The sequence below is a fragment of the Corylus avellana genome, chromosome ca4, assembly GCF_901000735.1.
Source record: "Corylus avellana chromosome ca4, CavTom2PMs-1.0".
In the NCBI taxonomy this organism is placed as follows: domain Eukaryota; kingdom Viridiplantae; phylum Streptophyta; class Magnoliopsida; order Fagales; family Betulaceae; genus Corylus; species Corylus avellana.
In genome coordinates, this window is record NC_081544.1 from 30192144 (window position 1) to 30301465 (window position 109322).

The 109322-nt window shown below is 35.8% G+C and overlaps 15 protein-coding genes, 1 long non-coding RNA gene and 2 other non-coding genes across 28 annotated transcripts; 11 read left to right on the plus strand and 7 right to left on the minus strand.

Annotated features, from left to right (window-relative positions):
- Positions 1-7335: 7335 nt before the first annotated feature.
- On the plus strand, positions 7336-9777 carry LOC132179291 (cytochrome P450 86B1). The gene is made up of 3 exons (XM_059591996.1): positions 7336-8285; positions 8488-8833; positions 9197-9777. The coding sequence occupies exons 1-3, from the start codon at positions 7351-7353 to the stop codon at positions 9596-9598; spliced, it is 1683 nt and encodes a 560-aa protein (XP_059447979.1). The 5' UTR covers positions 7336-7350; the 3' UTR covers positions 9599-9777.
- A 1009-nt stretch (positions 9778-10786) lies between these two features.
- LOC132178559 (uncharacterized) lies at positions 10787-16298 on the minus strand. The gene is made up of 7 exons (XM_059591001.1): positions 16096-16298; positions 14491-14521; positions 14157-14175; positions 13516-13613; positions 11489-11587; positions 11075-11247; positions 10787-10951 (listed from the first exon to the last, which is right to left on the minus strand). Exons 1-7 carry the CDS (start codon positions 16258-16260, stop codon positions 10865-10867), a joined length of 672 nt encoding a protein of 223 aa, XP_059446984.1. The 5' UTR covers positions 16261-16298; the 3' UTR covers positions 10787-10864.
- Positions 16299-23000: 6702 nt separating this feature from the next.
- Positions 23001-24352, plus strand: LOC132179996 (uncharacterized protein At5g23160). Its single transcript, XM_059592832.1, has 2 exons — positions 23001-23476; positions 23596-24352. Exons 1-2 carry the CDS (start codon positions 23078-23080, stop codon positions 24136-24138), a joined length of 942 nt encoding a protein of 313 aa, XP_059448815.1. The 5' UTR covers positions 23001-23077; the 3' UTR covers positions 24139-24352.
- Positions 24353-24425: 73 nt separating this feature from the next.
- LOC132179997 (uncharacterized) lies at positions 24426-27602 on the minus strand. Its single transcript, XR_009440001.1, has 2 exons — positions 27234-27602; positions 24426-25707 (listed from the first exon to the last, which is right to left on the minus strand). It is a non-coding gene; the product is annotated as an uncharacterized LOC132179997 (long non-coding RNA).
- Positions 27603-30997: 3395 nt separating this feature from the next.
- Positions 30998-33282, plus strand: LOC132178558 (large ribosomal subunit protein eL42). Its single transcript, XM_059591000.1, has 4 exons — positions 30998-31151; positions 32526-32705; positions 32889-32963; positions 33052-33282. The coding sequence occupies exons 1-4, from the start codon at positions 31149-31151 to the stop codon at positions 33109-33111; spliced, it is 318 nt and encodes a 105-aa protein (XP_059446983.1). The 5' UTR covers positions 30998-31148; the 3' UTR covers positions 33112-33282.
- A 2165-nt stretch (positions 33283-35447) lies between these two features.
- Positions 35448-48474, plus strand: LOC132177591 (lysine-specific demethylase JMJ25-like). Of its 8 annotated transcripts, none has more exons than XR_009439784.1 (13): positions 35448-36329; positions 36401-36516; positions 37140-37239; positions 37348-37489; positions 37819-37882; positions 37975-38704; positions 39328-39657; positions 40289-40807; positions 41571-41643; positions 41762-41847; positions 44084-44263; positions 44643-44891; positions 46005-46099. XR_009439784.1 is itself a non-coding variant. In XM_059589969.1 (13 exons), exons 1-13 carry the CDS (start codon positions 35796-35798, stop codon positions 48085-48087), a joined length of 2883 nt encoding a protein of 960 aa, XP_059445952.1. In that variant the 5' UTR covers positions 35452-35795; the 3' UTR covers positions 48088-48474. The 8 variants fall into 8 exon arrangements, 6 of the variants coding, with proteins under 6 accessions (XP_059445953.1, XP_059445952.1, XP_059445949.1 ...); XR_009439785.1 differs by having other exon boundaries at positions 35449-36329; positions 44117-44263; XM_059589969.1 differs by lacking the exons at positions 44084-44263; positions 44643-44891 and adding exons at positions 47613-47674; positions 48066-48474 and having other exon boundaries at positions 35452-36329; positions 41762-41832; positions 46005-46124.
- Positions 48475-49844: 1370 nt separating this feature from the next.
- LOC132178398 (protein TRANSPARENT TESTA 16) lies at positions 49845-54392 on the plus strand. The gene is given in 8 exon segments (XM_059590838.1): positions 49845-50029; positions 50218-50439; positions 52347-52413; positions 52518-52685; positions 53579-53620; positions 53706-53747; positions 53938-54150; positions 54303-54392. Coding segments are annotated over 7 exon segments (810 nt in total). The 5' UTR covers positions 49845-50029; positions 50218-50251.
- Positions 54393-56166: 1774 nt separating this feature from the next.
- On the minus strand, positions 56167-57969 carry LOC132179298 (pentatricopeptide repeat-containing protein At5g08305). Its single transcript, XM_059592003.1, has one exon. It carries the CDS (start codon positions 57879-57881, stop codon positions 56253-56255), a length of 1629 nt encoding a protein of 542 aa, XP_059447986.1. The 5' UTR covers positions 57882-57969; the 3' UTR covers positions 56167-56252.
- Positions 57970-58901: 932 nt separating this feature from the next.
- LOC132179597 (uncharacterized) lies at positions 58902-61837 on the plus strand. The gene is made up of 3 exons (XM_059592337.1): positions 58902-59480; positions 59932-60505; positions 61302-61837. Exons 1-3 carry the CDS (start codon positions 59079-59081, stop codon positions 61613-61615), a joined length of 1290 nt encoding a protein of 429 aa, XP_059448320.1. The 5' UTR covers positions 58902-59078; the 3' UTR covers positions 61616-61837.
- A 518-nt stretch (positions 61838-62355) lies between these two features.
- TRNAP-AGG (transfer RNA proline (anticodon AGG)) lies at positions 62356-62427 on the plus strand. The gene has a single exon. It is a non-coding gene; the product is annotated as a tRNA-Pro (tRNA).
- A 197-nt stretch (positions 62428-62624) lies between these two features.
- LOC132177683 (E3 ubiquitin ligase BIG BROTHER-related) lies at positions 62625-71165 on the plus strand. The gene is made up of 7 exons (XM_059590110.1): positions 62625-63130; positions 63653-64010; positions 64114-64154; positions 67716-67757; positions 67846-67967; positions 68047-68155; positions 70834-71165. The coding sequence occupies exons 1-7, from the start codon at positions 62801-62803 to the stop codon at positions 70879-70881; spliced, it is 1050 nt and encodes a 349-aa protein (XP_059446093.1). The 5' UTR covers positions 62625-62800; the 3' UTR covers positions 70882-71165.
- Positions 71166-72788: 1623 nt separating this feature from the next.
- LOC132180059 (putative pentatricopeptide repeat-containing protein At5g08310, mitochondrial) lies at positions 72789-77670 on the minus strand. Its single transcript, XM_059592903.1, has 2 exons — positions 73376-77670; positions 72789-73033 (listed from the first exon to the last, which is right to left on the minus strand). Exon 1 carries the CDS (start codon positions 76046-76048, stop codon positions 73526-73528), a length of 2523 nt encoding a protein of 840 aa, XP_059448886.1. The 5' UTR covers positions 76049-77670; the 3' UTR covers positions 72789-73033; positions 73376-73525.
- Positions 77671-79115: 1445 nt separating this feature from the next.
- LOC132177583 (thioredoxin X, chloroplastic) lies at positions 79116-82287 on the minus strand. Its single transcript, XM_059589957.1, has 2 exons — positions 81809-82287; positions 79116-79509 (listed from the first exon to the last, which is right to left on the minus strand). Exons 1-2 carry the CDS (start codon positions 82154-82156, stop codon positions 79303-79305), a joined length of 555 nt encoding a protein of 184 aa, XP_059445940.1. The 5' UTR covers positions 82157-82287; the 3' UTR covers positions 79116-79302.
- Positions 82288-82463: 176 nt separating this feature from the next.
- On the plus strand, positions 82464-86133 carry LOC132178690 (uncharacterized). Its single transcript, XM_059591191.1, has 3 exons — positions 82464-82568; positions 83398-83563; positions 85610-86133. Exons 1-3 carry the CDS (start codon positions 82502-82504, stop codon positions 85863-85865), a joined length of 489 nt encoding a protein of 162 aa, XP_059447174.1. The 5' UTR covers positions 82464-82501; the 3' UTR covers positions 85866-86133.
- Positions 86134-97000: 10867 nt separating this feature from the next.
- LOC132179917 (transcription factor TCP7) lies at positions 97001-99012 on the plus strand. Its single transcript, XM_059592721.1, has one exon. It carries the CDS (start codon positions 97312-97314, stop codon positions 98122-98124), a length of 813 nt encoding a protein of 270 aa, XP_059448704.1. The 5' UTR covers positions 97001-97311; the 3' UTR covers positions 98125-99012.
- A 1362-nt stretch (positions 99013-100374) lies between these two features.
- TRNAT-UGU (transfer RNA threonine (anticodon UGU)) lies at positions 100375-100446 on the minus strand. The gene has a single exon. It is a non-coding gene; the product is annotated as a tRNA-Thr (tRNA).
- An 83-nt stretch (positions 100447-100529) lies between these two features.
- On the plus strand, positions 100530-104484 carry LOC132177138 (prefoldin subunit 5). The gene is made up of 4 exons (XM_059589367.1): positions 100530-100770; positions 102045-102148; positions 103398-103475; positions 104180-104484. The coding sequence occupies exons 1-4, from the start codon at positions 100566-100568 to the stop codon at positions 104261-104263; spliced, it is 471 nt and encodes a 156-aa protein (XP_059445350.1). The 5' UTR covers positions 100530-100565; the 3' UTR covers positions 104264-104484.
- A 133-nt stretch (positions 104485-104617) lies between these two features.
- LOC132177137 (probable RNA helicase SDE3) lies at positions 104618-109102 on the minus strand. 4 transcript variants are annotated; one of them, XM_059589363.1, is made up of 5 exons: positions 109021-109102; positions 108869-108943; positions 107796-108668; positions 106818-107039; positions 104618-105828 (listed from the first exon to the last, which is right to left on the minus strand). In XM_059589363.1, the coding sequence occupies exons 3-5, from the start codon at positions 108666-108668 to the stop codon at positions 104875-104877; spliced, it is 2049 nt and encodes a 682-aa protein (XP_059445346.1). In that variant the 5' UTR covers positions 108869-108943; positions 109021-109102; the 3' UTR covers positions 104618-104874. The 4 variants fall into 4 exon arrangements, with proteins under 4 accessions (XP_059445346.1, XP_059445348.1, XP_059445349.1 ...); XM_059589365.1 differs by having other exon boundaries at positions 109045-109063; XM_059589366.1 differs by lacking the exon at positions 109021-109102 and having other exon boundaries at positions 108805-109004.
- Between the last annotated feature and the right edge of the window lie 220 nt (positions 109103-109322).

Here is a 109322-nt window from a genome sequence, read left to right on the forward strand (position 1 = left end):
GTCGGGTTTATTCGCATGGCATTTTTGTAATTTTTTTTTTTCAATTTTTTGGACTAGGCCCAAAAGGCCACACCTATATGGGCTTTTTCTATTATTTTTGAACCAAAATATGGGCTTTTTGTTGGGTCTAAGCCTAAAAATGATATTTTGGCTTTTTATTGGCTATTTTTTGGGCTTTCAATCTTTCATAAAAATGATATTTTGGCTTTCATAAAAATATAGTTAGCTTTCTTTTTTTATCAAAAAGATGAGGAAAAAAACAAACAAAAAAATTACTTAACACCCATAGTTTATAGTTACATCAAAGCAACAACAAAAATTCATTACTTCAAACTAAAAGCAACAAAACCCAACAAAATGCAACTTCAAGTAAAATGACTAATCATCCAGAATACAACTTCAACTTCAAGTCCAGGATGCAACTTCAACTTCAAGTCAAGTCAGTAAAGTCACTAATCATTCTCAAGTAACTTCAAAAAGATGAGGAAAAAAACAAACCGAAAAATTAGTTAACACCCATAATTTATAGTTAAATCAAAGCAACAACAAAAATTCATTAGTTCAAACTAAAAGCAACAAAACCCAACAAAATGCAATTTAAAGTAAAATGACTAATCATCTATAATGCAACTTCAACTTCAAGTCACTAATCATCCTCAAGTAACTTCAAAAAGATGAGGAAAAAAACAAACCGAAAAATTACTTAACACCCATAGTTTATAGTTACATCAAAGCAACAACAAAAATTCATTACTTCAAACTAAAAGCAACAAAACCCAACAAAATGCAACTTAAAGTAAAATGACTAATCATCCAGAATGCAACTTCAACTTCAAGTCACTAATCATCCTTAAGTAAAATGCTGATGTTCTTCAAAGTTACTTCTACAAAGAATGAAAAAAAAAAAAAAAAAAAAAAAAAACATTACAATATCAATTGAAACCGATAAATGAAATTTGTAAATAGCAAAATATATTAAGCAAACTAAAATGAATAAATGATGAAAAAATTGACCTGAATCGAGCTTATAACTTTCAGCATCATCAACCATATCTAAGTCAGAACTTATGGGCTTTGATCTTAACCAATTTTGTGCACATATCAATGCTTCAACCGTACTTGGGGCCAATGAATTTCAAAAATGATCCAACACACGTCCTCCGGTACTAAAAGCCGACTCTGAAGCAACTGTTGTAATGGGAATAGCCAACACATTTCGGGCTATTTTGGCAACTATTGGGAATTTGGTTGAGTTCACCTTCCACCAATTTAAAATATCAAAATTCGCATTCGCTTTTTCAACATCCTCCATCAAATATCGATCCATCTCCGATTTGTTTTCAATATCACTTTTAGAAGTTAAGTACTTATGAAACCTATTAATGAAGTAGAGGTTAGCATTCTCACTTTCTTCTATTTTCATTGAGGAACCTTGAAGCAATCCAATACTATGTGGAACTTGAAATGAACTCTCTCTAGAGTTGTAGTGATCATATAATTTGTTAAGGATTGATTTCAATTTTTTCTTCATTTTATTACATCTATCAACCCCAAGAACACCTTTGAACCAATATTCTAACGACGCAACAAAATATGTTTTTTTTTGGATGTATTTGTATGCATGCCTCCAAATTAAAGCTGTTAATTTTTTATACGATTGAAAATCTGAATGATAGAACGCTGGTTAGAATATTGAAGTATAAATGAACTCCATGCTTCAAACATAACATAATTAAAGGAAGCTGCAGATGGAGTTGAGAATTTAAGTTTATTTACCAACTAGCAAGTGGAATATAAACTGCAATGGCAATAAGTGCTAGTTATTTCGCAACTAGCTAGCAAATCGAATAGATATAGAAAATGAAGGGACAAAAAGTGCTACTTATTTACCAACCAGCTAGTACACAACATTACAAAATGTTTTTGTACTGGTTCTTTCCTAATTTGGATATGTTTATACTAATAGATGATAGATTCTTTATCTGTCTAATTCGAAAATTGTCCTCATTATTTCTAATACCTCTGGTTCTCTTATCTCTTTTGATAGTGAGCTAGACTGCCATCAAAATTAATAGGAGCGGAAACCGACATGCTCATAACATAACTCCGGCCGTTACCACCAGCTTGACGGAAATTTTTTTCACTGATTTGTATCTCTAATACTGGATCTTAGCATGCTTCTCTACAAAAGTATTATGAGCTCTATTGTATCTTATAGAAATATTTGTTGTAACCCAATGCATGCATACCAATTATCAGGAAACCACTTCCTTTATTGATCAACAAAATAATAGCTATAGTTAAAAAGAAGTAACATTAAATAATCTTATAATGTAAATGTAGTAACTATATCATCAATAAAACATATAATAAATATTAAATTTGTACAACTTCTTGTATTTCTTACATGAATCGAGAGCGATCCTAATTGGGGTTTCATTAATGATCAGATCCCCAGAAAGTCTACAACTATATATATATAAGTTGTAATTTGTACGTCGGCTTTCAGCTGAAAGGATTGCATTTCAAGTAGTATAGCTATATGTGTTTGTTAAATGGAGATCGAGGTATATTGCATATGTGCTTATAATCTTGCATGTTACGTACATATGTTCTCCTCTCAGGTAACATGAAAAGACTCTCTACCCATACACATTTATCACAAAATTATATCCTCCATGTGATCTCCTTTTGATGGTCATCAATAAAACATATAATAAATATTAAATTTGTACAACTTCTTGTATTTCTTACATGAATCGAGAGAGATCCTAATTGGCGTTCCATTAATGTTCAGATCCCTAGAAAATCTACAACTATATATATATATATATATATATATATATATATATATAAAAGTTGTAATTTGTAGGTCGGCTTTCAGTTGAAAGGATTGCATTTCAAGTAGTATAGCTATATGTGTTTGTTAAATAGAGATTGAGGTATATTACATATGTGCTTATAATCTTGCATGTTACGTACATATGTTCTCCTCTCAGGTAACATGAAAAGACTCTCTACCCATACACATTTATCACAAAATTATACCCTCCATCTCCTTTTGATGGCCACCGGCCTCCAAATTACAAGTATCCTCTCCAAATATTCTAGATTAACGGGGAATTACTACCACTTTTATAAAATAATAATAAGGACTATTTATGTACGTTCTTTTTTGTGGTCAGATATAATGCACGTAATTGTAAAAGAAGCATGTTTTAGGAGATATGCTTGGTTGGACCGTACCCAATGCTTAATTAATGTTTGCTAGATGCTGCTTTAAATGAAGGGGTATGGTCAGGAAGATAAACATGAAACATCCCAACTAATTCTTTGTCCACTATATATTATTATAAAATAATAATAATAATAATAATAAAGAGAGAGATAAAACAAAAAAAAAAAAAAAAAAAAAAAAAGAAAAGAAGCAATTAATCATTCTGGGGATATCTGGTTGATCATTGGCAATGTCAGTAAGGGGGTGGAGGACAACCTCTGAACTGGAAACACCCTTGTTTTTTCTTTTATATTTTTCTTTTGTTTTTTTTGCATTTTAATACTAAATCGAGATTTATATATATATATAGACAGGTGGAAGTATGATCTCAAAATTTTCGTGTTTTACGCGATGCCCACGAGCTTTGACACCCAGAAATGAACCCCACCCACCCCACCTAAAAAAAAAAAAAAAAACCCATTGCGGCACTGCTTACATGTTTATTATTTTCAGAACAAGTTAGCAGGTCATTTTGTAAGTCTCATAACAATATATATATATTTTGGCATACTTCCATTGAAATCAAGGAAGTACAAATTCTTGAAGGATAAGAAGAATATTCAGAGAAAACTATACAAAAGTCATAGGAGTTATAGTAATAATGAGAAGTTACGTGAAATACAAATCACTTAGAAGTAGAAAAGTTTGTAACGTATAATGGAAAATTGTTGAGGTTTAAAGTTTTAATAAGTGTATTGTAACATGTAATAACTCATGAATTGCATGTGGGTTTACTATAAATAAAGGATAATTTCTCTCATTGATTTATATATGGGAGTCAAAACCCAAAACGTTGTGTTCAAAAAATCTAATAGAAAGTATTATATTTCAAATAAATACAATATATATATATATATATATATATATTCTTCCATCCACACTTGCTCTAAGAATGAGAGAATTGCTGCTTTCACTAGTGAGCCGTTTCGTCCATATCCCTATTTGCATGCAGCATAGTTTTTGCATCCTCTAATATCACTTGCTCCAACAGCGTCCATCCCTTCACATAGCGTGTACTATTTCTAATGTATCTCTCTCAATCATCATGACACGTTGGAGCTTTAGATCTCTGCAAAATTTTACGAACTTTTGCGACGCCCACACCTTAACCACACTTTTTGCTCTACAGATTCCATCTAAGAATGATTCATACGTTCATCTGCTTCTTAATTTTATTTATCGCTACATCCCAATTTATTTTAATACTATGTAGAGCTTTGTAAAACTCCTCTTCCATGGATTCTTTAGCCGTATAGATTTTTATTAATTTGCCCAACTCTAAGCTTTTAATTTGCATGTTATATGATCCAAATGTTCCTATCATTGAAAGGTACGGTTAATAATCCAATTCAAGTTATCCCCCATTAGATACTGAATTTATATGATAGCAACCGACAGATTTTCACATTAATTAGCTAGGTTTTAATTTAGAAAAATAAAATTTCTTCAATAAATATAATCTTTTTAGTTGAGTTATAAATTGAAGTGACTACGTACTTCATTGTCATTATGGCATATCTAAAAAACGACCCCACCCTTATTAAATTTGGCGTGAAAAACTTCTAGCTAACAAATTAGTTTCACACCTTAAGAGTTAAGACACTTGCTGATTCTATAATTTCGTAAATAATAATCTTTAAATTAAATTAAAATATGATATCTATTTAGTAGCTAGTTATTAAACTGTTACTTCGATCAGGTGCATCGTACGTACGTCCGATCTCCTCCATAAAATTAGATGTAGATGGGGATCTGATGGAGCTTAATTATGGCATGCACACTTCAACCCCTCTATGCTCTCTATAGCATGTTGTGATATTTTGGTCTAGAACTTTTGGGTTGTGGATGTGAACGTTATTCTGGCTTTTCGGGTCGAGGAGGATGAATTTTGGCATGGAAGTTTTGCTCTAAAGGCCGGAGAATAAGCGCTAGCTACATATGCATTGAATGGTGTCTGTTTGGTGCAGATCTGATATTAAACTCGATGTATACTTATGGGTTAGCGGATGTTTTTTGTTATGGTTGATTGGTATGTTGTTGACGTCTGTAACTTTAGCTTCGGCGATGATTTGCTTTCAGAGTTTTTTTTGCTCTATTTATAAGAGCTTTTGTTCGTGACCTTTTATCAATGAATGAGTATGGAATGTTTCTCATTTTAATATATATATATAGCATGTTGTGATATAAATTTATTTATTTTTTAAGTATTGGGTGTTACCCAAAATATTATTCAACCTAAAAATGATTTCACTTGATTAAAGAAAATAATTTTAATGCTTCTCATTTGTACAAACTATTTTTTGCAGCTCTCTAACACATTTTTCGGGCAGACAATTGTGAGAGAATTGATCCTTTATGAGGTCTACCTGCCCGAATAAGTCTCGGGCTATCCAAATACTTGCCCCAGGGCTTCACAAGTACCCTATCATAAGTGCCTGCCCAAATTTTAAGAAATATGAGCAAACAATTGATATATATGAATCTCAATTCCACTCCTGAATGCTTTCTATACATTCATATACGCTCTCTTCTTCGTTGTCTCTCTCTTCCTTGCAACTCCTCATATTATATGAAATTAATGAAAGAGTAATGCTAGCTAGAAATTATATTCTTATCTAACAACTATCTTACAATGCTAATGTGGTAGTCTCAACCAAACCTCTTGAATTTTTTTATATTAATATTTTTATATTGTGAATAAAAATTGATATTTATAGGTTAATATAATTGAATAAAAATATAAAAAATACTTACTAATTTCCTATACGAGCCAAACGTCAAAATATGTTTTACACCAAAACAAACGTTACCTTAACTTAAATTATCATTAGTATAAACAATTTCAATTAACAACATTTTTCAACAGAAAACATTTTACGTCGTGGAAACAAACATACATACTGAACTTAACATTTAGATGGCTGGATTTCTTAGCTGCCTGTATTTTTCACTTGTCAATTATACACACTACAATATGTGAAGCTGGAATTGAATTAGGTAAGATGCAGCGTGCAACTCCCAAGTGTGTGTTAATCAGTATCTGCATATGCCTTTTCTTTTTTTCCTCTTTTTCAGAAATATTGGTTCCTAGAATACATACGTTTCCCAGCCTCAGAATCTGCCAGATCAATACCTGTCTGTCTGGCTGTCCATATCAGTGTCCACCTTTTCTTTCTTATCTTTTTTTTGTCTTTTTTGAAATACTACTGTCCACTTATTTTTGGTTCTAGGATCCCTTACGTACGCAAGCCAGAAAACTGATTTATTTTATTCTATTTTTTGGTCTAATTAATACTTGATAACCTGAATTGAACTTACCAACCACCAACCAATGCATACTAGTCCAACCCATTTGCAAAGAATATATATAGTAATTAGTATAATATAATTAATTGATCAAAACCAAACTTAACACACAAGTTTAGTGGTTGAGTACGTCAACCTGATATGAAATCAAAACAGAAAAGAAAATACAAGAAATGAGCCAACGACTCAACTGGGTTGAAGACTTAATTACAGCCCGTGAAAGTGAAAGGGTCAAAAGTTTTAGCCATCTATCCAAGTTTCTCCCACATATTGTCATGTGTTGGTGATCAACTTAATTCCACCCACAGTATCTCTCTCTCTCTCTCTCTCTCTCGCTCTCTCTCTCTCTCTCTCTCTCTATATATATATATATATATATATATATATATAATGGTTATTTTGAAAAGAATTAATATAATAAGGCGAGTTTGGAAACTTGGGAAATTTAAACTGTATATATCAACATATAGTTGCACTTAGGTTATCAGCCGCACCCACCATTGTTCCTACGCACAAAAGGTGTCAACCAAATTGTGCCCTACATTCCCAAGTTGTCCAAGCTATAAAAATTAATTAAACACTAGCTCCCGAGGTGAACACTATAGCCCAAGAAAGAATATGTACCATAATGACCTGTTGGGTAGTCACACAATATTTCAGCTCACCAAATGATCATAACGTACGCTTGGGTAAAATCATGCACGCCAAGAAACACAAGCAATTAAGTACCATCCCATTCCTCCCCATATATAAAACGTGACAAGCGCATGCACTTTCACATTACCTATCATCCCAACACCATGATCACCCCTAGCAACCTCACCTCCTCCTCCTCTTCCGATGAAGTTGTCGCCGGATACTTCACTTTCCGGCGGCTCTTTTTCTTGCAGGATTTCCAAATCCTAGAGCTTCTCCTCGCTCTTTTTGTTTTCGTAGCCATTCATTCGCTAAGGCAAAAGAAGCTTCAAGGCCTACCCGTTTGGCCCGTCCTCGGCATGTTACCTTCCTTGGCGGTCGGCCTTCGAACCAACATGTACGACTGGCTCACCGACATTCTTCGCCATCAAAACGGAACGTTTCGATTCAAAGGCCCTTTGTTTAGTAGTCTCAACTGCGTCGTGACGTCAGACCCCCGTAACTTGGAACATCTTCTCAAGTCCAAGTTCCCCAACTTTCCAAAAGGGCCGTATTTCAGAGACACCGTTCGTGATCTTCTCGGCGACGGGATATTCAGCGCCGACGATGACACGTGGCAACGACAAAGGAAGACGGCGAGCATTGAATTCCACTCGGCTAAGTTCCGGCAGTTGACCATCGAGTCATTGCTCGAACTCGTCCACTCCAGGCTCTTGCCCGTGTTAGAGAACTCAGTCAAACAGTCCATCCCCATTGATCTCCAAGACATCTTATTACGCTTGACTTTTGATAACGTCTGCATGATAGCTTTCGGGGCGGATCCCGGGTGTTTAAACCCGGGTTCGCCCGAAATACCGTTTGCCAGAGCCTTTGAGGACGCGACGGAAGCCACGGTGTTCCGCTTCGTCATGCCCACGTGCGTATGGAAGGCCATGAGGCATTTCAACGTCGGGACGGAGAAGAAGCTGAAGATGTCGATAAAAGGAGTGGACGAGTTTGCCGACGACGTGATTCGGACGAGAAAGAAGGAGCTCTCTTTGCAATGCCACGATATTAAGAAGCAAAGGTTATTTATTCATTGAAATTATATATTATTTATTCATGCTAAACATTCAAAAATTTTATTTCAAAAATTAATTTTCAAATGATATGTCACTCAAAATAATAAATTTCATGAAATTATGATCCATCGTTTGAAAAGAAAATTTAAAATATGTAACACTTTTTATAATTTTATTCATCATGAGACCCGACACGTATAATAACAGGTCGGACCTCTTGACGGTGTTTATGGGACTGAAAGACGAGGATGGACAACCTTTTTCGGACAAGTTCTTGCGGGATATTTGCGTGAATTTTATACTTGCCGGGAGAGACACTTCTTCGGTGGCATTGAGCTGGTTTTTCTGGCTGCTTGATCAGAATCCGGCGGTGGAAGAGAGAATTCTTGCAGAGATTTGCGGGATGGTTGGTGAAAGAGAGGAGGTCAAAAGGGGAGAGAGCAAAAGTCCGTTGATATTTAGAGCGGAGGAGATAAAGAGGATGGATTATTTGCATGCCGCTCTATCGGAAGCTCTCAGGTTGTATCCTTCGGTGCCGGTGGATCACAAGGAGGCAAGTAGCTAATGAATAAATTTTATAAACGAAGAAATTAATATCCATTTCATGGACTTTTATTATTCATAATATTTGTAAAATAGATAATTAAAAAAAAAAATTCTTAATTTGCGTAAATTGCTTTTGTACTTGGAGAACTGGAAAAGATAAGAACAACCATCATAGATGTAATATATATTGGGTCAAATTATCGTTAACCTAACCCCAATGCTTTAATTGCATGCATGGCCTACTTTAAAAAGAACGTGGACTATTCAAAATTACGAAATAACAGTAAAATAAAAGAATTAAACTAAACATTATTATTATTATTATTATTATTATTATTATTTTCTAATTATCTCAACATTATTAATTTAGGTTGTTGAAGATGATGTATTTCCGGATGGGACGGTGCTAAAACAAGGAACAAAAGTGATATACGCAATCTATGCAATGGGGCGGATGGAAGGCGTATGGGGAATGGATTGCCGAGAGTTCAAGCCGGAGAGATGGCTGAGAGATGGCCGGTATATGAGCGAATCGGCGTACAAGTTCACGGCCTTCAACGGCGGCCCACGCCTTTGTTTGGGAAAGGATTTTGCTTACTATCAAATGAAATTCGTTGCCGCCTCCATCATTTATCGGTATCGTGTCAAGGTGGTGGAGAATCACCCAGTGCTACCAAAGCTCGCGTTGACGATGTACATGAAGCATGGGTTGAAGGTGAATCTTCATAGGCGTGACGAGTCCGAGCTTCAAAACTACTTCAAGATTAAATAAATATTAATGGATGTTTTAATGGAGGTGTCAATAATCATGACTTTCTATTTCTTTCTTCTTTTATATATATACATATGATCAAGATCAACATATACTAAAGAAAAATGATGAAATACTGTAGAGTGAGAGAGAATGATCAGAAGGTTGCAGTTTGGTTATGTGTTTAGCAACCTTATACATTTGAATAATGGATTTCATAATTTGATAGTTAATTAGTAATCTGCTTTCTTCTTCAAAGAGTATATATATTTTTTGAAGGTCACTTCTTACCTCGTGTTTTAGAAGTATTTCCAATTGATCTCCCATTTGAAATAAAAATGGGAAAAACCCTCCCTCGTGATCCCTTTTCTCGTTTGAAAAGTAAAGACAAAGACAAAAAAAAAAAAAAAAGTTGAAAACATACTTCTTCCTTCCGATGAGCATTTGACGAGCTTAGAATTAAGGAGATGGCCATCAAGGACGACAGATGGCATCTCATGAAAGAAAGCAGCTCAAAAATTCAACAAACAAAAAAAGAACTGGCCGGGTAAAGTTGGATAAACCACCCCCCCCAAACCGCGTGAGCTACCAATTAAAAGTACCATTCGCTCATTTGCCCCAAAAACTAAATATCAAATCAAACACGGCATTGATGATGGACCCATAATATTCCATATCTTCACTCATTTGCCCCAAAAACTAATTATCAAATCAAACACGGCATGGATGATGGATCAATAATATTTCATATCTCGCAACTAAGCAATATATATATATAATTTTTAGAAAGTCCACGTACCCCTTTTAAAACTACCCTTAAACTATCAAAAAATTGAAAATATCCCTCAATAACAAAAATACCCTTAATAAAATTCAAAAAAGTTAGTCTTTTTATTAGCTTTGAAGAACATTGTCAATTTTTTTGATAGTTTAAGAAGGACAATGTCCCAATTAAAAGTATGAGAGATACTGTTAATTTGGTGGTAGTTTGAGCTTTGGCTAATTCATGCAACTAATGCCAACTACAATTGTCTAGTTCATGTGTTATCCGTGTTGAACGTACATGTACTTTCCAACAACAAAAAATATTCATAGTTTTAGCTAAAAAAATTATGGCACTCTGAATTATTACCATTTCAATAACATGCAAAGTCCATTCATCCAAAACATAATTGGCGTTTTGTCCATGTGTGTTGTTGGAATGTAAAAGAACTAGGAAATCAAATCATTTCATTATTGTGTTAAATTGAAGGATCAAATTGCTGACAGTAACAACAGGTTTCTCTTTTAAGCTCTCCCATCCCACTCTTCATAGAACTCCTTTAGAAACTCCTCCATGAACTTGTGCCTTTTCTCAGCCCTCTTCTGCCCAGCCTGAATTTATATAGTGAACATAAATGTATACAAGTCTAATAATGCACATGCATCTGTTGTGTTGTAAGTTCATATTAAGCACACAAATGATAAGAAAACCTGGGCAGGCAAGTTTGCTTTTACCTTGGTTTTCATCAAATCCTTCAGCTTCAGAAGCTTCTCATGAAAATGATTCACAGTAGTCTGCTCATCTTTCTTCATGTACTGTTCCTTGGATAAATCTGATCGAGGCTGAATCGTAGGATCGTGTAGCACCCTGCTCCTACTTCCACCAAAAGTAAAGCAACGAGCAATACCTGAAATTGAGAGACAGCTTTAGATTTGTGCATAGCTTGTCAATAAAGAATTTCTTCCAGTGTGTAATGCAGTATCAAATAATGGCATCGTGACAAGTTGAATTAAATCAGCAAAAGAAACAAGCACATTAAATAAACAAAGAGAAAATCTTTATGCACACATGTATCTTAATGTACAGCTCACTTTTCAAGTAGCTACCCCAGGATAATATGGATGCATTTATACAAAAGAGCACATTACCAATTGCACCAATTGCATCAAGACGATCAGCATCTTGCACAATTCCAAATTCTGGAAAAAGTTCACCATTTGCAAGCCCGGAAACCTCCTCTTTAAAACCTGAAAAGTTAAAGGTACATCTGCCCTAATTACTTTTGCAGGAAAAATATAAACTATAGTAAAGAGTTAAAAGAAGCAAAATTTTCAGAAGTTTAATGCTCATATTAGGATATAATGTGTTTCAACAAATAACAGAAGGTAATAACTGATAGAAAGGTGCTTCAAACTAGAAGCATTACTAGATAGAGTAAAATAATGTTAAAAGCTAAAATAAAATTCTTCAAAGATGTATGAGGTATTATACACCTAAAATTTCCGAATTGTGATTGAATTTAAACATAAAATGTGCACACTGCGACAAGAAATGGAGGAAATTCATACTTATGACAATGACCAAGAAATCTGAACAAAAATAAGGAAAAATAACATAAGCTTCATGATTTATCTTTGAAGATGGCTCTAGGGAAAAATTATTTGATGTGAGAAAGTGTACTATAAACTTCCTTTTATTCCTAAGCATCCATATGATTTACTGGCATACAAAATCATGTAATGATTTCCTTTTGACAGCCAAATAGAATGCAATGATTAATATTAACATAGATACGTCTGTTTGCCTCTGTGTGTGTGTGTAAGAGAGAGAGAGAGAGAGATTTGCTATCAAAGAGCAGGGGGAAAATGCTGCAAAAGAGATAAGAAAAAGTTTGATATGCAAAGAAATATTTCTACAAAAAGAGAGGGACTGTAAGAAACCAGGGCCAGCTAAGTAATGCGTGTGTTGTGGGGGGGATTTGGGTGTAAAAAGAAATGTGCATGTCATGTCACAGAACTTGGATAATTATACATTCACAGAACATTTACTGTATCGACTGATATGTTCATAAGCCAAACCAACCAGAAGCTTTGGGTAAACACAACTCTGGTCAGTAAGAATAATGTTCAAGTCACTCTGTTGCGTACTAACAGAATACTCTTGCACCAAATCTACATTTATTCAAAAGATAGTGCTCATGGGAATTTATTGGCAATCACTAATTAGTCCATAAAATTTAGAGAAAATTACTAAATTAGTCCATGTGGTTAAGGGTTTGTTCAAATCACTCCATTGGCTCATATTCCTTAAACTCCTACTAAAACCAGTAATATGTTCTATGTAATTTAAATGAAGCCTCCCCCCAAAGTCTAGTTTTTGCAAACTAAGATCAGGTATTCATATAAAAGAAAAAGGATACTGTGGATACTGTGGACAATTACATGCAAGGATTATTCAACAATTAATGCCAGGAAAAAAAAAAAAAAAAGTTTCCCAATGTCATTTTGGGGGGCTCCAAAAATATAATACACGCTAAGAGTATCAGGAAAATCATAGCCAGTGCTGAGTGTTTCAAATGTCATGTCTATTCTTTTCAGTAATAATACAAGGCTATTCTGCAAAAAATAGTGTGCAAGAATATGACAAAGTCCAACTGTCAAACTAATTGTTGTAGAGGGAGAATATTAGAACTAATGAGACAGAAATCAGAAAGGATGGATTAAATCATACAAGAATCCATCTCTTCTCCAACATTATGCATGACAGATGATCTAGATTCAGAACCATAAAATATGACACAATCATAACCACATATACTCAAAAAGTTTGACAGCTGTCAAATTTATCACAATGACAAAAGACCAATTCCATCTAGACTACAAGTTAGTAAATATTCGATGGAACAAGTAGAATATGCATACTTCATATATGTTAAATAACAACCTTTTTCATTTTTTTTTTCCTCTTTCAGGAACAAAATAGACTACAATAGCTTAACAATTTTCAAAATTATTCACCTGTAGTTTTACCATAAAAAATAGAACCTGACTTGATATCTATATGCTTAGTTATTGTCATAATCTTAAACTTGAGATGGTACCAAAATAAGAAGAAAATAAATTGAAACAAGAGCTAAAATTTAGAAGTCACAAACAATAGCCTCCAAAGAACAGACCCATTCCCTTGACAATCTGTAAAATCTTCATCTTCTTGTGCTCCTCTATGCACTCTTGCTCGAGAAAATTTTCAACAATTTTCTCCTCAGATGGATCTCTACATGTCACAATAGCAGCTAATAGATCACAGAAAGAGGGGGAAAAAAAACTAAATGAAAAGTAAATAAATAAATAACTTAAAACCCAAAACTGGAAGAAAAAAAATTACAAATTGGAAAGTCAAAAACTCAAAGCCATGTTTTACCCAGACAAACATGAGTTTCACAGCATAACAATCATAATGGAGTACAATTGAGGGGATACAGCTTTAAATGTGTCTGCATTAATTAGTGAACATATGTATTTATGTCTTTGTCCAGTGTAATTAAGCATAAAGTAATCAGAGTTAGAAATCCTTGTGTGTGCCATTTGTTGAAAACCACAACAACAAAATAAAAATGATAACCTTCAGTAGTAGAAAATGGGTCACAAAACCTCAATAATACATTGCACGTCTTTGAGCACTAATTCACTAAAGATAATCATAAGAAAACTCATTGGTAAGTATCAATTTATTAAATCCTAACCAACAGCCTTTTTTGCATTTTGAAGCAAAATAAGAACCAGTTTCTTACATTAAGCAAGCAATAGAAATACAAACCTCAAGTATTTGTAGTCACCTGCATGCAGCAACCAATAATTAAAAGGATTAGTAGCTTCATAGGATCACATTACAATATATGTGTGCGCGCACATGCACACATGTTTTCTTGTTTTTATGTGTTTTAACCTTGCACCCACACACGCACATATGAAGAAAACGAAAAGAAAACAATTTAAATTATGCGGGAAATAAAAATTGTACATATTTGGGTACATATGGATGTTTGTTGTACTTTTATTTTTATAAGTAATGGTACAACTAACCACCTACACCACATTCATAATTTAGAATAAAAAGAATGTCTGCTAGTAGGAGAGTGAGGAGTAATAACCTATATCATGAAGAAGTGCAGCAAGCTCTACCTGCCAAGGAAAAAATTAGGATTTAGAAAGATGTCAAGGCAAATTTGAAAAAATAAAATAAAAGAAGCAATGCATGGATGAGCTGAAGATATTTAAAAATAAATAAATAAATAATAAAAATAAAATAAAAATAAAAACTCTCAAAATTGTGCTATTATAGGAAGAGAAATGCTAAATGTATTTCCAAGTTCTTACTCCCTGATGTAGCAATGAAAATCACCATTGTTGTAAAATATACATATTAACCCTTTCAAAATCCAATAGTAATTTTTACTGCCACATCAAGGAGTAAGCACTAGGAATTACATGTAGCATTTCTCTTATAAGAAACAAGAGCCATTACCAAAAAGAATGCTAGCGTCAATGTTACAAGTTTCAATTCATACCAGCTCAATTTCTTGATTATTCAAGATGACAGCTCCCGCTTACCAAATCATCCTACTTGATGGTAGGATATGACAAGAAGGTAATATAGCCATAATGGAGCAGTTGAGTCCTACACTTGCCTTTCAAATCTCTCACTATCTACTGTACCTTATGTTGTGTTCCTAGCTAATTGAAAGTTTTCAAAAGCATTCTGAAGTTCTCTTTAAATTGTGTCGTACTGAGGAATATGAACGATAGAGCTAAGTATGTGCAACATAAACAGGTAATAGTTCTAGTGTCAACCAAAGACACACATATTGGCAGGGGACAGGGTGATTTGTCAATCTAGAAAAAAAAGTAACGAACAAATGTGAAACAATCATATATATGGGCAGCTTGAAAATTGGTTTTGAGACCTCACGAACTACTCATTGCCAAGACTGCTATTTGATCATTTTTCCTACTTCTCCAAGAACTCCCTAACATGATGTTCTGACAGAGAGGAGAATCCAAAACATGTCCCCATCATGCCACAGATTAACATTTCTAAGGATGCTAAAAAGTCATAGGCTGCAATTATTACAAATGGTAACCCCAAATAGAAAAAAGTGGCAGCTACTGTCAATTAGGTGGGAAATTAAAGTTCACACCAGTCATGAAATTCATTCTTTATTAAGAAAGGTAAAAACAGCCACACCATATTTCACACCAATATCGAACACCTTCCTCACATCCACAACATTCTATTAAGAGAAATGTTGTATGTACTTTCCAAGTGCTTATTCTCAAGTGTTTACTCCCTGGCAGTGAAAATCACCATTGATGTGAAGTATATAGATTAATCCTTCCAAATTCAATGGTGATTTTCAATGCCACGAAGTAAACAGCTGGGAATAAACCCTTGAAGTACATGTAGCATTTCTCTTCTATTAAATCTCATAAACCCACAAATTCATATCCCTTCAGCATATATAAATTGAGCATCCACGATCTCATGCACAAAAATTAAGACCCCCACTGCTTGGTTGCGAGAAAACACTATAAAGGAAACTAATTGAGCCAAATGAGTGTACCAAAACCATAATTAACAACCCAATTCAAAAAGAAGCAAAAGGTCTCTATTTTCCTACCATTTCTTCATTTTTGCTCAAGTTTCTTGGAAAGCAAACAGACTACATAGCTAAGTAGAGAACAGAGGAGTGGTTTACAATTTCCATTGAGTCAGGGTTGGAGAAGAGGCCTTCCTCACGTGCGAGGGAGAGGGCAAGCTCTCTGACCCTCAACACGTGCGCCGCGTCGTGAGACGCATCGTTCCCTTTCATGGCTCTCTCCACCAGCTTCTCTGCGTTCCTCACCGTCTCTTTCCTTGCCATCTCTCCCTGACTCTGTGTTTGTGGGCACGCGCCTATGTATTTCGTGGGTTTTTGTTTCAATTAAAAAAAAAAAAAAGATCAATATAAGTTTTTCTTCATTTTATTTATTTATTTATTATTATTATTTTTTTACATGTCCACGTAAGCGGGGAGGAGGTTTCAAATTAGGGCGTGTTTGAAATTGTGATTTCAATAAGTGTAATTTTAAAAATAGCTTTTTCGAAATTGCTACTTTTTAAAATCACAAAAGCTTTCGGTAAAACATGTTAAAAAGTATTTTTTTTATTAAATATTTGTTATGTAAATTCATGATTTTAGTTTAAATTTGCCATTTTTCAAATAAGCACCCCTAGTCTGCTTAATGAAATCGCAAATTTTTTTCCTATTTTAAATTAAGTAATTTTTAAATGACAATGTCAAACGCCTTATGTTTTACGATATCTTTTAAAAACGTAAATTATTCTTGCGAAATCGCAATCCCAAATGCACCTTAGTGATCTCTACTTCATAAGATATGATTCCCAGCTGATTAAGTTGCTCATTAGGGACTTGTTCATTTTATCTAACGTCATATATTTATTTAAATAATTTTAAATGAAATAATGCTAAAAATTATATTTCTATCTTATAATTATAATAAAATGTTGATATAATAATTTCAATCAAAGCAAAATGATCCATCTTTGTTTTACAAAAAAATGTATTAGCTTTTGTTTAATATCTAAGTGCAAAAAATAAGAATATTGCAGAGTGGTTGTACTTGCTCCAATCTAGGTGTAATGCACAGTCTCCCTCCTACACTTTTTTGAGGAAAAAAAGTAAAAAACAGAAGGAAATCACTTCGTCAATGCCCTTCTCGAAGGGAGTAGGTATGGGGAATACAGAGTGGTGAAGAAGTTTCCCATTGGCGTCATTACGTGAAAGAAAATATTCTCGACGGCGTGAGCTTTTTGGTGGAAATAGAACCTCGGCGTCATTTGCGTCCGTTGACTTGTCAAAACTAACGCTTTGTTTTTTTTTTTTTTTTTTTTAAATGAAACTTATGAAATTAAAGTTCTGACAAGATTAAATTCATAACCAAAAGTTATGAAGGTTACAAAATCATAAAAATAACTTTAAACTTTCGCTTACCCATGTACAATTACATTTAAGGAATATATATGCTTCGTACATCTAGCATGAGTAGCCCAAATACAAAAAATTAAAATTAAAATTAAAAAATTTTAAAAAAATATTAGAAACTAAAAATTCAGCTGTGAAAGTTAAGCCCCTACACCGATCTACTATATCCTCAACCCAAAGGTCAGGATAACAAATTCATCATCAACCTGAAGGCTAGGACAAACAAAAAAAATAAAAAATAAAAAACAAAACACAAAAACACCATAAGCAGCAGGGAAGGAGTACGGTATCGTAGACATCTCTTCGAAAAACACGCTTTAGCCGAAGGAGACAATCAGATTTAAGGTTGAAGAGATTAGATTTGGATCTAGATCTACAAACTAGATTTAAAGCAACCCATCTGAAACAGTGACCGGTATAACTTACAGAGAATACACCGAGCACTGCTATTGTGAAATAGGAGGAGGGAAAATCTAGATCTAGAACTTACATTCTCTTGAAGTTCTTTTTGGTGTTGTCTACAAGAAAAGAGATAGAGGAATTCTAAGTTTGACCGCTATTTCTTTTGTTTTGTAAGAAAATTCATTTATTCATTCGAAGGAAATTACAACGAAGAAAAAAAACAAAACAAAACAAAAGATAAATACAAGTTCAATCGGAAAACTTGATTCAGATAGATAATTAGTACCTCAATAAACTAAAAGGAGACCAGAACAGTTGAAGTCACTTGCGAATACAGTTGATGAAAGTCATTGCGTATTAGGATGGATAAAACCATTTAGAGTATGAAAACCCATAAAAACATGAATCTAGACAAGTTTCCTACCGATTAAGTAGACAAAGAACAAGAAAAAAATGGTTCCCTTCACAAACTCAAAATCTGAAACTCAACCGATTTAAATTATTTTTAAAAACTCAATTCAGACATACCACTAGCACTTCAATAAAATAGAAAGAGACCAAAAAAGTGGAAAAAAATATTTGAGTCCGTGTAGGAAATTTGATAAATATAACATTTCTCATATATTAAAGTAGCCTTTACTTTTCCTCCTAAGTGTGTCCTCCCAAAGAAACATAACTTCCAGTTGTAGGGTCAAGGGACTCAAGGCAGAAGGGTTGGTCTTCAATTGCTTCAACAATCGAGGGGTCAGCAAGCACCCTCAGTGTCAGGGGTGTAACCACCTTAAGGCTCGGGGGGGCTTGGGCTCTCCCCGAAAAATTGCATTGTCAAGAAGCAACATGAGCTTAGTCAGGCCGGGGTTAAAAAATTATTTTCATTTTTTGCAGGCATATTATATCAAGTTTGGCACACAACCAACTGATTCTTAAAAAATTTGCTTAACAAAAACCATTAGATGCACACATCAAATATATGGAGAAATAAAAAGTCCAAATAAATAATTGGGAGATCTTCAAAATGTCGACCACTTTCATTTTTTGAATCAATTGTCTATACCCGGCCACTATCTATATATACATAGCTGTCTACTTTTTAAAACTTAGTCCAACTGGTTAACAAGTGTGAGTTTCACTTGACAATTTTTTTTTTTTCTTCTTTAAAAAAGACAGATAGATTGCTGGAAGAGGAAGAAGACATAAAAGAGAATAGCCAATGCATAAAATGAAGTATCTTGGCAAATATTGGTAGGTGTAGTCGAATAACATTTTTTAAAAAACAAAAACAAAATACAGCAGCAGCAGCATCATCATCAGAATCCAAATACATAAACAAAATCTATGTCTTATAACACATATTGCGACATAAAATATGTAGCTAGCTTGCTAGGGTTGCATGTGATTCACGTTATGCGTTGACATGGGACATGGCTCACGACGTCAGAGCTTTGATTTTCTGTCCCTGCCAGCCAGCAGGATTTTAATTCGACAAGCTCGCATTACATATCCCATGACGTTCTATCAAATCCTTAATATATGCCGCCATGTTGTGCCATATATTTTTTTGCCGAAATGACTTGGTAAAAGCCCATGCTTTTATTTTATTTTTTAAATTAAAGTTTTCCTGAAAACATGTCTTTATGTTTATCATTGCCTACACCCAATTTCACAATATTATTCTACATACAGTTGAGTAGCATCTATTTTTATGAATTAAGTTACACAATTGTCATTAAATACCTTCTGGACTCATTAATTATCACTTTCTATTTGATTTCTTAATTAAGGTGGAGAAAACATGTTTTAGATTATAGTTTACTTGCGGTCCAGGACATACTATCGATCTAGCTAGTACTTCGGCCTTTCATAGTTTTTTAGCTTCCCTACCAACTTCTCGCTGTTTAAGGGCCGTTGTTTGGGTTGCTCGTCCAATTTGTGTTTTATTTTGTTGTAATTCTTTTTTAAATTTAAGAAGTGCAATGAATTCCTCAAAATTCATTCACTTGACTTGGCGTCGAGGAGTTTATAAATCTCAATCTGTTTCACTTAAAATATGTTTATAATAAGTGAAATGGATTTCATGATTTCAATGCTTTATTTTTATTTTTATTTATATTATATATAGCATATATATCCTCTTCGTGGGGTAGATTGGCGTCGTATGATATTTTGGTTGTTACAGAGCACTAATAAACATTATGTTGTCATGTAGCAAGAAGAATCTAAATTGTGGGACCTATAAAATCTTTAGACTACTTGGTAGGATTTACGTGGACATATAGAGTCCAAAGTAGTGTAGGCCAATGACGGCTATGTTATAATGGCCCTTGCCTCATTTTTTAACGGGGTAGGTTGGGTTTCCTAGCTTTTAGAAAAAGTTATGGTTAATTTTATCTTGTAATAAATAAATTTCTACGATTTCAAAATCAGTATATAAATATATATGGTATATATGCTTACATAACAAAATAATTCCTCCACATATATATATATATATATGTAAAATGTTCAGCTATTTTTCTGACATAATTATTGTAAATTACAACATTACCCTTAATAAAAAAATTTTAAAAAAATATATATATTTCGAGAGTGATTGAACCACCCCCATAAGCTTATGTTAGTGGTTTCGGCCACCCTTTTAGATTGTTATGGAGTGGTCCACCATTTCAAAGGGTATTGGGAGATAGGTTGATTGTTCTCAAAAGTTAGTTTAGAGGTGGTTAAATTATCTCGATCAAATGTCATGGGATGGTTTGACCACCCCATGATCGGTTTTGGAAATAATCGAACCATCCTTGAACTATGAGGTAGCTCAAACACCCCCTTAAAAACCAATTATAAGGATAATTGACTACTCCATGAGTCGGTTTTAAGCCACCCCAAAAATGGTTATGAGAGGTACCGTTAAATCAAGTCTTTTTGTTCTTAAACAATTTTTTTTTTTTCGAGGCTAAAATTATAATTCCACAAGAGCTCTAAAAAAAAAAAAAAAGACCTAAATTTATATTAAATAATCATCTCGTTACAAAAAGCATATCACAAGAATCTATATACTCGTTTTGAAATAACCAAAAGTATTTTCCGTCCTTGAGTGAACAAAACAAACGTAATTGACCGGAGGCTACATAATAAACGGCGAAAAGTCAAAGTCATTCCTTTGGAACCAAGCAAAATGGCTAATTCCCCTACGCCTTGACTACCCTTTTAAGTGTTTATAATGTTTCAAAATTATTGGCTAATTCATTTATTAAAAAAATGGTTCATTGGATTTTATATATATATATATATATATATATATATATATTTGTTTTTTGACCTGATTATGCATTTCATATATATCTAACTTTACCAATAATTCCAGCCAAGAAATTTCCACGCATTTGAATGATTATGAAAGACTAATTATAATTTCAAAAGGTTCACAAATCAATCAAGTTGTGAACCAAAAATAAATAAATAAATGAAAATACAATGATTGGTCAAATGATCCATGATTAAATCTTGTAAATGAGGAAATTACCATTGTGGAATTATTTGGCAACTTGGTCCTTTTTATGTTTTTTTAAAAAATAAAATAAAATAACAGCAACCTCAACCTGCCTCGTTTTCTTTCCACTTATAGTATTCTTGTTTCTGTCCTTTCTATATGTAGCTTCCCTGCGCTCTCCATCCACAGTTTAAGGTATGAAATTTTGATTTTGCTTAAGATAATTTATGAAAAAAAAAAATGGTTAACGGATAAGGTTTATTAATATGAGCTACTTCTAGAGGGAATAAGATATTTTCCAGTTCATTTTGAACTGGAGAATATTCAGTTTATGACTAGGATTTGTTCTTAGAAATCATAAAGCCATAAATAAGACATATGTCTATTAACCAAAAATAATAATAAAATACTATTTTAGATTAAAAAAAATAAAAAATAACAAAATAACAAAATATTTTTAAAAAACTAAGGGTGGTCCGTCGGTTTGTGGTGGCCGAAGCATGGGGGTGGCCAGGCCACCCCCAACGGCCAAACTAAAATAAAAATAAAAAATTCGTTTGGCCCTAGAGGGTGGCCGAACCACCCCATTGGGCCATGGGGTGGCCGAAGACCGGCCAATCTGGGGTGGCCGAAGCCACCCCAAGCCAGCAAGGGTGGTCTGGCCAGCCACCCTTAGTTTTTTAAAATATTTTTTAATTTTTAATTTAAAATAATATTTTATTATTATTATTTAGTTAGTGGACATGTATCTTATTTATGCCTTTAGAATTTTTAAGAATAAATCTTAGTTATAAACTGGATATTCTCCGATCCATAAATGTACTGGAGAGGATCCTATTCCTTTTTAGAGAGCTAGTGTGAGGTGTACAAGACGTAATATATTTTGAACCCACCAAATTAAAGGAGAAGAAAAGACGAAATATAAAAATAAAAAAGAGTTACGTGTAAAGGTTGCCTTTTTTTTTTATTTTCGGTCCCCTTCAAATAGACGTGGATTCCCGTTTCAACTTTTTTTTTTTTTCTCCCTCCTTAAAAGTGCCTTCTCATTGATCATATCTATTCACTTCAAATTTAATAGATATTAAAAATCGACTGGTTAATAATTAATTAATTAATTAATATGGTTGATTTTTTTTTTTTTTTTGTATAATAACAGATAACATAGGATCTTAGATGTGATAGCTAGTTTTTGATAATCCTTTTGATAATAACCGAGTGGAAAGAGAACGTAACAATGGAAATTCTATTCTTTTGTTGAGTAATTTCGAATATTACACGTTGGTTTCACCGTCATTTCGGAAATCCCAAAGGTATAATCATTATTGCTCAACGGTATTGGGGACCCTTTTACTTTTACGTGGGATTCCGAGAAGTTGAGCTTTTTAATGAAAGAATCTTCCTCAAAAAGGACGGAGGAGGAGGGGGCTCATAATTGAGATGCTACGTGGACAAGTAAAAACTTCACCAATCGCCAACTGTACCAGCCGCCACTGGTCATTAACCAACTCACGCGCCAAAGCCTGCCCAGTTGGCAACTTCGGTGTTGAACAAGGCAACCTAGAAGGTGGAAACGTGTAAAGACTGCGACTGAGCCACCAAGTCCAAGTCGTCCCTCCAAAACCAATGCATTTACTACCAATCGAATTAACTAAATCAAAATGTAATGTTTATATATATATAATATCTACGGATTAAAAATTGTTAATTTCTTTGTCAACATTTATTACAGGAATTTCAGATATAGTGACCCAACCCAACCGTGCCAGTAGTCTTCCCATTAATCCATGCCGATTCCTCTCTGCGGGTTCCATGGCCAAAACCCAAAAGAAAACCCATCAAACCAAATCCCCAACCACCCATTTCCTACGCTGCTGCTTTGGATATTCTAGCGGAGATTCCGACCAAAGGCCCGATGAGATTACCCGATCCGATGGCCAGAAGAAGAAGACGCGTTGGCGTTGGTATTCTCCGTCCAAGTTCTGCATGAAGAATTCCGGCGCCAAAACCGTGCCGGTCGAAGCCACTCTGTCAGAGAAAGCGAATCTGAAAAACAAACTTCCGGCGTCGAAGTCGAAGTCGAAGTCAAAGTCCGACAAGCTCACGGCGTCGAAGCCTCGTGCTTGGGTAACCAATCATCAGCTGCCAAGTCGGATTCCGGTGGTGGTGCCAGTTGCCTCAGATCAAGCCGCTCAGGAAAAACGTGAAGAGGTATGCGATCTGTGTTCGTTTGTATTTTCTTTAATCATACACATGGTGCCTCTCTTTTTGTTAACTTTCCTTTTTTGGGTTTTTGAAAAGAACAAAAACGTTGGTACTTTTTGTTTCAGACAGCATACGGACCAACACAGAACATCATCCTTGAAAAACGTGATCGTGTGAATCATGCTTCCAAGGACGACACGTGTCAAAAACGGTGCTCTTTCGGCCGGAAAATAGAAGCCATCAGAGCCGGGTGCAGCCAACCCGGTTCACCGGAGCCCAAGCCCAAGCCCACTCGACCCGCTGCGATTTCACACTCCGCGCCTTTACTTGAAACAAAACGGGTAGCAAACCCCTCATCAACGATCGCTCGAGGTACGGTGAAGAAATCAGCCCGGAAAATAGATGGATCAGCCGAGAAACTTGACCCGTTGGTTGGTCTGTCTATTATCATGGTAACCTTAATAATAATGTTGTTTTGGGGTCGGATATGTGCCATTCTTTGTACGTCGGCGTGGTTTTATTTCGTGCCACGTTTAAGAAATGTGACGAAATCTGATGATGTCGTGGAAAAGAATCCAAATTCACTCGATCAGGATTATGATTCTGAGGAGTACAAGAAGAAAGTAGTCTTGGAAGGATTTCTTGAAAGGAACCACCGCATTGGGTGAACTTTGTAGTAGTTATCAGCTGTTGACGTATTCGTTGTACTACAGTGAGCGGCATGGCATTTTGTGTAAATAAGCTGCAGATAAATCATAAATGTCTATAGTACTAGTTCTGTAAGCTTGATTTTGTCTGTTATTTTTTGAGATAGTACCCTTTCTTTCTTTTTTTTCTTTTTCATTTTTGTTCATTTAAATATATTTTTTATTATTTTTATTATTTTGGTCTTGGGGCGAATTAGGGCATAAAGGTGAAGAATGGCACCTTTTTTCCCCAGAAAAGGTATGCATCGTATTCAAAAGAAGCCTTTATTGATAGATATGCCTGTGGATCAGCATCTAAACCATAAAGATCCAAACAAAAAGCTCGATCGTATCGTCCAATTAGAGCCGAAAGAACAAATCTCCAATAGACTAGAATCCGGCACCCATATAGAAAAGGCAATATTAAAACCCAATCTTCTCAATAGTTTGTCTTCTCCTGTAAGTTGCTGCAGGCATATACAAAATGTCAGCATCAGCCAATACTGATCAAACCATGGCTATCTTCATTTTTACTGACAAATTGAGAGAGTCAAATTTCACATTGTTCTTTCTTTCCTCAGCTATGAACTGAATTTAATAGACAAAAACTTTCAATTTTCTATTCCCTCCATAAACTTCCCATCTTTTCCCTACACCAATCTTTACTTCTCTAATATATGAAAGCAGTGGTTTAAACTTCGGCCTTGAAACTGAAATCTCTTGCTCACCTTTATCTAAACTGAGAAATTCCCAAAGCCTCGGTTACAAAATACATTGCATTATTGATGTCAAAATATATAACAAGGAAACCTGTTCTTATTTTTCATTCAAATCATCAGAAAAAACTTATGGCTAACATAGAGTAAATAATAAACCACAAAAGACAGAAAGTGACACCCAATTCACACATGGATTATTTATAACCTTTTTTTTCCTCTCAAATGTTACTGCTGCTATACTCTTTTCATTTATTTTTCTTTTCCCTTTTTCCTTCTAATTCTCAACAATCCAAAAATACATATGTATTAAGTCATGGAGCAAAAAGGTCTGAAAAATAATTGTCTTTGTTTTGTTCAGGGCAACTTCAACTATTTTCTTCTGATTTCCTCAAAACCAATACGATTGCAATAAATTTCAGGATTGGAAGAATTTATCTGGAACAACTTCATAATGAAAGCAATAGAACATTTACCATTTCTTTTTTCTAAACAAAGACAAGAATACAGGGAATGAGCTAAGTTCTATGCAATTTGACTATGCCAACAAATTCACAACCTCAACATATCTGTGGATGCATAGCTCAGAAACCACATTAAGAACAGCTACAGAGAAAAAACATAGTGCCAGGGCAATTGATAACATGCATTTAAAGAGAGCTAATATGTCATCTGGCAATTAACAACAGCACTTCTCCCTCTTTAGCATTCTAATTTCTCTGCTGTACAATACACTCAGTTGCATCAATTAAATGTTTTGGCAATTTAACCCCAAATAGTGAACCTATTCCCAAGCATCATCTTCTCTAAATCCAGCCTCTCCTCTACCAAACTCCTGCACACTCAAACAGTCAAAGAACTTCTTAACCTTCTGTTATATTGCAGGAAATTTTAAGTACAATCAATACCAGGACTATAGTATGACTGACTATTGTTAAATTGAAGACAGAGGTGGCAAAGCTAAAACACTTACTCTTGTTATATTACAGTGCTCATTAATTTTATTATCTACCAAGGATTGTGAGGGACTGAAACTGCAAATTTATAGGAATATTACAGTAGTAGCATGCAATTTTCATAAGAAATCTCTTAACTTCCTTTTTTTTAAAATTTTTTTATAAGTAATGTTGTATATATCAAAAGCGCAGAGGGGTGCAACCCTAGTACACAATGAGTATATAAGAGAACACCTAGAAAGAAAGAGAAAAGAGAACAAGGAAATGTGAAAAGTTAATAATTAAATGAGCTAAATAAGCAGTTGTCCAAGTAGAGAGGGAAAAAAAAGAAAAAGGAATTGAGCTCCTCTAAGGAATCTCTTAACTTCCTAATATTCATAAAGTAGATAATTTCTCACATAAATTCTTTAAGTTTCAAATAATCACCAGGAACACAAGGTAACTGTCTGATTTTTTATTTTATTTTGTCTAATGCATTTTGACTCAAATGTATAAAAAAATAATTAACCATTTGTTTTTATATACAACCTAGAAGGCATGGGATTTCAGGAAACCAAAGATGTTGTGATGTACCTATAGTTACAAATGTAATTCAAAGTTATGCTAATCATATAGACAATGCAGATTTTCAATAATCATAATTATCTTGGTATGGCTAGTACTCTAGCTATTATTAAGCCATTAAAAGTACAAAGCAGTTATATTTCAGTATTCATAAGATTCTGGGAACATAAGCACTTTTTGAATATAATTTCCGCAAACAATTTTAATGCTATTAAAAAAGCACATATTTCTCACATGTTAAGAGACGAACATAAGAAATTCTCCAACCTAGTTTGAAAGAAACTTTGTCCTATAATATAGATTGATAAAGTACTCCCAGGTTGATAAAACCTGACCTAGTAAAAAACTTAACCAAATCAAATCAAATCACAAACAAACTATTAACTGTCAGATAATTTAGCTCAAGAAGAAGAACAATCTATGTTACAAACATATATAACTTCGTGTCTTACGGTGGGTAAAAGTAACTCTCAAGGGGTTTGAACCCATTTTGTAATAAGCTTTGTCTTATTGAGAAAAGAAAAATATAAAACGTATGTAAAAGATTAACACAATGACCAATGCATTTGAAATTTTCATAACAATCATAAAAAGTAAACTAATGCAGGAAAATAAACAAATAATCACAACTAATGAGGGAAAAATTGGATGCTCCACCATAACAAAAGAAAGACCATAAACAAAAGGTTTTAAAAAAATGTTCACCAAATACCACATTAATTAGAAAATACCACCACCTTAATCTAAGAAATAGATGATTTGTTTTTCGTTCTTTCCAAATTCAATAGAAGCCTAAAATTTTTAAGTAATGGAAAAGGAAATGAAGGGACGTAGATTTCACCGTGGAAATAATAGCAGCGGGTCTCGTCTATGCGGCTTCCCGTCTCCAAGGTTTCATTCCAATTCGGTTTCTGAGAAATTGTTTGAGAGCGAGAAACTCATAATCGCATCCATTAACACCTACCAAACGAAATTTCAGAATCAGATCTAAAAACAAAAACACAAAATTAGGGTGGAGAGAGGGAAAGCTTGAGAGAGAAATGATGAATCGGAGAAACGAAGAGCTGTCGTCTGGCAAGGTGAATGACTTCACCCATAGGCCATAGCCGTGCAGACGAAAAGACGAAGGAACGACGACATTTTGATGGAAACGACACGTATTGTACGACGTTTTCATATATATAACCGCACTGAAACGAAGAAGGCAGAGACGCTGCCTACGTGGCAGAAAAACACTATTAACTAACATTAAAACATAAAACACATTTTAAATATATATATATTCCATTAAAAACACGTTTCAAAATCATGATCGTTATCATTATCATACATGTCAAGGATTTGTATACCGCCAAATTTCCACCCACTAAAAATCATTTCAACAATAATTCTATAATTATTCAAGGATGTTTGATGTGTAATAAAAGTTATTAAAATCCTTACATAACTTCATATAATAAATAAATTTGCTCAGATTTTTTTTTTATATAAAAATAATAAATCCACTAATCACTATACATTTTAAAGTTAAGAAAATACAGTTTACCTCATAAACTATCAACTCATTTGCACTTTTAATCCTAATATTTAAAAAGTGACAATTTACCATCCAAAGTATTTGATATTGATACTTGACCCCATGAAATACACTTTACCTCCTGACATATTTTGAATTTACACTTTACCCCCCTAAAACTTAGTTACTTCAAGAGTAAAGTGTCAACTCAAAAACTTCATGGGGTAAAATGTACTTCAGGAGGTTTAAGTGTCAATCTCAGATACTTTGAAGGAGTAAAGTGTCACTTTTTAAACATTAGGGTTAAAAGTACAAATATGTAGATATTTCAGGAGGGTAAAATGTATTTCCCCCTTTAAATATATGGTTGGTTGGTAATAGGGGAAAATATACTTTACCCATCTGAATTATCTACCTATTTGCACTTTTAACCCTAATGTTTAAAAAGTGACATTTTACCTCCCAAAGTATTAACATTGACAGTTGACACCCATGAAGTACATTTTAACTCCTGAAGTATTTTAGATTGACACTTTATCTACTCAAAAGTCTTAGTTATTTCGAGGGTAAAGTGTCAACTCAAAATACTCCATGGGTAAAATATATTTTGCGGGAGTCAAATGTTAATGTCAGATACTTTAGGAGAGTAAAATGTTACTTTTTAAACATTAAGATTAAAAGTGTAAATATGTTGATAGTTTAAAATGGTAAAATGTATTTTCCCCTAGAGATTGTATACGGGCATGGTATTGATTAGAAGAATACCTTTTTTGGTTGTGAAAATCTCCTTAATTTATTCCGGTGTTAATTTATCTTCTTATTTAATTTGAGTAACATTTGTTTTAGTTGAATGTTCAAAATTTCTTGTTATATGATGATTAAATGGAGAAAGTTTACATGAAATAATCACTTGGCTTGTTACTCGTAGAACAGTTTCCTAGTGCCAACTAATTGACTAAATTGCCCTTACAAAAATGAAATAATGGGAGATGGTTTATGATACTTAAATTAATAAAGCCGGCTGGAGAGTACCAATGGGGGGATGGTTCCGATACTTAAGTTAATAGTATTTAATAGACAAATACAAATGCTCTTTGGTATAATTTTTTAGCTTAGGGCCAAAAATTCCTTTTATATTCCTTGGACTTACCTTTTTATAGTGATTATGGTGTGATTGTTTTCATGTTTATGTACCAATCCTTGTGTGTGAGTACCCCTGCGATGGCCTAGGCTTAAGCCTCCAATATCCCACAAATTGGGAGTGTATATTGTGTAGTTGACTTTATCACTTTTATTAAGCTTGGAGTGCACTTTACTAGTAAAGGGGGTAAGAGCTCGTTTAGGATTACGTTTAAGAAATAGAGTTTTTAAGTCGAAAATAGTTTTTGGGCAAAAACTTCGCCAAAAGTGTGTTTTGACAATTTTTAGGTCTTTTGAACCATAAAAATAAGTTTTTTTATTTTTGTTAAACGAATTTTTTTAGTGTTAAAAACATTTTTAGACCCCTTAAACACATTCTCAAACAGGCCATAGAACCCCTACTACATGGATGCGATAGGACCAGTTTCAAACCATGGTATGTAACCTTTGTTGGCCGTGTGGGTATGTTAACCAAATTCACAATAGTTACACCCAAATTTCTTTATCTTATGTGGACAATTACTTATATTATTATAATATTATATCATATTGGATTTGATTCAAATATAGAAAAAAGTTTGCAGCCATGTTTGGATGCTGTTTTCGAAAACAGCTTTTTGTTATTGAAAATAAAAAATACATTCCATCAGTTATATTTCCTTATACACTCTAATAAGATATTATTATTATTATTTTTTTGAAAAGTGGTAGACTTTATTGATTAATCCAAACCTTGCTCAGCAAGTACAAGTTCCTGAATACAGACAAGGAAGTTATCGGTCCACAACATATCCTGGCCTAGAGAAAGTGCCAACTTCACAAGACTATGAGCTATCCCATTACCCTCACGATAGATATGGCTAACCCTCCATTCCCGACAACACCCCATAATGTGTTTGGCATCTTGGATCACATAACCATAATTACCTAGCCATTCTCCATCCAGTTTAAAGATATTAATAATCCCCAATGCATTTCCTTTTAGAACAACCTACCTAAATCCTAGCCACTGTGTAAGCTCTACTGCGTGTCACGCAGTCAGGGAGTCCACAGTCCCAAAATTCGTGATCAGTTCTCTAGTTGCACACAGGGAAGCCAGCAGGACACCTTCATGGTTTCGGACCGCTACTCCAATCCCCATTCTTTGTCGAGCCCCATCAATGGAAGCATCCCAATTTAGCTTTAAAAAAACCTTCCGACGGTTTCTGCCATCTAGCTGTAACTTGGGTAGCTTGTTGTAACTGACGAGTGCCTCGCCCTTCTTCTGCTCTGTCAAATATCTAATAAGATATTATACATTCATTATTATTGATCCTTAGAGGAGAAGGATAATAGCATCTCTAATATTTGCAAGAAGAAGTAGAATAAAGAAATATAGTTTTAGAATACTTGAAGCCTACTAATTTATTTCAAAATTTGTTGAGAACTCAAACATTACAATTACAAAATCTAATTATTAAGAGTAATGCTAGAGACCATCGAGACCATCTTTTTATCCTCTTAAAGTAGAAATGACTTTTAAAATCACCATTGGATCAAAATTCAAGTATGATTCATTTAAAATTTAATGATGATTTTAAAAGTTACATCAACTTTAGAAGAATAAAAAATAATCCCTAGCATTAATCAATTATTAATCACACAAAGATAGCGAGGAGTAGCCAAGCCACCTTATAAGGTTTTGGAGGTTGTTTGATAAGGGGTGATATAAAATTTTGAAGGGTAATTTAAATATTTTAAGTAAAAAATTAGCACATCCGTATCATGTGCAATAATGTGTTTATTTAAGAAGTTTGGGGACTTATTTGCAAATAGCGTGTAGTTTGGGGAGGTTAATTATAGTTAAAAAAGAAACATTTCCCTCTTTACAAAAAAAAAAAAAAAAAAAAAAAAAATTAAAACCCATTATTTCAGTCGGTTTGGATCTATTTTTGACCCGAACAAATGGGTCGGAGGTTGTATATAATTGAGCCGAACAAAACCCTAACCCTAGCCTTTGCCCTCTGTACACGCCCCTATAAAGCCCAACTCATTTTATTCGCAGCCTCTTTGTTCACCGCCGAGGGTTTTCTGAAGCAGCGCAGACCTCAATTCTTCGCCATGGTACTCTCTCTCGATTTCGGACCTTTCAAGCATTATATTTGTCTGATCTCTACTACTTGTTTGTATTTCTTACTTCGTGGCGATCTGTTGTTTTGTCTTTTGGATTAGTGGGTCATTGTTTTTCCTATTTTTGCTTTGCGCATCCCCCTATGTTGTGTTTGGCTGCTGAGAAAACGTGGGAAGAGGGAATGAATCCGAAATTTTGTTTATGAGCTTTTTCGATATTCGGGAGCGGATAAAACTGAAACCCGCCATTTAAATGTATCAAACCGAGCACAACCATTTGATTTTCTCGTTTTTGGTAAAAAAAAGAACTCAAATCGTGAGTTAGAACTCATATTTTCCCGTTTTCTTGGCAAATCAAACATTATTTCTTGCCCATACTCGGATATTACTTGGTGGTTATGCGGTGGTTATGCGTGTGTTTATTATTCCTTGTATCAAAGTTTAGATTTTACGTTTGATTTGTCTTCTTCATAGAGATGTTTGTAAGACTGCTATTTGCTAGCTAAAACAAAAAGACAAGTAGTATTGTAGAGCCAAAAATCTAGTGTTAATTCCAATGAGCTCTAGATCAAATGGTGAATCGCTATTCCTCTCCTTTTTTAGAGGAATAGCTAAAAAACTAGATTTTTAAAATCTAGTGTCATTCTCCTTTTTGACAAGAATGATGAATGCCTATTACTGGGACTAAAAAAGTTATCAAACAATGGAATAACTGGAAATGGTATGGTCAAATGTTGAGCTTTGTGCACTGGAGCACCTGCTTCAAAAGTTTTAGGCAGTTAAGAGACCTATTCAATAATCAAGTCGAGATGAGGTTAAGTTCAGATGAATTGCGTAGAAGATAACATTGCAAGGATGGGTTTTAGAATAAGAATGTTGGAGACATCCTGGGGTTATGCTTTGATTGCTGGTACAATGTCCAACATGACTTAAAAGGCTTGTGTTTACGTGGACAGTTTAACTGGAAGAGTGTCCGAAATTTTAAATTGAACTAGAAGGATCATAGATGTTAGCCAGATTTAGAGGATAGTGCCACAAAAGGGTGCTATTCAAGATTTCAAGATGTGTGTTAAAACCATGAGAATTACTTGATCAAAAATGTTTTATGAAAGTAGGGGATGTTTTCGCCTTGAATTGAGAATGCTAATCAAGTTGAAAAGAATTCAGATTTAATTTATTATGGTATTGTTTCAGTGATTTCTTATGGTTGTGTTTCTTAAATATTTTTTTTCTTGGTCATTTTATATTTGTTGTACTATGATGTGCTGCTTTAAATTTTTGGGATGTGATTGTGCTTTTATCTTAATCTGTAATGCTCTCAGTCCTTTTTTTCCCCCTTTAAATCTAATGATATCCTGTGTTTGGCAGGTGAACGTTCCTAAGACGAAGAAGACCTATTGCAAGAACAAGGAATGCAAGAAGCATACCTTGCATAAGGTTACACAATACAAGAAAGGTAAGGATAGCCTTGCTGCTCAGGGAAAGCGGCGGTATGACCGCAAGCAATCTGGATATGGAGGACAGACCAAACCCGTCTTCCACAAGAAGGTGTAAATTTAATGTTCACTTGTTTACCTTGCATGAATCGATGCTTAGCTTGAAAGATATGGGATGTCTAGAATTGTTCTTGTACCATTAGGAGATGAATTAAATTATAGTTTGTCATTTTCATTAGAAATTTATGAAAATTAAAGTTGGATTTTAATATTTACTTATTTTTTTGCTCCACAGGCCAAGACTACCAAGAAGATTGTGCTGAGGTTGCAGTGCCAGAGTTGCAAGCATGTGTCCCAGCATGCGATCAAGGTTAGTGATTGCATTTGTTCTTTGGCTTCCTTGTTCCTTTGTCTTTTTTTTTTGTTGCTAATGCTTGGTTGTTGACCTGTATTTGCAGAGGTGCAAACATTTTGAAATTGGCGGAGATAAGAAGGGAAAGGGAACTTCTCTTTTCTAAATGCATTTTGTTGGTCTTGTTTTACTTTGTTTCGCTTTTCAATCTTGTTGGAGCTTGAAAGATACAATCGGATAATTCTTCAGTTTGTTCTGTTAGTCTAATGTTTTCTTAGCAAAAAATCATGTTGTTTCTGATCACTGTTTATGATATCAGCTTTGGTTAGAGATTGAATTTGATGATCATTATTGCAGTTGTGCTTAATATTTTGTTTAAACAAGTCATTGGAAAGTTTGTGAAATGTCTTCTGAGAACCCAGTAGAGGCGCATGCGTCATAGCTGAAAAAGAACTTGTCAGCTACCACTTAGAGCATCTCTAGCAAGCGTGGCTATTTTAGCCACTCAAAGTGCACCTTTTTACATTTTAGCTACTAATTTTTTAATGCAAACTAACAGATTTATTTATTATAACTCTACTTTTTTTAAATATTATTTTTTTCCCACTTCTCTCTCTACCCGCTCCTCCCCTGAATTTTCTTCTCGCCCAAACACCGTGCTACAAACCAACCGTGTCCCATTGCCACTTCATCTCTGCCATCCAAAATTTTCACCTTCCCACTATCCGAATGGCCTTTGTAGTCCCTCAAAACCCAAACCAAAATAAGCCCCAGACATGCAAAATTAATCAAAACAAAAATAACCCAGTTAAATTAATCAAAACAAAAATTAACTCAGATAAAGAATCAGGTTTCAAAATCTAAACCAAAACAAACCCAGGATTTCCCAAAAAAATCTTTTGCTTGGGACTAGCAAAGGAGCCCAACGTCAGGTGTTGGAGTTTCTGTTATGCTAGTCGTACCAGAGCATTCAGCCTAAGCTTCTGGTTTGGGTGAATGGGTGAATGAAACGAGAGACCAGAGGAAGAGAGAGAGAGAGTGAGAGCGAGACAGAAAGGGGGAGAGAGAAAATAATGTTAAAAAACTTTTCTATTGTGTACAATGATCCTATTCACTGTTCATGTTGGAAAAAAAAGAAGAAAGAAAAAAGAAAAAAAAAAGTTAGTTTAACCATTCTGCTGGAGATGAAATTTAGCTCAAAATAACCAAATTTAGCTCTTTTCATGCATTTGACTACTCTCTTGGAGATGCTCCAAGTGGCTGGAGTCAGGAGATAGAGGAGAGGGCTTAATCCATATCTTTATTTTTTTGATTGTTTTTCCAACACGAATACACTATCAAATAACATAAAACACTCTTCAAAACATAAAATCTCTTTTCCCTTTGTACCATGTTTTTTAAACCAAAAAATAAATCCTTCCGAACACAATGGCCTTAAAAAATAATGCCATTAGAACTAAACGGATTATGTTAGATTTAACTTTGTTTGCTTGCTATTTTTACCCCCAAAAGAGCATTTTTTGCAGCCTCATTAAAATTATTTTTTTGGTTATTTTGGTGAGGCAATTTGATGAAAGTGGCTAAAATTCTCTATTTTAAGTCTCGCCATTTTAACCCAAAATAAATACTTTATTCACTCACCAAATGAATATAAAATAATATAAATTTTATCTCTAATTTTTTATTCTTTGAAAAAGAAGAAAAAATATTTGAAAAATAATATTTAAATAGAATAGTAAAAGTTGATATTTAAAATAGTAATGCTATTAGGGTGTTTTTTTTAAAAAAAGTATACTTTTAATTATTTTGGTGAATAAAATTTGGTAAGGCTGATAATAATGCTCTAAGGGATGACTTAACCACTCTAGTGGCTTGGCCAACCACCCCTAAATGTTGGGTGTGGTTTTTTTTACTTGTGGCTGTTTTTCGTTGGCTTTATTTATTTTGTCCATTTTAAAATTCAAGGTTATTAAGTAATTAGTTTCTAAACTTGTGGTATTTTTGTTATTTCACTTTTTTTAAAAACAATTTTAACTAAATACGTTTTCTTTTAAAAAGGAAAATGGAAGTTCTCATCCCGTTTTCCCCTGCCCAGCTTTTAATGGAAAAAAAAGAAAGAAAGAAAGTGGTAGCTCACAAGCTGAGTGTGACAAGTGACAGTTTGTTCATTTAGATAAATTGGTTTGAAAAAAAATTATCTTAACCTATTCTAATAAGTTGCTAAATGTCACCTTTTATTCAAAATAATAATAATAAAAAAACGTAATTACTTGGTAACGGTAAAATATTCTTACATTCATTATACTAACAGTTAATAATTTTACTAAAAAAAACAGCTAATAATTTTGAACAAGAGAATTGTAAGAATCCGATCCGTCGAGGCCCAACTCTCTCACTACTACTCCCTTGAATCCTTTCCAAATCCAAGGCCACGGCACGTTGCTCAACCCATCGGTGATTTGACAATTGACATGCCTGCCACCACACCGTACAATTTGACGACTCACTTTCCTGGTTCTTCTACTTTTTCGTATGTTTTGTTTACTTCTTCCGTGACGGAAGAATTATCTTCCTTAGATAGAAGAAGGTTGGTATGATACGATTAAGTGGTGTACGTAACGTTTAGTTGGAAATGGAAACCCTAAAGATGTAATAATTTTTAGTCTCGGCGCTAAACATTCAAAATCCCATGCGGAGTTTCCCCCCCAAACAGCTTTCTATAAGTAAAAACTAATTAATAAACATTTAACGCACAGAGTTTCGGGAAGCTGGTTGGTCCGTTCCGATCACCACACTCTTCTTCTTTGCTACTCTCGAAGTCGCTTTTTTATTTTTTTGTTGGTGATACTAATGGCGCGTGGTCGAAAGCGGAAGAGCACGGAGAAAGCGAGAGAAAGTAATGGCGGTGCTGAGACGGAGGGGGAAGGAGTGGAGGCGGTGAAGAAGGGGAAGAGAGAGGAAGGGGTTTTGGAGAAGCTAAATGGCGGGAAAGGAATGGAAGTGAATGTTGCTGATGAGGGGGTGAAGAGGCCCGGTCGGAGGGGTCGGAAGAAGGGGAAAGTGGTGGGAAAGCGGGATTCTGGGGCTGGGGAGAAGGGTGAAGGTGGTTATTTGAAAGACAGGCTCAGAAATGTGGCCAGGAAGGTGAACTATGACGAAAGCTGGGGCGAGGGCGAAGAAGGTGATGAGGATGAAGATCGGGTTGTGGTGAAGAAGCGTGGAAGGAAGAGGATGAGAGTAGGGCAAAACCAGACTTCATCTGCTAAGAAAGTTAATGGAGGTAAGAAGCTTCTTGGAAGGCCAAGGAAGAAGACCAACATTGCCAATGCAAAGGAGAAGGTTCAAAACCAAGCCACGGTTACAACAAGTAAACGGGATTCAAAGGTAAGTTTCGTTGTTAATTACAGTGTCATCTATTTGTGGCTCTGTTTCTGACTACTTTGGGTATTCAATAGTGGATTGAAGAGAAGTCCTTAATGTGCCATCAGTGTCAGAGGAATGATAATGGCCGGGTTGTTCGGTGCAAGAAATGTAAGAGGAAACGATATTGTATCCCCTGCTTGACTAGATGGTAACTCATTTCTTTTATTCTTTTTCTTAAATAGTTTGTTTATATATTTCTTATGTTTTCTCTAGTAACTTGTCGATTTGTATAGTGCCCCTTCAGTTAACGTTTTTTTTTTTTTTTTTTTTTAAATGGGCCAATCCTAAGATGACATCCTCCTCCTGTCTTTTAGTGTCTCTCATCGGTTGCGTGATTGCTGTTTCTATGGGTTTAAATTTCAGAATGGTGTGACTGTCGTTCCTGTTATGTTTGTTCTGTGATAGATTTCCGTTATACTTGTCGATTGTCTTCTCCCCTGTTTATCAGATTTCAAGTTACCAAAAAAAAAAAAAAAAAATCTTTTTTCTGTTTTTAATTCTTCTGTTTCTGTGAGTTTTGCCTGGCTGACATTCTTTCTTGAAGATTTGCTTATAGTATGGAGGATTTGTTCAATTTCAAAATTGGTGTGGTTAACTTGTATAGGTAGTCTTGGCACTTTGAATTGAAGTGATCTTGGTTTATTATACTTTGGCAGAAAATCATGGCTTTAATCTTGAAATGAGCCAATCCATTGTGAATTACTTGGTTTCATTAAACGCGTGAGCTTCTGTTTTTGTAATTGCGAATACTATTTGGGTTGTGTTGCGTAGGTATCCTGATACAGTGGAGGATTTTATTGCCGAGTCTTGTCCAGTATGCCGTGGAATTTGCAATTGCAAAGCCTGCTTGCGATTGGATGTACCTGTGAAAGTTAGTTCTTTTTCCCCCCCTCACTTCTCATGAATTGGTGGTATTTTCTTTTGAAGTAGTTATGTTATGTTTGTCAAGATCAACAAATTTTTTTATCTTTTGCTGCAGAATTTGAAGAACTTAGAATTAGAGGTCAGTAAAGATGTGCAAATTGAGTGTTATAAGTTTGTGCTACAAACATTGCTTCCATTTTTGAGACGGATTAATGACGAACAAATGATCGAGAAGGAAATGGAGGCTAAAATACAAGGTATATTCTTTCAGTCCTTGTCAAATAAGCTTAGAAACTCATCTGCAGTACACATCTTGTTAGTTAGTTTGGAAGAGAACAGATTTCCTTAGTCTGTTTAGATCGGAGGGCTAGCTTCTCCTTTTTTGGGTAACCAGAGGCTGACTTCTCAGAAATGCAAAAATTGCTAATTTACTGGCTGATGAGAAATATTATTTGGCTTCTGTCTACACCTTGATGTGGGTCAATGTTAATTTTGATTACTCATGGTTGCATCGTAATACTCAGTTTAAAATTTATTTATTTTTGGATGTATTCTTGGGTTTGCTTATGGAGTGTTCATTTGGTAGGGTTAGTACTTCCAGAGTTAAAGATAGAACAGGCATATTGCCCAATTGATGAGCGTACGTACTGGTAAGATCTTTTTTAGAAATGATTTCTGTTGCCATTTGTTCCATATTTTTGTAAATGTTTTAATGTTACCTTGTCACCTCTTGCCTTTTCAGCAACAACTGCAAAACTTCTATTTTTGATTTCCACAGAAGCTGTCCCAGATGTTCTTTTGATCTCTGCCTTATCTGTTGTCAAGAGCTTCGTGACGGACACCTGCAGGGAGGCGAGGGGGAGGTGACTATGCAGTATATTGACCGGGGATTTGACTATTTGCATGGTGGAAAGGAGAAAAAAGTGAAAATGTCTACTGAGCCTAGCCCTAAGGATCACGTGAAGCCAAAATCTTGGTGGAAAGCGGAAAAAGATGGTAGCATTCCTTGCCCTCCAGAAGACATGGGTGGTTGTGGTCATTGTATTCTAGAATTAAGATGTATTTTCGCAGAAAACCTGGTTTCAGAGTTGCTGAGAAAAGCAGAAGAAATTGCCAGAACTTACAAACTCATGGATGTGGCTGCAATTCCTTCACAGCAGCGCTTGTGTTTCAACTCGGTGGGTGATGTTGACCTAAGCAATGGTGAGTTAAGGAAAGCGGCTTCTCGAGAAGATTCTGATGACAACTACTTATATTGTCCGAGGGCACAAGATATAGACCATGGGGATTTGAAGCATTTCCAGTGGCATTGGAGCAGAGGTGAGCCTGTGATTGTAAGCTGTGTGCTTGAATCTGCATCTGGTTTAAGCTGGGAACCACTGGTTATGTGGCGTGCAGTCCGTCAGTTGAAACATATCAAGCATGATAGAGATCTGGAAGTCACGGCCATTGATTGCTTAGATTGGTGTGAGGTTAGTTCATTTTAGTCCTTTTTTATATGTGAAAGCATCTTACTTTTGGGCGTTTAACTGCTTATAATTGATTTTATGTTTTGTGTCTAATTATTGTTTTTAGATAACTTTATCATTTTTTGTGAGAACATGTTCGAAAGTTCTTCAAGTACAAGGATTGGAAGTGGAAGAAATAAAAAGAAGGGCTGAGTACAGTTGTCTTTCTTAATCCAAATAACTGAAAAAAGGAAGCACTGACTTGCAACTTGTTCATCAGTATCCCATGCCATTAACAATCAATACTTGGCACTCTAGAATCAGCAGCTGCACGTGTTCCGTCCTTAGATTGATTTTGAAGGGAACATCATGATAACTGCTTCTCTTATCCATCCTTTCAGTCTCTATTTGAAAATTTTAGGTCCACCATGTTCCTGCTGTTCATTCTCTTTAAGGATTGTTAATGCCTAATCTTTGTATTTAATGGGTAATTGTTTCATTAACTTTTATCTGGTTTCTATGAGCTTTTGCGCTTCTTTAATAATTATTTTTTCCTCATGTCCATCTGGGTTGAATATGATAAGTAAAAGTTGTTTCAGTTGGTGATGATTTTGCTTTGTGATATTAACTCTTGTATTGAATTGTAGGGCCCTATCAATATCCACCAGTTCTTTATTGGGTATAACAAATTTCGACCCGATCGTGATAAGTGGCCCCAGATACTGAAACTGAAAGATTGGCCGCCATCTAATTTATTTGAAGAACGTTTGCCACGTCATTGTACTGAGTTTCTCTCTTGCTTGCCATTTAAGGAATATACCCATCCACAGAAGGGCCCTCTAAATCTTGTTGTCAAATTGCCTGAGAAATCTCTAAAGCCAGATTTGGGTCCCAAGACCTATATTGCTTACGGATTTGCTCAGGAACTTGGCCGTGGAGACTCTGTCACTAAACTTCATTGTGATATGTCTGATGCGGTATGTTTGGTTTTTTTTGAAACTTACTCTTTACCTTGTCTTCCCCTGAGGAAGACTCCTGTACTGTTTGGGTACTGCATGGATCTATTTATTTTTTATTTTTAACTTGTAAAGGAAGGTTAAAGGAAGTATACGTAAGGACCTGACGAATTGGGTAAGGGCTGGCATTAGGTGAACCCTGTGAGCTCTGTCAATTATTGTCCATCGGAAATGCTTTATGATATGATTCCATGCTTTAATTAGATAAATTTTATAACAGAGACATTTTATAACCCTTTAAAATTGAATATGGTGTGGAGTTTATAGTTTGTTCAGCCTTTCTTCTTTTTCAATAAATTATTATTCATAAAAAAAAGATGTTTTAAGTTTGTTAGACACATACATCTATGCTTGGTTTCAATGGGCATCAAGATCAAGTCAAAACACAGTTTAGGTCAGCTGGGCTGTGTTGGGCCAGGTTTTTATTTCTTTGTATTTTTAATCATAAAATAGTTGAGTTTGATTACTTGATTGATTTCCTCGGTTAATCCTTGCATTTTTTAGTGGCTGTATTTGAGTTAAAAGAAAGATTAGGCTTATATTTTTTCATTTGATTTTTTAATGTTTTTTGTTCTTAAATTCACATTTTCAGGTAAATGTTTTGACACATATGGCCGAAGTTACGCTTGGAGATGAAGATCTTGCGAATATAGAGGAGTTGAAAAAGAAACACTTTGAGCAAGACCAAATTGAACTCTTTGGAAATATTAAGGCTGTGGATGGGAAAGTTGAGAATAATATTTCTGATGGTGTATCTTGTAAAAGTGATGATGATAAATTTAGTGAAGTTGGTGATCAAAACCAAGATGTAACTGAAGAACTTGCTGCTCCTATTTTTCAACTTGTTGGTAGTACTGGTGATACTGGGATGAATGATAATGATTCTTTGAGGGGATCAGAGCTGGAAAAGACTGAGGCAGAAGTCGATCAAAATAACAATGATGGGAGTGGTGGTCCTGGAGTTTCTAGAAATAAGTTGGAAGGCTTAGAAGCTTCTGAGGGTGGTGCCTTGTGGGACATTTTTCGGAGACAAGATGTTCCTAAGCTCCAGGAATATCTTAAAAAGCACTTCAAGGAATTTAGGCACATTCATTGTTGTCCATTGCAGCAGGTAACTTAGTCAAGCAATGTTAATTAAATTTTTGCAATGATTTTTTCTTTTCGAATTATGATGAAGCGTTAACTAATGTTTTCTTCTTGATGATTGTTGCTTTATATTGGTCGTGGTAAAATTACTTCAGAGTATTTTATTCTTTTGGTCAATCATCCTGACATTGTGAATGGGCTTAACTTCAAATAGCACCTTCTCCCCTTGTAATAATTTGATGATGAAGTTGTGGTTTTGAGCTCACCAGATGCTTAATTTACAATTTAACAAAAGAGAAATGGTGTTTTACTTTGTCTTTTGTAATGATTCAAATAACCCTATTGATTGGAAATACTACAAGTTGGTGATAAAGTATTTTTAGCAAGTAAAAGTTGATGGTTGAAAGAGAAACTTAGTTGCCTAAAAATACCTAAGAATGATATTACTTTTTTTAAACTAGTCTGGATATGTCATTTTTCTCTAAAAATATTCTTAATCTCTTAAAATAGCTATGATCTTGTTGTATAAAAGAGAACCATGGGAAATTTGAATTGGATAGCACAAATTGGGATATAGCAGTGATGGAGTTAGAGAGCTGAAAAAACAAAATAAGTCATTATGTTTAAAAATTCAGGTCAATTTCATGAATTGTGGCTAGGAGTTGCATTATCTTTCCTGTGTGTTTCAGCCAGTATTACTGATTGATATGTATATACCTGTGCATGCGTGATTACAGATGTTTATTAGATTTTTTTAATGGAAATTATCATATCTTTTGGCGGTATAGGTTGTTCATCCTATACATGATCAGACCTTTTATCTCACTTTGGATCATAAAAGGAAGCTCAAGGAGGAATATGGTTAGTTCCTTTTAGACTCTTTCTCTCTCACGTGTATGTATATAGGGATTGAATGCGGCAGTCCATTTTCTTTTATTTTATCTTCTTCATATTTTAATGCTACTATGCTATCATATAGGAATTGAACCATGGACATTCGTCCAAAAACTTGGAGATGCTGTCTTTATTCCTGCCGGTTGTCCTCATCAAGTAAGAAACTTAAAGGTAAAGCAAATTATTATTATTTTTTTTCATTTTAGTTTATAAAAAATGGGATATGAATTTGAAGTGCCTAGTTATTAGTTATACATTGTTATTGTCCCCAAGGGATAGTTCAATGAAGCAGAGATCACTAATTCGAATGCCCCTCTCCTTGTGCGGACATGTGAAAAAAAAAAAAAAGGCTGTAAATTGTTATTGTGCTGCCTTTTCCCCCAAAATACATCTGTCATGCTTATTTATTTTCTAAGCTTGACATAGGATGGCCTATAAAAGTGAAATTAGAGAATTTTTTAAGTTGGTGGGTTTATATATGCTTATTATTATTATTTTTTTCCATCTTGTAACATTCACTTTTTCTTTATCCCAACGTAATTCATGGTTCGATGTACCCATTCCAGTGGAAAACTAAATATTCCTTGACTCTTGATTATCATCTTATGGTCCAGTTTGCCTGTTGCAGTGGGTTTACTGCTTGCATCATATTAGGTTTGCCAGTTGAAGTAGAAAGTGTCTCAAGTGTATTTTGGGGAAATTTTGTTCTCCCAATGTCATTCTGTTTAGCCTCATCATTGAGTCAATTGTAAGAGTCTGCAAGCCAGAAACAGTATGCACAAAATGAGTCCAAATGTCATGCAAATGCACTTGTAGAAGGTACCATATCAAATGACTCTGAGAAAGACATCATGTTGGGTGTATATGGGGCTGAAAGTACTGGCGGCTGAAGGGAAATTTTGGGTTTTAATTGGGATTTATGAGCTGGCTGACGGCTGAAAAAAGAATCAGTTTTTTGAGCTAGGTTTGAGGGCAATAGCGTAGGTTATTTTGAGTACAATCTGGCAGCAGTAAATATTCAGGTTTCCTTGTAAAATTGAACCATTTTTCTTTATAACTCTTTTTTCAGCCCTCTCATTCGCCCATCTATTAAAGCTACTAATTTATAAGAGGTTATTAAACAAATAACTACCACACAACAATTTAAAGAAAACTAAAACAACATTGTAATAAAATTAAGGAAAATTACACAAAATGTTACCTGATTTGTAACATTTTGTTTTACCTGATTTGTAATAAGTTTCTTGTGGAATCCAAATGTTATGAGAGCTCTCTAGGGTATGCCATAATAACAAACTATTCCCTACTATTAAATTTCGTAAAAAAATTTGACAGATTCCATTAGTATGCCATGTCAAATCGAATGAAATTATGACATGTGTCACCCATAATAATAATAAAAAATAAAAGGGGCTTGAAGAGGGGGTGGTCGAGATGTCCTCTTCGTTGGGGGTGGTTTGTGAGCTTACCCCAGATGTGGCTGAAAAATCCCCAAATGCCACAACAACCATACCCTCAGACTTGCCAATCATGACCAGCTAGTGCCCACAAACCACCTTCGGCCTCCACGACCTCAAATCTTCTGCACTTGCATTCCCATGATTGGATACTAAGCCCCATAATCAAACTTACCCGATAAATGCGACCCACTAGAACCAACACTATCAAAAAACACACCCCATAACTAATAGACCACAAAACGTTACAATATCACAACAAGAAGGCCAATCAGCATAAAAGCATGAAAAATTAAAAGAAAATTGAAGGAAAATAGAGGAACAATAAAAAAATGAAAATTGTTACTTGTTTCTAACAAGAGATCCAAGAAGGACAACCATACGAGAGAGATGATCTGATGACCGGGGTTGATGAGGAGATATGATGAGTGGAGATTGAGGAGGATTGACTAGTGAGGAGATATAGGGTTTAAAAAATAGGGTCTTTGGCTAGGTTAGGGTGTTACACTCGGTCAGTTTATTCCAATTTAAATTGGTACATTCTCATTTCGGCCAAGCCATACCTACTTTTGTCCAAATTCAGACTTCTGGTAGTTATATACTACCTAGTTTTAGTCAGGTCAGGCACTTTTAGTCTCTGTTTCTTCTGTTTCATCCAGCACATTTAGTTTCTTGTTTTACCTTTGCTGTTGGTTGTGCTTGGTTGTTTGCTGGTTTCTTGGTACTGTTTGTTTTTGCTAAAATTTGATAGTTGCTGGTTGATCTTTTGGTGTCGGGTTGTATTTTCGGCTTGCTGGTTGTTACTTCTAGTGTTGGTTGTGGTTACTGGTTTTCATGGAGTCTGCACAGCCTTAGTCTTGGGGTGATCTCACACTTCAATCAACCGCTTTGTACTTTGATCCAATCAATTGATCGATCAAGAGGCTAATCTCTTTTGTTTGGGCCGGTAGCTAAAAGAAAGTTCTTGCTTTCTCTTGAACAAGGGAAGGGTAGCATAACATTAACTTCAATTGAACAAGCTCAACCTTGAAAAAGAAAGGTGGTAGGCTGAAGAACTGTTGAATGCTTCAACTTGTCTGCTAAAGAAGGCGAAGGATGGGCGAGAGACTAGGCCAACTTACTGCTTTCAGGTAGCCTCAAAAGTATTTGGATTTACTTTTAAGTCTATAATAAGTGGAGGTTTCCAGCTGCTCACTATAGATATTGAGCAGAGGATCCCCGCGAAAAAGGCATCGACGTCTCTTTGAATTTGGGATTTCAATGGCGACTAAAAATGAAGTATCTTCTCTTCCTTCGGTCAGTCGAATGAGCCGTTTCGGCCATTCTTTTCCATGCTTTTCTTGGGCCGCAAATTGGGTCCATAAGCATATTTCCAATTTGTAAGCCATTTTGGAGAAGAGAAAATATGTAATGACTTGTTATTACTATTTTCTCATAGCCCCTTTCATATCTTGGAGGTCTTGCGCAAGCAGGTTGCAATTAATTAATTTCATTCTTTTTGCCATCCAGACATATTGGTCATCCTTGTTCATTTTGCCTAAAAGTGATTAAGATGGTGGAGCAAATTCTTCAGAATTGCCTGTGGAAGGAGAGTGACATCAGCCATGGTGGGGCAAAGGTTGCTTGGGCGAGAATTTTTCTTCCTAAGCAGGAGGGTGGTCTTAGGATTACAAATTTTGAAGTTTGGACTGAGTGGCTATGCTCAAATACATTTGGCACATTTGTATTGATGGTGACCAATCTATTTGGGCTAACTGGGTAAGATCCTACCTTATTAGACAAGATTTTAGAAGATGAGGCACCCAAGAGTATGTTCTTGGCACATTTTGTTACATGCTCTAATACCATGTAACGAATTCTATAAAATGAAAATGGATAATTTATGAAAATGAAATGAAGCTGTTCCATTTTGTATCCCCTTCCTTTATTTATAGATGTTTGTATGGGAATATTTTGACAGCTATAGGACACCTAGGGCCTGTTTGAGATTGTGTTTGAAATGCCTAAAAGTGCTTTTAACACAAAAAGTGTGTTTGAAGAAAAAAGTATTCGTTTGGTAAAAAAATTAAAAGCGCTTTTAATGGTTCAAGAAGCCTAAAAATGGTCAAAAAACACTTTTGGCAAAAGCTTTAAAATAAAGCTTTTGTCCAAAAATTCTTTTTGACTTGAAAGCTCTATTTCTCAAAAGCAATCCCAAATAAGCTCCTAGTCTTCTTCTAGGAGGTTTACAAACCACTCCTCACACCCTTGGAAAATTACACACCATTCGACACATTCATATATTCATTCTAATAAATGTAAATTGATGTCCTTATGGAATTGCCTCGAAGATTTCTGATTGACATGCTTATCTACCTCATGCTTCCACTTTTGAAAATAGGAATTGCTTTCTTAAATTATTTCTTATCATGGTTATATTCACCTCTTTTCAACTGTACAGGCGTACAGCTAACATGTGTTGATGGCTAGATGCTTCAATTCAAATACATATGCCCAAATGCACACATATATATGTATGCATTGACACAACCATGAACTTGAATCCAAGCCGGAGTGAAATGTTACATTGGTATTGCAATCGTATCAATGCATTTGTATGCTTGAGATGTTTAATTCCTAAATTACATTGTGTTTGGTATTTCTTGCATCTATGTCATTTTCTCTAGGTTTTTATTTTTATTTTTATTTTTTATTTTTTTATTTTTTATTATAAAGAGTCATATTGCCAAATGCACACACGTTAGCATTAACTTGGAATGGAATGGTTTAGTGGGGAATGCCCCTTGCTCTAATTGATTTCTATTGATAGATATGTTTCCATATACACATATAAATATATTTTGATCGATTTAAATTTTTTCTTCTATTCAGTCATGCATAAAGGTTGCACTAGACTTTGTCTCACCTGAAAATATTGGTGAGTGCATCAGATTGACAGAGGAATTCCGTACACTTCCTCAGGATCATAGGGCTAAAGAGGACAAGTTGGAGGTATGTCATTGCATTTATCCACAGCATGTTTCACATGAGCTTATTGTACAATGTTGCAAATAGTTTGCTATTTCATGAGTACTGCTGAGAGTTTGGTTTCTTATTTTACTCGTGAAAAAGTGTCGAGAATTTGGTTCCCGAAATTGAATTAGATCTTGTTATGCTACTGGTTTTTCTTAGATCTTATTTGTTTCAGTTTAGGCCTTTCAAAATTTTGGATGGTGCAAAAATGTTGAAATAAATTAATACGAATTCAAAAATTAACAATAAGATAAATAAAATATATGAAATGAAAAGTGGAGAATGGAAAGATCTTACAATGCTATTGAATCACGCAAGAGCATTGTTCTTAAAGGTTGATTTGTACCTCTTGGAATATATAATTCGATACAATCAGATCCCTTGACATGCAACCTCTTAGAATTAGATTATAGCGTCTACCTTTGTTAAGGATGCATTTTCAAGAATAAAGGCTAATAGAGCAACTATTTTTTTTTTTAAAAGTGAATTATGAAATATAACAACAAAATAGTTGCTAGTGGACGGCAATAACAGATACTAATACAATGCACGAAAAACCAAATGTAGTAAAAAATTTCAAAAGCCACTTAAACCAAAGAAATGGTGATGTGTGTATATATATGGTGCTGGTGGGTTTTCCAAAAAACAAAAAAAAAAAAAAATCTTATGACCAAATGGTCACAACGTCAAAACTGAAAAAGTTATGTTAGTTAGCAAATGGTCAAGCCATAAAAACTTTATAAAAGTCCAACGGTCAACAACGTAAAACCAATTAAAGTATAGTTTTTTTTCCACATTAAAACTCATGAAATTTTTTTAATATCAAACTGAAAAACATTTGAAGCAATTTTAATGACCAACGGCTAAAAAATGTTTGTAACAATACAACAATATCATCATTAAGGGTCTTATCATTTTATTTTGAATAAAACATTTAAGTGTTAACAAAGAAACCTCAGTAATACTATTCATTTACTGCTGCGGATCACTATTATTGCTGCCATCACAATGTTCCCCTCTTCCCACAACCGCAACTATGTGATACATCATTTCTCATACCCCTCCTCATTTTGAGCTAACTGCATCTATATGGCACCAGAAATCACCTCTCATCCTTCAGCAGTCCACTACCATGATTCTACCTCCACTTTGTTACATATAATCATTTTGTGTGCAGTGTGCATAATGCACTGGCACCTACTTTGTTGCTGTGCACAAGTTCTTGATAAATTGTAGCAAAATTGCCTCATCCACTTTTGAATGATGCTTATGTCGATAAATGTTGACTTGGGTGTGCATTAACTTTATTTTTATTTTGGAATGAGCTCAGCACAATTGGGTTTGGCTGAAATACGAGGTAGCTAGGACTTTGTGCTATGATAATTATATTATGTGAAATAGTTTCTTTCTAACATTTATGTTTGAATCTTGTGTTTGAGGTTTTGATTGCTGTTCTGCTTGAAACAGGTGAAGAAAATCATCGTTCATGCGATTAGCGAGGTTGTGGACAATTTGGATCAGAAACCAAGGTTAGTTAATCGCCATGGATTCACATATAGTGTAAAAAGTTTTTGCCTGTAGGTGTTGACGAAAACAGGCTGCTTCTCAATCTATGAAATCAATAATATGTATTTGATAAACAAAAGTGAAATTTGAAATACAATTCTATCTGGAATTAAAACCTTGTTGCTACAAATGAGCAGGATACCACATGTCAAATTTGCAATGAATATTAATACCCCATTTCCTTTAAGATTACACCATTTATGTATATCCTTCATCAGATCTGCATAACAAATACTTTAATGTTTTGATAATTATCTCTCCTCATGCGTCTTTCATTACGGTGCGCATGCATTATATGCTTTTGCACACATGGATGTCTGCTGAAAAAACCAGTTCTGGATATTTGAATTTCAGGTCTGAAACAGCTACTGCTTAGAAGATTCAAAGCAGGTTCAACTTCATTGGTGGTGATTTTTGCAACAGTGATACTTGTATAATATAAGAAGTATCTTCTGTATTTTGGGCATACAGCAACTAGTTATTGCTTACAAACAGAAAAGGTCATGGTGAATTTTGTTCAAGTAATTCATCAGTGGGATTTCTGTCAGTGGTATCGGCCTTTGGATTTCATTTTCTTTTGGTAATTGTGCTAGTTGTAATTTTTTTTTTTTTTTTGAAAGAATCAATTGTTGTGCACCTGAATTTTCTCTTGATGTGTTTATATATGGTGCCAGCCGTTGAGCAAAATAGTTGTAAAATCATTTTTACCGCCGCTGTTGTTTCATACACTCAATTCACTGAAACTTATTCACATCCAGACCAATTGGCCCCAATGAGATAATATTGCACGTATTTTTTTTTTTATTTACTTTACAGATTACATTTACTGAAAGATATTCCACCTAAGCCTTTGTGAAATAGGCCTCATTGAGAAAGAGAGAGAGACTATGGCTGAAAAACTACATGACAGGAGGTAGCTAGGAGGAATATATCATAATGATGACAATGAGATTCAAAGACAAAATTGGGGGGGACCAACTACCTATTTCTGACATTGCTGACGTGTTAGTCTGACTAAGCTTTGCCACCCTATTTCACTATCACTCCTTTCCTTGACTCATCACACTTTCAAGAAATCAAGAGGAAACTCTTAACAATGAGAAGGAAGTTTATTTTGATAGATGTAATATTATATTTAACAAAAGCACTTACCAATTACCATCAATTATTCAGAAAAATTGACCTTAGAATATTATTATATATTTGGAAAATGCCATAATAAGTGTAGCCATCTAATTTTAAACAAACCAAAAATTTCTCGTGAAAATCTTCAAAATAAGGGAAAAAAACAAAAAACAAAAAAGAAATAGCTTACTTATTAGGCTTACCTCTGCAGTGAGAACGTACACAACCATCATTTCATGGACTATTACAGGCATTTACAATCAGTTCCATGCATGAACATACTCTTAATTAATAAACCAAATATAAAATAATTAAAACCCAAATTACCCAATAATTAATAAATATTGATCACTGTAGCCAAACAAAGCTGCTTTCCAAGTAAAACTAAATACAAAATTATAAATAAAAAATTAATAAAACTCTGGTCCACACATAAATAAACTGTGTTAAAGTATTAATTAAATAATAATTAATTTTTTTAAAAAAAGAACTTTGGTGTGGGTTTTGAAGTTAAGAGAGCGTTAGGGGATTGTTAAAGTATTGAATTAGGGTGTTGGATCATTAATTAGAAAGGCATGCAAGATGACATATCAATAAATGAAAATCTGCCCCAAGAGGATTGTTACTCTTTGTCGTTTCCTATTATTTCTCGGGATTTCTATTTCTGGTAAGTCCGGTTTCTCCAACTATTACTATAATCGGCAAAAAGTCAGGGTTGCTTTGCAGACCTCCGCAGTGGTGGTTAGGCCACAGCAATCTGTAGTGTATGTCCAAGGACCACCCTTCTTCCCTGAAATTACAGTCTTGCCATTCATATTTTTGCCTTGGCAATAAAATAATAATGTTCACGTACGTACAGCAGCCATATCGCAATTGCGCCTGATCGAGGGACCGTCGCATCATCGCCGTCCGTTCGTTTGACCAAATGCTCTTGATCAGAGTGCCACCTCAACAAATCCAAGCCCACCCCCTCTCTCTCTCTCTCTCGATCTGCCTGTCTAGGTTTTGTATATTCCTGGATGGAGGGATTCATGCAAGATGATCAGGTGCATTTTGGTAGTTTTGCAGAAAAGAAGAAGGGCTTTTAGGTAATCAGCACGTAGAGTAGCTGATCATATAAGCTTCAAATTTCAATACTCTTTCCAATTTACAAGCAAGAAAAGAGAAGAAAAGAAACATCTTCTGATCAGCAGGTATACATTTTCTTTCTTTTTCTCTCTTGGAAGAATACAGAGCAGTACTAAAATTACTAGCTAACAATATTTTGGAATTTCATTAAGAATGTTATGAATGGGTTTTTGTTATGAAATAAATTAACATGGAAAAGAGTAGAAATAATATATAATTCGTTTAATTTGTTGTTTATTTGAGTGGAAGAAAGATAGGGAGAAAGAAAATAAGGTAATAGGCTGGAAATGGGACGTGGAAAGATACAAATCAAGAGGATTGAGAACCAAACGACAAGGCAGGTGACCTTCTCGAAGCGGCGGGCAGGGCTACTGAAGAAGACTCACGAGCTTTCGGTGCTTTGTGATGCACAAATTGGGCTCATCATTTTCTCAAGCACTGGAAAGCTGTGCCACTACTGCACTCACCCCTTTAGGTATATATATACAAAACTTGTTTGATTTCTTTTGCATCATCGATCTATATATATATATCACTTCATTTTCCCTATCTCATGCTAGCTTGTTTGCTAGGGTTGTTCATTTTAGTAATTAATTACCCCTTCAGAATCTCTCTCTCTGATTGAAGGCGAATTAATAAACCTCCATTAAATAAAGATTGACCAGCTTGAGTGCTTGACTCGCTCTTAGTTTCATGCTTCTGACAGATTAGGGTTTTCCTTATATATATATATATCATGCAAGATGTAAGCTTTGCTGAAGCAGCTTTATGATGATTTCTTTTCAGTTGCAGTCCCAGTCAACAGCTATAATAGGGACTTTGATAATCTTCTCCACAATTTCTTTTTCTTTTTCTTTTTTTCGTTTTCGAGTCACAAATACTAGCTTGTGATCTGTGTGGTCCTTGGTTTTCAATCCACATTGTTCAGAATGCATGTGCTACTTTATTATTGTTATTTTTTGTAATAGTAGAATGTGCTATATATATATATATATATATATATATATATATATACACACACGTCTGATAATTAACAAGTTAATAATTTTCATGGGTTTTAAACTGCACCATTGCCAGCTATATATACTGATATTGAGATTTATGGCCTCTTAAAATATTAGATTTTTTTTTTAAAAAAAAAGATGTTAATGGGTGAAGACGCAATAAACGTACAATATACATTATATTTTTATCTCATAATAATAATGACGTGACGATTTCAATCAATTCTTAGATCAATACATTCTTATTAAAAAAATAAATAAAAAAAATTCAAGGGTTGGGGTTGGAATTGTGACGTCACCATTACGAGATAATTGTGAGATTAAAAATGGTGATATATAGTTTTGCTCAAGGGTTGATTTTAATTGCCACAATATCATCCTAATTGTATGGTATTATTAATAAAAGTCTATTAAATAACATTACTCAAAATTATATAAGTGATTGTATGTGGTCCATCTAGTATGTTGTTAATGTTTTGCGGTATTAATTTAGGGATGAATTAATCAGCAAGTTTGGTTGAGTTTTGCTACATCACTGCATTATCTTTTCTTTGCAAAATTGTAGCTCAAATGTATACATTAATTCAAATATTCAATGCTAATAATTATTTTACATTCCATTTTCATCATTTTAATTAATTTTTGCATGTGGAAATTCATTTATAAATTGGTACTTATAGTCCTACAATAAATTTACTGGAAAAAGATTGATCTATTTTTAATTACCAGATTGATCACAAATATTGTACCTGAATAATTTACTGAACACGTACACTACAGTGATGAACAACTTCAATTATTTAAATATGTTTACCAGTTGAAGTCTTTATTAATCATGAGTTCTTGTTAATTTCAATCTGTTAATTAAGAAAAAATAAAATAGTGTCATTAATTAATAAAAAGATTGTTAATTCATAATCAAACCCTTCCTCAACGAATATTTCTGAACCTGAAGATATATAAATAGCAAAATTAATTATGTTTATTCCTGTGACATCTTGTTAATTGAAGTTGTCTCCTATTTATGGATATTGCCAACATGAACTTTTGGGACAGTGAGCTCGATCGCACTTGCAAGTAATTCTTAGGTTCTTCTTAGCTCTTACCAAAATCTATTGATAGCAATTTTAAGATGAATGGCTGGTAATTAATTATCATTTAAAATATCCAATAATATTAAACACTTGTAGTTGTAGATAATCAAGCCATAGCAGCATGTTCATTAAATGACTAGTAATTTAATAATTATATATAGATAAGCAAGTAAAATCATTATAGTTTTGCATGCAAACAGTACTCGGAGGTTTCTTCTTCAATTAGATATATGATCTGCAGATAAATGTCATGGGTTAGAACAAAATTGTTTATGTTGTCACAGAATGGAGCAACTGATAGAAAGGTACGAAAAGGTTACGGGCACTCGTGTTCCTGAGCATGATGGCCGGGTATATATATATATATATTTATAAATTTATGTTTTTCATATATATATATATATATATATGAGATTTGATTTGATGGATCCTTTTAATTGTGAATCGCATTGTAGGAAGAAATATACGCTGAAATGACAACGCTGAGAAGAGAAACTCATCGTCTTCAACTAAGCATGCAACGCTACACTGGCGAGGACTTGAGTTCCTTGCGATCCTATGAGGATTTGGATCAACTTGAAAAGGAACTCGAACGCTCACTTAACAAGGTTCGAGATCGGAAGGTATTTCTTTCTTAATTTTCTACTATTTTCAATCTGCTTTTCCGCATCCAGATTACATCTTTCTTGATGATCATGATAAAATTAATTAGAGGTGGCAATTCGTATTTGTGTGTTAGATTTAAGTCGTGTCAAGGCATGAGTATAAGATTATATAGGTTAATTCTAACTCGGCTCATTTGATTAAATGAATCAGACTCTTCAATTATATATAATTAACTAGTTTTGCATTGAGTTTGTATTGAATTCGTGGGTCCTGTAAAAAATTGACAGCCCTTATGTTCATGTCGTATTAAGGTCGTATTAAGACATGAGTAAAAGATTATATGAGTCAATCCTAACTCGATCCATCTAATTTCGTATTGAGTTCGTATTATGTTTGTGTTGTCTTGTTGTAGTCAATCTTGGCTAGCTATCACTTTATGATACTTTTGGATTATATATTTAGTTTCCTCAAGTTCTAGAATTACTTGATATCAATGTGCTTTTGTTAATTTGCACTGCTTAATTGTCTATCGAGAAAATTGTTCCATTTTGAAATTATTAAATTTGCCATTCCTCTCCAGTCTTTAATATTATTTATCCTTTGGAATACTTTTGCTTTCAATTAGCTCACAAGATAGTTTTGCCATACTTTTTTTTTTTCTTCTTCTTAAGATAACAAGGAGAAACTGCTTACTGCATAGCTGACTGTACAAGTAAACCCCGAACAATATGAGATTTCATGAAAGACAATGGAGTTTCACAGCTCGATTTTAAAATGAACTAAAATATAAGTAATAATAAAAGCATGCACTATAGATGTATATATAGAGATCTCCTTGAATTTTTAATAAACGTACTATTCTTTTTTTGTCATTTTTTTTTTTTTAAAAAAAATTTGTTTGACTGCGCAGAATGAGCTCATGCAGCAGCAGCTGGACAACCTGAGAAGGAAGGTGAACTCTCTCCCTCTGCAAAACAAACACACACAAAAACACACCAATATGAGATTTTAAACTTTCTTTTGTTGTTAATATTTAGGAGCGTATGTTGGAGGAGGAAAATAGCAGCATGTGCCGTTGGGTAAGTAAAGGATTTCAAAAGAGCCCTATGGATGTCCAGTTAAAGCATCCTACTTAGGTTATCTGGACCATCTAATGGGATGAGAGTACTTCAATTAGCAGAAGTATCAAACAGTTTAAATTGTAGAGGAAATAAATAGTTCAGTGGAGATTCAAAGTAATTACTTGCGTTGGCTGGTGGCTATGGACAGATTCAGGAGCACCAGGCAGCCATAGAGTATCAGCAAGCAGCAATGGAGGCAAAGCCAGTGGAGAATCATCAAGTTGTAGATCAATTCCAGTTATATGGAGAGCAACCCTGTAGCGTGCTTCAACTTGCCACTTTCCCTCCTGACATTCAGCCATATCATCTTCAACTTGCTCAGCCCAGTTTTCAAGATTAACTTTCGTCTCAGGTTCCACAGGTATGGCATAATAATTATAATCATCATCATAAATCTTGTCATCATCTTCAACATAATAGTTCTAGAAATGAAATCAGATTTTGGGCAACTGAATTGCTGCACATAGTGATCAGTAGGCTCACTGAGCTTCAAAAAGCTTAAATCAATTGCAGACTCTAAGAGGTGTAAACAGGCAGTTTTGTGCAGCCATTAGTTTTGATTATAAATTTGACTTATGTCCATCAAAACAAATCAATCGTTGAGATGTGGGTTAGAGTGCTATCTAGGAATTCAGTTAGGAGGCATCAGATAGTTTCCAAGACATCCACAGCAACAGGCGGCAAATAAAACTAATGCATATTGAGTGAATTTGTTGGTGAAATGATTGTGCAACTTTCTTGATGGGTTTCTTGATAAAACTAGCCTGAAAACAGTATTTAACATACACCTTATGAAGTGGAAGTCATTAGTACTGATCTTCCCCTCTCTCTCTCTCTCTAAAAATCAGCAATATTGGTGATTCAATCCATATTTTTCTCAGTTGTCATAAGTTAAAACTGTACCAGTTCTTCTTTGAATGTCTTACTGATATGTCTATTAATTAACGAATTTGCAGTGAGATGGGTTTCTAGCATGAAGGGGGATGAAGGAATAATATTTCACATTGTTATCAAGATGAAGGGTTACAGTTTCTACTAGATGTTACTTGTATGGGAGATTCTACAGTAAGACAGCTTTTATGTTTCTGAACCTACTTAATTAGCTAAAGAAAAAATAATTTCTTTGTGTGTGTTATTGAAGTAACTCTTTATCCATATACCAAGGATTTGACTCAAGTATGTCTTTAAGTTTCCAAGCACTATAGCAACTATCATATTAGAGAGAGAAGTACAGACCTAGATGTTAATGATATTATCGTTCAATGATATTGCTCCTCTACTTGCCAAAAGGAATTTATAACTTTCCAATTCATCACTTTATGTGGTATGACAATGATTTAGTACTTTGTCTTTCATTTTTGATTTATTGGAGACACTGTAAGAAAATAAAATATCTTAAGGTCAATGATTTTAGACCCAAACTCCAGAATCTTAATTTTGGAAAATACTTATAGCTAAAAGTTCCTAAAAAATATCTGTCATTGAAGAGTAATCATAATTTTAAAAGCAGAGTCAATGAAGCTTCAGTTCATTATACTGTCTGGCTACATCAAAATCTGATAATTGAATTGAGTAAATGCAGCTATTTGAGGTATTCTTTTATAAAAAGTTATCAGACTGATTGAAATCATAAAACCTCTCATTATAGCAGTTTAATCCAATGAAACAACCCATAAACATTTTTCACCTAAATCTTCTCTACTCTAGCTACAAAGCTTTGTCAAGAAAAATTGTAGTGTATAAGAAATAAATCTAAACCATCAATTCCTTGCTCACAAAAGTGCCCTTGTCTTATCAGCTTGTTGGTAGAGTTCTAGTGCACGTTGTTTGTTTGCAAAGCATTTCCACTTCTTTTGGTTTGTGAGGAGAGGTTTATTGGTAAGCTTGGTAATGGTCTAGATTAGCTTTGTGTTCCTACTCTGACCAAGAGGATTGTATGAGTATACAAAAATATGCATATGTATTTGAATTGAGTGTAAATGAAATATTATTTACCCATTTATAAACTAACAAGTGAGGCTCCTGGACAACGAACTTCACAAGATATCAGGAAACTTTGGCTTCAGTGGCTTCAGCAATTATGGATATCAATAAAGCTTGCCCTGAACTCGCTGGATCTAGTTACTGTCACACCATCAAAGTTGCAAATCGTTAGGATCAAGTAAAGAGAGCCAAATCATATATTACTGGGCCTTAAGTGGCAAAACCAATGATGCAGGATATAAATTGCTGGGCCTCAATTTTTTAAATTGAAAGTAGGTGAGAGGGTAGATTGATATCGGTAGAAACCCCTGCATGGAAGATCAGAATACATTCTAATGAGAGAAAATACCAGAAGCAAAGAAAATTGAATATTACCAGGTTGGAATAGTACGTTCTTTTCAATGACCCTTTTAAAATTTATAATAAATCATAAATAGTTTTAGTTGTTATAAACTTCAAATAAGATTCATTGCAATACGCTCATACATCCGTCATACAGTACAGACAATATTCTAGATTTTCATAATCAGTATCATGTTTGATTTGGCTTATAATAAACTTCAGCATCACATAGATTTGTTCCGAGTCAGGATGTGTTTTATCCTGGGATATGAACCTATGAAGGATTCCAAAGATCTCCACAAAACTATGCCCAGGAGATTTCTTCACGCCTCTCCTCGTCATGGCTTTTCTCATGGTTCTTGCGTCATCCCAACGCTTCTCAACTGCATAAATATTTGAAAGGCCAACATATCTACCGTCATGATCCGGCTCCAACTCTATAAGCTTCTTTCCAACTATTTCTGCAAGATCTAATTTTCCATGGTTCATACACCCACTAAGTAGAGCACCTAACATTGAAGCCGTTGGCTCCATGGGCATTTGACTTATAAATTGATACGCCTCAGCTAATTGACCTGCACGTGCCAGTACATCTACCATGCAAGCATAGTGCTCACTCTTAGGTGTCATGCCATGTTCACAAAGGCACTCAAAGAAATGCCAAGCTTCCTTCACTAATCCTCCATGAGCACAGGCAGTTAACAAGCACAAGTATGTGATCTCATCTGGGGCAATCCCAACACCTTGCATTTTGGTGAATAATTCAAGTGACTCTATGACTAATCCATGAGTTGCAAGCCCTCCAATTATTGCATTCCAAATCAACACATCAGTTCGTCTCATTGGAACCTCACGAAAGACAATCAAAGCCTCCTCTATCGCCCCACATTTGGCATACATGTCTACAAGAGAAGTTTGCAAGACTAAAGTTAAAGGCAACCCGTTATCAACAATATAGTGATGCATCATCCTCCCCTGCTCAACTGCACCTAAGTGCGCACAAGCACACAAAACACTCACCATAGTAACCTCATTGGCCTTGGGCCCTGCACCACGCATTTTTTCAAACTGAACTATAGCCTCCCTGTACTCTCCACTCTTGACATACCCATCAATCAAAGAGCTCCATGACACAACATCCCGCTCCGGCATCAACTCAAACACTTCCCGTGCAGAATTTACATCCCGACACTTGGAATAGCCATCCAGCATTGCATTCCATGAAACTAAGTTTCTTGTCAGCATTCCATCAAATGTCTGACGTGCATATACGATATCCCGACAAGAAGCATACATATGAATCAAAGAATTCTGAATAAACCTATCAGACTCAAACCCAGTTTTCACGACATGGGCGTGCACCGCCGCCCCAAGTTCCCGCTTCAAAAGGCGCGCCGACGCCTTCATAAGAAAAGGGTACGTCAAGTAATCCGGCGGGATGCCAACACGCAACATTTTAACAAAAACTGATATCGAAGGATTTGGATTTTTGCTGTTTGAGTAGCCTCTTATGATAGTGTTCCAAACAAAAGTTCTTGGACTGGAAAGCTGCAAAAATGCCCGGTAGGAGTACTCGATGTCACCCCAATCAGAAAGTGCAGAGAAAGAAATAATTTTTGACACAAAAGGGTCATCTTGGGAGAGACCAAGAGTGGTTATGAGAGCATGAATTTTCTTTAGCTCAAGCATCGATTTGCATTGATCAAAAATGGAAATCAAAGTTTGGTTTACATTGGCATTTTTACAAGGCAATGACAGATTCAACATTTACTGGTAAAGGGGTAAAGCTGTTGGTGGAACACTTTCAAATGCTTGACCAGTTGGAGGGAAGGCATGACAATATTGCCAAACGGCAAAGAGCTACAACAGACATTAGACACTTCTATCTCAGATTCCCAAGCCCTTTCGGGTTGTAGGAAAGCTGGGCCAATTCCAGGGCTGAATTGCTTGGGCTTGGATCAAAAAATTTATTAGCCCACCAAGAAAAAGGCACATTTCCTTGGGAACATGTCATCTCCGGTTTAAATAAACTGGATAGTATTCAGTTCGTTATATCTTATGGGTATTTTTATATTTTCACTTTTTTATGAGACAAAAATACCTCTAAAATATAATTAACTAAATATTCTACAAATGAACTGGAGAGAATCTTAATTCATTTCCTTGAACTAGTTTATAACACAAACTTGAATTTTTAGCAAGAAGGCCCAGAACTGTGCCTACTACCAACAACATATACGAGTAATGTTAGAAGCCTAAAGTCTTTTTTATGTTCTTTTTGTGTCCCCGAGAAGGCACCATTTTTCAAACTAGTTCTTTTGTCTCACATTTGGTATACAATCATTGATTTTTTGGTTGAGGGACCACACTACATTAGCTAAGGCTCGAGGGGATAATGGGGTGATACATATAATTAATTTAGTTTCCCACGACAAAATTCTTAAACATCCTCCTTTTTTCTATTATTGTTCACCAGTATCACACATCTTAAGCTAATGTCAAATATGTTAATTAATTGTTCGATTATAAGATATCATAAGATGACATGAACATGCTTGATATCATTTATTTATTACTTTCTTCTATCCTTAGTAAGTACTCTCTCTCTTTCTTTTTTCAGTTTTTTAATTTTTTTAATTTTTAATTTTAAAGTAAACAATAAAAAAGGTCTCCAAATCGATCCAGACAAAACAGAAAATTAAAGTTAACTGCATGTCCATGACAGTTTGGAAACCTACCTAAAAAACAAAAACAAAAACAAATGTCTCCAGTTCCCACAATCCCACATATATACCATTTATGCTCCCTACCCTTTCTACATGTCCATGGAAACATCGAAACACTTGGCCATGGCTCCCATATAACTACCATAGCTCCACTTTACTCTTTCCCCTCCGGCATATATACCACCTCCAAGAGAAATAAAGAAAGAACAAGTCCTTCTGTATACAGAGCTAGCTAGCCATGGGAACAGATCGAGAGCTAGACATAGCATATGGCTACAAAACCAGGCCTTCGTCTCTCTTGAGCTCCATTTTCATGTCCACGGTCAACAGAGCCGCAAAGACGCTCGTTTCCGTGGCGAAAACTGAACAGGCGGAGAAGTGGAAGGCCACGGACCATTTGCGCTTTGTGGTCATGCTAATGACTTGGCTCACTGTGTGGGTTCTTAGGGTTCTGATGGATTACTTCCCTTGCTCTATAGGCCCCCCTCCTCAATATCTCCTTGCAGGCTTCCCGTCCGTTGGATCATTCGACTTGTCATCTTCATCATCCCTAATGCCTTCCTTTCCTTCGTTGGATTTGGTTGTTCATGAAGGACTTGATGGACCGTCCGTCCAAGCCCTTGGGAGAGCGCTCTCACAAGTAAGCCTACTTGAAAAAATTAATTTATTCTTCTCTTCCAACACAATTCCTGCAAAGTAATAGATAGAAAATTGTGGTCAAAGTGTTGACTATTGGGCTTGGGCATTATTTTGTTTGATTTATTGTTATATTATAATTTTCGAGCTGATCATCATCAATCCCGAGACAAATAGAAGAACTTTTGTTGGTGGGTCATCAATCCAAAATCTAATGATTAGAAGCCAGGGATTAGCTGATTGCTAGGTGGCAGTTTTGCATGCATTTGGGTACAGGTGGACTACATGCACCACTTTATAACTACTAGCCATGCCACGTAAGAACGGTACTCAAGCACTGGGTTCCACCTTTCTTTTTTTCGGAAAATTCACCGAAAACCCATACAACCATAATACAAACCATGTGTATATGGCAGAGTACGTGTTCTATTCTTATTGCCTGTTTTACGGTGTAGATACTTGCGCTCCTCAACGACATCCCGGCGACGTCCGGGAAATATCAATTTGCGATGGCGATGGCCGAAAGGGTAATGGACGAGAACGCCAGATACGGCCACGCGGCGCTTCTCCAGATCAATCGGATGGCCCTCGCTTCAGCATTCGCGCGTACTTCAAACCTTCTACACCGCGCTCTCGAACGCACACAAGCAGAAGATGACGACGACGCCAACTCTGGCGCGTGGACCGCACGCGTGATTCGGGCGCTTCCTATGGGGTCTTACTTGAGTAACTTGACCTCCTACATGAAAGGGTTCCGCGTTTGCGTAAACGTCATAATGTCTACTGTGGCCAATGCTGGCACGTGTCAGTTACAGAAGAAGAGGCAACTGGCGGGGGTAGCCAGTGAGAGGGAGGTGGAGGAGCTGATGGCGGAGAAGCTGGCTCAGGAGCTGCTGTGGATAACGACTAAGCTTAGGGATTATGGAGCCGTGGATGAAGCTTTGGTGCAATGGAGCTTTGCCTCTGGTCTAGCCTCCCTCTCTCTCTGTTCTAATGTTAGGGTCCAAGGCTTCATGGTCAAGATCTCAGGTAATCTTTCATCCCCCACCGCACATCATAGTATGTGTAGAAACTTTGTCTTCATTTTGTTGTCAATTTGGTGTTACATAGTAGAAATGAGGTAAATAAATTTATGAGCACTGATTGCGTATAAATAGCACTTAATTTTTGCCACCAAATTACGGACGAACAAACTAATAATACGGAAATAATAAGATAATGACACAGATATTTACGTGATTCGGTTTATAATTTACATTAACATGGGTTGGTCTATGACCTACATCTACAAGATAAAACTCTAACGCTGCATTAAGTTCTTATTTCTCTAGTAATATTTACAATATAACATATTCATATTTATATGAGAATCATGTTAGTATACAAATAGACTTCTCTGACTAAATTAGCTAAGTGGTAGTCTTTAATTATAACTAGACTTCAACTGTAACGCAATAATAGTCTTACTCAGTTATATTTTTTAACTGTGACTATTATTCTTAAAGTCCATGATATACACTTACGCAAAATAGTTACATTCGGATTGCTATATGTTTCGTATCATGCTTATTAAAGTTTCCTTTTTGTTGTTGATCATAAGGCCCCACATAATGTACTACTACATGATGTGGGATTTTATTTACTAGATCTTATAGTGAAGAAGAATAAGAATAATGAATTCATAATATTTGGTCTAAATGGAAATAATTATTTTTTTTTATACTAATGTTTTGGGTCCGTCTTGGTTTGTGATTTCAAAAAAACGCAATTAAACATTTGATTGTAGATTATCCACTAATCCTTTTACTCTCTCCCTCACATGTAGCCATACTATGCCGAGACCTGAGTGCTGGAGAAGGCATGGCAATTTCGAGCCAAGTGAAGTTCAGGTTGCTATTGTTTTGGCTGCCCTTATTTTGCCATGCAAGCAACGGGCTGGCATATCCTGTGCTGACAAGGTTTGAAAAGATGGAAGTAGAGAGAGCAATAGACGAAGTACTCTCCAGCTTGGCGGCAGGGGATCAAGAAGTCATCCTCACAAATTGGCTGCAGGATTTCGCCATAGCTGCTTCAGATTGGCCCAATCTCCAATTTTCTTACGATCGGTGGTGCCAATTTAGTCGTATAGTTGTTACATAAATTTGTGCAGAACATTTATATTTCTGGAGGTCCAAATCAATAACGACTGCATGCATGCTCGCGGCAGTCATATTAGTGTGTATGTTTTTTTAGTAATTACTTCTCTCTTTGTGTTTTTCTTTTTGTCCTTCTGCTGTTGTTAGTGTGTACGCTACCACGTACGTACGTAGTAGATCGATCAATAAGACCTCGACTTAATTAGGCCTGGCCTGTTTCTTTTTATTTCTTGTTTGTTTTAAAACTCCACTTTGGCCAAATACAAAATGAATACACAAATCAATAAATAAATATAGTCTTAATTGCAAAAATACATCGCCTCAATTCTGGACAGCATCAATTAATATATTTTCTGCCATATATATGATCAGCAACTTTCTGTTCAATCTAATTAACATTCTTTTTATTTTTTTTTGACATGTCCGCACAACTGTACAAGAAGGGGAAAGTGATTCGAACTAGTGACCTCCGCTTCATTAGACGTGGTTCCAACCGATTGAGCTATCTCTTGAGGACATCTAATTAACATTTGTTATAAGTGACTAATTAATTAGAACTATAAATATATATATATATAAAATAAATAAGAACCCAAACTAAGAATTGCTACATTTTTCATGAGGGTAATCATTTTTGAAATTAGAAAAAAAAAAACTGTCATTTGAAAATTTTAAAATTATCGATGACATTCAAAGCCAGAGCTTGACAAGGACTACGGGCCTGAGCCGTTAGATTAGCATGTTGGGCATTTGGTCTAGTGGTATGATTCTCGCTTAGGGTGCGAGAGGTCCCGAGTTCAATTCTCGGAATGCCCCTGCTTTTTAGAGGTTTTTGTTTTTTTATTTACTTTGCTCAATTATTTTGCTAGATGGCTCAATTTCATTGGGCAGAATTAGTAAACCGAAACCGGTGTAATTTACATAGGAGCATAGCCGATCGCAGTCCACCTTTACACTCCACAATACTTAAATAAATAATTAACCCTCAAAAAAAGAAAAAAATTTCCAGTTCCCACATCAAATTTCCTCTAAACAGTAGACACCTACTTTCTCTTGCCGTCTGGGTCTCAGATTCTTGAATAATTCCTTATTCCACCGAATTGCTTTTTAATTTTGATCTCCTCCAATCCCTTGGCTCTTCTTTTGTTTGTCTCTCTTGCTTTCTTTCTTTCTTTCTATCTTTCTTTCCATGGAGAACGACAACAGCAACAGCAACAGTAACAACGCCAAGGCGGCTACCGGGGGACCCAAACCAAACACCAACAACCACAATAACGACGACGGCCAGGAGTACGATGAGAACCCTAATCATACGAATGCTGAGGAAAAACAAGAAGAAGAAGAACATAGAGTAGAAGAAGAAGAAGAAGATGATGATGATGGTGGTGAGGAGAAAGAGGGACGTGGATCCGACGTGGAGCAGCCTCCTCAGCCGCCGTCTCAGCCCTCGAGAACGCCCTTTACTAATCTCAGTCAGGTCGATGCTGACCTCGCTCTCGCTCGTACCCTTCAAGAACAGGTCCCTCCCTCCACTTTCTCCAATTTCTTTTGCTTTGTTTGTTTTTCAAATTTTATTCTTGGGGGCTCAATGAATTGGTCTTCTTGGAGCTGAATTTCTACAATCAGTTAGATTGAGACTAATGCCGTGGTTGGAAAGTACTGAGCTCGATTGACTATTTGTTAGGTGCTTTTTTCTTCTTTTTTCAGAAATCAAACACAACTCACTACGTAATCAGTTTCGTGGCTTGGAAGTTATCCCATTATTGAATTCAATGAAAATGGCAATTTAGGTTCTGTTTGGTTCTTGAGAAAATATTGGGAGTATTTTGTGTTTTGGTTCCTGATCTTTGAAACCCCAATCAAACGTATTATTCCAATTTTATTTTGCCCTCGGCACACGAAAAGTAGGGTTAGTGTCTTATCTCAGTGTTGCTTGCTCGTCTCTTTGATTTCTTACTGGTAATTGAGTGCTGTCGATTGTTTTGTTATGGTTTTCTTGTACGCTTGTGGTTTAATTGGTGTTGTTTGGGTTATGGAATAGGAAAGGGCATACATGATGCTTAGAATGAACAATGAAGGGAGTGATTATGGAAGTTGGGAAGCAGGAAGCTATGTGCATGATGATGAAGATGATTTTGAAGATCCCCATAATGACACTGATGGGGATGATGATGATGATGACGACGAGGAGGCAGTGGAGAGATATGGAGTTGATGTTGATGATGATGAAGATGCTTTCGATGTGCATGCTCATGAAGAAGCTGGGGAGGATAATAACCCCATTATTGAATTCGACCCAGCTGTGTTTTCAAGTGACGAGGCCTACGCAAGAGCCCTGCAGGATGCTGAAGAGAGAGAAATGGCTGCTAGATTGTTCGCCCTTGCAGGGATAAATGATCGTGAGTTTTCTGGGCTATTATAGCACTCTGTTATATATTGCTTCTCTGAAGTTCTTAATATTTTGCAATGGATATAACTTCTATAACTGTTTGGGGGTGGCAGGGGAAGCTGATTACATAGAGGATCATGGTGGTAACTCTCAGGTATCCATCTCTATCACAGTGGAAGCAGAATAGGCATGGTTTTGTTTCCACACATTGCAAGCATGCCCACATGCTTGCACATGCACACAAGCGCACTCACACACACTCAGCTCAGCAGTCTTAATCTCACCCATTTACATATGATTATAGCCTAGTATCGTGTAAAGAATAATCCTTTTTTGATCATGATCTATTATCCCCTTATGATTAGGGAGTAGATAGGCGTTATACATATGTTGGATAGGATAGGAATTCTTATACTTCAATTCAATATCCATCTATTTCTTTATGCAATAGATAAGTGAGAGGTTGGTAGAATCAACTCAATTGTATGTATAGATAGGTATCAGCACTATTCTAGTGGTGGAATGGCAAGAAGAGGGATTTTTAAATAGAGTTTTAGTGATTTAAATTTTGAAAAGTGCTTTTGCACTCAAACTGAGTTTTTTGTTATCATAATACAGACTGAGATGGTTCAAGTCTCAGTAAATTGATACAACCCATAGGTCTAGTAAAAACTCAAAACACTCTCTCTAGTGATACATGAGATTTTGATGTCGTAAGCTGCTCTTATGCTGTGAGCATTCCTCTCCTGCCTGGACTGACCATTATTTGGCTTATCAAAGTGAGCTTGAAAGTAGTAGAAGCATGTCTTTTTAGTTGAACTTTCATCTTCTGTCTTTCCCTCTTATTTCTAAAATGTTCTGTTTTTGCCTAGAAATAGATTAGCTTGTGATGAGAACCAACTAAATCCCTGAGATTAAAGTTCAATTTGAATTTTACTTGATGAGTTTCAGGAGAACACGCTTACCATGGTAGATCTCTTGGCATGCTTTAGAATCAAAACATTTTTAGATAAGCAAGACAAACGTAGTATGTTCGATATAACAATCCTTTGACTCCTAGTATAAACATGAGTTTCCAAAAAGATTTATGCCAATGATACGCAAAAATTGACTCTTTGTTATTTTTGCCAATCACCCATATTGTGGCAGAGATTGAGGAGCATGGGGGCATATTCAATCTCATCTGGAAAATCTGAATGGATAAATTATTCTGGGGTGTTATGAATGGCAAATATCGGCTAAAAAGAATGTGTAATGCTATCATGCTCCATAATATGGGATTTACAATACAAGCATGTGGAAAAGTCACAAAGAGGTTTAATTTATAGGTGGCAAGACAAGGGACAAACGGTGCTAGAAACCTAGAAGTTGATGTATAATGGTATTCACTATTCAGGGCAAATATGAGAAGTTATATTTTTGTTATATTGCTAACACGCTATGCTCAATTAGATGGTACTATTGGAATTTCCGAGTGGTTTGACTGTTTCCTCCATATGGATGGATCTGTTTCTTTTTTAATATGGGTCATAAATGTGCATAGACCAAATATATGCACTCGCTTGATCACATGGCTGCGGGATCTGGCCTCTGGTGGTTTTCAAATTTACATAGTTAAAGTACGTTGTCTTGACATTCAGATCTCAAACATGTTTGTTGGAGCTGCTATAATTTCTGATATGCGTCTGAGTGTGCGCTGGCCTGCCTTCCTGTATGTTTATCAGCATGTTTTTCCTAGTATTTTGCTGTTATATGTCCGTGTGAGTGCGGGCATACCTTCTATGTTTCTCTAGTATCTTTCCTAGCAATGTTAAGATTGAGCCTGTAGTGACAATTGTAGCAGGTCCTATGGGCTATGGGAAACTCAAAAGTCTCGGTTTAATGAAGTATGTTTGTCATTCAATTAGCTGATGCATATCTCCTTACTCCATATAGACTGCAAACAGTTTAGAATGTAACACTTATAAAAATAAAAATAAAAGTTTAGGATGCAACTTCTTCACCCCTCCCAAAAAAAAAAAAAAACAGTATGCCCTAAGTATCCGCTGGTAATGTTCTTTGAGTTCCTTTAAATGAAATTGCAATAATTTGATCAAAAGGTATTGAACAATATAAATTATCTGATCAATATGCATTAAAAGAGTGCTTAAACCCTAAGAGGTTGGCTTTAGTGGTAAGAGCCTTCGTCTTTGTGGTAGTCCATGAAGTCTAAGGTTCGAATCTCCTTGGTACAACCAATTCCTTGGGGCTAGCCCGCCGAATACCCGATCTGTGTTGAGGGGGCGCTTTACACGGGTTCGAGGTTAACCTAACAGGGGTGGGTACACAAAGTGGCTTTGAAAGCCCAATGCTTAGTGAGATGCAACTTGGTATTCCCTGAGCAAGTCACCTTTAGTGAGATGCAACTTGGTACAAAAGCATCCATTCTTTTACAATGTTTAAGCTGAAAAAAGAAGAAGAAGAAAGACTTCTTTTCAGTTTCATATTAATTAATAGTTCTATAGGTTGGTTATTTTCTTGTTGCGACAGTGGTTTGCTTTTCATTTATCTTTATTGAATTTTGTACATATTATTGTTTTTCAGCTTTATGACCATATATGCTTTTTTGATAAGTAATAAACCAATCTTATTAAAAGCACGAGGTGCCCCTAAGTACATTGAAAGTATACAAAAGGAGTCACCTAACTAGAAAGTTTTACTATATATGTTTTTTTTTGATAAGTCTTTTACTATATATGTTATACTATATATGTTATCACTTACAACTTACAATTAGAACTCTAAAGGGCATGAAAGGAATCCTAACCTTGCTTCTTCATCTTCTTGCTATGTTTACTAGTTTGGACTTTCAAATATTAGGAACATATTTATCTTTAATAATTGATGCATTTTGACATCAACATATTTGGTATAGCCATGTGCTTGATGGGTTGACTCGGATGCCATGTACTTAGATATAGTATTGTTTTCTTTATGTGAATTCTATTTGATGCTCTTGCCTAGCTTTGTGCTCTGCCTTTGTGCATAGGCTTTAGGAGATTCTGTTGATTAAGTTTGCCAACTTTAATAATGTCGTTTGGTCAATATTAATCAATGGCTTTCAAAATGTTTGAGATGATGAAATTCATTCGATTTGCTTCAAAAAAAAATTTCTTGTACTTCCTATGAGGCCTTGCTTTCTTTATGTTTGATTAGAAAATCTCTCTATTCTTAGATTCCTTGCTTTCTGTATTTTGGTTATCTTTTCTCAGTGTAATCCAAATGAATATTTTCCTAAGATACTTTTGCCGGAATGTGATGATTATATGATAATTTTCTTGACTGGCTCTTGCAATTAGTCTAGCCAATTATATTGCATCAAAGGATGTATTATATTTATGGGGTTCTTTTTTCATTTCAATAATTAGGGCTTGGTCTTTTATTTATACTCTGACAACGTCAAGATTTTCAGCCCTTTAGCTTTTGTTTGTTGAATTAGTAGGTCAGTGCTCATGTCGTTGCAATGGGACTGGTAAAAAGCTTGCTTTTTAAGGACTAACTGTGAAGTTTGTCTTATTTATTAGTTATTAGTAATTAGTAATTAGATGTTACTATTACTATTACTACTGCTGCTGCTGCTACTACTAAAGCCTACTATTACTATTATTAATTATTTGTTTATTTTGTGTATTATTTTAGTCTACTTTACATCAATTCATTTGCCTACTTTTTACAGGACACATGGGAGGAGGTTGACCCCGATGAACTGTCCTATGAGGTAAACTGGGTTTGGATCCTAGTGCCTTTGGTGGAGTTCTTTATTTTTATTTTTTTTCGTTCTCTTAGTATGAATTTAATTATCTCAGGAGTTGATAGCACTGGGTGAAATAGTTGGGACGGAGAGCAGAGGGCTTTCCGCTGATACAATTGCCTCTTTGCCTTCAGTAAATTACAAGTCAGGAAGCAGTCAGAATGGAAGCAATGATTCGTACGCTCAATAAACGATTTCTTTTTTGAAGGTTATATACCAGTTTTGCTATAATGAATTTTATGTGCTTCTGTTTCAGCTGTGTCATTTGCCGGTTGGACTATGAGGATGGTGAAACATTGACATTGCTTTCCTGCAAACATTCCTACCATTCTGAATGCATTAATAATTGGTTGAAAATAAACAAGGTATGCTCATATACTTTTGATTTTTACATTCCCTATAAATACACTAAGCATAGTTCTGTGAAGAAACTTCTGGGTAAATTAATGTTTCATTATTATTCCCTCAGAGGCCATAATAACTGCAGATTTGGGTTTTTTTAGTGCATGATTCATTCGAGTTCTGATTGTACTGGTTTTCCTTACCTTTGTTATGCATTTGTGGCTTTTTTTAGATGTGCAAGCCTTGGTTGATGGATTCTTAAGTGTTTTGTGGTTCCATACTAATCAAAAGTTGTTGGTTCCATGCAAGATTTTATCTTGTTTCCCCTAATTCTTCAGAACCAAGAAGAATACTAATGTTGTTATTGCGTGGAATGTTCTGCTAGTGTGCAGTGAGCTAATGAAATGAAACTAATGTGGCATGGCTGCAAAAGATAGGGAAACAGCGAGGTTTTGGCTAAAGAAGAGAGGGATGGCAGTGAGAATCACTCACTCATTAGACGTGGAACCATCAGCACCTTTTAACAGGGAACAAGCCTTGTGCTTGATTTCAAAGGGGAATAACTTACACAATAACACGTGTTGAGGTCTCATGAAAAATATTAGGACATACTTGTAATTCTGTGAATTCTAATAGACTGAAACTCAAACTTATGGAACCTTAAAAGGTAAGCTTGCAATAAGCACGATTTTAAGTGATTCATAGAAACTTTTAAAACTGTTTCCCACTCCATTGCAAATTAGACTGACCTTCAATTAGCCTCTTAAAATATCTGCATCAAGTCTTCGGTATCTTTTTTTTTTTTTTTTCTTTTGTGTTTGACCAGTACACTTGAACAGACTAAAGCTTCTAACCCACAAGTTTAATATAAGATTTAAAGAAAAGATTGAAGAAAACAAATAAAAGCTATAGATGGAAAATAGGGAGAATGAAGTGCAACTAATCATAAATTTCAATACCCACAAAAAGAAAGAAAAAAGTCATAAATTTCAACAAATGAAGTCAGCAAGGTATGGCCACATTTTTGCACTGCTCCTGGTTAGTTCAAATCTGAAATTCTTTTGAACGTTGGTATACAAAGGTTTATTCTCTACTCTTGGTTCCCATTATGGACAAGGTTTGCACCTGCCATGGTGTCATATTTACGCATTGTGTTTAAACTCCTTATTCAGTAAAAAGTCAAGGCAGGACTGGCTAATAGGAGAGAGGCTTTTTGCTTGTTAGTTTAATGCTTCCTGTGAAATAGTTGGTTTGTTGTTCTTTGTTGAATATTATTTGGAGTATGTAATCATCACAGCATCATCACAGTAAATTGATACATTTCCAATTATTTGTTTTTTGCTGGAACTGAGTCTTACACAAATCATTGGAGGGGATTACTGACTCATCTAGTTTACGAGTATTGTGATGTGTATTAGTCTTCTCATTAGTAAGCTAATGCAGCATTTTCACTCGGGGAGTGCCTATTTGCACACCTCTATTTGTCGCTTCCACACCCCTCTATCTCACATGGTGCTATATTTCTGTTGATATCTTTTTGAGCAAGAGCTAAAGTAGCTCCTAACATTTTCCTTCCACTTAACGTAGAAGCTCCCCTAATAACTTAGGTTCTAATGGCATGTTTAATATCACCTTCGCTTTGACCGTCAACACAGTTGAATGGGTTTTCTAAATCTTAATTTTTTTTTTCTTCCCCCTATTCACTTGTAGGCATGACTTTTGCATGATAGTGTGTTCCTTTTCCCCATCATCATCATCATCAAATAGATTTCGTCTGCCTTTTTTCCTAGTTATTCAATAGACCAACCTTAGAACTTTTTCGCTTTCAACTATGTGTGCATGACTTATACATGATATGATCATTTTCCCTATCATCCAAAAACGGATTTATTTATTTATTCATTAGTCCAACCTTTGAGATAACCTATTATTAGTTTACAATTACTGGTTTTTAATCTTTTTGTAAATAAGAATTTTATATCCATGTATTTTTCTTCTGAAGAAAAAAGTAGGAGGGAGGGATAGAGAGGTATGTTAAGATGTTTTTTAATAGAAGAAAACTGTTTGAGACAATATTTGTGTTGGTATTTGATGCTTCAGATCACCCTTTTGTGTTAGGTGCTTGAAAGCTATATATACACCATTTTATATGTTTCACTGGTAAATTTGAATTACAAATGAGCTCTATATCTAGGTCTCTACTATATTCGTTTTTTCAATACCTATGATTAAAGAAACTCTTGAAAATATGTAATGGCGTTTATCAGAAAAGAAGAAAGATATTGCAATAAGAATAATTCATCTGTGGTTTCAATTCATTTATGGTGCCATGGTTCATTGGGTGCTTAACTTACCAATGAAAAGAAAAATTCATTTATAGTTGAGAAATTGGAACATAGACATTGTTTCCTCCAAGTCAATTTGTTTTCCATTGGAGCACTCTTGATTCATGCAGTGTACCATTATTCTGAAAATGTGCTCTCTCTCTCTCTCTCTCTCTCTCTCAAGATTGATTCTGTACTTTTGACTTTTGTTCAATAACTCTTGGATCTTAATATTTTATGCATTTGAATTAATCACTGATGTGTGCTCTAAAAGGTAAAGGGTTCTAAAACAGGATGTGTGCTACATATGACCTCACTTTGTGAATGCTTACAAAAAAATAATGATGATGAAATTTTGACCTGCCCTGTGATTGCAGGTCTGCCCTGTTTGCAGCACCGAGGTTTCCATATCTGGCAACAGCTAGTAGAATTTATGGATCTTCCTGTTCTACGTGTAAAAGACTATATATTTGCATTAGTTGGCATATAATTTGGGTCATGGCTCTTGTTTTGCTATGCATATAGTTTTTCTCTGCAATTGGAAGGAATACAAATGTGCCTGGTTGTATCCATGTTTCAAAGCAAACCCCATAGTTGAAGCTAGTTTACTATATTTTTATTAGATATGGCCTTTCTCTTTAACCACAGTTGAAGATGGTTAGTTATACAAATCGAGAACTAGTATACATTGCTTGTGACTTTCTTTGCACTTTAACTTCCATATTTATCTGCTTATGTAGGTTAATACTCATCTTGACTTTAAGTGAGTTGTGGATGGTAAAGCCTCTTTTCCGTCTATATTTCAAGTGAGTTGTGGATTTCAAATTTTTTTGTAGCAAAGATTCTCCTGTGGTTAGCACAATATTATTTCAATCGGAGATTGCCAAGACTTTACTGCCCAATAGGTGGTAGTAAATTTTGGTTAATTTAAACGATTAAGGTTATCTATTTTGATGTAAAATATTTTTCCATTTTTCTAGTGAACGGAAAATGATTTCCAAATCAACAAATTTGCCATCAAAGGAAGGAAAATAGCTTATGCTTTACCTTTGGGGACAAGGGGTGGAACGACCTGTCAGTTCTACTTTAGCACAAGGAGGCTTATAATTGAAAAAATCTCCTCTGAAGAGAAAAAATCTCTGAAGAAAACTCCCCTTTGACTACCATGGGAGGAGGGAAGCAAAATCATGCCTCCCTCCTCTTCCTTACCCTCCCATCTTTCTCCCCTCCTCCCTTTCTTACCCCTCTTTTTCCGCCGCTTTGGAGGTCCCCGCCTTGCTAGAGTTCTCTAGAGCCCCCCGGCCTCTTTTGAGGCAAGAGGCACTATCCCACGGATCTAAACTCTCTTCACAGTCAACACCAGTCTTCCTCCTCCCCCTCTTCCTGTGTTCTTGGTTGGGTTTGTCAAGGTTTTCAGATCAAATTTTTTAAATCTAAATTTGCCTTCCTTCGCCAGTCCCTGCTTGTCATGTGCCACCTCATCGTGCTCCTCATTGCCATCTGCCTCTGTCGACATCTGCCGCTCCTCCATCGAACATCCACATGCCAGAGCATGCCTTGCATGCGCAAGTGAGTTGATCTCATTCACAAGCGTGTGTCAATCACGCGCCGACGCGTGGAACGTCTCCTGCCGCAAGTGATGGCCCGATTCTTCCCCTACATTGAAAACCACCGCTGCTGCTAGTCTCCTGCGGTGGTTTCTTGTTTCTTACTACTGGCGGTGCGTGTTCATCACGTGCTAGCAAGGGAATTGCACAATCCGTCCATCTTCCATCTCCTTCACCATTGGCGTCTTTGTTTTGGGGGTTTGTTTATTGTTTTATTATTGTTTTTATATTTCCTTGTAATTTTGTTGGTGTTTCCTTTGTATCTTCCCCAGTGTTTCTTTGTTTTTGTTGTAGATTTAGGGCTTTGGATGCCCTTACAACTAGTTATGGTGCTCTCTCGATCTGGTTGCAGATCGTTTTGCTGGTATTTCTTTCCGTTGGCTTTAATTTGACCGTCATTGGTGTCTTCTCTATTGCAGTGGCTTTCCTTCAGATATGTTGTTGCACCATCTTTGGTGCATCATGTCAAACCACCTTAATTGGTGGCCATGGTTCTTGGTTAGTGTACCAAGAATCAATAGGGCCGCATCATTTATTTGATGCATTCTCTATTAATTTTTGTTTACTTACACTGATGTGGTCAATTTGGGGCTTATTGTTGGGTTCCCTAACCTTTTGTAGTTTGTTGTAATTTCTTTGTTGATGTATCTATTTATAAAAAAAATTAAAAAAACAAAAAAAAAAAACTCTGTAAATTACTATACAAATAGGAAGAGTAAAACAAAGACTAGCTCACAGTTCTAATGCAATTTTAACTACAATTCAATGATTGCATACAAATGAGTCATCCGCAGTCTGCCTTCGTTTATGATTCCTCCCTGGATAGATGGGTAGACAACCTAAAATTTGGACACAAACTGGTGTAGAAATTGCTCAGCCAGTACATTAATAGTCACGTTTCTCGTCTTCAAATAACAAAGCTCAGCAATCTGTATCTGCACCTTCTGCCTTCTTTGGAAATTGATCATCTCTTCACATATTGCAACTATATCATTTTAAAGGATTATGGGTTTTGAAAATAGCTTGTTTCTTTTTCTTTTCTCAATAGAACTTGTAGTTATACACTCACAAAGAGAAACGACTCATAAAACAAATAATTGAACTCCATTGAACATATCTGCAATATAAATTATCTTAGAAAAGGCTCATGTACAATATTTACACCCACTTGTGGAAATGTTTTTAATTAATTTAATCCAACTAATGGATTGACAAATCTTGATTTCTGAAATATCAGGCAGTATGTGCTATTTACATGGAATCAAATCAATAATACTGAAAAAAGAACAGAATTTTCCCATAGAAAACATACCTCAGTTGGTGATGTAAGAGATGAGAATCGCAGGAAATAGGTCAATTATGAAAACATAGCATTCCATGCTAAAAAATAATCCATCATTAAAGCCGAGAAAGACATGTTTCTGTAACCATGTGCACTCCGAATCTTATTGATCACTCCTGATCAAACAACTGAATAACACATTCGAGGAATTCTACCCCCTGCAATAAGATTTTTAACTCCTGAGGAAGTCTTTGCATCTTCTGACAACTTAAGTACTGCATCTCTAAGAATTAGACAGTTCTTATCTAGCGGTTCTGGAAAGTTTCCCTTGTCAGCCATCTCCTTTAAAATTTCCAAGGCCAAGGGTAGGTTACAATTGGAAACAAAACTACTTATTAATGCTACATAGACAAATGTGTCAGGTTTCATTTCCTTCTCTTCCATCTCGCGGAGATAAGCAAGCGATGTGTTGGGCCTACCACACTTGCAAAGACCATGAATGAGGGCCATGAAAGCAATTCTGTTTGGAGCACACCCTTTTCTTCCCATTTCATTCCAAAGCATCAGTGCATCATCAGGTCTTCTAGCATTACATAACCCATCCACTAAAGTAGTGTAAGTTATCACACTAGGCTCTCTGTCTTCCGCAAGCATCCTAGAAAGGCAAAGCATGGCTTGATCAACATCACCATTTTTGCACCATCCATCTATAAGATGGTTGTAGGTAACAACGGAGGGGACACGCCCCTTGACCACCATCTCATTCAGAATATCTTCGGCTTCTAGAACTCTTTTTGCCTTACAGAGCCCACCTATCAATATATTATATGCAACCACATCAGGGCAATAGTTATGAGAACAAATGACCCGGAATAGCTCCAAAGCTCGATCGACTTCTTGAAGCTTGATTAAACCGTCCATGGCTGCAGAATAGGTAACTATATCAGGAAGGAAACCTTCTTGAACAATGTTAGAAAGAAATTTCAAAGCTTCTACTGCTCTCCCATGTTTGCACAGTCCTTTTACAAGCAAGCTAGAATGTTTTATCCATGGTTCATGCCCATGAGCGCGCATCTCCCTCACCAGATCAAGCGCTGCTACAACATCCCCTCTTCTACATAGGCACCCAAATATAGAATTGTGAGTAAATTGGGTTGGTTCAAATCCTGACATCTTCATCTGTCTAAAAAGCTCATAACTCTCTTCCAATCTATTTGAATTGCACAGACCATCAATTATATTGTTATAAAGTATAATATCTGGTTCACAACCAATTCGATTCATATCACGGAAAAGGGTAAGCGCTAGGTCCAACTTACCAGTCTTGACTAGACCATCAATAACAATTCTACAAGAAGTGGTGTTAGGACCAATAGCTTTCTTAACCCTTGGGAGTTTATATGATTCAATGTCAGAATCTGGTTGATCTCCCATCATCACCCGGAGCAAGAGACAGGCTTTATCGAGTGAGCTGTTATTGACAAGACCATTTAAAACAGAATTGTAAAGCAAAATTATAGCTTCCTCGCCCAAAACTTCTTTGCTTTCCTCAAGTAATCGAATCATTTCACTCTCTTCAAAGAATGTCATAAGCTTCGTAAGTATTCCTACATCAGGATGAATTCCCAACTGCTTCATTTCTGAATACAAACATAAAGCTTTCTCCAGATCATTATTTTTACATAGCCCTCCTATCAGCACATCATATAGCGAAACATCAGGATTGAATCCTGATTGCCGCATTTTATCAAACAATTGAAGGGCCTTATCCACTCTGGATTCCCTTACAAACCCATGAATCAAGACGCAAAAAGTCTTCTGATTCAATCTAATATTACGGGCCTCCATTCTCTCAATGAATTCGAATGCCTTATCTACCTCACCCCACTTGCTAAAAGCCAAAACTAAGATAGAGAAAACGTGTGCATCAATCCACCCCTGCTCATTCATATCATTAAAAACACTCAATGCCTTTTCAAACTTTCCCGCATGGCAATAAACTTGCAACACCGGGGTTAACGTGTACTTATCAAATTTCCAACCATAATCGCGCATCTCTTTCAATCTCATTTCAATCAAATCAATGGACTTAGACTTGGCTATAGCCTCTAGCAAACAATTATAGCTATAGTTATTCGGAACGCAAAGCCCCATCATCCTAACTTGATCAAACAACATGTTAACTTCTTCGACCAATCCCACAGTTCCTAAACACCTTACGAGATGTCCCAAAGCTCCCGGAGTCATGGAACAATGGAAATTTAGAATATCCGTGGCCAACGCTCTCAGTGGGGCAATTTGTCGAGCATGGGATAGGATCGAGGCCATGGTATTGTAAGTATAACAGTTGTGCTTATACCCACATTGATTTGAGGCCCAAGTAAAGAACCTGTGAGCTATTTTCCAACTCTTTAGGCCGTTTAGCACACTCTCAACAACTTGGGTGGTCAGTCTTGGAGCGAGGTTCTTGAGTTCTGCATTGTCTGGGGAAAAGGGTTGCTTGGTGAAGATGGAAATGAGTGCGCTGGTGAGTTCTGAAGGAGAAGATGACTCACTGTGGGTTTTGGTGCAAATGGGTCTGTGAGAATGTGATGTGGGAGATATGTTCTTGATGAAGAGAAGTGAAACCAGAGCATAAGGGTTGATGGGTTTAACTGATTTGCAAACAGTTTTATGGGCTCCTATGATTCTTAGCAGCGCCATAGGTTCTGAAACGACTTGCTTTCTCAAGATATCTTTCGGTAGCCACTTCAATGCGATCTTTTAGTCAAACTCGTCAATCGATGACTCAACTGAGCCAAGAAGCGCCGGAGATTTGTAGAATGGCTCGGTGGCTCCTTTGTACTTCAATACTCTGCCTCTTGGCGCTCTCTGTGTCTCTCTCCCAACTCTTCCTTTTTCGTTCCTTTTTTGTTTTACACTCCTCCTGTCGGTAATGGGCTTCTAATGGGCTTGGGTGTTAGAAAAGGTCGCCCAGAAGAAATATTCAAAAAAAAAAAAAATTGACGATTATATACCCAATCCCCAGAACTAGAAGCCCTTCCATCGCCTCCACGGCGCCTGGAAGTCTGGTTGCATGTCTCCCTTTTTTGGTATGAGAAGGGTTTCCCAATCCTTCAACACCCTCATACGCCACCGTCGTCACTTCGCCGCTCAGTCCCGCGTCGGCCGCCGAGTCCTGTTTTTCGCCAAGAGAATAAAGAATCGTGTAGTTGAGGAGCATTACTTTACTCCGCAGAAATCCAAAAGAGCGGCGCCCTAGGTCCTGCCACTAAGCTCCCCCCAATCCCTTTCGAAAGCCTTGTGCACAATTTCCAGCCCCGCAACGGCTTGCTCCACCTTCGCAGCGTGGACGGTAAATTACACATCTATTGTGTCGATACCGGAGAGCTCTCCACGGTTCCCGATCCTCCGCTCGCTTTTGCCGGTGAACCTTTTCACCAAAAGAAATACTACTTTGGGTTTGATCCTTTGTCCAACGAGCACAAGGTCCTCCTTGTTCAAACCATGGACATCTCAAAATCGAATTTCTGGATTTTCACGCTGGGCAGCGGATCGTGGAGACGGATACATCCTCTGCCACGTCACCGGACATTTAGATTTTCGGAATATGCAGAGAATGTTTTTGCTAATGGCTCAATTTATTGGATCATTGGATGGATGACCCTGATAAATATATATTTGGTTTTGATATGGTAGAAGAGCAATTTAAAATAATCCCTCATCCTGAGCTTTCCTTCCCCGAAAAGCTAACTGAACTGGTGGACGTTTGGCCTTGATAGAAAACTTCAGATGGCGGCGGAATGAGGCGGTGGAGTACGATAAGTTGCAGTGGTGGATACTGGAGGAGTGCAATAATGACAAGTGGGTTAAGGAAACAATTCATTTACCTTATGCTTGGATGATTCATAATAAAATTCTTGCCTTCAACCATGACACCGGCGAGATGTTGCTACAACCCGCGGAACAGCTGCAATCCCGATTGGGTCTCACCTCAACTGAACCCCAAAAATCAAGGGGCCAATGAAGCTTGATAGAGGCCAATCCACACAAAAGGCCCAAAACGAGCCGAGTGAAGCCCACACGAGACCTAATAGTCTTCCCCAAGTAGGCCTTCATTCTACGCTTAACACACACCCGACCTTCCTCAACGGGAGCTCGTTCTTTCTTCTCTCATTTCTCCCACCAAAGCTCGACACACTCACTTGGGTGTCGGAGTGTTGACTACACATATAGGAAGTTCCTCTCATGTGCGTATATATGGAATGAGATTAATCCCTTTCGATTTTTCACTATTTACGAAAACAAATTACTGAACTCATCTTCAAAAGAAGAAGAGGTATGCCTAGTAAGTGGTAACAATGAGACTAAACCCTTACCCTGCTATAAAGCAAATTAACATAATCCTACATTTAGAAGGCCATCTTCTAGAAAGAAAATAACAAAACTTGAAGAATATATATATATATATATATCGTGCCAAACAAAGTTTAGGTAATCTTCACTACATATCTTTGATTCCATTGCCGCCATTGGACTTAAACTGTAATGACCCTGATGGAAAAATCAATTAACTGATAATTAATTCCATGGTTCGTCTCTTAGCTCTATCTCTTGTGGGATAGAACTCAAAGATCTTAATATGTCCTAAACGAGATAATTTAACGAAAAACTTTGTTACATTAGGAAAAAGGAAAGCAGTAATTATTCATGTTGATGTATTAATTAAATAAAGAAATTCATAATTTTCTATTATTAAATCTTAGCCCTATCCCTTGTGGGATAGAACTCAAGGATCTTAATATCTCCAAAACGAGATAATTCAACAGAAAACTTTGTTACATTAGGAAAAAGGAAAGCAATAATTATTCATGTTGATGTATTAATTAAATAAAGAAATTCATAATTTTCTATTATTAAATTCGAGCTCTTATTTCAATTTTAATTAAATATTATATCTTAGCCCTATCCCTTGTGGGATAGAACTCAAGGATTTTAATATCTCCTAAACGAGATAATTCAACGGAAAACTTTGTTACATTAGGAAAAAGGAAAGCAGTAATTATTCATGTTGATGTATTAATTAAAAAAAGAAATTCATAATTTTCTATTATTAAATTCGAGCTCTTATTTAAATTTAAATTAAATATTATATCTATTACACCTCACTTGTTAATGAAAAGTTTGAACTTACACGGGAGAGGAGTGTTAACTAGTAATTAGATGATTAAATTCTGTATTTCTTATCAATTTAACCTACTGAGATAAATTATAATTTAACACATTACAATCATTGGTTGCTTCCCATGACCAGGAAACTTAAACAACTTTTCTGTAAACTTTGAGGTATCCAAAATCTGTGTTTCTAAATCTTTTATGGTTGAAAATTCTTATTGATCTTTCTAATGATTTTGTAATACTGGTCCAGGAGCAAAACTAGAATTTTAGATGGGGAGACTAAAATGACATTCCTACAAAAACAAGGTCATCTACTACTACAGCCCCCCAAAGATGAAATTTGGTCATGAGACATTTTGACAGAAGCAAGCAGATCCTTAATCCACAATGGACGATTATTTCATCTTATGATCACAATTATTACCAAGATGGTGATCTAGCTTTATAACTCTAATAAGTTAAGAAATTATGTCTCTCTTTAATGAAAATGGGTTACCATCAAGATTCATAATGCATACCACCAAATTCTAACCATCCAAAAGAACCCTGGATGGTTAGGATTGGTGTCATGCATTCGAAAGAAAACTGGAGGAAAAATTAAAGGCTCACAGGGTAATGAAATACCCTGTTCTTAACTGCTTAAATTATACACTCTGTTACTGTTACAAAGGATTAGAAGAAGAGATAAAGTAAAGGAAGCAAATGTCCATATGCACAATTTCCGACACATCTGAAATATGAAAGAATTAGGGCATTCGGCAAGCAAGATTTTTAGCCGACTATGAAACTGATATTGACCCCAACAAAGCATCCAAATATTCCTTAAGCTTCACTTTTGTAATTGCACCTTCCCTCCTGCTTTCTGGAACTTCCTGCCCATTCTTGAAGAGGATCAAAGCTGGCAATCCATAAACTTTGTACTCTTCAATTAGTTTTGGGTTCGAATCATGATCAATTTTTACAACCGTCAACCTGTCTCTATATTCCTAAAAGTTGTAAAAGAACTCTGTTTCAAGAGTGAACAACAGATAAATATAAAAAATAACAAATATTACATTCAACACCAATTACCACCACCCAAAGTTATTCATAATGTCGGTACATTACTATACCACACCAATTTCATGCCTATGGAATTTAGGAGTTATTCCTAGAATGTTTTCTTTCTGAAGCACTTTTTAGCACATTATAAACAATTCCAAGCGTCAACTTGACCTCAATAAAGCCTCAAAAAACCTTAGAATCACAACAATAAAAACACTAAGGTAACCCAGCATTTATACCCACTAAAACCACAGAATTAGACCAGTAAATGTTTGTGGATGGTAACCCCCTAAACAAGTCTGACAATCTTCCCTTTCTTCTCTATTTAAATAAAACAAAAACAAAAAAGGCATTCATTCTATGTCATTTTGGCGTTGAAGCAGTTTGTCTTACATCTCCACAAATTATAAATCCCAGTGCCAGTGTGGACAACCTTACATAGCACCAGCTTTGTAACTCATGGTACCAATCCTGCTTTAGAAGGAAGAGGTCTTGGGTTCAATCAGAGGAGTTGTGTCCGGAGAGGGGCCTGGCTACTAACCTAATGTGTAGGCTACTCTCTCCACTAAAGTAAAGGAAGAAAAAAAGGCACTAAAGACTACCTAGAGTTGCAATCCACATAAACCAAAAGTAAGATTCATCTCCAAAAAGGAGATCATAGAAGACGAATTTTATCACAATGTTTTCACTTGAATATTATTCAACAAATCCATAGCCCCTATTTCCAGCAGCAAAACAGTGAGGGTTTTAGGATCAAATGGTATAGCATGGCTGCATGGGTGAGTATAAGGGAAATGGGTTTTTGGGGGCTGATATAGCCTCTATGATTTACTTTCACTCCCAACTTAAAGGTTGATTTTATAACAAAAGAAATGTGTTGTGGAGTGCTTGATAGAAACAAGATACAATAGTGAAAATGTGAACCATCAGTAATGGCTCTAGCTGAGGGTAACAAGTTTCTAACAACAGCTTGCTCATAGCAGGCCTCTAAAATATTTTCCAATAAAGTATTATTTAATGTTCTTGAAGAGATACACAGGATAAGATCAAAGAAACTTTGACGATTAGCTTCAAAACTTCCATTCCAATAATCAAAAGTAATGGAACAACAGCGAGAAAAAATCTGTTAACGCATAATGCTCCGAAACTAACCGTGTTGTTTTCATGTCAGATAATTTAAGCCAATAGGATACCAACTCTCTGACTACAGACTTCAAAAAAGTAGAAAAAATTTAGCACTGCATCTTCCACCAATTAAATTATTTCTACCGATGTTATGTAGTTCTGAATCACTTCAAAATATGATTTTAATCTCTGTAGTCTTATAAAAATACTTAATTTAAATTAGCACTTTATGTAATTCTGGTCCCATTCACGTAAGTAATCATGGCTTCCTGTTATAAACGTCAAGATTGATCAGGTTCAATTTAGAAACCCAATTTGCATCATGCCATCCCAACAACTAGCTGCTTTCCTAGCTACTGTTGCAAATAGTCTATTATTCTGTACCATGTTTCAACTATAGTAGAAATGGCATGAAAAAGAAACAGGACACATCCAATTGTATGAATCATCAAAGAAATGACAGGATTATGTTTGCTTCCATTCTCATCCTAGCAAAAACAATCGCCATTGCTATGTCACCACCAGATAGAATTGAAGCCTCATGGGAAACTACTTATGTGACATTTTGTCATAAAACATCCTTTGCTTGCAAGGCCTAGTCATAAGAAGGTAAAATTTTATAATAACAAATATAAAGCAGAAGTTGATTTCACTGCAACAAAACCACGATAGATTCAAACGTACAATATATTGTACATAGGAGAAAAACATGTTTTAACTTTGAAGCTACAGGAAAGAAAAAGATTCAACACAGATTAGTTGAACTCATCCAAAGATCAGAGCTTAAAGACAGGGTGGACATAAAGAATTATTTGCATCAGCTATCAAGTGAGTTCTATGAACGGTACCTTTATAATTTCAAGTGGATTTCTTTACATAATTTTAACTGTCAAGTTTGCTTTAATTTACTAGTGCTTTTGGTTGATGATTCTTTCTTCCTATTGATCATAAACTTTATTCATCCATACTACTCTTCTACACATTTGTATTCTAATGTCATATACATACATGCATAAGCGATAGAGCGAAACCGAACAAATTAACATACATATACATAGATTTTCAAATCCAAGTTGAATTAGAAAGAAAAAATGACTGATAGGAAAGGAATCAAACCTGGGCGACCCATTCTATAGCAGGAGCGATCAAGCGGCAGGGACCGCACCAATTGGCGACGAACTCCACGAGAACCGGCCGGTCCGATTTCAAGACCGTGTCAGAGAACTGGCTCTCGTTTATCTCCGTAATACCAGCACAAGTTATTGAAAATTTACCAACTGTAGAGGAATTACTGGACCTGCGCGAGCGCGGTGCTCTTCTTTGACTTCGAGACGCGAAGTAGGGCTTCTTGGAGGAGATGGGCGCGAAAGAAGTGGCTGCAGAATTAGAGGTCGAGGTAACTGTACAAACCGGAAGGTGGGTTGGTCTTGGAAATAAAGTTGCATTTGAGAGCATGGCGTCCATCGCCGACTGAGCTCAGCTAGATACGCGCAGAGAGAATAGGGTTCAGACTTCAGAGCATTATCATCGGCGAGCCGAAGAAAAATGGTGTTAAAATTGTGGACCGAAAGAAAGCCAAGCTGTTAGCTCAATGACATGGTGTGAAAGCCAATCTTCTCGTTTGTGGCTACAACGTACGAAGCAGCGTGACGTGGATGAAACTTTTCTAGTCAAGTTGGGCCTTGTTCGTAAGCCCACAGAATTCGTATTCGTTTCGGATATTTCGAAAACCCATGCTTTTTCTACCGCTTGGCCCAGGGTGTTACTTCTTCTGTGTTTGCTTCTAGAGAGAGAGAGAGAGGGCGTGAGATGGAAGTAGACGGCAACAGAAGAGACGAGGACACGGCTGACTCCCCAACCCATTCTCAGCAAACTGGTAGTCATCTTCATTCCTCTATCTCCACACACACACGCTTCGTTGTTTCTGTTTGGTTGCTGAGAAAATGAAGGAGGAGAAAATGGGACGAGAGTAATACTTTGCAACGTGTAATGATTATGGTTATATCTTTGAATATTCAGAAAAATTAGCTTGAATAAGCTGATTGGTTACGCGAGTGGAGTTGTTTGTTTTCTGGGCTTTAAAATTCGAGGGGAAATGTCTACTGTCCTTGCTTTAGTTTCTTTTCTTTTCCTACAGTTCCTCAGCTACCAAACACGACCCAGATTTGGTTTTGTATTCTCGTTTCGTTTTCTACTTTACATTCCAAATTATAAAGTTCTCATGTGTGCCTGTGTGTTTAATTCATTTTATTTCTTAAATCTGTGCTTTATTTTATTTTTTATAACTATGCAACATAATTGACACTGCTTACTGTTCACTGTATTCAATACCGAATCGTATCGCAGTTATTAACTCACATTAGGGCCTATTCATAATGAAATATATCACAATACTTCAAATCAAGACAGAAAGGTTTCGTATTCTTCGTCTTTTTTACTGCAATGAGTTCAGTAAAAATGATGATGTATTAGTTGTATGCTAATATTTCAGCCCACTGAACTTATTGATCTTGTTTGAACTTAGAAATGGCATTTCCATAGGCCGTACCGTCCTCACTAATTGTTTTGATTTAAAAATATTTTTGAATTGTTTGTAGGGCGTTTGAAACTCCCAGCTGAATAGCCTTGTATTGCATATCAACAATTTCTATGACTAAAAATTTACGAAGCAAACCTAATCAATGTTGGCTTGTTGTTTATTTCAGTTTCTGATGATGATGAAATAGACTACTCTGTTAAACCAGAGTTATATGATCCCAATCTTGATGATAAAGATGAACTATGGGTTCAGAAGAGAAGAAGAGGTTGCAACTCTGATGCTGTACTTAGCTGCCCAGCTTGTTTCACAACCCTCTGTCTAGAGTGCCAAAGGTATAGCTATTATTGGGTCCATGAATAAAGGCATTTTTTACTTCTTTGTTTCTCATAACAACAATTTGAGTTCTTTTCGTTCTCCCTTTTTTTTAAAAAAAAAAAATTATGCATTAAAAGACACAATGAAGCTTTTGTTGTGACAATTTTATAATTCAGTGCGAAGATGTACAAACAAAAAATAAAATAAGCTAATGTCTCCATTTGACATTAGGCTACTCCTCACTTAGTGAACACCACTGAATCCCAGGATTCTTTTGGATGGTTAGAATTAGAAAAAATCACGTGAATTTGGTGATATGCATTATGAATCATGATGGTAACCCATTTTCATTAAAGTGAGACATAATATCTTAATTTATTAGAGTTATAAAGCTAGATCAGCATCTTGGTAATAATTGTGATCATAAGACGAAATAATCGTCCATTGCGGATTAAGGATCTGCTTGCTTCTGTCAAAATGTCTCCTTGCCAAATGTCATCTTTGGAGTGCTGTGGTAGATGATCTTGTTTTTGTAGGGAAGTCATTTTTTCAACGTTTTTAATGGAATGTTCTATAAAACACGATGAGTCTATTTTACTTATTCATTTTCTAGCAAAAAGAGTTGCATGTCCTCAATCATAAATGAGCACATAAATCATCTTATTTGTTCTTGGTTATCAAACGGGATGTACACACGCACAAATATTATCTATTCGTACACAATGAATTTTTCACCAGGCTTGTTTTTTTTAATTGAAAAAAAAAAAAACAAAAACAAAAACAAAAACAAAAAAAACAAACAAACAAACCAACAAACCTGTGTGATAGAGCTTTAGATACCTTGTTGTAAACATATTAATGACTGTTGACTTCATCAAACAGGAGAGTGTTGCCTGTATGGGATCATTGCGAGTTCTCTCATTTCTAAAAAATTGGAAATATAGTAACATATTTTTATGTTATTTATTGATTTCTCAAGAGGTAGAGGCATGTTGTGTAATCCCAGTTTTTTGTCAGAAAACAAAAAAAGTATAGATAGTAAAGACATTGTGGTTAGTGTCAAACCTCAATTAGTTGATGGATGCAATTATGGTAGATGTGTTGATTTAGGGAGGAAAATTATTGTACTGGTGGTGGACCTGGTGCATTAGTTGAGTTAGGTTGATATACCAACAGTTGTGGTATAGTGGTGATAGTGGCAATTGGCAAAGATAATCTGTTAATAAGATTGGTGATGACAGCAGAAATGCCAGTGGCAATGGCGATGGTGACTTCATGTTAGGGGTGGTAGAGCCATGGTGTTGCTAGTGGTTGTATAGTGTTAATAGGATAGTGGTAGACTTGTAGTAGTGGGGGTGAAAATGGCAGCCCCTGTAACCACATAAGTGATTGTGGTGAATTGATGCCCGTGATGGAGGTGCAATAATGCAGGTGGCACCATGGGACCTTGTGGTAGTATAGTGATGGTAGAAATTGTGGTGATAATCTTTTTGGGGTGAAGAAGCTGATTGTGGCTGTGAAACCTGCTGTGTCATGGTGGTAGTGTAGGTGCCTTTGAGCTTTAGCTCAAATGGTACTTCCTCCCTTTGTAGCAAGGTAGAGGGGGAGAGGTTGTGGGTTCAAGTCCCATCGGGTGCATCTGTAACTTACCAATAAAAAATAAAAATAAAAGTCATGGTGGTAGTGTAGGTGATTGTATTGGGGTGGGCTGGTACTGAAAATTGTTTCATGTAATTCCGTGAACTTTTGGAAAATTGAGTTTATGTTGTCAAGGTTCCTCCCTTTTTGCTTGGAAACTTGCTTTGGAAACAAGGTAACCAACCAAGGTGGTACATCAAATGAATTTCTTGCCATGGAAGCATTTTTCTGAATGGGAAATTGTAGCAATAAAGTTTTCAATGTTCATGGAGTCATCTTCTCAATCTACTTTTCTGCATGAGTAACCTTTGATATATTTCATTTGTTCCCCATAGATTCCGTTGTTTTCAGTAGAGTATTACCTAACAATTAGTGTCTACGGTCAAATAGTATATTTTTGTATAAGCTTGGTTGGGGTTTTGTAGGCATGAAAAATATGTTACCCAGTACAGGGCAGTTTTTGCTATGAACTGCAAGATTGGTAGTGACCAAGTCTCGCAGCAAAACAACCCGAACCAGAGAAGAGGGAAAAGAGGGAGGAAATCTGGGGAGAATGAAGCAGGCTCCGCCGGAGGTGAACCACTGCATAAAGTAAGCTGCTCAGTTTGCTCAACAGAGGTTGGCATTATTGATGAAGATGAGGTTTATCATTTCTTCGATGTTCTTCCAAGTGAGTCTTGAGTTTCATTACAAGTTCCTGTATTTTTTTACACAAAGTTGCTGCATCGTTGCCTTAACCCATATTTCAAAGGAAATGCCTTGACCTATATAAATATTTGTTTGGGATTTATATTTCAAGATAATCGAATTTGAGATAGATTTGAGGTGGGAGAATCTAGTGGACTTTGGGTTCAGGGAGAGCTTCTCCAACCCAAACCTGGTAAGGTGACTCGTTGTTATAGGTTCAGCCCATCGCAGTGTAAAGAGAATTGGAAAATGACTGAAAATATAAATAGATTCGGTGTGCTTTCCAGTTGCCAAAATTTAAATTAGGTACAATGGGTCTACGCTCCAGTTGCCCATTGTGATTAATAGGAAAAAAAATAATAATAACTGCTTATGATTTTTTTTTTCCTGGTCAAATTACTTATAGTTATTAGGTTTTCGTGCGATTTTAATTTACTTATGAACTTTTCAATTTCGACAATTAAAACTTAAGGTTTTTCTCTGATTTCAAATGGGATTCTTCGTTAATTTACCGTTCAATTAGTCAATGATATGTCACGTCATATCAATCAATTAATGTAATGTGGCTTTCGTTTGACATGTTATATACCAACTGAAAACTGTACATGTCACATGACATAATTACTTTAAATTATAAATATACCATAAATAAATAAATAATCAATAAAACGGTGGTCAATTACCTTTGGTGAGATGTGTTCGGCCACCACCATTAATGGGTGAGGGGGGTTGTTCCTCATCAAATGAGGGGTGGCAACCCCTATTTGTAAGGGGCGGCTTCTTCTCAAAGAGGGGTTGATGACCTACTCTCTGAAGTTGTTGCCCTAAACACACTCCCACACTCTACAAACATTTCAACCCCTATTTTTTTCTATAACGGGTTGACCCCTCTAAAATTAATTTTTTACCTCAATATTTTTTTAGTCTCCCCATCTAAAATTCTAGTTTTGCTCCTGGACCAGTATTACAAAATCATTAGAAAGATCAATAAGGATTTTCAACCATAAAAGATATACAAATACAAATTTTGGATACCTCAAAATTTACAGAAAATTTAGTTAAGTTTCCTGGTCATGGGAAGCAACCAATGATTACAATGTGTTTATAATTTATCTCAAAAGGTAAAATTGATAAGAAATAAAAAATTTAATCATCTAATTAAATATTTAACACTCCTCTCTCATGTAAGTTCAAACTAAAATGATGATAAGAGTTTGAATTTCAAATACCATATTAATTAGTCAATTATTTAAAAAGATTAAGATAATAAGAAATCATTAATTTTTTATTTAATTAATACATTAACATGAATAATTGTTTAGAGATGTTGGATTCTTTGGGTCCTCTAGGCTCAACATTGGAACCCTTACATTTTTTTATTTTTTATTTTTTTTGTAAGAACACTAGCATTAAAAACAAACGAGAATAGATCAGGAGAAAAACCAAGAAACTAAGTAGGAGGTGGATCATGTCCACTACATATGGGAAGAGAAGAAAGGGGTCTAAAGTAGGTGGGAATACAGCCAGAGTGAGCTCTGGGTGTAGCCCAATAAGCCACATGGTGAGCACAGAAGTTTGCACTTCACTGAATTTTCTGAGCCATCCAAGTGGTGGATGCAGGGATGAGGGAAATGAAGTCTGAGATGATGTCCGCTATCTTCTAGTCTTGAACAATTGAGGGTTTTTTTTTTTTTTTTTTTTGGTGTTCTGTTCTATTGGCCTACCCCAAGATATAAGAAACATTTAAATAAATAAATAAAAGATAAATAAAGTACACCAAAGGAAGACAGATATGGTCTAAACTAAGTCATAGGGAAGGCCCATATGCCCAGACTAATCCGAGGAATGTGTGTACAAAAAAAACCATGTCATATACGCTTTTGTGAGATCAGTAAAACAATTGTCTCACTTTATTATAATATATGATCACGACAGAATATTATAATGTGGAAAAATTAGATAAATTAAGGTATTAAAAAGAACATCAAATCCGTGGCATGATGATTAATCCGCTTTTGGTCAAAATTATGACTAAAATATTGTAGTGGTTAGAAATAAAAATTATAATTAACAATTGATTAACAATTAATTAATCAAAAGTTAGCACATGAAACGCGTTATTAAGATACGGAATATATGCCCCCGTGTGTTTCTAATATTTTCAATACCATACCCTATCAATTATCGTGCTTACATATGTTGTCGAAACCGCGTTACACGGGCGTAGGTGGGGCCAGGCAATTGAAGACTTTAGCATGAGTCAAGAAATAATAATAATAATAAAAAGTATATTATTGGCATTAATTAAATAAATTCTGTAAGTTAAAGTTTCAGTGACATTAACTACTTTTTAAGTGTGCGGCCCATGTAGGCCCATGTAACCCAAACTAGTTTGTGCATGGGGATTCTGTTGCAGAAATGGTGTACCAATAAGGAAATAGGACCCCCACTCTTGGAAAATATATAAACTGTTTTTTTGGCTGGTCAATGGGGGGAAAATTATATATGTAATGCCTTTTTTTATTATTCTAGTGAGCATGAAAATTGGGGGATGTTTTGAGTTTGGGGAAGAAATGGATTCCATGGAGCTTGGATTTTTCTATTTTCCAAAAACAATAAAGAAAAAAAACAAAGTGGGATTGTAACTTTGAGTCTATTTAAATGTAAAGGAATGGTGAAGTTTTAGTATATAAGGTCATCTCAAAATCCGATTCTTTGTCCAAAGAGGAAGAGTAAGGATAATAGCAGGAAAATAGTGAGAAAGACTCTTCTATCCGAGTAGGAAAGCTCCCGCCTGCATAGAGGGTTTTATGGGTGAGTTTCCTACTCGGGCAGATGAACCTCTTTCACTTACCATTGCCCAAAGAAGAGGTGGTAGGAGTAAAAAGAGGGATCCTCAATTACAGAAGAACCCTGTCTCTTCAAATCTGTGTTGTTGATTTGATGTTTATTAAATAATGTTTATTTTTTGTATATATTAAATGGGCTTATAATATGAAACTACCAACAAAGATCATTGTTTAGCTTATATGTGTTTGTTCTATAATCATATGCCTCTTCTTTTAAGAAGTTTGTTGATATATCACATTAGTTTCCAAGAAAGAGCTCATTGGTTCCAACATTGATGGGATTTTGTTTGAGAGGATTGAGACTTGAGAGAGTTGATGGTTATGGTGTTCTAGGCCACAAGTGACTTGGAGTTGGAGGTACCCTTGGGTTTGCTTGTGGCAACAAAAGTTACCTTGAGAGATTTAATTAAAACAAAAAACAAAAAAGCTTGAGAGGTTTAGAATGTATATTAACATATCATTGTTTAGCTTATATGTGTTTGTTCTATAATCATATGCCTCTTCTTTTAAGAAGTTTGTTGATATATCACATTAGTTTCCAAGAAAGAGCTCATTGGTTCCAACATTGATGGGATTTTGTTTGAGAGGATTGAGACTTGAGAGAGTTGATGGTTATGGTGTTCTAGGCCACAAGTGACTTGGAGGTACCCTTGGGCTTGCTTGTGGCAACAAAAGTTTCCCATTGTTTGCTTAAGAAGAAAAAAAAAAAAAAAGAAAAAAAAGAAAAGGACCACAAGTGACTTGGAGGTACAACTTGAAGAAGACAAAATGAGCATCATGACTCACAAGTGGCATCTGGCCAATAAGAGAGGATTTTTTTTTTTTTTAAGACAATAAGAGAGTTTTGAAGCTGGAGAAAATTCACTTAAAGTGGCAGGGAGATGGAACATTTGAAAGGGACTATAATCAAATGCTGGTGAGATAACATTTCTGATGGTGTATGTTAAGGGATTGCTCCCATCATTTATTTTTATTTTATTTTTCCATTCATAGATCACCTTTAACTCCAAACAATCAATTCGAAACATATTTAGAAGTATTTTTCGATTAGATTTATCATTAGCTCGAATATTATTCATCTCATCCATTTGTAAGTCTTTATAAAGGCGGGTTAATATTAATAAAAAGCACCATATAATTTGATTTCCAAATATGATTTTGAAGAAGGCTCATATTCACTCTAAGAACCTACCCAAGTTATTTTGTTATGAATTAGTTTTGTAACATTTTGTATTAGAGCCATGTTGAACATCCATAGACTATACTTAGGGTCTGTTTGAAATTGCGTTTGAGAGGCCTGAATGTGCTTTTAACACTCAAAAAGTCCGTTTGAAAAAAAATATACTCATTTGGTAAAAAAATTAAAAGCGTTTTTAATAATCCAAAAAGCCTAAAAATTGTCAAAACGCAATTTTGGCAAAAGCTTAAAAGTAAAGCTTTTGCTAAAAAACGTTTTTTGACTTAAAATCTTTATTTCTCAAACAGGCTCTTAATGCTCTAATTAATCTCATGCGTATTGTTACATTTTATTCTATTACTACTACTTACTCTATTCTCCTAATAAAGTTTGATAACCTCAGGATTTAAGAATACATCATATGAGGTGCTTGAACATGGTTGATTTTTGAAATGTGTTTTTAAAAAGTATTTTGTATTTGAAATTGTTGGTTAATAATTTTGAAAAAAAAGTATATTTTTACTTTTGTGAAAAAAAAATTCAAAATTCAAAATTCAAACCCACTTAACAATAGACAAAGTTTTCCTCCAAACTGGGTTAGAGGAATTTTCTACACGTAAGTTTTTAATAATATTTATTCAAACTTTATCTCTACTATTAAAAAAAGTATGTGCATCTCACATGTTAAGGGACACATGTCACCTTTATAAACTAAGTTGAAGGAAATTTCTCCAACCCAGTTTGAAGGAAAACTTTGTCCCTTAACAATTGGAGATGTTCATTCCAAGTTATCGGCAAAGCTAAACGACCATTTTATTCGCGTTAGGGGATAAAGAAAAATGACTTTTCACTTTTATCTAACTGCAATCTAATATCTTTAATTTCTCTCCCTATTTTTTTTTTTTTTCTTTTAAACTGATCTTTCGAAATTAATTCTGATTTTAACTCTATTACACTTTTATAAATGCTCCCCTGGACTTGTTGGATAAAACAAAACAAATCTCTTGTATTTTCTTACAATTTGTTTTAATTACTAAAAGTAAAATACGAGAAAGTTTCAAACTTCACTTGTGAGAATCTTACAGAGAACATTATTATACCCTGAAGAGTTCAATTTGAAATAGTTAAAAGTAATGTTACAATTTACACTAATATATAGGATATTCTTTCATTTTCATTCCTTAATAAGAGATTTAGAGCATAAAGCTTTTACATAAAAACATAGGTAAAAGCTATGAAAAGTATAACACCGTTGATACATTCAAAATTTAACAATAAAAAAAACGTATCTACATCCTATGATTCAACCCATGTGCACACTTCATATAAGGGGCAGATATGCTTTTATTGATTAGATCTTAATATATGGGTATGTCTTATCCATAAAGAAACAAGTTTTATTGACCCGGCCGTGAGACAAACCCCTCATACAAAAACTATCCCCTCTTAGCTCAAAGGCCAGGATAACACAGAACAAAACAAGAACAAAACAAAGAAAACCAGCATCAATGGCAAGATTCAGCAAGAAAATGGTAGGAAAACCAACGCATTAGGCTTACATGCAAAGCGCGTGAGATCCACACTCCAGCTTGCACGAACCACATATGGCCCGTGCCAAAAAGAAGAGAGAAAAAGTCTAGTGTCTACATGGCACAACACCAAAGAGAAGCGTGTAGTGTCGTGTACGAGCTTAGCCCAACGGCAAAAGAGTAGATCGGTAACACAAGGAACCGATATAAGTTTCCCAGCAAAATATCGACGAAACCCAAGCACTAGGAAAAGCCAAAAGATGAGATGGAAGGGACGGTTGCTGTTATTGCTGAATCTAGACGCTGCTGCTGCATTCCAAAATCAAACCATAACAAAGAACAAAAAAGGGGGTAAGAGGGACAGATAGAATTCATCCCTCTCTCCTCCCTTTAGGGTCTCATCGGAGAGGAACTAGAGAGAAGCTAGACACTTATTTATATATAAAAAATGTTATGGGTCAATATTTTATTTATATTTGGCTTATCTAATCTTACAAATCAACGATTAGATTTGTAGACTTATATGGATCCCACATAAGTCAATAATATACCCTACAAATTTAATGATTAATCTATTAAATCTGTAAAAAAAAATGACCAAAATATTAAAAAAACTTATTAACTCATAGTATTTATCTTTATATATTCATGTTATATCAGTTGAGTCGCCAACGCTATGTCAATGGTAGACCTCACAAATTTAATGATTAATTTATTAAATCTGTAAAAAAAAATTACCAAAATATATATAAAAAAAAAAACTTATTGACTCATATGTATTTATCTTTATATATTCATGTTATATCAGTTGAGTCGCCAACACTATGTATTTTAAATGGTTCATATATTTGTTGGAGTAAACCATTTAAAATTGATATAAATATGATAAATTCGTGTAAAAAGTAATAATATTCATATTTTAATATTAACAATAATTGTAAAGAGGGAGAGAGGGAATTATATATAACAATTACAATATCTTTTTAAATTTTTTAGTATATCGTGACCAAAAATAAAAAGGACGAAAAAAAAAATGTTGTTTGCGGATAAAGACAATATTGTCCTAATTAATTGTTCTAGTCCTAAATTGTCATTTATTATTTCTCAACTAACTTAAGAACACAAGCATTAATTTTTTAGGAGGACACAAATTAGCTACAAACCACTCTAATAAGTTACCATGTGATACTTAACTAAATCACATATTTTTATAATAGCATATGTTTTCACATGTTTTATGAACACATGTCACTTTATTATACTAGTGTGTAACTAATTAATACAACCCAGTTTGTAGCTAGTTTCTATCCAATGCGAAACTCAAACATGTTAGAAGACACTTGTCATTTATTATAGTGGATTGAGCGAAATTTCCAAAACTTCGTGTGCAATTGTAAAACATGAGCCCTTCATTACATCTAACGGTCTAAACAAATGTAGATATTTATGTTACTGATATAATTAATTTTAGTTTTCAATATGTCAAACTTACTTTGTCACGATAACACACAAACATCTTCATTTGTTTTTTTTTTTTTTTTTTCGTTCATTTAAAAAAATATATATAAATTTATTTGTTTAAACAGTTAGATGTAATGAAATCCAAATCCATTAAGCTGATTGAAGTCTTTCCATGTAGAATGAGTAGCCTGAGGTGAGGTCCAGGAACATGATATATAGACGCAATTTCATCCACACGATATATCTGGTTTTTATAATCCTCCAACCTGTAAAAGTAGCAAGGTTGCACATAATTCCAAAAACATCCTTATATGAGTATCTCACACAAAAAACAGGTCCATAATATGTTGTCAATTGTCATTGCCGCGAGAAAAAAACTACAAAGGTGGCATACTACGTAAATAAACAGCTGGAGAAGTGTCAATTTTGTTTGCTGGGACTCACACACTGACTGACTTCATTAAAGCGAGGAACAGTTATTTACGCGCACATACAGCGAGCGTGCAATCACGCTTACTCGCGTAACACGTTTATGTGGATTTTTCTGCTTTTTGTCATCACTTAAGCTCGCCCGGTTGGGGGGAGATTAGGTGATTGGATACCCGATAACCCGTAACCGTAATCTGTAATTTGGCATTGCCTTCAAGAGCGTACGGAAACCTTTTTTTCAGCACGTGCGGCTCACACTCTTAGGTTTAGCCAAATACTAAGAAAAATTGTTGAAGTTATTGACAACTTAAAAAGATGGTGTTAATTAGGGCTTTATCTGATTAGGGCTACTTGGTTAATTATCTTAAGATTAGTCTTTTCAATTATCATTTTAAGATTACTCTTTGCCATTATTATTTTAGTATTAGCTTTTATCATGAGATTGGGTTAGCTATGTGTTAATAAAATCATTTGGTATTTAGAGCCAATAATGCATTATTCATTGATTTCAAGGCAAGAATGTGGTTACGTTTCGGTTAATAACGCACGATGATGTAAATGGCGAATCTGTTAGTCAAGTTTGATAAAAGTTGGATACTATAATTTTATACAACATTCATCAAACAACGCTGATGTAACGCTTTCAACTAATTCTTGAATTAATTATTGTTAAATAATAAAAGATATCATAATTGATTTGGAGCCCGAAAAAATTCTGCTTGACAATTTACATTGTTGAAGAGGCCCAAATTCCTTCTAAGAACCTACTCCCAATCAAAGCCGTTACTCGCAATTACAAGTACCTAACGATTTGTTGAGAATGTTAAATCACATATGGTATTAAAATTTTAAGTTGATAAAAATAATAAATTTAATTAATATTCCGGCAATAAATAATTTTAAGCTGAATCTCTATGAACGTAGTCCAAAAGCTTAAACTCTGTGAACATAACTCTTAGAGTCTGTTTGGAATTGCGTTTAAGAAATAGAGCTTTTAAATCAAAAGAACTTTTGGGCAAAACTTTCATTTTTAAGTTTTTGTCAAAAGTGTTTTTTTGACCATTTTTAAGCTTTTTAAATTTTTAAAAGCGCTTTTAATTTTTTTACCAAACGAGTATTTTTTCTTCAAGCAGACTTTTTGAGTATTAAAAGCACTTTTAAGTCACTCAAACACAATCTCAAACAGGCTCTTAGTGGTAACTAATTTGCCAATACTTGTCAGGCATAATCAGATTATCCTTTGGCTTATATTCCTATTACTATAATAAAAAAAATAAATGTTGTTTATCCATCTTTGTATATATTTAGTGGTTCAGTAGACACAACCACCAAGGGAATTCCTTTTATCTTTTCCAGGATAGTGATGTCAATGAGCTCATATGTGATCTGTGGCCCTGTGGATATAACTCCAATCTTAGGTACTTAATAAAAGATCTTAACCAATCCGACCAGGGTTGGTTTAATTTGATTTTTCAACAGCCTAGGTTCAATTCTAGGTCAAAACTTTGTGGATCGACAATCAATACGGCATTTATGTCTATTATTTGGTTGTTAACATTAAAAAAAAAAAAAAAAAAAAAAACCTTCATAAAATTATCTTAACTTTTAAGTGTTTTTAAATTACCTTTTTAATGTTTAAAAACTCTTAATTTAGGGTATTAACTTTTTAATTTTTTGTAATGTTTCTTTCCATTAGAATATTCCGTTAAATCTTGTCAAAATTCTCAAGATACCCATTTTTTTTTTTTTTACAAAAAAAAATTGCAAAGATTCAGGCATAAGTATTTTTGAAATTTTGGTTAAATCCTAACAAACGCTTGAATCCTTGCAAATTTTTTATTTTATTTTTTTATAATAAAAAAATATGGGTATTTTGAAAATTTTGACAATATTTAACAAAAAATCCTAACGGAAGAAAGACATTGCAAAATTTAAAAGTTCGATATTATAAATTGAGAGTTTTTAAGCATTATGAGGTAATGTTAAAACATGTGAAGTTTATGGGGGATTTTGTGAAGTTTTCCTCTTATTTGCATGCAACGAATACAAACCAACTAAAAAAAATATATATATATTTTTTCTAATCAAATGGGGAAAAATGTTATAAGGGATGATATTTCCCCTTCTTGATCCGAATGAAAAATAAATGAAAGATCCTATATGAATACTTTCAAACACATGATGGAAAGCGTGTCATTTAGCTAAAATATATGCCCATTAATTAGCACATCGTGACAATTTCAAAGTATTTAAGCTATAAAATGAGGATAATTCTAAACTTATATCCAAAATAATACTAGCAAAATTCCAAGAAGCAGAAACAGCAGGAGAGTTTGATTTGGTTTGGCAATGGATTTAACTTTTTACAACCAAATTAGATGAACTTGATTATAATTATTCAAAAATACTAAACTTATAAATGATTTATAACTCTTTTATAAATTGCTGACATGTGCCCGTATGTGATTAAGGGGTATTATTATTATTATTATTATTATTATTATTTTGGAAGTGGTTGAAGTAGCTTTAATCACACATGCTCATAATTCCATCAAGAATCATAGATTACCCAACCGATTACGACTTGCTAGTTCTATTTGTTAACCATCATTACCTAATATAGGCAGTATACTAGGATAAGCAATTCTACCTACTCAATTAAAAGACCCCTTTCCAAATTTCACACTCTTCTCCAAGTCCACTCATACCCCACCTAAGGGATGAACCTAGCTTCTAAAAATTGCTTTAGCAAATAGAAAAAATACTATACGAACGTTTTTTTCTATTTTTTTGAAAAAAAAATTAACTTTCATCATAGTTATAATTATTTTCTTAAACTGAAAAAACTCTTAATTTAATGTATTTGTTTTTCAAATTTTTTTTTTAATTCCATTGGTTAAATAAAAGAGGGGCGTCAAAATTTTCAACATACCGAAAAAAATTACAAGAATTCAAGTGTTGGTCAAGATTTAACGAAATTTACAAAAATACTCACACCTAAATATTTGAATTATACATATATATATATATATATTGAAAAATAAAGGTATTCTAAGAATTTTTATAAGATTTAACGAAAAATCTTAACAAATGAGTGGAACTGAAAAAAAAAAAATTAAAAATTAAAAGATGGATATACTAAATTGAAAATTTCTGAAATTTTCAAGAGTAATTTCAAAAGTGACGACAATTCATATGAATGAAATGAATTGTATACGCAGTAGCATTGTGGAAAATCAGTGCAAAGTGTGAAATTAGAATTTTCTTATCTCCACGTGCCTTGACCATCTTATGATTATGAAGATCAGTAACTCTATCAAAGGAATAGAGCACATGTGGCTGTGGACCGTGGAGAGGGGTGCTCTACCAAACACACAAACCTTATAAGTAGATAACCGTGGATTTTCACTTGTCGTTTTCCTATTTGACGTGATTAAACCAAGAGGATGCCGAAACTTCCCGGACCTTAGCTGGATTTATACCCGAACCCTCAACTCCAAATGTACGGCAACGGGGTGGGTCCCGGCTTCACAAAACCCGACTTCAAATCCCTCTGCACCCGCATTTATTCAATTTAAGGCGCGTGAGAGGGCGGGTGGGAGTTTGTTTTTACACGCACTCAAAGGCACAGAAAAAAAAAAATTCGAACCAACCAAAGAAAGGAGAAGAAGAGAGGAAGAAGCTAAGCTACAATGAGCTGTGCCTGTGGTGTGTGAGAATGGGGCCCACCACCCATGTGCCCTCCTCCTGTCTCCACCAGCTCCTGCCGCTCAATCATTAGTCCCTCTGTTCCCCTCCCTCCCAAAACCCTCTCTCTTTCTCTCTCTCTCTCTCAAAATTTCTCTCTCTAGATGAACTCTCTCTCTCTCTCTCTCTGTAACACAAACAGCTCATCGCAGCCATAACACTCACTCTCTCTTATTATTTATTTTTTTTAAGTTTACAGTGGGGTGTTGTCTCTTTCTCTATCTAGGTCTAGGGAAGACTAAAGACCCATGTCTAATTCAGATGGAGCGAACAACGGCGTCACAAACGGCGCTATAATAGACCCGCAGAGGCAGCAGCAGCCGCCGGGGAACGGAGCGTTGGTGGTCAAGAAGGCGCCGTCAAAGGACCGTCACAGCAAGGTGGACGGCAGGGGACGGCGCATCCGCATGCCGATCATATGCGCGGCCCGTGTCTTCCAGCTGACTCGGGAGCTCGGCCACAAGTCAGACGGCCAGACCATCGAGTGGCTCCTCCGCCAAGCGGAGCCGTCCATCATAGCCGCCACGGGAACGGGCACTACCCCGGCTAGCTTCTCCACCGTCTCGGTCTCCTTGCGCGGTGGCGGTGGCTCCGCCTCGCTCACTTCGTCCTCAACGTCCGCCTCACTCTCCCACTCTCTTGACCACAAGCCCTTGCTGGGACCCACGCCCTTCATCTTGGGTAAGCGCGTGCGGGCCGACGAGGACGGCGACGGCAAAGACGACGGCTCCGGAGGAGTCTCCGTGGGCCACACCATGGGCTCTCTGGGGGCCAACGCCCCGGGATTCTGGGCGGTTCCGGCCAGACCGGACCTCTGGAGCTTCGCTGCTGCTGCAGCAGCCGCCGCGGGTCCGCCGCCGGAGTTGGTGGTGCAGGCGCAGGCGGCGTCGCATCACCAGCAGTCGTTGTTCCTCAGTCATCATCATCATCAGCAGCAGCAACCCATGGGCGAGGCCTCGGCGGCCAGAGTGGGAAATTACCTCCCAGGGCATCTGAATTTGCTGGCTTCCTTGTCGGGCGGGCCGGGGAGTTCGGGTAGGAGAGAGGACGATCCTCGCTGATAATTCCACTTTCTTTTGGTGCCAGTGGTGGTGGTGGTGGTGGTGTTCTTAATTTGGTATATAAGAATATGTGTATGTTTATTGCCTTTTCTTTTTGTGTGTGTGTGTGGTGGGGGTTGTGTGCCCATGGAAGAGGATTTTTAGTGAATTTGTTAGGTTTAGGGCTTTTAGTTTTGAGTGGAGGAATTAGGGTTTGTGGGTATTTGGGGATTCAATTAGGGGATTCACTACTTTCTTTGAAGATTAATTAGGGTTTTAGGGTTCAAATTTGTTTAGGTTTTGGGGGGTTTTTGTTGGAGGAGAGAGGGAGTCAAGAATTCGGTTTTGTGCCGTGGAAATTGCGATTTGGGTGGTTATGCAAGTCCAGGCCAATAATTGTATAATTTCGGGCATTTCATGACAAACTTGGGATTGCTGTCTCTGGTTTTTGTGCTGCTAGTTTGTCAACACTTGCGTAATTGCATTTTCAATAGAAGTTTGGTCAATTGAAGTATGCAGTTAAAAAAGCTGATGCACCAATTCAGTTCTCTCCAAGTTTGTTGGAATACGCTGGTGTGCAATGGTGAATGAGAAAGCCAGTGTCTTTGCTGGATGGATTTGGGTACTTGTCCAGAGGAGAAACTGTGGTGATTGGTGGAGGTTGATTCTTGCTCTCTCCTTGGCTTTCATGCTCTATCTTCCTTGTAATGGGTCTCGATAGCTACTGGGTGTTTGAAAGATGCTCTATTTCCTCTCTGTAATACCTCAAGCGTTTGAGAATTTTATCAGTATTCTTAGCCATTTCTTAGATTTATCAGCGTGAAAATAATGTGTTCATCATCTCTTGTATGTAAGTGGATTGTTTTTGGGTGCCTATGGTGTGAATAAAAAACCCATCTGTTTCTCTCACCCCCTTTCTTTTGCTTTGTCTCCTCATCGCCTGCTCTTTTCTTTTTTCTCCTGCTCTCTTCTTATTGCAGCTTACTTTGTATGCTTTTGAGTTTAATTTCGAACCCTATAATGCAAATAATAGTCGATTCTATTGGTTTCTCTTCAGCTGTTTTCATGAAAATTTAAAGTCCCAACTGCAACAAAACATGTCCATCTTGGTCTTCACGTCATTGACTACACAATAATGGAAAGTGGAAACCTCTCATTCATTGCAGTTCATCAAGAGTTATTGGACTTTAAGATTGCCCATTGGGTACATGTTCTGCACTTTGCAGGCAGACTTCCGCCGCGCATTCCCACATTTTGCTTCCCCTGACAGTTATCTGCTAAACCAATGTAAAATTGATCAGGAAATTGCTGAAGTTCTGCATCAAAGCACTGTGGTTACCTCCCCTGCATTTTCATAAAGTTGGGAGCAGTCAGGTGAAATATCTGCTACCCTGTAGGCTCAAAAGAAGATGATGATGATTATTGACTAGTGAGTGAGAAATTATGAACCCAGTGGGTTTAATCACCACATGGATGTGCTGCATCTGCAAGGGTGTGAGTGCACAATCGTTTTAATCATCTCATAAATATGTACTTGTGGATGTGGATTATTACACAAAAAAAAAAAAAACATAAAGGGCCAGCACCCAATAATTGATGGGTCCCCCTGAATTAATTGTCATGACTCATGGTGGAAAATCTGGATGAGTTATGATTTGGGACCATCTTCAGCTTTACTCCTGTATTCTGGCCAAGATAAGAGGTACAATAATAAAATAAGACGGGTTGAAATTGCTTGGAAACCCATACTTGACCCACGTTTCCTGATTCGATCATGGACCTGGGCCATTGCAAATGGGTCACGTAGTCGGCTAAAAGTGCTCGAGGGCTCTTGTTGCCCACACAACACAAATTTTAAATTTTTTAGGCTATTGCCTTGGTTGGTATTTATATACGTCATCTACTCGCTACCATTTTCCACATACTTCTTGCTTGCTGACGTGGGTTGCTGACGAGTGTTGATGTGGAAACTTAGCCCCCCCACTCCTTATCTATTAAATGGTGACGTGGCTTCCAGTTTAGCCATAGTCTTAGTGTAAGTCGTATGGGGTCTGTCTATTTATATAATAATAATACAATGTAGGGTAAGAGTCTGGACTGAGGTTCAGATTTGGGTGGAAAATGCTACAATCGTGTGGGCCGCATCTTGAGTACACCCAAAAAAAAAAAGAAGAAAAACTTATTTTCATCAAACTACAGACCTTCAGTTTGTGGGCTGTGAGATTCATGCGGAGAGGGATAGAGAGAGGGAAAAGTAGGCAAAAACTTGTTTGCCCCCATGCAGGATCGAACTACAGACCTTCAGTTTACAAGACTGACGCTCTACCACTGAGCTATAGGGGCTCTTGTGGGACTCATTCTCTATTATTTTTAATAGCGTTTTTATTTAGTCGAAAAACTTAAAAAAGGCACTCGTTTTCCCGATCTATGAAAGAGCCCAAGTGTGTGCGTTTTGGTTGGCAATGGCGTCGTCGAGAAGTGGAGGAGGGCCATCGATGAGGGTATCGGAGATGGAGAAGATGAGCCTGGAGCAGCTGAAAGCAGTGAAGGAGCAGGCGGATCTGGAAGTGAATCTGCTCCAGGACAGCCTCAACAACGTCCGCACCGCCACCTCTCGCCTCGAGCTCGCCTCCTCCGCTCTCCAGGACCTCTCTCTCCGTCCTCAAGGTCTCCACTCTCTCTCAATTGCTTCGTTTCTCTTTTCTCCTATTTGTCTTCTTTAAATCTTTCTCGTTTTAAGAACTCCTATAATGAAAACAACTTATACCTCGAATTTCAATGTAAGAATTAGTGATGCTTAGTGAAACTGTAGAGATGAATGGGTAGCTTGGAGAGCTTTCCCTTTGTGCGTGATTCCCGATGATTTGCCGTCTTGTTAGCCTTCTTGTAGGCCTCCTATCTACTGTGGTGCCTTTAGTTTCCCATTTAAGTAATGACCTAAGGCTTACAAGAAAGGAGTACAAACAGCCCTTCTTATTGTTGTCCTTCATCTCCAAGTTTTTTCCTCGGATTTGGTCATCCAGTGCCCCATGACGGGGATGTTTGCTGCATCGACTAGGGCTTAGATCTAATTTTAGTTCTGTTTAGTTCAGAACTTCAGCTGTAATGAAGTAAAAAGGTGCCAATTGAATATTAACAAACCTAAGATCTCAACCCTTTATTGAACATGTGACAATTGAATATTAACAATTCAAACCCATCAAAAAGTCACGTATTTAAAAAAAATTAGATTAGTAAAAATAGTTGGTAGTAATGACACTGAAACGAGTTGTAGATAGGATATGTGTAAGAAGAGAGGGGAACTGTAGATCACCTTTTACTTCTCTTTGAGGTTGCTAGGGCCTTATAGAATACTGTCTTTGGTCTTTGTGGGTTAGAGTGGGTTATGCCTCGTCAGGTGGCGGATCTTTATGCAAGTTGGAGTGGGCAATTTGGCAATTCTCAGAGTACAGCAGCGTGGTATATGATTCTGCCATGCTTAATGTGGTGAAACTGTAGATTAAAATTTGTGTTTACCCTACTCCAACTCTATAAATAGTTGCTAGTTGACCTCTTGAAGACTTGAATCAATGATATTGAAAAGAAACTGTTTTATTTTCTTTCCTCTCCATGTTTGCTCGCACGTGAAGCCGTCCATGATTATGAAGATGAGTAAGTCCTTCCAATTAATCTTTATTCCCTGCCCCCTGTTTCCCAAAAAGAAAAGCACCATTCAAATGGAAACCAACAAACCATAAACAATAGTTCAGAATTATTTTTCTTCTTTTTTTACAGCTCTCTCTGCATGCAATTAGAGTGCAGCTCTCTCCCCGAGCTCCGCTTTCTCTCTCTCTCTCTCCATGGTCATGGTTGTGTCTTGTGTGTGAGTGTTTGTGCGCTTACATCTATTTATTTACCTGTTTTAACATTTTTTTTTTCTTTTGTTGTTCTGTTGATTTTAGGAAAGAAAATGTTGGTGCCTCTTACGGCATCTCTATATGTACCTGGCAGACTAGATGACGCAGATAAAGTCTTGGTAGATGTTGGCACTGGATACTTCATTGAGGTCAGTTTAGCTTCTGATACTGTATGTTGAAATTCTTTAGTTATGTCATAAATTTTGTCCATTGGTTTCATATTTCATGCAAATTACTTTTGTAAAATTTACTTGGCCTCTGATTGGACACTTAGAAATTTGTAGGAAAAGAGAAGAAAGTATGATCAGCCTCTTGAGCTTCCAATTTTTATTCCCCTTGCTGCTTCCATTCACAATGTGGTCTATGTTTTATTTTGTGTATTAGTAGCTTATAGTGTTTTCTTTTATTTATATATTTTTTTAAAATTATTTCTGTAGTTCGAAATAGTTAGTAATCTGAAATCGAATGATATTCAAGTAATTTAATTTTACATTTTGTCAACAACCAAGCATTACGATTTTGATTTTTCCTTCTGGAATTCATGTGCTGTTAGCTTTTTGTTTTTATATGTTAAGATATACCATAAGACCAATAAGTTGATTCGAGATCTCACTATCAACCTCTTGGCCTAAAAAAAGTAATATTTCTCGATAAAATCAGTTGTTTAGGATAAAATTGTATCCTTAGGAACTGTACATGCACCTTTTGATGCATATGATTTTACCAAAAATCGTGAAAAACAAGAATGGTTTGGGTTTGATATGTTGTTGTGGTACAATAAGGTGTCAATAGCCATGTCCTGCTTTCTTCAGATTATAGATAAGATTGAGGAGTAAACAAGACTGGGGAGAATAGGGTTATTTGGGGACAAGAGTGATGGAGGTCTTAGATAATGGCAACAGCCCTTTAGTCTTTTGAAATTCTGAACCTAAGAACAATGTTGTAGAAAAGAAAAGAAAAAAAAAAAAAAAAAAGACAAAAAGATTAGGGGTTTTCTCTCTGAGCACAGGACTCCAGAGAGACATTGGGTTGATCACTTATTTTTATTTAGCGGTAAAGAGGCTTTTAAGAAGGGATGATTGAGTTTGCCATTTTGGTCACTGGAAACCAGAAAAACGCTGGGAGATTTTTTAGGCTGTATGCATCTTATTTCTGTTCTGCAGAATCTGCTGACATATTATAATTTTTGAACCACTCATGTCTTTGGTTTATGTCTTACCTTGTTCATGTCTTTGTTTGAAGGAGAGAGTAAATGCACTATTCTACGTACCTCTTTTTTCCTTCTCTTTTTAAAATCTATGTGGGGATTGTTGCCTCACCTGTGAGGTACACTTTCTTGCATTTGAATTTTTCACATTAATGCATCCCAATTTTATTTTGTTCATTATGCATTTTCAGAAAACAATGGCTGAAGGCAAAGATTATTGTGAGCGCAAGATCAACTTGCTGAGATCTAACTTTGACCAACTTGTTGAGGTATGTTCCCAGTATATATGATACTGATTTTTTTGATAGATAATAGCAGTTTCCACTCAAACCTTTGCCATAAGCCCATAACATACATATTGTAAATTCGTAGGAGCTTAAAGGTATGCAATATAACATCAGAATTCTGTCTCTTGTGTCCAGCATAAGCCATGATTGATGATTTAAGGCTTCCCTACACTCCAATGCCCCCCTTTAATTTTTCTTTATTCTTCTTAAGACTGATGTTGATATTTACTAGAAAAAGGACAAGGATGAAGTTGCACCAGCAAGGCTGCAACAGAGTTTACATAATTAAACAAAGAAAGGGCTGTAACAGAGCTTCCAAGAGAGTTCAGCCTCAAACCTTTCAATAAGTGGCATGATTTTAAAATGACTTGTTTCTTTCGTGTCTTTCACCATTTAGCTCCCGTGTGAATTTGGCTTTTAGTGTATATTCAATGTATTAAGTATTTACCTTAACGATATTAGGTTTGCATCACACACACACACGTATGTGTGATGAAAATTAATTACCATATGTAATCTATATTAAGAAATACAAAATAAGTAATCGTCTTTAGGCTCAGGAGGATCCCTTAAAAGAATTGAGGCTTTTATAAATGTTAAATATTTAATAATTGGGTTTACATTATATTAATTACATTGAATTATTGTTCTCTTCTAATAACAGGATTGCGAAATTCTAAATGCAGGTTGCTTCTAAAAAGAAAAGCGTAGCAGATGAAGCTGGGTTAATCTTACAGGCAAAATTGAAGCAATTGGCTCCTTCACCATAGAGGGAGTCCATCATATCTGTAGTGCCATGTTGAATTATTGAATTCAAGTGCCTTCTTTTGAAGGACTTGTATGTAAAAATTCCTAAAATCTGAGTTAGATTTTGACTTTAACATATTTGCTTTTTGCTTTTTCCTCTTTTCCTTTGGGACAAGTGATTCCATATGTGAATTTAGGGATCAATTTTGCTATATGAAATGGGTTTTCTGGTTTTCTGCGCCTACTACCAGTCGTAAGTAATTAAATTATATTCGGAGGTTCAGACAATTCACCTGGAATTTGTTTAAGCTGTCAGCATTAACACGATCGCGTGTATGCCTACCGCTTGAAGCCTTGAATGGTGTATAAATAGTTAGTGAAGTAACACAATAATCCCAGGAATCGGATATTGCTTGTAAATAATACATTAGATGAATCTGATGAGTCATCCAAAAACACAAGTTCATGGGAAGAGAGAGAGCATTCGATGGGAGAATGTACATATACAGTTTAGATGACGATGCAGAAACAAGACACACAAATAGAAAAGCCTAGTAAGATGAGAGCATGTACACAAGTGCATATTTCTGTTCACACAAAAACAGTAGAGATTCAAGTGAGTGACAGAGAGGTACTATCGGTCAAAGGCATCCAGCTTTGCGATGAACATTGGATTGTTGGGGATCCTATATGGCCCGAGTTCAAGAAGTCTTTCAAAATATGATTTCCTCAATCCATATTTCCTACCCACGTCAGAGCGGACCCAACCTGAATGGTCCCCGGGTGCACCAGTAACTATAACTGATGTATTATCATTAGCAAAGTTAGCCAAAGCTACCATTGCCTCCGGCTCCGTGGCTGATGAGGCATCCACTAGAAAAATATGGCTAAAATGTCCAGCAGCTATGCCTTCATTGTGCAATCGAAAGCTACTCACAAAAGTTGAGAGAATTATCCTGACTTTCAGAAGTTGTTGGACGGAAGGATAAGCAAAACATTCCCCTTCTATTGGACATGAGCTAAGAATGTCAATAGGAACCCCATCTATCTCTCGAAATGCAGCGTTGGCTCGAAACATATCCGATTCTGGGATCTTCTCCTTCAGACTTCTGTTCAGCACGTCACATGTTCTGTTTATAGGAGCACATACAAGAATTCGATTATTTGGGGAGGTTTTATATGCTTCAAATACTGCTTCTCGAACAACCACTCCAGTTCTTGATAGTTTTGCTTCTTTAGTTGCAGACTTATCCGCTTTAGTTACACTGAGTGAGCCCCCAAGAAGATAAGGTGGTGAGCCGTGAAAGCTTAAAATGTGATGAACGGCAGCAAACTCATCTATACCAAGTTCCTGATAGTCAGGAAACTGAGCAGGTGGGGTGTTCTTTCGGTCAGTGCATTCAGGAAAGAGGAAGTTCTGGAACAAAGGATCTGATGCAGCTTCAATTGCTTGGCGAGCCCTTTTTAGACAGTCTTTGTTGAATGAGAAGCTGATGTCATATTTGCAGGTCGAAGAATGCTGTGAATGGAAATCATCTCCAAATTTGACTAGTACACGGGTGCTCTTCGCCACGCGATGGATAAAACCCTGCTTACCATTTAGACAGTTAGTGTTGTAGATACGATAAACAAGTGAATTCATAAACTCTCTTGCTGGGATTTCTAGAATAGTTAAGGTTTTATAAACTAGAGCTTTAGTTTCTTGTTTTAATGCCAAGAGAAGAATCAGAGCAAAACCACAGCAGAACCAGGACAACCCATCAAAGATTCATATCTTATAAAATATATTTTACAATTGGAAGGGTAAAGACAAAATAAAAACATGAGTGAAAGAAAATTGTTATATAATGGACAACTATCCCTATTCAATCCACCAAAGTTGATGGCGATTGGTAGATGGAAAATGGTTTTTTGGTTGGGGAACCACGTCACATCAATTTTGGTGGATGGGATGCGGATACTTGTCATTAACTACAAAGGCCTCTAATGACACACAAAAATAAACTAATACTTAGAATTGATTTTGGCGCAAAATAAATGTAGGGCTGATAGGATACCCTAGATTTGTTTATACATCTAATTGCACTCCATAGGTGATAAACATTCACTATGAATAGTTGATAATGTCCTAAAGGAGTAGCTCAATCGGCTGTGAATCACGTCTCATGAAGCAAAGGTCACTAGTTCGAATTCCCTTCCCCCTTCCCTTATGTGGACATATAAAAACAAAAAAGTTGATAATTAATTTGATTTTATGATAATTAATATCAATACACTACTCAATAGTCAATATCTGCTCAAACATTTGATGTGTGAGAAGGACACATTCTTGTCGTCTTGATTTTTAGCTTACTATACTTGTTGCCAAGGTAGAAAAGCGCAAGCACCTCTAACCTCAAAATGCTGTAAAGAAATACCATTCTAGACCATTTTAAAACTCAAAGAAAAACAATTGATTAACCCATAAGACTATCTCAAGTTGCATTATGGATGCATATAAACCCATGTATTCATCACTAACATGAATTCTGTGATTTAATCAAGCATATGTTAATGGAAGTGGAAGCGGAAGCTTACCTGAAACGGCTTGACTTTTTTACCCGAAGGTCGTGCATAGACCAAGTCCCTTGATAAAAGGAATGGCCGCTTCTCAGGAGCAGAATCAAACTCAAATGCCACAAAGATTTTATCATCCTTCTTAACACTTCCATCATACTTTTTGTACTTGTTTGACCTTTTTTTATTTTCTGCTTCATCCAACTCCAAAATCACGTTCTTCAATGGGAAATTACTCCATTTCTAATTCCAATAAAAGCATGAAGTTACCACAAGCCAGAATGCAAAAGCATACAAAATTAAGAAATTAACAGTTTTGCATCAATCACAAAGTTCTACTATAATGCTCCATCATACAATATTATATGATAGATTTCTGCAAATAAGATTGTAAAACACTCTTAAAAGATCTCGTTGTGATAAAAAAAGAGGAGTGAAAATGGGATAGTGAAGAGAGAGAATTAAAAAAATAAAAATAAAATAAAATAAATTGAATGTTTGTTTTGCTCCTATATATCATCTATGAAGGGTCTAACAAAACTATTCAGTTCATTTACACTTGCCACCCTCACATATACAAGAGTTCAAACATTTTAATAAGGGTTTTTAAGAGATGAAGTGGAAGGATTCTCATTAAATCTAGGGACCCCTCTTTCCATTTTGTATTGGAACAGATGATTGGTTTTGAATATTTCGTTGTTTGTTGACTCTCTAGGTTCAAATTCTATTGTTCAAGGGAGAAAATAAATAATTATTTGTTGGTTGCCCCACCAAGGAAAGTTCAAGCCTGCAATCAGATACTCTTTTAACAAGAATACAACTGTGTTCAACAGAGATAATGAAGATTTTAATGCCCAAAGTCAGCATTAACTAAGCAATTCACCATAAACAAGATAGATTTCAAAGCAGATAGTAGATAAGATGGTTGATATACCAAGTTGTTTTCTTGACAAAGCAGCTAACTTAAAAACAGCAATGTCTAAGGGCATTCATGAGTACCTCCAAGTAGTAATCCTCAGCATATAACAGAGCAGCAAAGTAGCGCTTATAATTAAAAGAAGACAAAGGCTGCTTTAGAACTGTAGGCACGATGCCTCTCTCGATTAGACCTTTGATATCCTCAGGAATTGCATATATAGGTGATGTACCTTTCAGCGAAGATAGAGATGGTTTATGAGAAGATGCGGGTTTCTGGGATGAAGATGGGGCGGCGGGCTTCGGGGATGATCGGAGTGGCTTAGATGATGATGGGGCTAGTGAAGGTGAAGATTGAGGAGGTTTAGAGTAAGTTGGAGAAGAATCTGGAGGGGGTTTAGGGTTGTTGGGGGAAGATACAGATGATTTAGAAGATGGACTAAAAGAAGAGGGAGGCAGATCAGGCAGATCAGATGAAGATGCAGATGCAGACGATTTAGAAGGATATGTTGGGTCTTTAAGGGAAGATGAAGATGGAGACGGTTTTGATGCAGATTGATGTGGTTTGGGGAAAGATGGAGGTGGTTTAGATGAAGATGTTGCCGAATTAGGGGACGAAGGAGATGGACTAGAAGAAGATTGGCCATGGGATGGTTTATATGAAGATTGAAATGGTCTAGAACTTGTTGAACTCTGATGAACTTCGTTACTTCTTTCCAATAACTCCTGAATATGTTGTGGATTGGTTGTCGATGAATCGCCGACATTTGGTTGATCAAATGGAGCACTCCGCGTCACCCGAGTCACCAGAATCACCCGTGAGCTTGGAAAATTTGGTGGGGTTGTATTCACTAGATGATTTTTGTACACCGGATTTCTGTTCCGAACATTATGATCATCACGACGTTCGTCTTGGGAACCAAATATGCGTCGCCAGAGTCCTTGAAAAAGATCCATCTGTGATCAAAGCACACTCATTTAAACCCTAAACTGTTTGGTTGCTGAGAAAAGTTTTGAATTCGTTTTAATCGTACTTTAAAGATCAAACATACAGACAAATAAAGAAAAAGGAGCAAGCAATGATGAATCTTACACTAGATTTTCTTCTGAAGACCCAAAAACAAGGTTACAGATCCAAAATGAAGGAATCAACTTACTGATCCGGAGTGAGTGTCAACTCATGTTCTTTCTACTTTTAGCATCTTCTTCAGGCTTCATCCCACTATGGTGATCTGCACAAGTGAGCAAATGAAGCTGAAAGTGATGAAAAAGAATTATTAAAAAATTAATAATAAAAAGAAAGACGTACAAAGATAAGATAAAGAGCGCAGACAGAGAGGACTTTGATTCTCTGGCGGTCTTCAACCAATTGGCTGAAATGCGCATTCCCTGCACTCGCAGGGGTTGAAGGTGAAAGATTAAAGATTTTCCATAACCTTTCCACACAAACAACCAAGCGGGTATTGCCACATCACCAGGCTCAGCTGTGGCTCCCATGCATTGGCAAACTCCAAGCCTTCGTGCGTAGACTGCGGAGCACTGGATATATAGTGCAGACTGAAGGCTACGGAGAAGGGTAGAAGAGAGGTTTCCTTCCTCGTACTATATTAT

Coding starts and splice junctions, on each gene's coding strand:
- LOC132179996 (XM_059592832.1), top strand. CDS start 23,078: ATGGCCAAAACCCAAAAGAAAACCCATCAAACCAAATCCCCAACCACC. Junction 23,477..23,595: donor CTCAGGAAAAACGTGAAGAG/GTATGCGATCTG, acceptor TTTTTGTTTCAG/ACAGCATACGGACCAACACA.
- LOC132178558 (XM_059591000.1), top strand. Junction 32,706..32,888: donor AACCCGTCTTCCACAAGAAG/GTGTAAATTTAA, acceptor TTTGCTCCACAG/GCCAAGACTACCAAGAAGAT. Junction 32,964..33,051: donor TGTCCCAGCATGCGATCAAG/GTTAGTGATTGC, acceptor CTGTATTTGCAG/AGGTGCAAACATTTTGAAAT.
- LOC132178559 (XM_059591001.1), bottom strand. CDS start 16,260: ATGGCAAGGAAAGAGACGGTGAGGAACGCAGAGAAGCTGGTGGAGAGA. Junction 11,588..13,515: donor ACAGATTGTCAAGGGAATGG/GTCTGTTCTTTG, acceptor TTAACTTTTCAG/GTTTTAAAGAGGAGGTTTCC. Junction 10,952..11,074: donor AGGATTTGATGAAAACCAAG/GTAAAAGCAAAC, acceptor ATATAAATTCAG/GCTGGGCAGAAGAGGGCTGA.
- LOC132179291 (XM_059591996.1), top strand. CDS start 7,351: ATGCACTTTCACATTACCTATCATCCCAACACCATGATCACCCCTAGC. Junction 8,286..8,487: donor CACGATATTAAGAAGCAAAG/GTTATTTATTCA, acceptor GTATAATAACAG/GTCGGACCTCTTGACGGTGT. Junction 8,834..9,196: donor TGCCGGTGGATCACAAGGAG/GCAAGTAGCTAA, acceptor TTATTAATTTAG/GTTGTTGAAGATGATGTATT.
- LOC132177591 (XM_059589966.1), top strand. CDS start 35,796: ATGGCGCGTGGTCGAAAGCGGAAGAGCACGGAGAAAGCGAGAGAAAGT. Junction 38,705..39,327: donor ATTGCTTAGATTGGTGTGAG/GTTAGTTCATTT, acceptor ATTGAATTGTAG/GGCCCTATCAATATCCACCA. Junction 47,675..48,065: donor AATTTGGATCAGAAACCAAG/GTTAGTTAATCG, acceptor TTTGAATTTCAG/GTCTGAAACAGCTACTGCTT.
- LOC132179298 (XM_059592003.1), bottom strand. CDS start 57,881: ATGTTGAATCTGTCATTGCCTTGTAAAAATGCCAATGTAAACCAAACT.
- LOC132179597 (XM_059592337.1), top strand. CDS start 59,079: ATGGGAACAGATCGAGAGCTAGACATAGCATATGGCTACAAAACCAGG. Junction 59,481..59,931: donor TTGGGAGAGCGCTCTCACAA/GTAAGCCTACTT, acceptor TTTACGGTGTAG/ATACTTGCGCTCCTCAACGA. Junction 60,506..61,301: donor CTTCATGGTCAAGATCTCAG/GTAATCTTTCAT, acceptor CCTCACATGTAG/CCATACTATGCCGAGACCTG.
- LOC132177138 (XM_059589367.1), top strand. CDS start 100,566: ATGGCGTCGTCGAGAAGTGGAGGAGGGCCATCGATGAGGGTATCGGAG. Junction 100,771..102,044: donor CCTCTCTCTCCGTCCTCAAG/GTCTCCACTCTC, acceptor TGTTGATTTTAG/GAAAGAAAATGTTGGTGCCT. Junction 103,476..104,179: donor ACTTTGACCAACTTGTTGAG/GTATGTTCCCAG, acceptor TTCTAAATGCAG/GTTGCTTCTAAAAAGAAAAG.
- LOC132180059 (XM_059592903.1), bottom strand. CDS start 76,048: ATGGCGCTGCTAAGAATCATAGGAGCCCATAAAACTGTTTGCAAATCA.
- LOC132177137 (XM_059589363.1), bottom strand. CDS start 108,668: ATGGATCTTTTTCAAGGACTCTGGCGACGCATATTTGGTTCCCAAGAC. Junction 107,040..107,795: donor CTGAGGATTACTACTTGGAG/GTACTCATGAAT, acceptor TATTGGAATTAG/AAATGGAGTAATTTCCCATT. Junction 105,829..106,817: donor AAAAAGTCAAGCCGTTTCAG/GTAAGCTTCCGC, acceptor AATGGTAAGCAG/GGTTTTATCCATCGCGTGGC.
- LOC132178690 (XM_059591191.1), top strand. CDS start 82,502: ATGGAAGTAGACGGCAACAGAAGAGACGAGGACACGGCTGACTCCCCA. Junction 82,569..83,397: donor AACCCATTCTCAGCAAACTG/GTAGTCATCTTC, acceptor TGTTTATTTCAG/TTTCTGATGATGATGAAATA. Junction 83,564..85,609: donor CTCTGTCTAGAGTGCCAAAG/GTATAGCTATTA, acceptor GGGGTTTTGTAG/GCATGAAAAATATGTTACCC.
- LOC132177583 (XM_059589957.1), bottom strand. CDS start 82,156: ATGGACGCCATGCTCTCAAATGCAACTTTATTTCCAAGACCAACCCAC. Junction 79,510..81,808: donor CTATAGAATGGGTCGCCCAG/GTTTGATTCCTT, acceptor TACAACTTTTAG/GAATATAGAGACAGGTTGAC.
- LOC132179917 (XM_059592721.1), top strand. CDS start 97,312: ATGTCTAATTCAGATGGAGCGAACAACGGCGTCACAAACGGCGCTATA.
- LOC132177683 (XM_059590110.1), top strand. CDS start 62,801: ATGGAGAACGACAACAGCAACAGCAACAGTAACAACGCCAAGGCGGCT. Junction 64,011..64,113: donor CCTTGCAGGGATAAATGATC/GTGAGTTTTCTG, acceptor TGGGGGTGGCAG/GGGAAGCTGATTACATAGAG. Junction 64,155..67,715: donor ATCATGGTGGTAACTCTCAG/GTATCCATCTCT, acceptor TACTTTTTACAG/GACACATGGGAGGAGGTTGA.